At 38.5% G+C, this 136830-nt stretch overlaps 1 protein-coding gene and 1 non-coding gene across 5 annotated transcripts; both read left to right on the top strand.

Annotated features, from left to right (window-relative positions):
* The first annotated feature begins 10909 nt into the window (after positions 1-10909).
* LOC118518776 (small nucleolar RNA SNORA42/SNORA80 family) lies at positions 10910-11045 on the top strand. Its single transcript, XR_004908877.1, has one exon. It is a non-coding gene; the product is annotated as a small nucleolar RNA SNORA42/SNORA80 family (small nucleolar RNA).
* Positions 11046-66123: 55078 nt separating this feature from the next.
* GPBP1 (GC-rich promoter binding protein 1) lies at positions 66124-136066 on the top strand. Of its 4 annotated transcripts, XM_036065667.2 has the most exons (13): positions 66124-66323; positions 67578-68549; positions 96177-96296; positions 108977-109100; positions 109226-109449; positions 111886-111952; positions 113008-113067; positions 120349-120533; positions 121128-121268; positions 122815-122982; positions 123439-123626; positions 130771-130873; positions 135109-136066. In XM_036065667.2, exons 3-13 carry the CDS (start codon positions 96234-96236, stop codon positions 135265-135267), a joined length of 1482 nt encoding a protein of 493 aa, XP_035921560.1. In that variant the 5' UTR covers positions 66124-66323; positions 67578-68549; positions 96177-96233; the 3' UTR covers positions 135268-136066. The 4 variants fall into 4 exon arrangements, with proteins under 4 accessions (XP_035921560.1, XP_035921561.1, XP_077923436.1 ...); XM_036065668.2 differs by lacking the exon at positions 113008-113067 and having other exon boundaries at positions 66130-66323; XM_078067310.1 differs by lacking the exons at positions 66124-66323; positions 67578-68549 and adding an exon at positions 87520-87530.
* Positions 136067-136830: the final 764 nt, after the last annotated feature.

Raw genomic sequence — 136830 nt, 5'->3', positions numbered from 1 at the left:
TTCTGATGAGGTCCCTGCTTACTTGTAAAGTTTCAACTCACTACTCCTCTTTGTCTCCTGGTGGCCATTCTTTCTCCTCTGTCCTTATTTGATAGAAGATAGGATCCTGGGGCGCCTGGGTGGCTCAATCGTTAAGTGTCTGCCTTCGGCTCAGGTCATGATCCCAGGGTCCTGGGATCGAGCCCCGCATCAGGCTCCCTGCATCTGCTTCTCCCTCTCCCACTCCCCCTGCTTGTGTTCCCTCTCTCACTGTGTCTCTCTCTGTCAAATAAATAAATAAAATCTTAAAAAAAAAAAAAAAAGAAGAAGAAGATAGGATCCTCAGGCATACAGCCAGACTTCATTTAAAAACAAAACAAACAAACAGGGCGCCTGGGTGGCTCAGTTGGTTAAGCGACTGCCTTCGGCTCAGGTCATGATCCTGGAGTCTCTGGATCAAGTCCCGCATCGGGCTCCCTGCTCGGCAGGGAGCCTGCTTCTCCCTATGACCCTCACCCCTCTCATGTGCTCTCTCTCTCTCTCTCTCTCATTCTCTCTGTCTCAAATAAATAAATAAAATCTTTAAAAAAAAATAAAAATAAAAAAAATAAAAACAAAACAAACAAACAAAAAACCAACAGGGGCGCCTGGGTGGCTCAGTCAGTTAAGTATCTGCCTTCCAGCTCAGGTCCTGATCTCAAGGTCCTGGGATGGAGCCCCACATCAGGATCTCTGCTCAGCGGGGAGTCTGCTTCTCCCTCTCCTCCCCACTCCTGCTCTCTCTCTCCCAAGTAAATAAATAAAATCTTTAAAAACAAAAACAAAACAAAACAAAAACCAGGAAAAGTTGCATAAGAAGACATCAAGGGGAAAAACAGGGCAGGCCTTGGAGCTGGGCCTGGCCCCCGTGCAGCTCAGCTGCCTCTCCTGCTGGGCCATGTAGCTGGGCGGCACAGCACAGCGGCTAAAAGCAGAGCCCCTGGAACCAGACTGCCAAGACACTTACTGCTCTTCTGCCTCCGTCTCCTCGACTGTAAAACTGAGAACAATAAAACTATCTACCTTAAGCTGAGGATTACATGAGTTAGTGCATGTGAAACACTTAGGGTGTTGCCGGGCAAGCAGTAAGCACTGTATAGGCATTATCAACAAGAGCTCAAATTCATTTCTGTTCTGCCCTCTCCCATCAACCACGACCTGCTATCCTTTCTCCTGCTCGTGCTTTGTGCTCACTTATGGCTTTGGCCTACTCGTGGCTTCCACTTCCTCATGGCATATGCATATTGTTTCTTTCTGTGTGACTTTGGCTTCTACTACAGTTTTCCAATTGCTCAGCTACCTCTTGAAACTTGCCAGAGTTCCCACGATAGAGATTCTGATTGGCCCAGAAAAATCCCTGCAATCCCTCTGAGACAACTTCTTGCAGTCCCATGAGTCACGAGCACCCCTCCCCGGTGCTGCTCCCCTCTGTGGGGGTTCAGGGAAGGAACTCCTCAGAGGGACCTGAGGGTTACGCTAGCATTGTGGGCAATGGTCCGTGCAGTGTACATGTGTTCACTCAGGCTTAAAGCGTGGTGCTATCTCGAGACGCCTGGGTGGCTCAGTCTGTCAAGTGTCTGCCTTCAGCTCAGGTCCTGATCCCAGGGTCCTGGGATTGAGCCCCACATCGAGCTCCCTGCTCAGCGGGGAGTCTGCTTCTCCCTCTGCTTGCTGCTCCCCCTGCTTGTGCTCTCTCTCTCTCTCTCCCTCTGACAAATAAATAAATAAATAGAGATTAAGAGTTTGGTGCTATCTCTGTATTGGTGCCTTATCCCCTACAGAGGATTCGTAGTCTTTTTTTTTTTTTTTAGGTTGGGGGAGGGGCAGAGGGAGAAGGAGCGAGAATCTTAAGCAGGTTCCATGCCCAGCCCGGAGCCTTACGCAGGGCTCGCTCTCACAACCCTGAGATCATGACCTGAGCTGAAATCAAGAGTTTGACGCTCAACTGACTGAGTCACCCAGGCACCCACCAATTCGTATTCTTATCTTTAAAAAAAACGGCGGGGGGGGGGCGGGGCGCCTGGGTGGCTTAGTCGGTTAAGCGTCTGCCTTTGGCTCAGGTCATGATCCCAGGGTCCTGGGATCGAGCCCCGTGTGGGGCTCCCTGCTCAGTGGGGAGCCGGCTTCTCCCTCTCCCACTCCCCCGATCATGCATTCTCTTGCTCTCTCTCTCTCAAATAAATAAAATTTTTAAAAGAAATTTTCCAACTTAAATAGTAAAGAAGTATATCCAAATTACTGCTGACTATAGTTATTTCTGTATTTTCCATGTTTTTAAAACAACTATCTTATTTGGTGATAGGCACTCAAAGAGTAATTATGAAAAAGCCAGACAATTCTGTATACCTCTAAAAATCTCATTGAAAACACCATGTTGGCATAGGATCTATCATAGGTGCAGCTGCAGTTAACAGGATGTACATATGCTTCTTTTTTCTTGCACACCATGTTGACAAAATAAGATTCATGATTTATTAAAATACATATACTAAATGTAAAAATACCCAGATATGCTATATAAAACATAAAATAGAAATGAAAGTTCATAAATTTGTTCCAATTCTAAACACCCAGGGATAATTAAACAGCATATTTAGCCCTCCACTGTGTTTATTTCTTTCCTGTACCTTCCTGCCCAAAATCTTATGATGAAAAAATCTCAAAAATATAGAAAAGTTTAAAGGAATTGTCCAGAGATCATCCATACACACACAGTTTATTTATCCATTCTTCTCTTGATGGACACTTGGGACTTTTCCGTTTTCGGCTACTATGAGTAAAACTGCTGTAAATATTGTAGTACCACTCTCTTTGTAGATATATGATTTTATTTTGCTCTCTTAATGGTGCTCTTGATGAATGGAAGTTTTTAATTTTGATGAAGTCTGATTTGTGAACTTTTTTTAATGGTTAATTCATTTGTGTCCTAGTTATGAATTTTTTACCTATCCTAATTCCATGAATATATATCTTACATGTTTTTCTGTAAGTATAATAGTTTAATCTTTCACATTTAAATCTATGATTTAATCTCAAATTAATATTTGTGCATGTTATAAGATGAAGCATATTACTAAGGTCTTTTTATTCCATATCAATATTAAATTTTCCAATACCATTCATTGAAAAAAGTCATCCTTTCCCCAATGAATTGCATTGGTGACTTTGTTGTACATCAAGTAACCATATAAGCATGGGTCTATTTCTGGATTCATTGATCTGTTTGTCTGTCCTTCTGCCAATAGCAAAGTGTCTTAATTATTCTTTTAGACTGTTTTAGATTAATTCTTGACATCTGGTAGGTTTGTCCTTCAAATCCATTCTTCTTCAAGATTGACTATCACAGACCTTTTATTTTTTTTTTCTACATAATTTTTAAAATCAGCTCATGAGTTTCAATTTTTAAAAATCTGCTAAGATTTTTACGGAATTACATTAAATTTATAGATCATTTTGGGAAAACTAAACATCTTAACAATATCAAGTCTTCCAATTCCTGAAATGATATATATCCCTCTATTTAATTAAGTCTTCAACTTCTCTTGGCAATGTTTGTAGTTCTCATTGTAGAAGTCTTACATATCTTTGAATTCATTCTGGAGTATCTGATGCCATTCTATGCTCTTATAAATGCAGTTTTAACATTTTTATTTTCCAGTTGACTGTTGCTAATATGTAAAATTGTATTTCCTGTTGAATCTAGTATCTAGATACCATTGCTAAATTCAACTTATTACTCTAGAAACTTAACTGTAGACTCAACTGGATTTTCTAACTATAAAATCAAATCACTTGTGAACAAAATGAATTTTATTTCTTCTTTTCCAATTGTATGCCTTTTATTTCCTTTTATTGTATTATTGCACTGGCTAGGTTCCTCAGTACAATGTGAATAGAAGTGGTAAGAATAGATATCATTGTCTTGCTCCCAACTTAGTGGAGAAGCATTCAATAGTTCACCATTAAAGTGACATTAACTGTTGTTATTATTGGTGTTATGCGTGTGTTCCTTACCAAATTGATGAAGCTCCCTTCCTAGTCTTCCCTGAATGACCTAAGCTTCTCTCAATTTCTTTGATTCTTGTATTTGTATCCCTTCTCTCGTGCAAAATATACTGGTCCCTAATCATGTGAAGATGATTTTTCGTTTGTTTGTTTTATGCTATGATGTAGACAAAATGGTTTCAAAATTATGGTCTCAATACCAAAGTTGCTACTAAGTAAAGTGCAGGATTTGCCTTTTTTAAAATTTTTAACTCTTACGACATATTGCCCTAAGACTATACAGGCAGAGTCCTATCTTGTAAGGACAATTGAAATATTTCTTTCCTCTTTATGGTTGTGTCACCAATTTGATACACAGTTAGATTGAACTGTGTCACTTTACTTTCCATTTTGGAGGGTTTGTGTTTTTTTTTCAGGTTAACTCTCATAACATCTGGAAAGAAAGGCAGCTGTGCCTCTTCCTTTTCCATTTTTAATCTTCTAATTGTTTTCCACCGAGTGCATATGTAGGTTAAAGTCTCATAGAGTTCATTTGTTGTGAACAGCAGGAGTGTGTACAGTTTTTCCCCAGTGATATCATGCTTTGGAGGGGACTATGTATATATCTTTTCCAAGTTCTCTCTCCTCCATATTCCTCTAAGTACAATCCTAAATCTTACCTTCAATACCTCTGTCTCTGCCTTAATCTTCTTTCCACTCTATCCTTCGTGGCTGATACATTGTTCGAATCACTTCTGTGTATATTCTGTGAAATGCAAACACCTTTGCTTGGCATGTGAGACCTTCCGCATAAGGTGTAGTTGTTACAAGTATTAATAAGACATAAATGGATTGGAATTGGGTTTTGGAGAGAGTATAGGTGTGATGCAAAAGCAGAGATAAGAGAGGGGGCGCCTGGGTGGCTCAGTCAGTTAAGTGTGTGCCTTTAGCTCAGGTTATGATCCTGGAGTCCTGGGATCGAGCCCCACATAGGGCTCCCTGCTCAGCGGGGAGTCTGCTTGTCTCTCTCCCTCTCTCTCTGCCCATCCCCCTGCTTGTGTTCTCTCTCTCACTTGCTTGCTCTCTCTCTCTCAAGTAAATAAATAAAATCTTAAAAAAAAAAAAAAGCAGAGAGAAGGGAAATCAGAGTTGTACATAGTTCTGTATAGCAGAGGACATCAGATACTCAGTGGAGTGAGTTGGAGAATAATGATCCAGGGTTAAGACGGTGATGGTCAGAGAACAGAGGCAAAGCTGGGAACTGCAACCCTTGTTTGAAAGAGAAGGACCTCTTTGAAAACCTGAAGTCCTTTCCCACTGATATTAAAAAAGCACAATTATCTGGCTCCAATTTACCTTTCCCATCTTACTCTTGACAAAGTTCATCAGACTTAACTTTCTGTACCATTTCTGTACTTGGGATTTCAAATTAGGTTTGTTTTGTATCTGACACTTTTTTAAGTTGGTTCTCTGCATCCATGAGCCAAATATCTGCTTGCCACAGACATCAAGATCCCTACAAGACTCATACACAAAACAAGAGATTTGACCATGTTCTCTACTCCAACTCTTCCCACTGCTCAATGTGCATTTCTTGATCCCTAGCCACCCAGGCGTCCCGTCTGTGGAGATCTTGATTCTACTATTCAACCTGTAATCCATTCCTCCAGTTTGTAGTCACCATCTATTTGGTAAGCATCTCTTCTAGGTCTTCATGAAGGTAGATAATAAAAATATGACTATTTCATGAATCCTCATAAAACTACCAAAAAAAAAAAAAAAACAATTAAAAAAAAAAAAAAAAAAAAAAAAAAAACAAGCCCCAGGGGCGTCTGGGTGGCTCAGTCGGTTAAGCGTCTGCCTTCGGCTCAGGTCATGATCCCAGGGTCCTGGGATCGAGCCCCACATCGGGCTCCCTGCTTAGCAGGGAGCCTGCTTCTCCCTCTCCCGCTCCCCCTGCTTGTGTTCCCTCTCTCGCTGTGTCTCTCTCTGTCAAATAAATAAAATCTTTAAAAAAAAAAAAAGCCCCTCCAAGCCAACATGGGGTGATTAATAAGAGATGTTTGACCACTGTCATTAAATTAGCGAAGAATCTAACCTACATCATCCATTGTATTATTTTCCACATCACATTTCCTGGACTCACCCAGAAGAATATCATGTTTGTCTTTGTCACATGTCTCATTAAACCAAGAAATAATTATCAATAGCTCCCTCTCTTCTACCAATCTCCTGTAAGGAAGAAAATGAGTTGCTCCTGATGAACCCAAGCTGACGCCTACTGCCATATAAAAGGATTCTGATTTGTTTAACAAAGCTGAGTATTCACACTCACCTGGCTCTCCCCAGGTCCAAGGGAAGATATTACTCCTACAGGAACAATACAACTCGGTGACTCACTCCCGGGAGGGAGGTTACTCCTCTTGACAGCTAATCACAACCAGGCAGCATGATAATGAAGTAAGCCAAACTGACATAACTTATTTTCCTAGACTGCCCAATGCTGAGAAATTCACAGAGAAGGGTAGAATCTCACTCCTATTGTTTCCCAACACCCATGCATAGTTCCCAGAACTTCATAACACAAGACCAGCCTTTAGGGGCGCCTGGGTGGCTCAGTCAGTTGGGCATCTGCCTTTGGCTCGGGTCGTAATCTCAGGGTCCTGGGATTGAGTCCTGTGTCGGGCTTCCTGCTCAGCGGGGAGCCTGCTTCTCCCTCTCCCTCTGTCTACCGCTCTGCCTACTTGTGCTCTCTCTCTCTCCCTGTCAAATAAATAAACAAATAAAATCTTTAAAAAACAAAACAAAACAAAAAAAACAAGACCAGCCTTTAAATAAGGTTACCTTCTCTGTTCACTATCTAAATCACCAGTTCTTACTGAAAAAAAGTTCACTATCAATTGTGTAATAGTCATTCCTAAGGGTGTTCCTAAAATACAGGTCTTTATGGCATAGCTTTTGATAATACTTTTCTCTGCCAGGAATTATTTTGGTAGATGGTAGCCAATAAATACTTGATTTTGTTTCTTGCCTTACCTAAATCTATTAGTTTTTGGGGTCACAGGGTGTTAAATTTCAATTTGGAAATAGATTTTATCTATTCTGACTAAAAAGGTAATTTTTGAAAACATAATTATAATAGATCTGAGTATTCCCTAGCTCTCAGCTCTCCTTCCAGGCAGAGTTCATAATTCTATTAATTAATTTGTGCATATCGGAGGAATCTTTTTATTCAGGCACTGTCGTACATTCCAATAAATTCCTAGAAACTCTAGGTCAAATTGGATTCTGTCCTTGCCGTCTGTACTTTCTATAAGGAAATATAATACAAAACAATCCTATTTAATAACAGTTTTTGGGTGGGGCATGAAAAAGGAACAAAAATAAAGTTTGTAAGTAAAACTGAGTTTCTGTTAGGATGATTTCCAATATAAAATGGCATTTAACTAGCAGATCCTGGCATAAACTTTTTCAATTTCCAAATGAAATACTTAAGAAGAAGATGAATACCAAGATCAAAATAAAGAAACTGATCATTAACCTATGGGCAGAAGCAAGGGGAAAACTCCACTACGTTTAAAGTCCAATGGAAATGGGAAAAGTTCAATCAATTGCTCCCTTCTCCTATGCCCCTGGGGAAAATAGCGGCACTCATGGGCCAGAAGTCAGGCAGTAAAACCCTTCCTCTCGTCCTGAATGAAGAAATAAAAGACTGCAGCAAGGAGAAACCTTAGACGGCCAGCCTTCCGCCACATGGTTTGAGGAAGCCAGAATCTTCTCTCCTAGTCCTCCCTTCCTTCTCTTTCTAAAAACATTCAAATTCCGGGCAGCCCTCTTGGGTCCCCCTGCCCCTCTTTTGGAGCTTTGTACTCTCAGTAAACCTTGCTTTTGCTGCTCCACCCCCCAAAAAATAAAAAATAAATAAAAACACTCAAATTCCATGATAAAAACTAGGCAGGAACTGGGGATAATACTGGAGGTGTCGTAGTCTCCTGTATAAACACTAAGACAGGAAGAGCTGTGGAAATAGAGGTTCTGGCAATTGTAATTTTTTACAGAGCCCACCAGAGGGTGATAGAGACAGTGGGGGCAGGAAAAGATACCTTCTCAGGCCAGGGGAGTCTCACTAGATGAAAACTTCAAAGAGGCTGGGAATGGGCTAGGAGCTGCCCAGCAGATCAGCTACAGACCCGAGAACGGAACACGCAAGCTGAAAGCCAAGGGCAGCAGTGTGCTGGTAAGTAGACTCTGACTACCCCACCACTACCACCACCATCCCTCCCCCACCCTGTAAGTATGTGCCAATTTCCACGGTGGGAACACTCCCACCATGGTGGATCTCAGCCGTCAACATCACTGAACCACAAGCACACAACCCCGAGTTGGAATAAGGGGGATCCATCACATGCCTTGGCAAGCACTAGATGTGGATGGATTTCTCTTTATTCTAGAAGGAGGAAAGAGGAGCCTGTGAGAAAAATGTTTCAGGGCAGAGGAAGGAGAAGAACGGTAATAATAGCCAGCCTCAGTTGAGCACTGATTATTCTCAGTACTTTACAAGAAACGTCTCATTTAATCTTCAGGGCAACTCTATGCAGTAGGAGGTATTATCTTAATTTTAAGACAACAATCTCAAGTTTCGTTAGGTAAGGTAATATTTGGCCTGTTCATGCAGCTATTAAGTGGCAGATTTGGTCTTTGGACTGCTGAACTGCAAAGCCCATACACTTAAACTCTAAGCTAAGCACAAAGTAAACCTGCAATAAATGTCCTGATTTCTTGACTCATTATGATAAACTATTCATCTTCCTTATAAATTATTGGCATTTTCACTTCCTTCTCTTTTGAATTAATGAGAGATTTACATCCAGGATCCTTCAATTGCTCTTTCCTAATTTAGAATGACAAGGAGCCTCTCGGGGGAGGATTTTGTGGTGGATGGGGTGGGGTATGGGGGTGTAGGTGTGGTGGGAAATACTCAGAGAACAGGCGAACAGGGTGCTAGAATGCAACAAATAGAAAGTAGAGGCTGGGACTGATACTCCCAAACAAAAGCAGCCAGTCATCTATCAACATCTCAGTATTCTCCTAAATTCATGCCAGTCTTTTTCTTTGCTGTCATAAGTGTTAACAGCCATATGGATTAGTCATCCCACACTCTAGCTTCACGTTGGCTTGATATACACAATGACCTTTATTCCCTAACTACCACCTCCTCCCATAGCCACACCTGGGGATCTTTGCACGTCTATGTGGCTCCACCTCTGATATACTGAATTCTAGTAAATTGCTCACTGACCACAACCTTCTAGCTCTCCCACATCTTACTCCTTCACTTGACCTTTGATCTAGTCAAACCCCCAGGGACTGACTCTGTGTTTCCCACTAACTTTCCCCCCTTTCCGTCTTCTCTCCTTTTTTAACTCAGCCTAGACCCTGTGTTGTATCTGTTCAATCACTGTCTCATCAATGATCTCAGCACATTTTCCCCTTTGCCTCCCATCATCCCTCAGTCTTCATCCATCCATCCTCTCAGCCCTTGAATGCAAGTTGCTGAGAAAATCATGCAATAAGATTCTCTAACTTCAGTTTATTCTTCCTCATAGCCCCACAGTCTTTTGGTAAATAAATGCTTTATCATATTTTTCTCCTATTCCTCACAGAGGCTATTTCAAACTTTTACCACTTTCCTTGATTCCCCTGCCCTACAGATGTCTCTTGAACCTCAGAAGACCTTGACTGCATTTCACAAATGCATTCTGCTGGAGGTGCTCTGCATACTTGGGGCATCAGGGCACTGCAGAGCCCACAGTCCATAAGCCTTTTTAGCAGGAACGTCAGTACCTCTTTCTAGAAGACTACATATTCCTGAATTGTCTGAAAGCCCTAGGGAATTTCACAGTCTGCCTTCCACACCCAAGCAGAGATGGCTCTGGAGTTTGATCAGAACCCACTTCTCACTGGCACACGTATTACTGACACGAAGCCCCTCTGCTGCCAGCTCTCCTGATGATCGTGCAGGAGCTGTGTGGAATATTTAAGAGAGGGAAACCTCCCTCACATAGTATTAATGTCTTCCAAGCCTTCCCACTCTTAGGTTCTCCAAGTTACAGACCTAGACTAGAGCAGAGAAAATAGAAAAATGTATATAAGTTCAAATCTCTCTGAGTCAGCCTTGACCAAATCGAATTCCAGATTGTACCAGAGGTGCCATATGTTTCAATAATAGGAATCTTGGGCCAATGAGATGTTGACACAGACATTTTAAGGTTTCAAAACTCTGAGCTGGCCATTGCAGCTTGTTACAGAGATAAAGATCAAAGGATGGATTCCATTAACCAATCAGATATGTTGAGGATACTAAAAATGTAAACATTAGCCAGGTTGGGGTGAAGGTCCCTTCTTGACAGATTATGTTTCTTATCATGATGAAATTGATTCCTGGCTAGTGTGCATTTAAGAAGTTCAACAGTTACATCTTGATTTTTAACTACAAGGGCTTACTGTTATATTATGCTTAATTTTGAGACAATGATGCTTATTTTACTTGTTCGTTTTGAGAAACTGTATTTCCTCATTGTTTGTTACAGGAAGTTCAATTTGAATTTCTTCATCAACATTGTAACTGACCTTATTGTAATTAATTCAAACGAGCATAAAGGGATTGTCAGATCCTCTTGGAGTTAGGAAAAATATATCTATGTTCTTCTTTTCGTGGCCGTGATTGTAAAATTAGCTGTGATTATATCAGAATCTTTTTTTTTTCAGTATTTATTGTGAAAAAAACATCAACTACACAAAAGTAAAGTGAACAATAAAATGAACTGTCATTTGCCCATCATCCTGATTCGACAATCATCACGAAGCTGTCACAATTGTAGAAATGCTTTTAGGAGCCAGGGCAAGCGCACGGTGATGGATTGATGGCGGGCCTTTCTCTGGGGGCCTCTCATAGTGTACCCATGCCAGGGGAGTGAGCAGCCCTGAACCACTGCCCAGCCTCCTCACTGGTGGGCTGTGAGCACTGAAGGGGGCTCAGGGGGAAAAAGTTACTAATTAATTAATTAATTTTTAAAAAGCCAATACATGCATTTAGCTGCATATTTAGTAGTGCAAACTGGTCCCCTGAGCAGCTACCTCTCAGGCATCTACCACCGCGCAGTGAGGGAGCTACTCTCTCCCCAAGGCACACCTCAGGGTGAATATTTCTACTTCAGATTTAAACTTTTCTTTATTTTTAAGCTTCATTGGTTCTGTGCTTTTTTTTTTTTTAAGATTTATTTATTTTATTTGAGACAAAGAGAGTGGGGGGTGGGCAGATGGAGACAGAGTCCTAAGCAGACTCCGCTGACTGCAGAGCCAGAGCCAGAGGTGGGGCTCGATCTCATGACCTCCAGATCAAGACTTGAACCCAAACCAAGAGTCAGAGGCTTAACCGACTGCACCACCCAGGCACCCCGGTTCTGTGGGGTTTTTACATAAACAGGATGCACACGTTGTATTCCATCAAACACTGTATGGGAGTTGTTACTATTTTTTTCTTTTTTTTTTTTTTAAAGATTTTATTTATTTTTTTTTGACAGAGCGATAGCACAAGTAGGCAGAGGGAGAGGGAGAAGCAGGCTCTCTGCCAAGCAGGGAGCCGGACGTGGGGCTCGATCCCAGGACCACAGGATCATGACCTGAGCCGAAGGCAGCCACTTAACCAACTGAGCCACCCAGGCGCCCCTATTTTTTTCTTTTTTGAAAGATCTGTCTCTTCTTTTTTTTTTTTTTAAATATTTTTTTAATTTATTTTTTAACAAAGAGAGACAGCGAGAGAGGGAACACAAGCAGGGAGAGAGTGGGAGAGGGAGAAGCAGGCTTCCCGCCGAGCAGGGAGCCTGATGTGGGACTCGATCCCAGGACCCTGGGATCATGACCTGAGCCGAAGGCAGATGCTTAACAACTGAGCCACCCAGGCGCCCGATCTGTCTCTTCTTAACTCTGAGGTGACTACATGAACAGGTTGATTTGAATCATTCAAAGCTTTTCTTCAAATCCACACAGTTATGTGCCAACATATGGTGCTAGTTAGTAAGTGCTTGTCTCTTAGCTCCAGGCTACTCCCTGTTTTGTGATGGTGGGATTGTAGCTTTGCTCTCTGGCTTCCTGTTAGGACCCTGGCTGTTTCCGATTTGCTAACTGACTGGATGAGGTTCTCTCACATCATCCCGGAAAGCATTTTCACTCCTGCAGCTGCACCTGTGGCCCCAGGCAGTGGCAGAATAAGGCTTGCAGCTTTTTTCAACAATTGCAGAACCAGGTTCATCACACCCTCTCACTTAGAGATCTTCAAGTTCTCTTGTAGTTATCTAGTTAGCTGACTCTAGTTAACCAAATGATACATAGTTCACCGTTATTTTATATTTAGCTTTCTCCATTTCGTAAATCTGATACTCTTTCTCTCCTCCTACTAGACATGGACACAGAAATATTCGTATGTTGGAATTTTTTCATTCTCCTTCTTTATGTATGTATTTTTTACAATAAATGGGATAATGCCCATTACTTCACAACTTGCATTTTTCACTTAATGTTTCATGGACAGCATTTCCAGGTCAGTATATATAACTCTAATTTTCTCAATAGCTGCATAATATTCCATCATATGGACAGACTGTAATTTATTCAACCATTCTGTTGACAGATATACAAGTCCTAATTTTTTGCTACTACAAAAAAATGAACATTCTTGTTCATATATCCTCTATACTAATACATTTGTTTCTATTTAAAAATCACTAACAGTGGGATTGCTGTGTCAAAGAATGAAGTATTTATATTTGTGTGACACCATGTATACTGAATTGAACTGGTCTTACTCCTCAGTTTATGACACTGTATCATGGATTCCCCTCTAGAGCCTCCAGAAAGAACACAGCCCAGTCAACGCCTTGATTTAATCCACGAGACCCATTTCAGATCTGTGACCTTCAGAACTACAAGATAATAGATCTGGTTGTTCTCAGCTGCTAGGTTTGTGGTAATTTATTACAGTAGCAATAGGAAACTAATACATTGTTCTTATTAAGTTTAGGTATTAATGTTATATATCTCATACTCACCTAATCCCACTACTTAATTTTTTTTTTTCTGAGTCAATTTGGTAAGATAGATGTTACTAGATTGTTGTCCGAAGTGTGAAATTCATGTTTCTCCAACAATGCGTGAAATCTTTTCCACTAATTCCCATAAGTAAGGGACACTATTGATTCTTTTATTTTTTATTTTATTTTATTTTTAAAGATTTTATTTATTTGACAGAGGGAGACACAGAGAGAGAGAGAACACAAGCAGGGGGAGTGGGAGAGGGAGAAGCAGGCTTCCCGCGGAGCAGGGAGCCTGATGCGGGGCTCGATCCCAGGACCCTGGGACCATGACCCAAGCCGAAGGCAGACGCCGAACGACTGAGCCACCCAGGCGCCCCTACAAAATGTTTTTTATTATTATATGTTTACCTTTTCTGTTGCTGTTTTTGGGTTTCCAGGCTTGGTTAAAGTCCCTCATGCCTTTTGATGGCGCATGTAAACTACATTTTCTTACAAGATTTTATCATTTACAATTTTGCCTTTAATCCAACCAGAATTTATTTTTTTAAATATTATAAAATATAGAATTCATTCTAGTTTCTTCCCAATTACACCAACAGTATTTATTAAATAATTCAGCCTTTCCTCAGTGAATTGAATTATCATATTTGCTATATATTAAATTTTCATTTATACTGTATCTATTTCTAAATTTTTAAATTTTGTTCCTTCCCTGGTACAATTTGTATCTAATTTTATATTAGCTTTATAGTATATTCCAATATTGAGCAGGTGAGTTTTCCCACACTGTTGTTCTCTCTCTGTTCTAATGCTTTTCATGGCTATTTCCTTATATTTATTCTTCCATACAAATTTTATGATCCAATTAAAATTAAAAAATTGTATTGAATTAAATTTACAAAATAATTTTAGGAAATTTGACATTTAACGATACATTATCTATTGAGGAAATCTTTTCATTTGTTTCATTATGTCTTATTTTTTAAAGATTGCCTTGCCAAATTTGATTTACAAGCATTTTATTTAAAATTTCTAAACCTATAAAATGAAATTACTCTATTGGTTTGCTTTTTTTTTTTAAAGATCTTATTTATTTATTTGACAGAGAGAGAGAGAGAGAGAGCACAAGCAGGGGCAGTGGCAGGCAGAGGCAGAGGGAGAAGCAGGCTCCCCACAGAGCAGGGGGAGCCTGATGTGGGGCTAGATCCCAGGACCCTGGGATCATGACCTGAGCCGAAGGCAGTCGCTTAACCAACTGAGCCACCCAGGAACCCTATTGGTTTACTTTTTTGTATTTGTATAACTATGCTGGATTTGTAAAACCACTGTGAAGAGTTTGTTTTTATGTATTGTGGAATAGTTTGGTAAGCATAGGGATTATCTGTGATTTGAAGGTTAGAGAGAATTTAGCTATAACATTGTCCAGACTTGTTGCTTTTGTCATTATTTGAAAACAATTTTATTATGAAAAATATCAAATATATACAAAAGTAGAGAAAATAGTATACTGAATCCTATGTACCTACCACCTAGCTTTGACAATTATCTCAAGAATTTTCCATTCTTGTTTCATCCATCTTCCCACTTTTATTGTGCTGGAATATTTTAAAGCAAATCTCAGGGGAGGAGGTGGCCATGTGGTTAAGGTGATGGACTGCTAAAGCAAATCTCAGATTTCTTATCAGGTCATCTGTAAGTAGCTCACTCTGTTTCTCTAACAGATAAGGTCCATTTTTTTTTTTTTTTTAAACAGCCACCTCATCATACCTAAAAAAAAAAAATTTCCTGATTGTTTAAAAAATATCCTTTTGGGGCACCTGGGTGGCTCAGCTGGTTAAACATATGCCTTCGACTCAGGTCATGATCCCAGGGTCTTGGGATCCAGCCCCACGTCAGGCTCCCTGTTCAGCAGGGAGTCTGCTTCTCCCTCTCTCTTTGACACTCCATCTGCTCATTCTCTCTCTCTCTTTCTCCCCCTCCTCCCCGTGAGAGCATGTGCATGTGCATGCGTGCCCTCTCAAATAAATAAATAAAATCTTAAAAGATATCCTTTTACTTTTGGTTTGTTTGAATCAGAATCCAAAAGACATCTAGTGCATTGCATTTTTGTTGTTCTGTCTCCTGATTCTCTCTTAATTTAGAAAAGTTCTCTCTTATCTCCTCCCACTCTGCCCTCCCTGTGCCATTTATTTGTTGAAAAATCAGGTTGTTTGTCCTACAGTATATTCTAGATCTGGATTTGGTTAGTTGTTTCCTTGTAGTGTTACTTAACTTGTTCCTCTTTTTTTTTCCTTTTTTTTGTAGACTGAAAGTTAAAAATCTTGATTATGTTTAAGTTAAATTATTTTGGGGGTGCCTGAGTGGCTCAGTCGGTTACGCATCTGACTCTTGGTTGTCCACTCAGGTTGTGATCTGGTGGTCTTGAGATAGAGCCCCTTGTCGGGCTCCACACTCAGCAGGGAGTCTGCTTGAGATTCTCTCTCCCTCTCCCTCTGCCCCTCCTGCTCATGTTCTCTCTCTCTAAAAATAAATAAATAAATCTTTAAAAAAATAAGTTAAATTACTTTTTTGTTGAGGATTCTTCATAGATGGTGTGGTATACTTCATACTGTACCACATCATGATTGCCCTTAAGGTCTGATTGTCCCATTTATAATGATACTGAGATTGATGGTTGAATTCAGGTATTACCAGGCTAATCCATTCATTATAAAGTTCACCATCAGACTTTCACCTAATAATTTTAGCAGCCATTAATAAACTTTCCTTACATCATTGTTTTATTAGGATTTAATAAAATGGGTGATTTTTTTTTTTTCTACCATTCTTTCTGCCTGTTAGCTGAAATTCCTCAACAAAGAAGAATCTTGTCTTACCAGCTATTTAGTTACACTGACATACAGCTCATATAGGAAGGGCAGGCTGCTGTCCTTTTATAAATAGTAGATTTAACTTCCCCAATATTTCCAATGATACTGGTATTTGGGGTTTTAAAAAACCTTTAGTCGGGTGCCTGGGTGGCTCAGTTGGTTAAGCGACTGCCTTCGGCTCAGGTCATGATCCTGGAGTCCCGGGATCGAGTCCCGCATCGGGCTCCCTGCTCAGCAGGGAGTCTGCTTCTCCCTCTGACCCTCCCCCATCTCATGTGCTCTCTCTCTCCTCTCATCCTCTCTCAAATAAATAAATAAAATCTTTAAAAAAAATAAATAAATAAATAAAAAACCTTTAGTCATTTGTATTTTGCTAGAAAAAATTTCTTCCCTCTAGATTTTCACTTTATTACTATACAATGCACAAAGCATTCTTGTATAATTCTTTTGATGTCTATCATATCTCCTTTTCCTTTTTTTAATTTTTTAAAGATTTTATTTATTTATTTGACAGAGAGAGAGAGGGAGAGAGAGTACAAGCAGGGGGAGCAGGAGAGGGAGAAGCAGGCTTCCCGCTGAGCAGGAAGCCCGATGCAGGGGCTCGATCCAGGATCCTGAGATCATGACCTGAGCAGAAGTCAGACACTTAACCGGCTGAGCACGCAGGTGCCCCTCATATCTCCTTTTTCAAACCTAAAACGGCGTGTGTGTGTATATGTGTGTGTGTGTGTGTGTGTGCACCTATGTCTGTGTTTTACCTACGGTGTTTGTACATTATTTATATTTACAACCAACCAGTTTTAGGTTTTATTTATCCTTCTGACTTTCTCTCCTATGAGTCACTTCCTAAGTGAGTCCAAGTACTCACACCTGTTTCACATTTAAAGAGGGTCTGGGGTTGGGGGATAGTTTCTCAAGTAATTTATAATTCCAAATTACCTTATTGTTCTATTTCTCCAGTTAACACAAATTTAATCTCTGCTTCATTTTACTACAAAGAAGCAAGTTAGAACTCATCAGGAAAAAATTCCTCCATTTTTTACTTCTCTTGTCAACCTACAAATTTATTTGCATTCTTGCCTTTTTATTTTATTTTATTTTTACCATATTCCCTCTCACCACAGTGAGAGAAGGTGATTACTCAACTTAGTACTGCATCTATCTCTCCCACATTCCTAGAGATTCCAATTCATCAAATAACTTTTCTCAAGTGTCTTTAAATTCTATCAACTGATTTTCTTCCCTAGTCTGTAAACAGGCTTAAGTCTCTCCCATCTTAGTTAAACGGACATATATTCCCTTTCAGTTACCTCTATGTCTTTTCTTTCCATTACAGCCAACCCCCTGAAATAGAAGCTACGGTCTCTACCCTCATTATTTCTCCAAATCTTCTCTTGCCGAAGTCAGCAGTGGCCTCTTCCTTGCTAAAAACCAAGGCATTTGGGGCGCCTGGGTGGCTCAGTCGTTAAGCGTCTGCCTTCGGCTCAGGTCACGATCCCAGGGTCCTGGGATCGAGCCCCGCATCGGGCTCCCTGCTCGGCGGGAAGCCTGCTTCTCCCTCTCCCACTCCCCCTGCCTGTGTTCTCTCTCTTGCTGTGTCTCTCTCTATCAAATAAATAAATAAAATCTTTAAAAAAAAAAAAAAAAAAACCAAGGCATTCGCCACAGCATCTGATGCTCCTGACCTCCTTGGAATGCTTTCCTTTCTTAACTATCTTGGATTTTCCCTCACCCTCGTCTCCTGATTCCTCTACTTCTCTGGCTATTCCTTCTTATTCTCCTCCGCAGGTTCCTCTTTTTTTCCGAAACAGAGAAGACCTTCAAACGTCAAACTTCCCACTGTTTTTCACTCTATTTTCCCTCTTAACCTGGAAGAAAATAGCATAAATTAATCTTTACAGAGTGATGTCTTCTGGAGCTGAACTCTCATCCTAAACATTCTTACAGAGTCTTCTCTGTCCCCACTGGACTTGCCTAGAGTCCTATTTGCCTTTGCCAAAAGGCAAAGTGTCTAAACCGAAACTCATAATTTTTCCTCAGAACTTGTTTTTCCTCCCATACTTCCCTTTTGATGTATAGTACTGCTACATATCCAGTTATCCAAGTCAGAGATCTGGCATGGTAGTGTGAGGCAGTAAGATTACAAAACAGAAAAGGCGCTGAAGTTTGCAAGTAAAAAGATGATTTATCATATGCTTAAGGATAATCTCATAAAAGGCAATCATATATATAGACTATATACAAATAGGCTCTATGCAGGGCTTGAACTCACGACCCCAAGATTAAGAGTCACATGCTTTACCAAGTGAGTCAAAGAGGTGCCCAATAAAAGGCAATTATAAGAAATATAACCAGGGGTGCCTGGCTGGCTCAGTTGGTAGAACATGAGTTCAAACCCCACGTTGGGTGTAGAGATCACTTAAAAAAAATACAACTAGACCTCAAAGGAATCTCTCTCCTCAAACTCTCTATTTCCCAAGTTCATCTGAATCACTTTTCTTGACTTTTATCTATTTCTTCCCTCTGTGACTAGATGTTTCTGCTAATCTATGGCTCACTAAAACCACTATAACTCTGACCCAATCTGACCTTCGAGGCCAAGCCCACAATAGCATTTCTCTGAGGTCTCTGAATATCACAGTACATACCCAGGGAGAATCAGATTGCCCCAACTTAGCTGAGTCAAGTGGTGCAAACATGTCTGCTCCTGTCCTCTATCTTAGCTAGATCTATAGATGGAAAGATTCCCTTTGAAGGGATTGTGGGAAAGTTAGACTATATATTGAGTGTCAATTCTTGACTTTTTACTCTTCACAAATCCTCGTATCTAAAAAAGAGTGATTGGGTTGCCTGGCTGGCTCAGTGGGAAGAGCATGCAGCTCTTGATTTCGGGGATTAAGTTCAAGCCCCACGTTGGGTGTAGCAATTACTTAAGTAAATAAACTGTAAAATAAATTAATTAATTAATTAAAAAACAAATAAATAAGAGTGATCAATTTCTATCAGTTCGACCTAATATTTCACAAATCTAACCACTTCTCTTCATTTCCCTCTCTCACTTCTCTAGTTAAACCACAGTTTTCTAGATCCTCCCAATGTGTCCCTACATTTACTCTTTCTTTCTTCTCATCCATCTTCTACACTGCAGCCAGAGTGACCTTTTTATTTTTTTAATTTTTAAAATTAAAAAAAAAATTTTTAAAGATTTTATTTATTTATCTGACAGAGAGAGAGAGCACAAGCAGGGGGCAGTGGCAGGAAGAGGCAGAGGGAGAAGCAGACTTCCAGCTGAGCAGGGAGCCCGATGCAGGGCTCGATCCCAGGACCCTGAGATCATGACCTGAGCCAAAGGCAGACGCTCAACCAATTGAGCCACCCAGGTGCTCCAGAGTGACCTTTTTAAAGTACCAGTTTAATAATGTCACTTCTTTACTCAAATCTTTTCATAGGATATGTCAAGACTGACACCTGACTCGAAGATATCTATATGTCAGTTCAAACTTCTTAATATGATTGTATTAGTTTCCCAGGCTGCCATAAAAAATTACCACAAATTTGGTGGCTTAAAACAACAGAGACTTATTTTTTCACAGTTCTGGAGGCTAGAAGCCCAAAATCAAGATGTTAGGAGGACTATGCTCCCTCTGAAATCTCTAGGGAAGAATCCTTCCTTACTTTTTTCTAGAATCTGGTGACTCCTGGCTATCTGTGGCATTCCTTGGCTTGAACTGCATCTCTCCCAACTCTGCCTCCATCTTCACATGGCGTTTTTTCTGTGTCTCTCCGACTCCTTACAACAACAACAGTCATAGGATTTAGGGCCCACCCTCTATCCAGGATTATTTCATCCTGAAATCCTTAACATCTGCAGAAACCCTGACTTCTGAGGTTTCAGGTAGACAAGAATTCCAGGGGACTATGAATTAATCCATTACAATTGCCTACAGGCCTTTTATGATACGGTATCTCCTCACCTCTCCAGCCTCATCTCTGACCACTCTCCACCTCTCATTGTAATCTCCATACTAACTCCATACTAATCTTCATACTAAGCCCCTTGCAATTCTGGACCACAGGTTGCTCATCGTCACTTCTGCAAAAGGATCTTTGCATTTCCTGCCCACCTCTGTTTAGAATGTCCTTGAAGCCTCCCTTTGCCTGACTTACTATTTTTCAGATTCAGTTGCTCTAGGAAGTTTTCCTGAATCTCACCCTTCATTTCCATATGCTCACCTCACCCCAGATGCCCACTGCACCTTCGGTCTACCTTGATCAGAGCATGTTCCCCACTATTTCATAATTTTAATTGCTGCGCCATCTCTTCTCTACATTTCTATCCCCATTTCTTTGCCAGCCAGATAATCAATAAGGAACCAATCATTTCTTGTTTTGTTTTTATTTGCTTTTGTATTCTCAGAACCTAACACAGCACCTAATAGGCACTTGACAAATGGTTATAGAATGAATGAATGACTGTCTTTGAAAAGCTGTTCACATATGGTAAGAATTTCCAGGTGTTAAAATTGATATGCAGTAGCATCTGTGGTGGTTTCTTTATTCATGTTTGTCCTTTAAAGAGAATATTAACTTCATCTGAGGAAATTGAGAGAAGTACTCCATAACTATTAAATATTACATTAGGCAGTAGTAAATTACCCCATTTGGTTTTGGTGTTGCCTGTGATAAAAACCCACTTTGATCTGACTGTAGCCCTATTCATTTTGATTATCCTTAGATCAAATAATGTAAGATACCCAATTACAGCCATAAATGGGAATGATGGGATTACCATATAAATGGGTTTGAATTCCATATTAATATTAACATTAACTTTAAAGAAAATTATGTAGTTTACCTTCTAAAGAGAAGAAAAGCTTCTACTGAAGTTGGAAACTGTGTATACTTACAAGTGAAAGAACCAGAAAAATAGCCTTAAAGAGAAAGTTAAAGTAGATAGTATTGATTATCTTCAGGTAACTCACCACTCTCATTACGAATAGAATTTAATTTATACAATCACCTTGAATAAAACGAGGACCGGCAAATATTATTAGGAAGATCACATTCCTTTTAGTTAATCATTTCTGGAATAAAAGGCTCCCAGGATTCTCCAACATTTTCGTTTTTGGTTGACATAACATCAAGGATTATATAACTATGTAGCAGAACCTCACACTTGTCAGAAAGGTTAAAATCAACAACACAGGAGGGGCGCCTGGGTGGCTCAGTTGGTTAAGCGACTGCCTTCGGCTCAGGTCATGATCCTGGAGTCCCGGGATCGAGTCCCGCATCGGGCTCCCTGCTCGGCAGGGAGTCTGCTTCTCCCTCTGACCCTCCTCCCTCTCATGCTCTCTGTCTCTCATTCTCTCTCTCAAATAAATAAATAAAATCTTTAAAAAAAAAAAAAAAAAAATCAACAACACAGGAAACAACAGGTGTTGGCGAGGATGCAGAGAAAAAGGAACCCTCCTGCACTGTTGGTGGGAATGCAAACTGGTGCAGCCACTCTGGAAAACAGTATGGAGGTTCCTCAAAAAGTTGAAAATAGAGCTAGCCTATGATCCAGCAACCCTACTATTGGGTATTTACCCAAAGAATACAAAAACACAAATTCAAAATACACTGTACCTCAGGATAACCTATTTGATGAACAAATTTCTCTTTATAGAATTACAGATAGAAAGAAGGAACAAGGGCGCCTGAGTGGCTCAGTCGTTAAGCGTCTGCCTTTGGCTCAGGTCATGGTCCCAGGGTCCTGGGATCGAGCCCCGCATCAGGCTCCCTGCTCCGTGGGAAGCCTGCTTCTCCCTCTCCCTGTCCCCCTGCTTGTGTTCCCTCTCTCACTGTGTCTCTGTCTGTCAAATAAATAAATAAAATCTAAAAAAAAAAAAAAACTTAAAAAAAAAAAGAAAGAAGGAACAATATTGAATTCAAATATCACCATCTTGCAATCCCTAATGAATGAACAGATCTAGTTAGTGATCATCAATGGATGCTAACATCACAAAGAACAACAACCAGACTTTCTGTGCCACCTAATAGAAGAATACACAGCATCACTCATGAAGTTGTCTTGGGAAAAAAAAATCCAGTGTAAATCTCGTTAATCATTAGATCCCATTTACAGAAAATATGAAGGACTTCTGTTCTCTGCTTTTTCTGGAAGCTGGCACCCCACATCAATATCTCTGCCCGATTTCAGGTGTTCCAGCACTAGCTCATAGACTTGGGCAGATCAATTAAGGTATTAAGTGGACAATTTGTTTATCTTTGAATTTCCAGACAGAATTCTCTCTCCTCATCTTCAATTCCTCGTTCTCTACTGGATCCTCCACATCAGCATTTAAATGTGCAATTAGTTCCCACTGAGTTGCAATCGGATGTGTGTCAATCTTCATCTTATTGGACTTCTCAGTTGCGTCTGTTATAGATCCTCTTTGAAGCCATTCTCTTCCACTGCTAGTATATTACACTCTCCTGCTGGTTTCCTAGTCTCCCTAATCAGGGCTTCTCATTCTCTTCTGCCAAATCATCTTTACATGTTAGACATTTTTAAAGGTTCAGTTCTGCTTTCCCTTCCTCCTCATTCTGCTTTCTGTCTTTCTCTCTCTCTCTTTCTCTTCCTCCCATTTCATAATACCCCTACCTTCAATTATTCACACTTCTCCAATGATTTATATGCTGATGACTCCCAAATTTATATTTCCAGCCCCGGCCTCTCTGATTGTTTTAAAACATGTCTGTCAATCTTTGACAATCCTTCCATCAAAAATGGAGTCTAATTCTTCTTTGCTTAAATATGGTCTGGCCTTATGACTCTTGACAAAAAGAATGTGTGTAATGGAATACGTTTGTTGGCAGTGAGGCTGCACGACCTCTGAGGCAATTAGAAGAGGTGATCCAGCTTCCTCCTGGTTCTCTCTCTCAGGATGCATGCTCTAGAGCCCTGAACCATCATATAAGAATTCTGGTACCCTGAAGCTGCCTGGAGAGATAGAGCAGAGATCACATTGAGATAGAGACAGATGTCCGAGGAGCTTTAGCTATTCCAGACTCAGAGTCTTCCCAACCCAGTGTCAAGCTTGTGAATGAAGTCTTCCAGATGACATCAGTCCCAGCCATCATTTGACTGTGACCTAATGAGAGACCCAAGCCAGAACGCTTCAGTCAACTCATTTCAGATTTCTGACCCACAGAAACAGTGAAAAGTAATAAATGACTATTATTGTATAAAGCCACTAAGTTTTGGGGGATTTGGTACATAGCAATAGGTATTCAGAATATCCTCTGACTTCCACACAGACATCTTCGAATTCAGGACACACCACCCCCAAATATGCCACTTAGGCAAATTGACTATTTTGAGCTAAAGGAACTGCAGATGCAGGAAGGGCCCTCTGACCTCCCCTTTCCTACCTAAAAACAATCCATAAGACCTCCCATGAGAAAGGCGCCCTCCTTGAACAGGAAGAAAAGAACATTCTTATCACTAGAAATTGAGAATTGACGCTGAAATAGATCTATACAAATAAACTTACTAAAATAACATTTGTCTTCCACTAGTCTCCCACCCCCATATCTCTTAGTCACTTCTCCATAATTTACTGCCCCTAGCCTAAACCCCTTTGTCTCATCATTTCTTCTCAAATGTATTGTTTCTTTATCTAAAAGGTATAAAAACTTTTTGCTCTGATCACTTTTCTGGGTCATTTTCTTGTAAGATTTCCATGTACATGTAAAATTCTAATGAAACTTGAATGCTTTTCTCCTATTATTCTGCCTTAAGTCAATTTAATTCTCAGGCCCAGCCAGAGATCCTAAGAGAGTAGAGGAGAAATTTTTCTTCCCCTCTGTCAGGCCCTATTGTTTTCCAACTTTTTCCACTTGTTGAGTAGTTCATTATCTTCATACATAACCCAACTCCCATCTTTTCATATTTGTTATCTGCCTTGTTTTTCCTAGAATTCTTATTTGGTAGTATCCCAGGCATTTGTGCAATATTAAAAAAAAAAAAATCCTGGGATGCCTGGGTGGCTCAGTCGGTTAAGCATCTGCCTTCGGCTCGGGTCATGATCCCAGGGTCTTGGGATCAAGCCCCACATTGGGCTCTCTACTTAGTGGGCTCCTTGCTCCGCAGGGAGCCTGCTTTTCCCTCTGCCTCTGCCTCTCCCCCCTGCTCGTTCTCTCTCTCCCTCTCTCTTTCAAATAAATAAAATCTTTAAAAAAAAAATTCCCTAGGTGGAGCCAAGGCAGACAACCTATGAAAGAGACTGTACTCACATATGCATAAATTGGAATGCAGATCCAAGTGTTTCATGAAAATAGTTATCTGACTGAAGTAGAACCATTAAGACCATTAAACTTTGACATGAGTTGTTAATGAAAGCAATTATTTCCTTTCCTAGAAGACATTAAAAGAATTAGATTCACAACAAATTAGGCATCTAAGTAGTAAAGATACAGTCACTTCTAAAGCTAGGATAAAGGTCTGAAAGGCCAATGGTCTGTAGGGAAGCTAATTTTAAAGGCCGATAATAGACTTGGATTAGAAATATTTGTGCCCAAAGCAATGTTTCTGTATATACTTCTACCCTGCCTATTCCAACCAAGGGATAAATGATACATTTTTTCTAGACTTGATGTCTCTTGGCCTTGATCTGCACTGGGAATGGAAAGAGTGGGATGAACCAAGAGAATCATTATGAAAGTAAAGAAAAGGGAGGAGCAGGAGAAGAGGGTCAGTAGGACTAGTAATGCCCAGGTCTGCCTCAAGAGGGGAGGAAATGAGACAGGATGACAGACAAGTTAAGAGAGGTTGTGCCCTAGATGGGTTCAAATGAAATTTCCTTTGGGGGGCTTCCATCGACATACTTCCATCTCAGAAGGAAGAACTGTCTGCCTATTCTTGTGAGAAATGTTGGTCATGAATGTTAATAAATGGAAAAATGCCATTGATGTGTAACATCTAACTATACAGCTTCATATAGCTCCAAACTATGATGTGTTAAATAGAAGAATAATTCTCTGATAAGAAAATACAATAATTGATGTTTTTTAGAGGGAGAGGGAGAGAAAGAGAGAGACATTCACAGAGAGAGAGAGAGAGAGAGAGGAAGTAATCCTTCAAAAAATCCACAAGAAAAAATATTAATGGGGTGCCTGGCTGGCTATCAGTAGGGCATGAGACTCGATCTCAGGGTTGTAAGTTCAAGCCCCATGGTGGGTGTAGAGATTACTTTAAAAAAAAAATTAATGAAATGAAAGACCAGGTTCAATGTCATCTACACTGCAACATATCAGAACATAAAATAAATCAGTAACTCAGTCCCCAGATATTTTAACACAATGAATAACTCACCAAAGCAATGCATATTTAATAGAAAAGGCCAAAAGTGAAGCACTACAGTAATCTAGAATGACCATGAACAGCTTTTGATACTAGACACATTAAGTGTGAGGTGTTTGGGGAAAACAGCTCTGTTTTTGACAAGTACACATCTGAGATGACATCTGAATAATTAATATGTTTAGCCTGGATAATACATTTCCAGAAGGAATGTGTTACTCTGCATACAAATTTTCAAACAGCAAACAGCACTTCTTATTGTCACCTCCCATTATGTGTCTTTTCATCACCTATTTAGCCAGCTGTGCTGCTATGTAGGCAAAAGCAAACATGTAACACATGCTCCTAGAACTTAAACCATGAGGTGTTTTCAAACATGGCTAGCTACCTTGGTTAGAAATGAAAGGTGTCTGCACTGGAAAACAGATTAGTTCACCTATTAAGAGTAATAGATAATATAATAAAATTCATCACCCCCTAGCTCTGTGATCTTGAGCTAAGTCATTTAAACTTTCCAAGACTCAGTCTCCTCTTCTTCCTGCAATGGCTATGATGATTAAACAAGATAATCCACTTAACAAAAAACATATCAGGCACAGGGTAAATGTTCAATCGATATTAGCAATTCATTATTTCATTTTTATTGAACTGCATATGTAAGAGCTTTGGAGAGTAAAGAAATGGTTTGAAGTAAGCAAGTTGGTTTGGTGCAGTATTGCAGCTGAGGGTGCCGCTTAGTGGCAAAAAACAAACAAATAAAACAAAACAAAAAAACAACCGTATGAGTGGAGCTCCAAAACTCTCACCTAAGTGAAGTGGAGAAGTTCAATTTTTATCCTCTACATATTGAAGTTCTGTGTAAAGTTCCAATTAAAAAAAAAAATACTACTATTTCTTTTTTTTAAATGATTTTATTTATTTATTCTAGAGAGAGAGCAGGAGGAGGAGCAGAGGGAGAGAGACAAGCAGACACCACACTGAGCGCCGAACCCAACGTGGGGCTCAATCCTAGGACCCTGAGATCATGACCTGAGCCTAAACTAAATAAATACAGTAATTACAGGTGCCCCAATACTACTATTTCTTAAATAATTTACAATAATTGATGGTGGGTAGAGTCTCTGATTTCAAATCCATACATTACATGTCTATGATAAAACTCTTAGAAAACCGGGCATCTGAGTGGCTCAGTCGTTAAGCAACTGCCTTCGGCTCAGGTCATGGTCCAGGGTCCTGGGATCGAGCCCCACCCACATCTGGCTCTCTGCTCCGCGGGAAGCCTGCTTCTCCCTCTCCCACTCCCCCTTGCTTGTGTTCCCTCTCTCACTGTGTCTCTCTCTGTCAAATAAATAAATACAATCTTTAAAAAAAAAACTCTTAGAAAACTAGAGACAATAAAGAACTTACATAATAGGACAAATAGTATCTACAAAAAAAAATCTACAGCAACAATATACTTAATAGTAAAATGTTGACAGACTTCCCTCTAAGATAAAAATGAGAAAGGGATATCTGCTTTTCATTCAATATTGTACCAGCCAGTGCAATAAAGCAAGAAAAAGAAATCAAAGGTATAAAGATTGGAAATGAAACAATATAAGTGTCATTAGCTTCAAGTAATAGGATTTTAAATATACATATCCGAAATAGTCTACAGATAACTGTATTTAATGAGTTCATTAAAATTGATGGGTGCAAAGAAAATATATGAAACTCAGTTCTATTTCTTTTTTTTAAACATTTTATCTATCTATTTAGGGAGAGAGAGTGCAAGCTGGGGGAGGGGCTGGCGGGGGAGGGAGAGAATCCCCAGTAGACTCCATGCTGAGCGCAGATCCCATGAGCCTGAGATCATGACCTGAGCTGGAACCAAGAGTCCCACACTCAACCGACTGAGCCACCCAGGCACCCCACTCAATTCTATTTCTATATCCCAGCAACAAATAGAAAATAAGTTTTTAAAAAGACACAATTTTCAATACTTTCAAAAATATCAAATACATGGTAGTAAATATAGCAAGCAATATGTTAATGGGATAAATTTTTAAAACCTGAAATATGGAGATACAACATGTTCTTAGATTGGAAAACTCAACGTTGAAAGGATGTCAATTCTTTCTAAATTGACTTCCAGTTCAATGTGATCTCATTAAAAATCTCAACAGAAATTTTGTGAGTTGAGAAGGTGATAGTAAAATTTACATGAAAATGCAAACAGCTAAGAATAATAAAAAACCATTGAAGAAGGATATAAAGTAGGAGGACTTGCTGTACTGATATCAAGGATTGTTATAATAACAAAAACTATAAGGTATCAGTGCAAGAATAGAAAATTGCAGAGTCAAAAAAAGACCCATATGCATTTTGGCACTTCCTTGACATTAAAGGTAGCAATGTACAGAAGTGAAGGAAAGACAGTTTTTCCAATGTTGGGTATCCTTACAGGAAAAAACAAAACTTGACCCCCACCTCACACAATACACAAAAATTAATTCCAGATAGATCTGGGCTCTAAATGTAAAAGGCAAAACAGTAAAGTTTCTAGATAGTAACTTAAGAAATTATCTCTATAATTCTCACATTCTCCCTCCCAGATCCTATATAGGAAACCACCTCTAGGAGAAAAAATGATCAACTCATTTACATTAACATGTAAATTCCAGGGACTGGATGTACCATTAGAGGTTATATGTTCCAGTTCCTCATCATGATGTATAAAAAGACTGACTGACAACAGTTAGCATTCCCAGGCCCTTCAACTGGACTATTAGCTGTTAGCATTCTCAGGCCCTTCAACTGGACTATGGAGTAAATTTCCTACTATGGAAGTTAAGTGCCAGACTGCCAGGCTGAGGAGGACATTTCAGTCCCCTGCAATCATATCTCCGAGTTTGGGTTGTGCCTGAATTGTTTCACTTTGAAGGAGGTATTTTGCTTGGAGCTTTGGGCCATGTAATAGTGGAGGACCCTAAATCCTCAGATGTTGTTTTGAGGAGGGAGGGGATATGGCTCATCACCTAGGGTAGGGTGACCAACTATCTTGGTTTGCCTGGGTCTGGGGTGATGGTGTCAGGACAGTCCCTCTTGACTCGGGACTGGAATCATCTAAAGGCTCATTTATATGTCTGGTCAGTGATGCTGACTATTGACTGGGAACTTAGCTGGAATTATCAACTGAAACACCTCTACATGAACTGTCCATATGGCTGCTGGGGAGTCCTCACCATGTGACAGCTGAGTTCCAAGAATAAACACCCCAAAAGAACCAGGCAGAAGTGTGTCACCTTGGGGTGCCTGGGTAACTCAGTTGTTAAGCGTCTGCCTTCGGCTCAGGTCATGATCCCGGGGTCCTGGGATCGAGCCCTGCATCGGGCTCCCCGCTCGGCGGGAAGCCTGCTTCTCCCTCTCCCACTCCCCCTGCTTGTGTTCCCTCTCTCATTGTGTCTCTCCCTGTCAAATAAATAAATAAAAGCTTTAAAAAAAAAAAGAAGTGTGTCACCTTTTATGGTCTAGCCTCAGATGTCACATAGCATCACCCAGTCACCCAGATTCAAGGAGGAGAACCCTAAATACCACGTCTCCGTGGGAAAACTGTCAAAGGCACATTGTAAGAAGAGTGGGTAGGATGAGGGATATTGTTGTGGCCATTTCTGGAAAGTACAATCTGCCACAGTTTTATACAGAGCCCACTGAGATACCCCAAGGACTTGAGCATACAGGTGATGGGTAGGGACTGGTGGTGGGAGCAAAAAGAAAATCATCCTCTCAGGTGCTTCTCATGATCTCAAGCATCTCATGGGTCAAGTTCTATCCTGTGAGTTTTAGGTTTTAAAATATGGGCTGGATTTCCATAAAATTATGGTAAAGAGTGAGAGCCATGTGGCTGGCAAGGCCATCTGTTCACAGTTCAGGTGTGCTTTATAACTTTGGTGACATTATATGAATGCAGACTGGGGGCTGGCCACTTGATGTGGTAAGAAGACTATCAGCTTAGGGTTAGAAATTCTGTCTCTTTCCACTGGTATCTCCACTGTTTCATCTTATGACATTGGTCAAGTCACTTTTGTGTCTCAGGTGCCTCATTTTTGAAATAAGAGTGATAGCAATACTTGACCTATTCACTTGACAGCTGTAGGAATCAAATAAGATAAGTTTGAGAAGGGCGCCTGGGTGGCTCAGTCGGTTAAGCGTTTGATTTCGGCTCAGGTCATGATCGCAGGGTCCTGGGATCGAGCCCAGCGTCTGGCTCCCTGCTCAGCAGAGACTCTGTTTCTCTCTCTGCCTGCCGCTCCCCCTGCTCGTGCTCTCTCTCTTGCTCCCTCTCAAATAAATAAATAAAATCTTGGAAAAAAAAAGATAAGTATGAGAAACTGCTCTGGAAGCATAAAGCTTTACAATATTATATAAATGCGTCAAGTTTAACATGTGCCATCTTCAAGAAGGCTAAGTATAGAAGCAAAGACAAGAACAGCCTTGGATGGGAAGGCAGTGTAGATGACCTCTGAGGCCCTATCAGACCTTGAACCAAACTAATTACTTATACCTGACTTACTGAATTAAAAACATTTTTGACCAACTGAGGACCAACTAACAATTAAATGACAAAACTGTGTTTAATGCATTGATACAGTAAATCTGTAGATCAACTGAGGTCCAATTATACTCATTATTTTTGGAAAATAATAGAGAAAAAACATAGTTCCTATCATTTTTATAGATCCAGAGTTTAACAAACTTTTAAACTTATTCTCATTTTATTTAACCAATGTTCCACTCCACTGAACTTCATGATGCAGAAAATAGACCATATTGTAGAAAAGACTATGGGGAAACTGAAAATTGAAAGTAATGATCACAAGCCACTATGGAAAGTGGTTATAAAAAACTGAATGAAAAATGAATAACACTAAAAAGGAAGTTAAATTTCCTAAATTAATAATGAGTCTAGTAAAGAAGTCACAGACTGAAGGGGTGATAATAACCACCTTGATGGATAACGAATTTGACTGCATTTCTAAGACAGCAAGTTTATGAACAGCTCACAATGGGATGGAAAGTAATTTGAAATACACAGTAAGTTAATCAATGCTTGTTTTATGGTTGCTGAGCTAGGGAAATTGCTGGCCCAGAAAGAGAAATGCTCTGGGTCTCAGCTTCCAATTGAGGGTCTGAGGCCTTCTCACCTGGCTTTTCTTCTTGGTTTGCTTCAATCCCTCTCAAAACTTCAAATGATCACTTCTACATGGGTGTGTGCCCTTCTATCACGAACTTCATCTACTCTTCTGAGCCCGACTCACATCACTAATGGCCTACTAATTATAGGGCAAACTACTGTCCCATTTTATTAAGAATGAGGGGATTTCCAGGATGTAGACTTTCAGTGCTCTAACTGGGCAGGGCCCAAGCACACTGGGACAGGTTACACCTTACTACTGAGTAATTCTCCCTGAACACTCCTGAGGTGACTTACACTCAGCATATCCAGAAGTCACTGACCATCTTCCCCCTCAATACAGTTCCTCACAATATTCTCTCCAGTATTTTATCAATATTAAATTTCTTGAATTAGATCATCACTTAGTAGTTAGGTATCTGAATGTCTTTGTTCTTTTTTTTTTTTTTTTAAAGATTTTTATTTATTTATTTGAGAGAGAGAATGAGATAGAGAGAGCATGAGATGGGGGAGGGTCAGAGGGAGAAGCAGACTCCCTGCCGAGCAGGGAGCCTGATGTGGGACTCGATCCAGGGACTCCAGGATCACGACCCGAGCCGAAGGCAGTCGCTTAACCAACTGAGCCACCCAGGCGCCCTGAATGTCTTTGTTCTTAAGATTTATATGCTATATAGGGGTGACAAGCCATGACCTTGGCAACTTTCATATTTTCAGCAAACCATTCTTAAAAAATTAAAAAATCAAAAGGGGATAAAATAAAAAGTAAAAAAGATATCTTAGGTGTGTGTAAGCACTTGGCAACATTATCGAAACAAAACATTAATCACAGGCTGGCCCAAGTCAGGCACTGTGTTTGGAGGTCCCATTTACAGCAGATGTGATGAAGATATCAGGTCCAATGTGAGGTCAACGTAAGTTGTAAAGGCAAGGCTTTCTAGAAGGCCATTTCTGGTCTCAAGAGGAGGTTAGGGGGTCCCGTGAGCCAAGGTTCTGTGGATAAACAATGGGATTTGCCAAGTAGGTGCTAACCGAAGTAAAGCTTGGAGGGATTCTAATAAAGACAGAGCAACAAATGTTGTCTACCACAACCCAGCCTTCCACTTTCTGATTTTTTTTGCATCTCTGACATTAAAAAGTGAAGTCTTGAAAGGGTAAATCTATGGTATCGGGTCAACTGGCTTATGTCTTAAAGAAACCAGATCAGACCTGACCTTGCTGATAATTCCACCTCTGAGTCATTGAACCAGTGACTAGAGATCAGGTAACAGTTAGGCAGCGAGGTTGGCCCCTGAGAAGAGCACCTGCTTCGTGAATTTGAAGCCTCTAACAGCTTCCTGCTCAGAGAGTCAGCTCCCAGTGTGTGGGTCGGGAATGACAATGTGTTGCCCTTATACTGCATCTGAGTTTCAAAACCAGGGTGGTATTTCTCCAGAACCCAAATTCTTAGCCTAAATGTTCTTGTGCCACACCCAGACCTTGAACAACCTGGCCCTGTACTTCTGTCCCACATCCAACTTCTATGCCTACTATTTCTGCAAACATGGCTTAATTTTCAGCTCTAAATCACCTGTTCCACCCTTAACCCATAATGCCCTCTATGCCTCCATATCTTTGCTCATATGTTGCTTCTACTCAGATGACCCTTGCCCACTAGGCATGCAAGAAACCTCACCTTGCTTCAAGTTTATAACAAATGTCTGCTCTTTAAAATCTTTAGTGAGAGGTGCCAGGAGGGCTCAGTTGGTTGAACATCCAACTCTTGATTTCTGCTCAGGTCATGATCTTGGGGTCTTGGGATCGAGCCCCACATTGGGCTCCTCACTCAGAGGGGAGTCTGCTTCTCTCCCTCTCCCTCTGCCCCTGCCCCCACTTGTATGCTCTCTCTCTCTAAAATAAATAAATAGATCTTTAATAAATAAATAAAATCTTTAGTGAGATCTTTTCTAATTCCTCCAAGCAGAGGTTGGCTTTCTCACATAAGACTTTATACAGACTTCTACTATAATTTTTATTTTTAATTTTGTTTTATTGTTACATTTTTTTTAGAGAGGGAGGGGGAAGGCCAGCTCACTGGCCATTGTACCAGGTGTCTGTGGTGCTCACTGTTTAGGTTGGTCTGAAACATGTATCTGTCTCCCTGTTTATCCTACCAGATTGAATAGTTTGGGTGTGGGATGGAGTGCCTTGTTTAGATGAGGCTATAAACAAGGACAGGGATGCAAACAGAAGTGGAGACAGGAGCAGGGCGCCAGGGTAGCTCAGTCAGTTAAGCATCTGACAATTGATTTCAGCTCAGGTAATGATCGCAGGATTGTGGGATCAAGCCCCGTGGTGGGCTCTGCGCTCAGCTCTTTCTCTCTCTCAAATAAATTAATTAATTAAATCTTTAAAAAAAAAAAAAAGCAATTGTTTTGTTAGGCATGGTAATGGCATTGGAGTTTGTTTTTAAAAAATTGACCTTATGTATTAGTGATATATACCAAAGAATTTACAAATGAATTTATATGGTATCTGCAATTTGTTTTAAAACAATCCAGAGAAAAGAAAAAAAGAAAATTAGAATACCTGACAAAATGTTAGCAATCATTCAATCTGGGGTAGTGGGAGGTTTTATTATATTATATTCTTTCTACTCTTACACATTTGAAAATTGTCATAACAAAAGATTTTTTAACGATAAATTCTTTAAAAAAATAGATTAATGAAATTTGGGATTAAAGCTGACTAAATTTTTATAGCTGAAAGTCACCATTAGGCTGTGAAATCTACCCAAGATACCCCCGGAGGAGACAAAAGCAAGATTCAACATGACCACCACCACCAACAAAATTCAGTGACTGGAGAATAAAACAAGTTCCTTTTTATATCCCTCCCTCCATCCTCTCCTGTCTTCCCCTTCCCAAAAGAGTGGATGTAGTAAAATAAGTTAAAATGCTACTCCTGTCATCCAATGAAGGAGCAGCCTGGACTGGGAAAGTGGCTATGGAGATGGATTAAGAAGCGTTTGGGTTTATTTACAAAGTGGGTGTAGGGAAACCTACAAGGATAGTGCAGTGATCTGGTGGCAGACTGGATGCTAGCTCCCTCAAGTATAGAGATTTGAGGAGAAGGAGCATAAACTGGAACCAAGGGGGAGAGTCATGTGGAGTTGGCCTGCTTTAGAGGAGAAGCGGCCTTCAGTGAGGAATGCAGCCAGCATGAAGGCAGCTCACAGAGAGGGAGCCGGGGAGCTGACCTACACTTGTTCCTCTGTCCTCTGCAGAGATAACCAGGGGCTGAAGCCCAGTGTAAGACAGGCACATAGCCCTTGATACTGGGCCTTGAGTGGGGCAAAGCAGGGTGGAGAGTGAATTGTGAGGAGCAAACACAAAGTGTCTTGCACAGTCTTCAATTTTTGTGCATGACCTATGCTGTGAGGTTCACCATGATCTGAACACTGCCTACCTGTCTTGCCTCTTCTCTAGCCACACTCCTATAAAATGGAGGTATTAGGAGATAACAGTGTCCAATTCATAACCACTAACCATGTGAGAATCAAATGAGTGAACCTGTGTAAAGCATTTAATTTGCATAATGCTTGGCAATAGTAAGCCCTCAAAAATATTATGAGAAAGCCTTTCTGGACATAGTTCTCTCTCTCTCTCAATTTTTTTTCTTTTTTCATTTTTTTTAAGATTTTATTTATTTATTTGAGAGAGAGAGCGCACGTGTGAGAGAGAGCACAAGCAGGGTGAAGGGCAGAGAGAGAAGCAGACTTCCCGCTGAGCAGGGAGCCTGATGCGGGGCTCGATCCCAGGACTCCAGGATCATGACCTGGGCTGAAGGCAGATGGTTAACTGACTGAGCCACCCAAGTGCCCTCTCTGAATGTTTTTTCTTCCCAGGTACTCTAGGAACCATGTCTTTTTTTTTTTTTTTTAATTATTTTGTTATGTTTTTCTTTAGTTGCCTGAAAGAGTAGGTATTCAATAAATACTTGTTCAGTGACTTAACTCTCTTAGTAATTACTGTTTTCCCACTCTACACATTTTTCTTTCCCCCCTTTTATTCTTTCACTGAATTTATATATATTTTTTAATTTTTTTCAAAGTAATCTCTTTACCCATTGTGGGGCTTGAACTCACAACCCTGAGATCAAGAGTTGCATGCTCTACCAACTATGCCGGCCAGGTGACCCTCTCTGAATTTATATTACAAAATGAACACAGTTAATGTGAATTTGATACTTGTGTTGTCTGTATGAACAGCCATAAATTTATAAGAAAATATTAGTTCATTAATATGAAACCCTTTTCCAGATTGTCTTTCTTTTCTTTTTTTTTTACTTTAAATTCAATTAATTGACATATAATGCATAATTTATTTCAGGGGTACAGGTCTGTGACTCATCAGTCTTATATAATACCCAGTGCTCATTACAACACATTTTCTCACTATCTGTGCTAGGTGTTTTAACCTGCATCATCTCAACAACCTAATAAGGTTGTTGTAATTCCCATTTTACATATCATCCCCATTTTACAGATGAGGCTATTTGAGGCTCGGCAACCTTCCAACTTGCCCAAAGCAGACCAGAGACTCAGGACTGTTTTACTCTAAAACCCATGTTCTTTGCCCTGTACCAGTGGCCTCATGCAAGACGGACTTTCTGCATGGAATGAAAACTGGCCGATGGAGTGTCACCCTGACATTCACTCCACTGTGAATCCCCAAAAATGGGTCTCTGCTCCCAGGAACCAGGTGACCATATGACTCTTATCTGCCAATAGGCTTTTGGGTGACAGAGTCTCTGCCTGAATCAACTTTGTGTCCCCACAGGACACCCCATTTCTTGGGTGCTATTCAATGTCTGTTGACTTAATTAATACAAGAAACAATAGGCCATCTTCTGCTCTTGCTGACCCTCCTTCCAATGTACTTTGGTTCCCTGTGGGGTTGGGTGGCTTAGCCTCCAACTCGTAGCCTAGAAGGGCTCTGCCTAACATTCATTAAGCAATTTCATTGCCAGGCTTTGTTCTAGATGCTTTACGCATAATAAACCATTTACTCGTCGTGACAAATCTATGGGATAGGAATTATCCTTATTTCTATTTTAAGTTTCAGGAAACTGAAGTTCAGAAGAATTTAATGAACTTGCTCAAGGTGACACAGCTAGAGAAAAAGCCAGAATTTTGAATCCAAGCAGTCTGATCCAGAACCTGTACCCTCAAATATTAATAATGAAGAGCTTACAATGTTCCAAGTGACCACCTTGCCCTTTTCTGTTCTTTCCACCTCTCATAGTTCTGTGGCCTTTAGCACCTCCCTGCTCACCGTGAGCCTAAGGCGCACATTGTCTCTTGTTACAAGTGGCAGTTAAGAGCAAAACAAAGTGACAGCTTCTTTCCAGAATCTTTGCTGCCCACCTGCTTGACATAGATGAGTCTCACTTCCTTATCTTTGTCAGGCACATTTAGAGATGAAGCTGCTGAAAGGGAGTTCAGTTCAGCTTTTTATTTTTTATTTTTTCCCCACAGAACACATTTGGCCTGAATGCTCCTAGTAACAAACCAAAGCCCAAAACTTCATGGCAAAGAGCTGTTGATTAAAGAAGATTGAAGAGACACTGAGGATTCTAGAGGGGAGGGGGGTGGGGGGATGGGTTAGCCTGGTGATGGGTATTAAAGAGGGTATGTATTGAGTGGAGCACTGGGTGTTATACGCAAACAATGAATCATGGAACACTACATCAAAAACTAATGATGTAATGTATGGTGATTAATATAACATAATAAAAAAAAAAAGAAGATTGAAGAGAGAGATACAAAGCAAGCAGCACAAAAGCTAGAATGGTCTACAAATCTCTGCTGGGCACAATGTTAATTTCATGGAAATAATTGCTAGTACAAGTTACTTAATGTGACCAAAATAGTAATAAACTCAATTTTAAATTCATGACACGAATTTATGTTCCTTTAAAATTTAGTAATTACTGTTTTCCCACTCTACACATTTCTCTTTCCCCCCTTTTATTCTTTCACTGAATTTATATATATATTTTAATTTTTTTCAAAGTAATCTCTTTACCCATTGTGGGGCTTGAACTCACAACCCTGAGATCAAGAGTTGCATGCTCTACCAACTATGCCGGCCAGGTGACCCTCTCTGAATTTATATTACAAAATAAACACAGTTAATGTGAATTTGATACTTGTGTTGTCTGTATGAACAGCCATAAATTTATAAGAAAATATTAGTTAATTAATATGAAACCCTTTTCCAGATTGTGTTTCTTTTCTTTTCTTTTTTTTTCACTTTAAATTCAATTAATTAACATATAATGTATTATTTGTTTCAGGGGTACAGGTCTGTGACTCATCAGTCTTATATAATACCCAGTGCTCATTACAACACACACCCTCCCCAGTGTCCATCACCCAGTGACCCAACCCCCCCTCCCCCTCCAGCAACCCTCAGTTTGTTTCCTGAGATTGAGCATCTCTTACGGTTTGTCTCCCTCTCTGGTTTCGTTTTGTTTCATTTTTTCCAGATTGTGTTTCTTAGAAATAGACTCTGACAGAAGTTAGCCTTCATTAGGGAATGAATGCTCTTAAGACCAACACCTGAGGAGGGGGGGGTGGAAGGCAGGATTAGGAAGTCAAGCTGAGAGGCAGGCCCAACAAAGGACTCAGCTAGCCTTACAAGGTTGTCCTGCAGACAGAGGACCCTTCACAACTGTCCTGAGTTGAGGAAAGGGAACCAGGCCTTTATAGCCCCACATTTGTTAGTCATTGGCTGCAGGCCAGCCCTGAAGAGACAGGTGATCTTAGGCAAGGAATTTTCTTGAAACCCAGGCAACTATCAAAGAGAGGGGACACCTGAGGGCTGACTCCTTGAAGCCTCTCCTGGCAGTTGTGGGGATCAAGTCTTCATTCCTGAAAGGGGATCTAGGTGTTGTGTGACAATGTCCACCACAGAAACTGGTTAAATGAATTTGCAATCCCTGCAAATTCTCTAAGCCAGAACTAAGTAACCTCCCTGGCTCTGAAGGTACTTGAATTTGCAATCCCTGCAAAAAGTTTTCAAATTCTAAGAAAGTCACATCACTGAATCTCCTAAGCAACAACACATTTCACCAGTCAAATGCAGTCAGTTGTCTTTTTTTTCAGCCTTATGCTGAGGCCATGGCAGAAGCAAAGATCCTGAAAAGAGGCTCCATCAAGCAGCGGGAAACATATGTACAACTAAGTGTAGTACAAGAGCACTCTGGGAAGAGCTACAGCACAGCACAGGCAAGGCCAAGTGCTTCTGAGAACACAAGGGGAAAGGTGGATTCTGACTAGAATTCTCACTACAATTCCAGGAGAGGGAACCAAGTAAGCAAAGCACAAGGGGAATATGAGGGCACAAAAAGGGAATGGATTATAATTTGGCACTTCTGGCTCTATCATCGAAGAACATGGAGAGATTAAGCTCAGTTAGCATGTGGTGGACTGAATTGGAGAAGAGGTTATAAGATAGGACATAGGCCTAATTATGGAAGTTGTAGATGCCTGTAACTGTGTAACAGGCATGAATCTCAGTCCATAGACTCACACCTAAAAGATACATTGCAACCAATTACTTCTTATGAATGAGTTTAATTATTTCGTCAAGTCCCATCCTGCTGGGCTGATAAAAAATGAACCTCAGTCACTCTTTGAGTTTCCTCTCAGGATATGCCAAAAAGGAGGCTCTAACACAGTCAAAGAAGCAGGGGAGGGGTGGGGTCCTCTGGTCATGGCCAACTCTGCAGGCCCTGGTGGAGTTGGCCCTTGTTCCTGTCCATATAACTCATTCCAATCCAGTGGCTCTGGGCAGTCACGTCACACTCAAGACCTGGGACTTGTCAGATCTTTTTATTTTGGTCCACAGAGTGGCATTCAGACATGTGAGTGAATTGCAACATGTAACAACAGGAGATTTATCCTACAACATCCAGATTTATTCGTTTTTTAAATTGAGGTCTACATTCTCCTCTGACATCTCTAAGCCAGAACTAAGTAACCTCCCTGGCTCTGAAGGTACTTGAATTTGCAATCCCTGCCCTACATGTCCCATGTAGTTATTTCTCTTGGAAGGCTTGCTGCATTTTCTGAATACAATCCAGGAGCACCATTGAGGCTCTCCGCTGCTCAAAAATATCAGAGTTCTTCTATGGGATCGATTGAGCTTTTGGAGATAAAGACAGGAAGTTTGACAAGCTCCTGTTTTTTGCACTGTTGCAGAGGCAAAGAGCTGGCTACCTGCTTGAGTGAGGGAAGAACAAGTGGAAAAGAAGGGTAGAAATTTGAAACTAATATCTCAAAATATCATCAGCTGCATATATTAAGGAGTTTGGATATTTTTCTTTTGGAGATAATAGTTTCTGCTCATGATGGGCACTTTCCCAACTTTTTTTGGATGATAAAAATGTTTAGAACTGTTTAGATGACCCCAATTTTGTTGGCAGCATCAAATCCCCATAGTCAGAGACCAGTTTAGTGTTTGCCTCCTGGGCTCCTTCAGGCCTGACCAGGGTGTTGACTTCAGCCACATCAATGCCATGCAGCTTTTTCAAAGAGTGCTTGATCTGAGGATTGTTGGCCTTGGCGTCTATAGTAAAAACCAATGTGTTGTTCTCCATCTTCTTTATGGTCAAGGAGAACTTGATGATGGTATTGTGGTCTAATTTATTCTTTGGTCCTTGGGTTTCCTTTGGAATCACAGTGCATAATACCATGGGAAGGCAGGTAACTATTGGGCCTTTTGGGAGCTGTGGCTGCCTTTCAGCATGGCCTTCTTAACCTTCAAAGCCTTCGCTCTTGCTTTGATATCATGAGGGGCATGGTTCTCCTTTGCCTACGATGTCATCTCTGTATAAAGGTCATACCTCATTTTCATTTCCATTTATGATGACTGATGACCCTTGTTATGGTCATAAGAAATGCCCAGTGAGGGGCCCCTGGGTGGTGCAGTCAGTTAACCATCCAACACTTGGTTTTGGCTCAGGTCACGATCTCAGGGTCTTGAGATCAAGCCCGGTGTCAGGCTCAGTGAGGAGTCTGCTAAAGTTTCTCTTTCCCCTCTCCCTCTTCCCCTCCCTGCACTCACTCTCTCTTTCTTTCTCTCTCTTTCTCTCTCAAATAAATAAATCTTTAAAAAAGAAACAAAAAATGCCTAGTGAGACAGAGACAAGCCACATGGAGAAAGGTGACAGAAAATAGCAGAACTTTGCTATGTACCACAATCTAGAGCTGAGTCTTCAAGTTAAAAAACTCCATCTTTTTAAATATTAATTCATCTAGAGAATCAGCTTCTCATTGTCCAGGAAATCAACAAAAAGCTGAAACCAGCATCCCAAAGGTATTAATTTATGATGAAAAACATAACTTCCAAATGGAGAAGCCATTACTATTGCCCGGTCAGAGTATTCTGTGTCCTGTCCTGTGTCCTGTGTCCCATGTCTCAATACATGGGTAAAACCAGAAGGTAACTGGTTAATGTGGAATTAGGACAGGGGAAATTAGATGGTTTTAATATCTATCGTCATCAAAATGACTGATACACCTATCTATGTAAGAAAGATACCCATATCTATGAAAGACAGACACACCTGTTGACATGATGGGGATCCTCTCTGTGGCTAGCTAATGTGCTCTCTTTGCTGCTAGATAGGGAGACATGGTACCAACTTTAGTCTGTGGGGAAGCAGAATAATGGGCCCCCAATGATGTCCACATCCTAATCCCTGGAACCTGTAAATACGTTATATTCTGTGGAAAGGGAGAATTAAAGATAACAGAATTTGGTTGCTAATCAACTGACCTTAAAATACAGAGATTATCCTGGATTATCTCAGTGGGCCCCATGTTATTGTAATATACCACATTTTGTTTATCCATTCACCTGATGATGGACACTTGGCTGTAACCACCCTTTGGCTATTGTGAATAATGCTGCCATGAACATGTGTGTACAAATATCTTTCAAGTTCCTGCTTTCAATTCTTTTAGGTATATACCCAGAAGTAGAATCACACGGTAATTCTAATTTTTTGATGAACTACCACATTGTTTTCCATAGTGGCTATACTTTACATTCCCACAACAGTGTACAAAAATTCCAATTTCTCCGCATCCTCACCAAAACTTGTTTTCTGTTTTTCAGATAGTAGTCATCCTAATGGGTGTGAAGTGATATCTCAATGTGGTTTTGGTTTGCTTTTTCCTAACGATTAGTGATGTTAAGCATATTTTCATGTGCTTGTTGGCCATTTGTAGATCTTTGGAGAAATGTCTGTTCAAGTCCTTTACCCATTTTTAAATTGTTTTTGTTTTTTGTTATTGTTGAGCTATAGAAGTTTTTTTTTTAATATATATATATATATATATATTCTAGATATTAGTCTCTTATAGGATCTATGATTTGCAAATATTTTATCCCATCCCATAGGTTCCTGGGGGTTTTTGGTTTTTTGTTTGCTTGTTTTTAAGTTCAGTTTGATAGACATATTTATATCATCTGCCTGGTCCCTTTGGGCATTTGAATTTCTGACCCTAGCTGATACTTTCTTAGATGCAGCATTTAACATACCTCCCTGAAGTTAACACAAGCCTCCTTGATTAGATTTTAGATATTTTCCACATTCTTCAGTTAGTATTTGAAGACAATTTCTTTTGTTGCATCATTTGTACAAGCAGTTGAACTCATCTGTTAAATTTTGAATCTACCTGATTTCATTTCTCATTAACTTTAATTTGGGAAGGACCTTGCTGTGATCCCTATGCATATGTGATTTTAGCTTCATTGATCTTATTCAATCAGTTCTTTTTACAGGTGAACCTTGAACAACATGGATTTGAACTGCACCAGTCCACTTACACAGGGATTTTTTCCCATAAATACAGTACTGTAAATACATTCTCTCCTCGGGGCGCCTGGGTGGCTCAGTCGGTTGGGCGGCTGCCTTCGGCTCAGGTCATGATCCCAGGGTCCTGGGATCGAGCCCCACATCGGGATCCCTGCCCCGCAGGAAGCCTGCTTCTCCCTCTCCCACTCCACTTGCTTGTGTTCCCTCTCTCGCTGTGTCTCTCTCTGTCAAATAAATAAAATCTTTAAAAAAAAAAAAAAAAAAAAAAAATACATTCTCTCCTCTTTGTGATTTTCACAGTAACATTTTCTTTTCTCTAGCTTACTGTATTGTAAAATATAGTATATAATACATATAACATATAACCAACTATGTTATCAGTAAGGCTTCTGGTCAGCAATAGGTTATTAATTGTTAAGTTTTGGGGAAGTCAAAGTTATACGTGGATTTTTAACTGCACAGGGTGGAGAGAAGGGTATTGGTGCCTTTAACCTCTGCATTGTTCATGGTCAACTGGATTTTGTTCTAGTTTTTAACCACAATACTTTCATTTTAATCTTTGTCTCCTAAAAGAAAAAGAAAGAGAGAATTTTGAAATTTGCAATTTCAGTAGTACCTGAACACTGCTTGGTTAAATGTATTACTTTTCCATATTTTAAAATTATAAGCAGTTACTTCCGGAAGCAAAGTTAACTGCACAGTGGGAAACAGAGGCCATGACCTGTGAGATGTTCTTGATGTTATCATTTCTCCTTTGAAGACATGTTTCTATGATACCTGTTTGTGGAAGGCACAAACACAACTCATATAGCACCTAGTCAAAAAGATACAGATTTTAAGAACAGTGGGGAGGGGGGTGGCAAAAACAATTTTAAAAAACCAGTAAACAATGGGCATTAAGGAGGGCACGGGATGTTACGAGCACTGGGTATTACAAAAGACTGACGAATCACTGACCTCTCCCTCTGAAACTAATCATACACTGTATGTTAACTAATTTAATTTTAATAAAAAAAGAAAAAAACAGTAAACAAAGCAACAAAATTAAAAGAATATTGTTTCTGGGTCTCATGAGAGATGGAAGAGTTGGTTCTTTTAATTGTCATAACAAAAGCATACAATCAGTTGCCAAAATCAGTTTACAGAACTAAATTCTTTATCTAGGACCTCAAGCAGACCTATTTTTTTTCCTTTAGAAAAGACCCTAAGGAACACTCTGGATGTCATCACATCACCTGTATTCCAGGCTGGATTAAAACAAAGGTCTTGGAGACCCCAAAGATCTCACTCAGGTCTCCAGTATATGTATGTTTTTATCATTTTTTTATTTATTGCCTTTCATATTAGCCCTCAGTTGTAGAAAATTTAGTTCATCATACCTTAATATTGAGACCAGCTATGTAATGTTGATTACCGGTTTATTTTAGTTTCTTTTAACTGCTATCCCTAAACAAACAAACAAACAAACAAACAAACCACTTCTATCCCTAATCCCATTTTCCTTTCCCCCACTCTAATGTATTTGGTACATGTTACAAAACATGCTTATGTTCTTATAAAACATGTAGTTTTGTATTGCGTGTCTACGTATTTTAATTTACATAAATGATTTATGTATTCTGCTCTATTCCTTTCTTTCCTCCTCAGCATTATGTTTTTTATGATCTACCCATATTGCTGGGTGTGTGTGTGTGTAAAATTGCTTGTACCTGCACAGCATTCTATATCCACCACATTTTATGTATCCATCCCTAGTGTGCCTCTGGCTCACAATTACTGAAAACACTGCAATGAATCTCATTGTGTAACTCTCCTTCAGATCTATGCAGGAATTTCTCTGGTATACTCAGGCCTTGAGATAAGTGAGTCTGAGGCACACACTAACTCATTTTCACTGAATTCTGCCAGATTGCTTTCCAGAATACCTGTGTCAATTTATACTACTTCCCCATATTCTTGCCAAACTGATGTGTATCATCCTTTCTAAATTTTGCCAATCTGATGGGTGTAAAATTGTGTATCATTTTTGCTTTAATTTTTTATTTATCTATTTACTGGTGAGGTTGAGTACCTCTTCAAGATATGTTAGCCCTCAGGGCGCCTGGGTGGCTCAGTTGGTTAAGCGACTGCCTTCGGCTCAGGTCATGATCCTGGAGTCCCGGGATCGAGTCCTGCATCGGGCTACCTGCTCAGCAGGGAGTCTGCTTCTCCCTCTCCCACTCCCCCCTCTTGTGCTCTCTCTCTCTCTCAAATAAATAAATAAAATCTTTAAAAAAAAAAAAAAAAAAGATATGTTAGCCCTCTGGTCTTCCCTTACTTCAAATTTCCTATTCATATCTTTTATTTAGTTTTCTATTCAGTTTCCAATTTTATTCCTAGTGATTTGCAGGAGCCCTTTGTATATTCTAGTTTAAATGTCCTGTAAATTTGAGTCATTGCTAATATCTTCTCCTAGTCAGTCATCTGTCTCCTAAAGTTTGTACTTTATTGAACAGGAATACTTTATTAAATTTCATGCAGTCGCAATAATCATTTTTCATCTCATGTTTGTAGTTTTGGGTCTTGCTTACCAAGCTTTCCATCTGGTTCATAAAGATAGTTTGTATTTTCTATTACCTTAGTAAGCTGTAAAATTCATTTTGAATCCCCTTTGCATATGGTAACAATGCAGTATCCAATTTGATTTTTCCCTGTATAGTAAGCCAGTTTTCTCATGCTACCTAAGAAATAATCCTTTCTACATTGTTTTGTGGTGCTGGCTTTATCAAAAATCAAGTTGCCACATATTTCTAAGTTCTCTATTCTGTTCCACTGGCCTATTTGTCTTCCTACGTGAGCTCTATACTATTGTTACTATTATGACTTTGGATAAACATGACTGATCTTACATTTGTGTTGTACTTGGTCAAATTTTTTTTATTTTAAAGCTTTTTATTTATTTATTTTGACAGAAAGAGAGAGGGAGCACAAGTAGGGGAAGTGGAAAAGGGAGAGGGAGAAGTAGGCTCCCCGCTGAACAGGAAGCCTGATATTGGGCTCAATCCCAGGACGTTGGGATTATGATGTCTCCCTGAGCCAAAGGGAGACATTTAACTGACTGAGCCACCCAGGTGCCTCTGTACTTGGTCAATTTTTAAATAGATCTTCAGTGAAGTTATAATACCATTACATTTTCTTTTCCCTTGTTGTAGGTACAATTTGTCTTATTGGAAGGAGCACATAGTGATTAGTGTGACTCCCTTAACAGTGATAGAAAGCAATAACTTGTATTTAATCACATTTGTTTCCCCCAAGAATGGAAAAATTATTAATTACACCATGAGTGTCAGAGCATCTTTAAGTCCATATCTGCTGCTTAGCTAGGATGTTTATTTAAATCCTTTTCACACGGATTTTTCACATTTGGGGGTTTCTTCCTTACCGCTTCTTGAGGCCCCATATTCTTTATGAATATGGGTGAGCTTTATCAGGTCCCCTAGAAATTGCATGGAGTTAGTTGATTATCTTACTAGCCCCATTTGGGGGTGGGGGGACTTGTTTCTACACTCCCACTGACTTATTTTGGATACAATTCTTAGTATGCCCAATTCCCTACAAGCTGAATTCCTCTAGGTTTTGGGTTGCCAGACTGAAACTGGCCATGTTACTGCAGATACTTGTCCTCCAAATGTTAATCTCTTCCCTAGGATGCGTGACTTCTCTACCATTTTGTCTTATTCCAGGTAGCTTCCTGCTAAATCTCCCTCACTCTTCCTGCCTTGTGCAAAGAAGAGGTAGAAAATGAAATTTACAACCAGCATGTCTTTAGGAGAATGGAGCATGGTAAATAAAGGTTTTTTTGTCCTGCTGAACATTTGGTTGGGTTTGGATATGCAAAAGTGGGTCTGGACCTTAGCTTGGAAGTAGACACTAACAAGAACTGCTGTGCTCTGCATAAAGAACAGGAATTTGCATTGGGGGCTAGAGTCCAGGAAGGAGAGGGTGCTAATAACCTAAGAGACCCAGGAGAGAACAAGAAGAGAAACAAGCCAGCTAGTGTATTGCTGAGCCCCTATATGGGTGGGAACTGAGTAGAACAATTCCTGGGAAAAGGTCTTTTAAGAAGTGTCCAGTTTTGGGGTGCCTGAGTGGCTCAGTCGGTTAAGCGGCTGCCTTCAGCTCAGGTCATGATCCCAGAGTCCTGGGATCGAGCCCCGCATCGGGCTCCTGGCTTCTCCCTCTCCCTCTGTCAGCCGCTCTGCCTACTTGTGCTCTCTCTCTACCTCTGTTAAATAAATAAATAAAAATCTTTAAAAAAAAAAAAGTGTCCAGTTTTCGGGGTGCCTGGCTGGCTCAGTTAGTGGAGTGTGCGACTCTTGATCTCATTGTTGTGAGTTCAAGCCTCACGCTGGGCGTAGAACTTACTTAAAATAGTTAATTAATTAGTTAATTAAGTAGTTAAAAAATAAAATTGAGCTTCGTGGAAGCATTAGTGTAGCCATTAAAAAAAAGAAGTGCCTAGTTTTCAAGTAGAATGCCTTTACATTGTTGAGCTGTAAATATTCATACCCCAGTTGTCTTCCCAAATTTTCACTAAATTCTGACAAAAACAAAAGTGTTTCATGTTAATAGATACACTCATCTGTGTGTGTTGAAGGGAAAGGAGGGGGAGCGGTGGTGTTATGAGGATGTATCAATTGAGAAAGGGAATGGAAATGACAAATTGATTCACATGGTAACAAATGGGACAACCTGGGTAAGAAATAGTGAGACAATCCATTAACTGACCATGTTCAGTGGAAGCAGGAATTCAGAGCCAGAGTCATAACAATAACAAGGAGAAGGAGGAGGAAGCAAAGGAGGAGGAAGCAAAAAAGGAGAAAGAAGAATGAACACAGAGACATGAGTACCACTTGTAAAGTGTGCCAGGATTTGTTCTAAATGCTTAGCTTTAGGCAGGTAATGGTGACCATGAGAACATAACACCCAACAACTGCCTCTCTCTCCCAGAGATGCACAAAACTCTTAGGGAGGGCTTTGGACTTCCCACAGTAACCAGTGAACATTCAGGCCAATCCTCTCCAGATCTCATAACACAGGAGACCTCAGGTAACATCTGGAGAGCTTTTAAGCATTAGCCCTTACTCCCAAAAACACTCCAAAGGAAGCTTAAGACCTGGTGCAATGGTATATCACAACTTCCTTCTAGCTTCCAGCCCTGTAAGGGCGCCCAACCTCATTATTAGAACAAATTTTGTTGTAATTTCCGGTGTATCATAATGATCATGAATATTTTAAAAGGAAAAATTTTTTGAAAAATATTTTGAAAAATAGAAAAAGCTTGCCAGCCAACCTGTTCCTTTCATGGATTTCAATCTTTCATGGTCTCTTGCCTCTGATGTTGACGCAGGTCAGCAACTTTCTGCTTTTCCTTAATCTCACTCTAGAGTACCTAAGCTGGTTCCTAGCCTCTTCTATTAACTTTTGTTCCTAGTCTAGTCAAATTTGAGCTCAGCAGGCCCCAAACTGGTCCTATATCTCTCTGGGAATTTCCACAATTTCATAATCACCCTTGAAGGTCTCAGCTGGTTCTCTCTGTAGTAGTTAAGGCAGCTCTTGGCTGCCCTCTTCTGGATCAGGTCCCTAAGCCACTCACTGCTGTTGACCAGCAACCCAAGTCCCAGCTTCCCCTCTGAGCTGGGATAGGTGGGGTAACCACAGGTGTACATCTGCAACTCTCTTCTGCTTCCATAGAATCTTAGCAAGGATATTTTACCTACATACATATTTTTTCATTTCTTAAATGTTGTAGCTCTTTTACCAATAAGGAAGATTTTGTGGGGGAAAAAAGAAATGCTGAGGCCTCTCAGGTAGTAAAACAGTAAGTGAATTCAATAAAAATAGATAACATTATCTGGCACTATCTGTTAAACCATCTCTTCCAAAAATGTCACATACAGGTTGAACATCATAGCCATTTATAAATATCTCAAAATTTAAACAAAAATCATCACTTACACTATTCTGGGACAGCTAATTTTTTAAAGAGTAAATTGAAATATGCAGAGTAAAAGAATACGCTTAATGTTCCTAAAGTTCCCACTTTCCAATTTGCCCCACGAATTATCTAAGAACACTCCCTTGGCACACACATGCATACACACACACACTCACACCTTTTCTTTGAAATATTATTAGGAATTAAATTGCTTAGGACCTTCAGACTTTCCATTCTTTCTATATTCTAGCTATGAACATATTTTGTCCCTAAATTAAGAGCCCTCCTCCCAATCATATGGAAATGATTATGAGGCTGGGAAACAAGGGGGCAAAACAAAAAAGAAAAAAGGAAAAAAGGAAAGAAGAAAGAAAAGAATTATCATACACTGCTGGTGGGAGTGTAACTACTTTGGCAAACTGTGGCAATTTCTACTCAAGTAAAATATGACCCACCATTTCCACTCTTAAGTATTTACTCAAAAGAAATGAAAACAGAGGCGCCTGGGTGGCTCAGTTGCTAAGCGTCTGCCTTCAGCTCAGGTCATGATCCCAGGGCCCTAGGATCCAGCCCCACATCGAGCCCCACATCGAGCCCAGCATCGGGCTCCCTGCTCCGCAGGAAGCCTGCTTCTCCCTCCCCCACTGCTTGTGTTCCCTCTCTTGCTGTGTCTCTCTCTGTCAAATAAATAAATAAAATCTTTAAAAAAAAAAAAGAAAACAAATGTCCACATAAAAACTTGTATAAGAGCGTTCACAGCAGCTTAATTTATAATAGCTCCAAACTAGAAACAACTCAAATGTCCATTAACACTTGAATGAATAAACAAATTCTGATGTATTCGCATAATGGAATACCGACAACAAGGGAAAAAAAAAAAGAACAGCTGCAACAGCATGGATGACTCTCAGAAATACTATGCAGAGGAGACATAGAAGAATACACATTGAGTCCATTTCTATGAGGTTCTAAAAAAGACAAATAGGCAAAACTATTCTAGGGTAGCACAAATCAGAATAGTGGCAACCTCTGGTGGGGGGTTGGTGGTCCCCAGGAATGGACACAAGAGAACTTTCTGTGGTGAAGGAAATAGTCCATATCATGCCTAGGTAGTGGTTGCATGGGTGTAGACATAGGTAAAAAGTCATTGAGCTATCCATTCAAGATTTGGGCATTCTTAAATGTCAATTACATCTCAATTTAAACTAAAGAGCATAGATAAAGAAAAGGAAATCAGAACATCAAACAGTGACAGGGCTAGGAAAGAGAGCTGTCAGTTAGAGAATATCTACCTGCAACCCATAATGTTATTAAATATCCCATCCAATTTAAAAATAGAATAATTGTTAAAATTTATGTTAATTGCAAATGACATCCCAAATATTGCAGTAGTTTTCCAGGCTCTGCCTTTGCTCGTGACCTGGTAAACATCCTGAGAGGGCTGAATGTTGGCCCTGGAACCAAGGCGGACTTCAGGGATACACAACTTATGAAGTAACACGGGGCTCCATGCTCAGAAGGGCTCTGCACTTGGCTAAGGGCTCTGCTGTCACTGTCTTAAAACTCTTGAAAATTCTATCTTTGAACTTCTGTTTGGCAAGTGAGCTTCAGTGGGACAATGAAGCCAGCTCAGAAACAGAGGAGATCCAAGCATTATGTGTGTCTGCTGTTCATTGCTGTCCATTTGCACGTACCACTTGTGATGTCCATGGGCATGGAATTTCTTCCATACACAAGGTGCAGGAGTTCCCTGTGACTCAAACCAAGTACTAGATAGCATAGTACATCTACGACTGAGTAAGGAGGGAGGTCCTGACAGTTCCCAGGACCACGTTACTTCTTACACCAAAACTTGTTTCCAAAACAGAAACAAAAGCAATGGTGTTCTAAGAAGCATGAACCATCAAGAAACCTTACCATATCCTTTCTTACCTTTGCTAATCCCTTGTATGAGCCGTGTGAACTTGATGACATAAAAGGAAAGGGAAATATAGGACAACTTGTTTTTTCTTTCCCTTTTAGTCACTCCTTACTCATCAGAAAGCTGAACGTAAAATGTGTTGGTACAACATACATAGACATGTCAAGAAGTGAAAAAGTTGTGCAGCCATCACCTCAATCTTGTTCAAAGCTATTTCTATCATCCCAGAAGAAACTTCTACCCAGGGAAGTAGTCATTTGGATCCCTTATTTACATTTTTGCTCTAATTTGTCTTTGGAAAAGAATAAAAGAATCTGAGTTTAAATTACAGCATTATAAAAAGAAAGTGAAATAAAAACACGTGAGTTTTTAAATGAAAAAATAAAATGATGCCTCTTTAAAATCCTTGTTTGCCCAGGACGCCTGAGTGGCTCAGTCAGTTAAGCCTGTCTTTGGCTCAGGTTGGGTCGTAGGGCTCTCTGCTCAGCGGGAAGCCTGCTTCTTCCTCTCCTTCTGCTTGCAGCTCTGCCTACTTGTGCTCTCTCTCTCTCTCTGTCAAATAAATAAAATCTTAAAAAAAAAACAAAACACACTGGCAGACTCCACTTCCTGTCCCTTTTGGATGCTGGCCCTTGAAACCCATTCATTATGCCCCAAGAAAGCTGAAGTAGCTTATGAAAAACGCCTACATAGAAAGGAATTGTGTCGCCCTGGTTTCATCCTTGGCTGAGTTCTCAGTATCAATCAGCAACAAACCCGCGATGAGGATGAGCTATATGGGAAGTGGATCTTCCAGCCTCCAGCTGAGCTAGCTGCTTCACTTGACACTACATGGAGCAGAGATGGGCATCCCTGCTGAACCCCATTCAAATTGCAGATCTGTGAGCTAAATAAATTATTGTTGTTGTTTAAAACCAGGTGTTGGCATTTTTTTTATGAGGCGACAGATAACTGATACACTTCTTGGGTTCTCCTGGGAGAAAGGTGGACTTGATTTAGGACTTGGAGTTCCAGCATTTTTACCCATGCGAGGTCAACAAAGGATAGAGGTTAAGCACATAGACCCTGGAGTTAGATTATCTTGGTTAATATTCCCAGTTCCACTGCCTACCAGTTGTGTAAACTGTAGGCAAGCCACTTATACTTGCTATTCCTCAGTTTCCTGTCCATAAAACAGAACAATAATATAATGATATCCCTATGACATTGTCATCAAGGTTAAATGAATACTTAGAAGAATATTTGACACATACCATCATTTCCAGAGCAGGAGCATCTTCATCTTTTTAAATTATCCCTCACCTGTGATTTTGCTCTCTCTAGAGCAGCCGGGCTTGAGAAAATCCTCTTACTTTTTACACGTTTAGTAATGACCTCTCTTTTAGGATCCCACTATCAGTCTGCCTCTTTACATTCTACAAGATAATGTTTTACTTTATTTATAATCAGAAAAAGTGAAAAAAAAAAAATCAGTAGCACAAAGAAATGAAGCTCATGCTGAAAAGCCACAGATTGGATTTGAAGCTGTCCGGTAGGCATATCATCTCATGCATCCCATTCTGTAACATATACTAATTTTGTATTACTCTGTTAATTATAAACATTATAGATGAGCTCTAAGTTATGGGGATGCAAGTATCATGCTTTTGTCAGCACTTATCTGTACTTTCAACATCTCTCAAAGTTAAAAAAAGAAAAAAACAGATATTTATTGTTCAAAATCTGGAAAATACAAAAGAGCAAAACAATCACCCATAATTTAACAACCTGGAAGTAATTACTCTGAAAATGTCAGTACCCATTTCTTAGTGAAGGGAAAATGAACCAATCTTCCAGAGATTTTATAAAGGTTAAGGAGGTGGCATCTGAAAGCAGAGGAAGCACTGCTCTTGAGAACCAGTGTTATCAGGTCCTTCAAAATAAGCTGAGGGGCATAAAAGGGTACTTGACACAAAGGCAGAAAGGTAACATTTTAAGACAATCAACATTACAACACAATGGTTATAATTTAACCAACTCTTTTAATTTCATATGAACATGTTTCAGAACTTTGCTATTCTAATTAGCAGAACCATTCACTTATAAAATATCCGCTCTCGTAAAACAATTTTACTTGTCCTTTGGGTCTGCAGGTAGCAGAATGCTTTTTGTAAATTTATTTCTTCACCCAGCTTATAAGTCATAACATTATCTCTACAGGAATTTCTGCCAGTTTGTTTATTTCCACTGACCCAAGTGGACCTCTTGGGGGATTAAAATTATCCTTCTGGCTCTTTCTACAGAGAGCCAATGGCATGAGATTTCACCTGAAGGAAGTGGGTCTCAAACGGTGGTTTGAGGCTGCTGGAAGTTATGCCCCTGAGGCAGGAACCCCACAAAGGCAGACCATCCCTTCCAGTTCCGCCCCATGTTTGCTCACAGCAACTGTCCTAATACAGGATAGAGTCAATTTGTGGTTTTCTGGCTTTAAAATATGACACCATTTTCCCTTTCCCCAAACTGCATCCCCTAGAGGCTAGACTCAGCTGGATTGGGGTTCCCCTGCTCAGCAGTAAAAATTCTTTCAGTCAGCACTCCATCTTGGGTCTCTGTTATTTTTCCTCCTTTAATGAAGCGCCAGGATGCAGGCTGATACAGAAAGCTGTTTTGGCAAGTCAGAGAAGCATCTGAGTTTTTCAGGACAGTGATGCATTGGTTAGAAGGTCTGAAGAAAGGAGCAAGGTACCAGTGCTTAGGGAAATGGGAGAAACTGGTCCCAGGAAAGTACAAAAATCCATGAGAACTGAAATTGGATGCTTGTAAACTTGCAATAGGGCCAATCAGCATGCTTCTACAGGAGAGTCCCTGAGTATAGAGACATAATCCTCTGAAAACAAAATTCATATAAAGGAATGGTAGAGAACACTCATTTATAGTGATGAGTGTGTAAGTGACTTGGGGAGTATTAGAGCATCCAAAATTCAATCAAGATTTCTCTTTAGTTTATGCCCACCCAGGGACACACACACACACACACACACACACACACACACACACACACACACACACATTTCCTTTTATTAAGTAGTCAGATCTAGTGATTTCCTCAATTCCTTAGCATTTCTAAAAGAAAAATACTGTAAAGAGATTTCTGTTTAGTCCACAAATTCCCCTTCAGTGAGGAAAGAGAGGAGGGTGGGATAGGGAAGAACTGAGAAGGCCTGAGGGAGAAGTGGGGATGACTTCTTCATGGAACTGCTCAGTTCCTGAACACTGAATGCCAGGCTCATCCCCTGAGGGTGACCTGGGAATCTGGGAGGGTGTGTTTGTTTGTTACAAAGACAGCACTTAGGAAACCCAAATTTTGTCAACTTCTTTTCTTTTTTTTTTTTTTTAAGATTTTATTTATTTATTTGAGAGAGAGAGAGAGGATGAGGGGGGAAGCACAGAGGGAAAAGGAGAAGCAGGCTCCCCGCTGAGCAGGGAGCCCAATGCGGGGCTCTATCCCAGGACCCTGAGACTCTGCCCTGACCTGAGCCGAAGGCAGACGCTTAACCGACTGAGCCACCCATGTGCCTTGGTCTAATTTCCTTTTCCAAAGATTGACACTAGCCCTTTCCTATGTGACTAAAATGTACATTGAATACAACTGAGTAAACTGAAAGAAAACTGTACTTCCTTTCACGGAAACTCTTTACCAAGAAACATTCAGAACTTTAAGAAATAATACCACTAACGACATGTCAGCTAAAATTACTTAAGTCAATATAATGCACTTGGTTTAGACTGCATCTGGAGCTTTTGCAGTCAATGCTTCCACATGTGGGACTGTTAATAGATAAACTTGAGGCACAGTAAAAATTTTAAGATTGTTATTTGACCTAAAATTGATTGGAATTGGGCAGCATCCAATCAAGCAGAGAGAAGGCACTCCAAGGAGCTGTAGAAAATGAAGACTTGTACAGGCAGAATGTAGCAGGAACAAGGAAGTTACACTAGACAATAAAGGGGGGTGGTTATTGCAAGGTTACATGCCCTTAGGGGATGGCAGGGGTGTATCAGGCAGATTACCTAACCAGTGCTGATCAGGCGACTCCCAATTGACTGGTTTAAGATTCCATTTCTGGGAGGGTCAAATGTAATCAAGTTAAGTCTCTGGTGAGGTGGGACTTAGGATATCATCTGGGGCCTGTTTCTTGGTTTTTGTTGTCGCTGTTGTTTTTGTTTTCTCGTACAAACGCATGAGTACAACATATGAATATCCCATTATGCATTTCAGTGAAACCCTGAACTAAGCATTTATACATTGAAGTGTGTTTTATTCTTACTTCCAGTTTATTACAGTAAAGGGGGCAACACAAAATATTTGTGATTAACAAAAGGAGAAGGATGTAGGTATGTGGAGCTGAGATCCAGTGGCCTCGCGTAAGAGCTTTTCATTTTGGAATCAACAGACCCCTTTCAGAATATGATGGACACCAGGAAACCTCCCATCCATGCATAAGCATAAACATTTGCATAAGCACCCTGTGCTTTAGCACCCTTGCACCCTGTGCAAACAGAGTCACTCTTAGGGGAATATTTGGAAGGTGAAGTAATAGAGGAGGGTGTGTTTAATAGTTTAATAAATAAACTAGACTTGGTAGGTTGCAAACAGAAAGCAACTTTATTCCTGCTCAGGTTTCTGCATTTAAACCCTCTCTCTAGAATGGTTCTTGTCTTTCTCAGGACAAAATCTCAGGCATATTCCATACTATTTTCACCATCACTTTCGGATCATCTATATTCCAGGCTCTCACCAATTTATGTTTTTCCTTCCCTCAAACTTTAATCTTTTCAGGTTTTAAAGCTTTGGTGGGGGTAGGAGTGTGATCAGTGTTTTTCCTACTATTTCCCTGCCCTGAATTTCATTGCCTCCTCTTGTTGCACTGAGATAGGCGATGGGGAGAGGAAACAAGGACGAGGAGCAGACAGCTCTCACACAGTTGTAATCTGGTACTGGTGCCCTCTAGATTGGACATATTCCAAATGCTGATTCTCTCCCACAGAGTGCTTTTCCAGACACTTGGTAAATCCTTCCCACTTTGAGAATTTCTAACCTTAAAAACTTTATTTGTGGACTCCTACTGGCTCCTCTAGCTGGCCACCTGTGAGCCTTCCTTAGCTCCTGGTTTTGACAAAGAGTCTCTCCTTGACCAAACTCTGGCCAGGCTCCTCTGAGCGTCTGAGCCTGGAGAAAGTAGGGTTCAACCTTGGTCTATAAAGACTTGAACAAACACTGACAGTTGCTAACATTCCAAAGCTACATCCTTAGGATGATGATAGGTCTCCTCTCCCCTCCGCCCCCCTGCTTAAAGCACCTGCCTGAGGAAACTCAATGCCACCAGAAGCATTTGCCCCTGTGGAAGGGCAAAACTCTAACTTTGATAAGGGCCAGTTAAGGAACTCAGATATGTTTCACACAGACAAGCCTTTTGTGAGTTTTCATTTCCCTGATTCTATGGAGTCCCTGCTCTCCCCATCCCTATTCCTTTATCCTCCCTTTAAAATGCCCAGTCCTGGGCGCCTGGGTGGCTCAGTTGGTTAAGCGACTGCCTTCGGCTCAGGTCATGATCCTGGAGTCCCTGGATCGAGTCCCACATCGGGCTCCCTGCTCGGCAGGGAGTCTGCTTCTCCCTCTGACCCTCCCCCCTCTCATGTGTTCTCTCTCATTCTCTCTCTCTCAAATAAATAAATAAAATCTTTAAAAAAAAAAAATGCCCAGTCCCTTCTGTACAAACTGAGGTTGAGTTCAGTTCACACTGGACTCTTTCCCTATTGCAATAGTATATTACTGATTAAAATTTGTCCTTACCACTTTAAGCAGAGTCTGGCTTTGTCTATCTTTGATAGTTTCCAGTAACCCACGTCTCTGCTGGAGTCACCACATCTTTCAAGTGGTCTCATTGGGTAAGACCAGCCTCCTTCACTGAGTCCATATCTGGCTCATGGATAACTTATGCATCCTCTATCCCACCAAACTTTGGATGCAGCCCTTTCCCAACGGAGTCTCCTTGCTTAGCTCTGTTGTCAGAAAAGCAGGTCATCACAGTCTTGAGACTTTTCAGGCCTGAGTCAGGTGTCCTATGTCTTCCAATCTTCCCTCTTCATTGCCTTAAGGATAGACTAAGCACCCTCCTCCCTTTGCCCATTGCCCAGGGTGTTTGGGGAGCCTGGAGAACATCATTACAATAATAAAGTGGGTGTTTGATACTCATTTCCTCACCTTCCTAGAATCAAATTTTGACTCTTACAAATATAGATGGACTCATAGGTATCTTACTCTTTGTTGCATCCTCAGCATTCACCAGGTGCCTAGGTCAGAGTAGACTTTGTATCTAATTGTTTAATGGATGACCAACTATGCCATTGGAAAGTACACTTCATGTAAGTTAAAGGAAAGAACAACAAAGAAAATACTGAGTAAGGTTATTTTCCTGTTTTAGTTTTCTTTCTTAACCAATTTTACTTTCTCATTGCAATTCTATTTTTCTCTCACTCTTTGAGTCACCAGCTTTTTTCCCTGCAAAGTGATTTCCTTCCTTCACTGCCTATCCATTTTGCACTTCTAGAAGTTTGGGTAAACTCATCCTTTGCAGTAGAGAAAAAAAAAAAAAAAAAAAAAAGGCTCACTCTAAGGAGACTTCCCAGAGTCTTTCTCAGATTCCCTTTTCATTCTGCTGAAGTGAAAAGAGCATCTGCCCTGGATGATAGAGGAAAACTGGATAGGATAACTTGTTTCCTTTTCAATTTATTTTCCACAAAAGGGATCCTGCATTAAAGGAAAACTTATTTATAGATAGAGTAAGTGGATTTGATTCTTCTTTGGGCTAGTCATAGTGTTGATACAAAAGAAGAGAAAAACACCAGAATGGTTACACTTACCCCATTGGTTGTTTCAGATGGCCAGTTTCTTTAGCAGAAACAGAAAGTCTTTCGCAAATGACTTTGAATATCATGCCTGAAAGAAAACATTGCATAGTATCAGTCACCTTACAGGACAAAGACTCTGAATTCATAGGTATTCCTTAGACTGAAATGGACAGAAACCCAATACAAACTAGTAAAGCAATAAATGAAATTTATTTGCTTACATTACTGTGAAGTCCAGAGAGGATCACTGCTTTGGGGAGGACTAGATCCAAGCATTAAAAGGATGTTGTTAAGGCTCTGATTATGTTTGTCTCTGAGAACTACCTGGTAGACAGGATGGACATTCCAGATTTTTCTTACTGGAAATTTCAGATTTACACCCTCTCAGTTTTAGTAACCCCAATAGAAAGAGAATGGCTTCCTGACAGCATCTGTAGAAAACTCTCAGAGGTTTTGTTGTAATTAGTTTGAGTCAGGTGCCCTGAATCAATACTATGGCCATGGAGATAGTATTCTAATTAGGCAGGTCTAGGACACATGTCCACACCTGGAACTGAGTTCTGGTGTGAGGGGATGTCAATCCCACTCATACTACACGAAATGGGTTCCCTCAAAAAACTGGCATTCTGTTATCAGAAGAAGAAGAGAATTGCTTGCCAGACATTTCCCTTGCTGATATATGTGGGTGTATATAAGTATATATAAATGTATATATATTTGTTTTGTTTTTTACAAAAGGTCTCCTCTTTAAACTCCCTCCAAGTGTGAGGATTTAAAAGATGGCAATTTCTTACACTTCTCTGTTATCCACTCCAATATTTAATAAATTTCTTCCTTTCAGAAATCATCTCATTTCTAATGAAAATCATTCATGTTTTAACTTATAAGCACATTTACTTTTGTCATAATCTTGATAGAGAAGTCAAACAGCAGTGACAAAGTTTGCTTTAATAACTTTATAGCTTGGAAAAAGAGAAAATTAGGAAGAAAAAGAAAAGAAAATCAAGAAGGAACAGCACAAATAAAATAGATGCAAAGTAACTCCAAGAGTAAAGAAACATGGTTCTAAGATAATCAGTAGCCTTAGTTATCACTGGAGTGAGTGCTGGAGATGACTGAGGTTAACACTGGGAATACAGCTTATTATGGAAATTTTGCCAAGTTTTATTTCTTGCCCAATTGAATTTGTGGTTTGAGATTTGTACCCACCACATATCCCAAACTGAACTCATGATGTCCATCTTCCACCTAACCTATTTCTCTGCCTGGGTCTCCTAACTCCGGGAATGCCACCAGCATCAACCCACATGACTAAATTAGAAACCACATTTAATCATTGACTTTTTTCTTGCCTTATCTTCACAAACATTTAAACATAACAATCTCTGTATCCATTCTTGAATCGGTTCACATCTTTCCCTGCCCATTCACTTACTCACGCATTCCTCATGAAATCTAGAGTCCAGGGGGTGAGGCATATATCCAACGAATAACCACGTGAATAACTGTTTAATTTATAACTATGTTCAGTGCTATAAGGGAGAGTACAGAGGGAGCAGGGTGTCAGAGAAGGCTGCCTAAGGAAGTGACATTCAGGCTGAGACTTCAAAGCTGGTAAGAACTGGTGGCAGAAAGTGGGAGACGACATGTGTTCCAGCCAGAAAGACCAGTCTGTATGATGACCCTTCACACGATTGCATGTGTTAGAAGGAAAATGGACGGGGATTACGGTGTGTAAGAGAAACTGAAATCTTTCATTTGGATTACTGCAATAGCCTCTTAGCTTCTTTCTCTTCCTGGAGTTTCATTTTCCTAATGTTGTTTTCAGAGGATCATAAGCAGGCTCTTTGTAAAGTGTGAATCCAATCATGACTCTCTTCCTTAAAATACATTAGTTTCTCCTTACCCAGAGGGGATATGTTCCAACAACCCCAGTGGGTGCTTGAAACCACGGATAGTACCAAACCCTATATATATTATGTTTTTTTCCTATACATCCATACCCCCGATAAAGTTTAATTTTAACTTATAAATTAGTCACAGTAGGAAATTAACAACAATAACTCGTAATAAAACAGAGCAATTATAATAATATAGTCAGTCCTTGAACAACGTGGGGATTAGGGTTTCTGAATGTGCAGTCAAAAATCCGCATATAACTTTTTGACTCCTCCCAAATTTAACTGTTGACCAGAACCTTACCTACCGAGAACATAAACAGCCGATTAACATGTATTTTGTATATGTGTTACATAACATATTCCTACAATAAAGTAAGCTAGAGAAGAGAAAATGTTAAGAAAATCATAAGGAAGAGAAAATACATTTACAGTGCTGTATTTACCAAAAACACCCCACATACAAGTGGGCCCGCACAGGTCAAATCCGTGTTGTTCAAGGGTCAACTGTATACTATAATAAAAGTTACGTGAAACTGGTCTCTCTCTCAAAATACCCTATTGTACTGTGTTCACCCTTCTTGTGGTGACATGAGATGATAAAATGTCTCTGTGATGAGATGAAGTGAGCTGAATGACGAAGGCATTGTGATGTGAGGCTACTACTGACCTTCAGACGGTACAGAGGATCATCTACTTCCGGATCCTGGTTTACTGTGGGTAACTGCAACCGTGCCTGGCTGGCACGGTCAGTTAAGCAACCGACTCTTGATTTTGGCTCAGGTCATGCTCTCATTGGTCTTGAGATCAAGCCCCATGTTGGGATTAACTAGGAGTCAGCTTGGGATTCTATCTTCTCCCTCTGCCCCTTCCCCTGCTTGATCTCTCTCTCTCAAAATGAATAAATAAATCTTAAAAAAAAAAAAAAAAAGAGGGGCGCCTGGGTGGCTCAGTCATTAAACGTCTGCCTTCGGCTTAGGTCATGGTCCCAGGGTCCTGGGATCGAGCCCCGCATTGGGCTCTCTGCTCGGAGGGAAGCTTGCTTCTCCCTCTGGCCCTCCCCCTGCTTGTGTCCCTTTCTCGCTGTGTCTCTCTCTGTCAAATAAATAAATAAAATCTTAAAAAAAAAAGAGAGAAAGCTTGGAAAGCAGAACTGCAGATAAAGGGGGACAAACTGTAAAAGTCAATTACACCTCCAGGGTTCATTGTATTCCATTTCTACAGATGATAAAGGATACAGCATATTGAAATAGACAACAAATCTTTTTAAAATATTGTAAAATGTGTTTTTCACCTTACCCACAACAGTTTACATGCTTATAGTCCGGCTGTAGGTTTAAAATTATAAAACCTGTGTAAGAAGAGCCTGTGTTTTGGAAGTCACATATAGGGAGAGAACATTTAAACATTTTTGCCAATAATTTGGGAACTTTAAAATGTGTTTCACATTTGTGTTCATGCTAATGGTGTTCCTCCATACTTCCTAGTACAGAGGGAGGAGCAGAGAAGTGGACGTGCCAATTAGGGAAACTGGGCCATCCATAACTGAAGCCTGGAGGAGTATTTGTCAACCTATGTATCTGTTTTGTTTAAAGAGGTAAATGGTCAATTTTCCAGTGTTAGTCCTAAATCAAATTTATTTTTTTTAAAGATTTATTTATTTGAGAGCGAGAGAGCGTGAGCCTGTGAGCATGAGCGGGGGTGGGTGGGGGCGGAGGGAGAGGAGAGAGAAAATCTCAGACCCCCCCGCTTAGTGGGGAGCCCGACATGGGGCTGGATCTTGGGAGATCATGACCTGAGATGAAACTAAGAGTCCTACACCCAACACCCATGTGCCCAAATCCTATATGAAATTTAAAAACTGATCAAAAGGAGAAAATTTTGATAAATTTAAATTTATAATCATAGACTAAACTGAGGAAATCTTAATATAATCAGGCACCTTTTCTACTGGAAAGGAGGTTAGAAAAGAAGCTCAAAAATAGTAATCATCCTTATTATGTTCAAGTAAAGAGGTAATAGGACTAGTATAAAATGTTTTAAATTAAGAAATCAAATCTTATGTTAATCTTTAAAATGGAACACAGGCAAAATGAAGACTTTTTAAAATATGGGGAATTTTAGAACATACAAAATAATAAATGGATGTAAAACTGTATATACACTATGACACAAAGATATAACATGCAAAGAACAAATGCTTGATAGAAATACATTAATATTTAAGGCTCCTTATTTCTGGGCGGTGGATTATAGGTGATTTTAATTTATTTATACTCTTCTGTGTCTGCCAAGCTTTCTAGAATATATACTATTTTTATACTTAAAAAACTGAAATGAATGAACACCAAATTTATTGATCCAATTTATCATCACGTCATCATAATTGATGAGATCATTTCAAAATTAAAATTATACTCTATCATTTTTCATTTGTTACATAACTTAATTAAAAACTTTATTTCTTGTAGAGCAGATTGTTTCTGAAACATTCCTCTTAAAAATGTTTTCATTTTTTTTCTTTTTTTTTAAAGATTTTATTTATTTATTTGAGAGAGAGAGAATGAGAGACAGAGAGCATGAGAGGGGTTAGGGTCAGAGGGAGAAGCAGACCCCCTGCCAAGCAGGGAGCCCGATGCGGGACTCGATCCAGGGACTCCAGGATCATGACCTGAGCCGAAGGCAGTCGCTTAACCAACTGAGCCACCCAGGCGCCCAAAAATGTTTTCATTTTTATTAACCAGTCTTTCCTTCATCCAGGTAGTATTTATGGAGTATTTACTTTGTGCCCAGCCTTGTGCCAGGTGCTGGGGAAACAGCAGGGAACAAAATGGGCATGGGCTCTTGCTTTATGAAACCGACTGAGGAGAGAGACCCATTAAATGGATCAGCACAAAACTGTGAAACTTGCTAGGAAGAAAGAGGAACACGAAAGTATTTTTTTTTTCTTAATACCAAAGAGAACGCCTTTGTGAGTTTGATTTTTTCCAATTTAGGTAGTTGAGCCTCAACTCAGACTGTCTGTGAACCACCAGAGTGCGATAGCAGGACCACAAGTGGTAGTCAACACAGAACAAGAGAGGACCTCTGCACCTAGGCAGTGACCTAAAACAGGTAAGGCTGTGCTGGGGCATGGGAACAGGAGCTGAGTGGATTATGGATGCTTCAGTCATCCGTCCTGCCAGTTATGTTTACTGAGGACCTTCTATGGGTTGAGCATTGTTTCAGGGAAAGGGGATGAATGGAATAGTGCCCCTGATAAGGGTCACACCATCTAGAAAGGGGGACATACAGGAGAACGAATGCTGATACAAGTGAGTGTAAATCCATGTGAGAGTCCAGAGAAGGAAGTTCTGAGCTTTACCTGACTGTGTTTTACCTGAGTGTTATTTGAACAGGGTCTCCAGGGACAAGAAATAAGAGTTTGCAAAGCAGGGAGTGGAGAGGAGAAAGGCAATCTAGTTAAAGGGAATAATATTTGCATAAAATGTTTAAGAACAAGGGCAATTCTGAGAACAGCAGTTAGTATGGGGCTAAAACAAAGACTAAACGTGGGGAAGCGATGCATTTAACAAAAATTGGAGAATTTACATTGTGGCTGAAACTTTGCTAGTTGCTATGAATAAGAAAAAGGCTTGGTTGCTGCTTTCAAGGATATTTGAGTTCAGTGGTAGAAACAGGAAATAAAATCAGAAATTACAACCTAGTATAGTAAGTGTAGGAGAAATGATAAGGAAGGTCCTGGACACCTCTTCAGGATCAAGGTAGAAGTAGGAATGGGTAGATGATTAACCAAAGTGGTAAGCATAGGATTGCACAATGGGAACACAGAAAAGGGACAGTGGATATAGTTTTGAAGGATTCAAGGTTTCCAATACAAATTATTTTATTATGTTCCTCAACTGTTGCAGATTTTTGGGTAATTAAGTTTTAAACATTAACTTATTATAAAGTAGTATATCAGATAGTACAGCAGTGAATAAAACAAAAAATCCTGATTTAAAGAACATTAAAGAGTTACTCTTTAGGGCACCTGGGTGGCTCAGTTGGTTAAGCGGCTGCCTTCGGCTCAGGTCATGATCCTGGAGTCCTGGGATCGAGTCCCACATCAGGCTCCCTGCTCAGCAGGGAGTCGGCTTCTCCCTCTGACCCTCCCCCCTCTCATGCTCTATCTCATTCTCTCTCTCAAATAAATAAATAAAATCTTTAAAAAAAAAAAAAGAGTTACTCTTTAAGCAACATGATGATGAACCCATATGCATATATATGTATGTATATATATATACATACACACACACTGTTGTGCTACACTTTCCTCTCTCAATATATTTTTTTAAGTAGGCTCCATGCCCAGTGTGGAGCCCAGTGTGGAGCTTGAACTCATGACCCTGAGATCAAGACCTGAGCTGAGATCAAGAGTTGGACACTTAAGCAACTGAGCCACCCAGGTGCTCCACTATGCTTTTATCTCTTAACAAAATATTTTGAACATTTTTCTACATCAGTATGTATCAGTCTACCATATTCTTTTTTTAAGAGCTGTATGGTATTCTGTTATATAAAAAACCTTAGTTTTTTAACCAGTACTCCGTTGATAGATATTTAGGTTTTCTAGTTTTCTTTTTTTTAAAAAGATTTTATTTATTTATTTGACAGAGAGAGACACAGCGAGAGCAGGAACACAAGCAGGGGGAGTGGAAGAGGGAGAAGCAGGTTTCCCATAGAGCAGGGAGCCAGATGTGGGGCTCGATCCCAGGACCCTGGGATCATGACCTGAGCTGAAGGCAGACACTTAACGACTGAGCGACCCAGGCACCCCTCAGTTTTCTCTATTACAATCATGTTGGAAATGAATACCTTTGTTTATACATCATGTATACTTGGGCTAACATTACTTTGGAGCAAATTACTTAATCTCTTTGTGGCTGATATCTACAAAATCATTGAGAGAATTATCAAACTAATTTACTTATTTAATTAAAATTTCTTGCATAGAGATTGGCTAAAGAAATGTTCTCTTAAACTACTATAATGTTATGTTCATTAATAAATTAATTATGTGATAAATCTTTTCTTTAGTTTTCACTGTGAACAGAATAAAATAATAGAAAACCTGCTGGTTGGAGATAGGTTCTTATATTTAATTGTTCAGTTTGCTTTTTATTTTTTATTTTTTTAAGATTTTACTTATTTATTTGTCAGAGGGAGAAAGAGCAAGCAAGCACAAGCTGGGGGAGCAGCACAAGCAGGGGGAGTGGCAGGCAGAGGAAGAAGCAGGCTCCCTGAGGAGCAAGGAGCCCGATGAAGGACTCCATCCCAGGCCCCTGGGACCATGACCAGAGCTGAAGGCAGACACTCAACCAACTGAGCCACCCAGGCTTCCCAACCATTTTCTTTTTACAAAGAAGTACATCATGATATTTGTTTATTTATTCATAAGTAATCTCTACTTCCACCATGGGGCTTGAACTCATGACTCTGACTCGAGTCACATGCTCTACCAACTGAGTGGTTCAGGTGGCCCTACATCATCATTTTTAATGGTTTTGTATTTTATACATGGATGTGCTGTACCATTATTTACTCAGTCTCTTCATTTATAGGAATTTAGGTTGTTGCCAATTTTTTTTTGTAGTTATAAGCAATATATTAATGAATGTCTTTAAAATTGTTGGACACCTTTTCCACTATTTTATTAAAATTAATTCTAAGATGTAGAATAGCTGGGCAAAGGGTATCTTAAAGAACTTTTTTTTTTTTTTATGAAAGCCAAACTATCTTCCAGAAACGCTGCACAGATTCTGATTCTTGATATGGTTATGCAAATACCTATTCCTTCTACCCTCATCTAGGTTCTTTTAAAATTTTTGCCAGTCTAATAGGTGAAAAGTAGTATCTTGTTAGTTTTATTTTCATTTTTAAAAAAATTTCTATTGAGGTATAACATCTTTTCATATAATTTCTGACATACACATGACTAGCTTGTTTTTGTCCTTTGACTTTCTAAGAGATAGTATGGTTATCTTTTACTTCATGATTTGTAAGAGCTCTTGATATGTTTCTTATGTAAATCGAACATTATTAGATATTAAGAGTAGTAACTGAGTATGTATAATTAAATATTAAGCAGTTTGTGTGAATGTTAAATTGTTTCTCCATTTTGTTATTTTTTTAACTTTATGTCTTGTGCCATTGGAAAGGCACAATTTGTGTGCTCAAATTACCTATTTTTGGTTTGTTTCTGGAATGCACATCATGCTTAGAAATAGAGGAGAAGCAGGTCCTGTCCCAATACATAAATTATTTATACTGAAGCACTGTGGTGTGGTGGAAAGAATGTTAAGGCTCTAGCACGTTGAGGGGCGCCTGGGTGGCTCAGTTGGTTAAGCGACTGCCTTCGGCTCAGGTCAAGATCCTGGAGTCCCGGAATCGAGTCCCGCATCAGGGTCCCTGCTCAGCGGGGGGTCTGCTTCTCCCTCTGACCCTCTTCCCTCTCGTGCTCTCTGTCTCTCATTCTCTCTCAAATAAATAAATAAAATCTTTAAAAAAAAAAAAAAAAGACTCTAGCACGTTGAAGATGGACAGCCAAGTTGGTGGCGCTCAGCTTCCATGTCGCGCAACCTTAAGTACATTACTTAACCTGAACCAGTTTCCTCATCTGCAAAACGCGACAAATAACACCCACTTCATAAGTTGGTATAAAGACAACATGCCTAGCACAGACAAGGCATCCAGCTTGTGTTAATGCTCTTTTCTTTGCTCTCGGCGAGGTATTAATTGCAGGAAGTGTCTCTCTCTTCGATGCAGACTAAACTAAAAGGTTGGGAGGTGTAATTTTTGTTGAGTTTACATTCAAACATTCTATCGGGGAGCTTTTAGAAGCAGTCCATTAAACTACAAACCCCATAATGCATATAAAATGACCATAAAATTTCTGTGTATGAAGCCTTTGTGGCTTGGGGGAGTGCGGAGAGCCACGGACTTTTTATTTACTGGATTTTCTCTCGTTGAGACACCTCCCCCCACATTTTCCCCTAAGCACATGCGGTTACTTTTCTTCCTCTTAGAAAGCTAACTTCACAGGTTTCAAAGTGAGCTTTCAGTTACAAAGCGAGAAAGTATCTCAATTAGAAAACTGTTAATATCATGAAATTCGTTAAAAAAAACACACACAAAACTGTGGGGTGTGTGGGCCATAATAATAACTCTCACCTCCCGTAGACTTAGCAGAAAGAAAAATGACTGGCACGATTACATCTAGTAGCCATTTTTACCCTTTGAGAATCTGAGCTTAGTTGCCACCGAGTTAGTCTCCTCTCGTCAGCTACCGGCCTCCCGTCCGAATTATTTACGTCCGACACACTCGTATTTGCATACGATGGTGGATCCACTGCTGCTGGACACCCAATTAGCCCTGCGCCTGCACGGCCAGCACTCCGCCCGCGCAGGGCCGTGTACTGCCGAGCATGTGATCTCTCTTCCGCCCAGGCCCGAGCGCGGTACCCGGCAAGTAAAGCGCGCAGCGGCCGCTCCGAGCGTCCAGCCAGGGAAGACGCCGCGCCGCGCGCCACTCTAGCTCGCGCGGCTGCGTCCCGGCTCGGCCTTCCCCTCTCATCCTCCCGGAGGCCCCACCATCCCAGGCTCCCGGGCGGCCCCGGGCGGGGGAGGGGCGGGAGAAGGGGGCTCCTCAGGGAGCGGCGGGGAATTCCCCCTTCCACCGAACGTTCCCGATTGTTCACCATCCTCACGTCAGCAGCAGGGGGTAATCCCCGACTCCAGCTGCTCCTGACGTCACTGCGCGGAGCCACCGCCCCCCACGCGCCCTTACCTCCGGGGCTTCCTCGACGCTCCGCCCCCAGACGTAGCCACGCCTCATTCCCGCCCCAGCCGCCCGACGTAGAGGGCGGAGCTTTTTCGGCCAGGGCGTGAGCGGTTGCTTGGGCCAGAAGGTTCTCTGGTGGAGGCGCTCTTCCTACTGCCCCGCCCAGTAGGTTCGTTCGCACCGCTTCTTCCACACCCTTTATCCCTCCTCTTTCTCCTCGCCCCGCCTTTCCCCTCCCTTCTCCTCAACCCCTCTAGTTCCTTCCCCGCCTCGCCACCTTCCACGATCTCGCGAGACTTGACCCAGAACATTGCGGATCGGGTCGGCGCCATTTTGGGACCGAGACTGGTTGTGGGGGAGGGAAAAGCGGCAAAAGGGGATTATTCAAAGTACCGAAAACCTCCTCCCGGGATCGAGCGCAGCGGCACCCCCAGGCCAGGGGCACCTCTGGTGTAGCAGAAGGTAACACCGTCCTCTGTGCTCCACGCTGGAGTCTGGGGGAGGAAGGAGGGTGTCCCTGTCGGCGTTGGGGTTTGAGGGGTCGGGAGCGGCGTTGGCGGCGCGAGGTGTGAGGCTGCCCTCGGACGCGGTGGGGGGGGGGGTGGCGGAGAGCAAGGAGAGAGACGGAAGGACGGCGGCGAGAGGCCCCTTTAGATATTTACTCGGCCCCGGTGGAGTGGGGGTGGCGGTTGTGGGGAGGGGGTGGATGGCTTAGGCTCGGTGGCTGGGGGATGTTTGGCGGAGGCTGAGAACGGATCCGACGCCCTCCGTGCTGGGTCTTCCTTCCTCCGGCCTCTCACACATGCCCGCCTCCTTTGGCACTACTGCTCCTCTAAGAGGGCTGACGGAGTCGAGGCCGAGTTGTGGCCTTCGGTTGTTTCTTCAGTAGCGCGCCCGCTCTTTTCCTCCTCTCCCGGGTCCGTGGTCGTAGCTGTGTATTGAGTCGAATGCTACCATGTCCCTCGGAGTCCTGTGGGGCCTGAAGGGACCTATTCTGGTTTTGGAGAGAACCACTCTTAATGGGATTTACGAGAACGGTTTGGTACCTTCCACCCCCTCAGTGTTGGGAGAAACCTGTTTTCTTAATTCAAGGAAATGGGGACCGACACCTTTATCCCACAGCTGCTCTCAGAAGCCGGGGAAGTCTCACCCTCAGGCGAATTTAAGGAATGTTCTTGCCCCATTTCTCACCTCCCTACTTTCTACCCTTAGTGGGGAAAATGTCTCTTAGACATTCTAATTTGGGGAGAGCGTCTCTTCTCTTTATATCCTTTTTTTTGTAAGTTGTATTTACTAATGCTCCTTGGCACCACACCTGCCTGTTCATTTTCTTTGGGCCCAGTGAATTGAAAATAGAGAAAATCTTTTTTATAAGGTTGTGGGCCAGTTTCATAGTTTTAATTTTTACTCGAAAAGTATAGGAAGTTTATATAATTCCCCCGTATTATATCCGCACCCCCTTCCCAGTTGAAATCATTCCTTGTCCTCCGTAACATCATCTCCCACCTTTCCCTCTTTTATTTTAAAGTCTTTTTCATCCAGTAGACTGTTTTGGGGCGCTTGCTTGGGCTTAGCCTTTTTTCAGACCCCAATAGAATTACGTAGAAGTGAATTTCTCTCCAGAAGTTGACTCTTCAAGATTGGGGTTAATTTTTAGCTCAAAATTAAAATTCAGTGTGTAATTGAAGTTTTTTTTTTTTTTTATAACTTTTACAGGTGATTGAATTACTCATATATGAAGATCATCTTCTAGGTTTTGTGTAAAAGGCCCCGGATATTTGAAGTGGCCATTTTGGGATTACAATGTTTTTGGATAATTTTGCCCCAGAAGTTTATTAAAAGTGGCAAGAATCATCTCTGAAGTGAATTTATAGTAGTGAACAATTCTACAAGCTACTAAAAGGACCCAGGCATTTCTTCAGTATTTTGGTTCAAACGGATTATATAACTGGTTAAATTATTTCAGCTGGTGGTATTTTTTTTTTTTTTGCTTCTTCCCCCCTCCCCCACCCCTCCCCTGTAGTTGTTCTTCAGCCAAAACTGTAAGATATGTTTGATTTGTGTACTGAGTAGTTTCGGCAGTTTCAAATTACTGTTTAAATATTGCTGAAGTTTCTTGGCAGTTTATTTTTACCTTTATTAAAAGTTTTAGGAATTTTTGACCTCAGCCCTTTTCATGTCACAATGGGACAGCTTTTCTAAATGAAGACATTGAAAGAAGACAGAGTTTTTTCCCTTTTATCTTTTATTTACGTGGAAATTTAAGATGTTGCAGTTTTCCAGCAGCATGGTAGTATTGAGATAGCTATGTGTCTCCCTATATGCTGATGTTTAGGAATGCTCTTCAGATGTGAAATTTTCTTTTTGTTTTTGCTTTTTGGCTCATAAATTGGATATTTCATCTGGAGTGGATAAGTACAACAGTGACAAGTACATGGAATAATAAAGAAGACTTTAAAATCTTAAATCCAAGGAACTTGGCTAATTCTGGAGATAGCCATATGAAAACTTTAAAACAGAAGTATGGGTAGCTGACTTGAAGTAACTCTATGTCAAATAGTCATAGGTTAAGTATCTTCAAAGAACTTGGATATTATTTCAGAGGATACAAAATAAAAAAACAAACTGGAAAACATAAAGATTACAGAGAAAAACCCAACACCTTCCTGTGCAGTCCTGTTGGAATTTGTAAGTATTGTATGGTGAGCAAATCACATGTTCATTTGTAAACTGTAATAAGAGTCAAGTTTATTCTATGTTGGAAGCCTTTCAGTTTCTTGGAATAATACTGCTTGGCTTCAATTTCCTGGACGTCTGAAGACTACCTACCATTAAGTAAATTGAAATGCAGAAAGAGTTAAGATTTAAGAATATTTCAGATCACACAATCCATATTTTTACATTTTTGTGCTTATGAAGTAAAGAAAATCCCTTTGGTGAGTATTCACCCTAATTTTTATGGATTCATAGATTGGTAAAAAGGTAGGAAAAAACAAATATTTTATGTGTCTTGCTAGCCAGTTACTTTCTTTAGGCTGCTTTCTAAAGGGAGTTTAGTGTTGTTACTTAGGTAGTTTAGAGTAAACTATAACATGTGACTTGGTTTTTAAACCTGATTTTCATCATAATTCATAATTCTTTTAAATAGCTTGATATATTTTCTTTTTGGAAGGTTATGCTGACTTAAGTTTATAAACAAAGCTTTTTTAAAAAGTTGGAAGTATTGCTGTAAGAGATCCTTTGACAAAGGAGAATTATGTTTTAATAGTACTTCAATTTTTCAGTATTGAATAGTACTCTTTTTAGTTACCCTTAGTTATTAGGGTTTTTCAGTGATTCCTAGGCATAGGAATGTTTGTTATTAAAAAAACCCACTAAAATTTATTTTTTAGGCACTATTAGTGAATATATTAGTGTAGCTAAAATGAGAGTTTATTTTGTTTAATTACCTTTCTTAGATAAAAGATTGTAATTTTGAACATTTTGCCAAGATGGCTTTATAACTTGTCAGTTGTTCCCTTTATTCCAAAACAGAACTTTTTTTCCTATGCTATTGATTGAATCCTTTTATCTCACTTAGAGCAGAAGAGGTAGTAGAGTCCAGAACAATGTAGGTATCCAAATAAAGCGTTTAGTTTCTGATCTAAAATTGAGATTAGAATTAAGTAATCCTCTCTGTTAAAATAGACTGAGTTATTTTTGTTTTGTCTGTCACAACTGTGTGTAGTACTTCTAATTGAGCTTTCACCTTGATTTATATTAAAAAAATGGCGAGACCATTCAACCTTTTCCCTTCAGAAGGGACTGCTCTTATATGCATTTCTCAATTTAATGGTTTTTCAAGTTACTGGTCTAGGAATATGCCTCTTAAATGTGATTAAAAAGTTGAAGTGGAAATGAATAATCTTTTCATAGAAAAGAACATTATTTATGATTATTTTCTTTTAAATTATTCCTACTGATGTTACCCAAAGCCATGTTACCAGGATAAAGATAATTCCAGAGAAAGGGTTTTTAAGAATTAACTTTAATCTTTGAATAGTCTCACATCGGTGAAGTTTGCTTACAGAAATTGTTCATGGACAGATTTACTTACTTGAATGTTTTGATAAATATTTTATTATATTCTTGGCATCAAAATAGATAGCAATAGTAATTGGAACAATTGCTGGGCTGCTTCTCCCCCTCCCCCACCTTTTTTCCTCCTGTCTACCCTACTCCATTTTTTTAATCTCCTGTGCCTAGACTGTAGGTCTAAAAATAATAATCATAGTAATTAACATTTATAGATGATTGTGTCACATATTTTGCTGTGAACTTTGCATAGTATACTTTAGCTCTTAGAATAATTCTATGAAGAAAGTGCTATTATAGTTACAGTTGTACAGGTGAGAAAATTAAGATTTTAGGAGATTGAGTCTGGGAGAAAGTAACTTGGTTAGGAACAGGGTTAGATAGAAGTTTTGACCAAATCTCCAACTCTGACTGGAGGGCTCAATACTCTTAATCACTGTGCTATACTGCTTTCTTGTGAATTGTATTTCATTAACGCCTATTTGAGCATTATCCCTGATATTTTTGTTTTTTCTTCTATATACTGCTTCTCTTCGGTTAATATTGATTACTAGTGGAACTTGGAGTTCTCTTTGGTTAATATTGATTACTAGTGGAACTTGGAGTTCTCTTTGGTTAATATTGATTACTAGTGGAACTTGGAGTTAAGCTAAAAGGTAGAAGAGAAGGTATTGTTAGTGTTGCTACTTGTAACTATCTGGTAAAACTTGAGTTAGCTAAAAATTAAAATGTACTTTCAGGTTATATTTCTATCTTATACACCCACATTCTCTTTGCACATGGGTGAAGCTAAATGCATGTTAGCTTTGTTTTACTTTTTCTCTGGTTTTGAACTGAGATCAGTCCATAGATTTTTATTATTATGTTATGTTAATCACCATACATTACATCATTAGTTTTTGATGTATTCCATAGATTTTTTTGCTTAAAGTTCCTAACACTTCAGAATGGAGGAAAGAAGGAATAGTAAGGAAATAACAGGAATGGGAAAAGAAGAAAGAAAAAAAAAATGAAATTTAGAGAGTTACAGAGTAGGTAGGAATAAGGATGGGAACCTCTAGTATGAGAGTAAAGTTAGCAAGTGAGGATAGACCCTAAACCCAGGCCAGATTATCTGTCTTCGACATAACCACCTTTTTTCTGTTGAATTTTTGATAAAAATTTTAAAATAACGATTTAGATCCAGGTAGAAAAAGGGAAATGGTTGGGAGTTAGGACATTTTCGGTTTAGCGTTTGGAAAATCTAGAAAGGGGCCTATGTGACCTTGTGTATTTGCCAAAGCTCTTTGGCCTTGGCTTTTCCAGAAAACTGATGGAAATAATTTATATGAAGGCTTTTTGTTAATTGTGAAGTGTAATATATGTGTAACGTTTTTTTCTAATTTCCAGTATTTTGAGATTCTGATAAGTACATGTCAAGTCAGTATTTGTTACAGTCTGAAGTTGTTTCTTCTGTATCTGTTAATGGCATTACCGGAAACCCGTTCATACCCTGCCCCTCCCCATTTCCAGTTTCATTTATTATCCTAGCTTGGTCCTTGATCAAGAAAGCAACGAACTAAATCTCTTTGCCTTTTAGCTCCATTCTCTTTTTCCCCATAGTTTCTCTTGTGGCCAGAAGGATAGTTCTTGGTTTCGTTAGTTCAGCAGCCCTCACTTAGGGTGGCGGATTTGGCATATTTAGGGAGAGCAGGTTGGAAAGAGATGTATTCCCTGTCCCCTTCTCCCCTTTTTTAAATGTTTTATATGTCAGGGTTTCCTAACGTCAATTTTTTTTGGCTACATAGGTGGGTGTGGGAGACAGTGGTTTGAAAATTCTCTAAAATCGATCATTTTGGGAGTGCTTATATATTTTTCTGGGGAGCAGGTCCATTACTTTGAACAGGAGACTCAAGAAAAACAAAATGTTAGAATTACTGATAAACCTTTTGTGGTGGATGTTTTTCAGTTTTACCTGCTTTGCTTTTCCCCTTTTTTGTTAGCTGCCACACCCAGCAGAATAGTTCACAGGCTTTTGGTCTATATCCTTTCAAGTAATTGCTAGTTTCTGCGTCTTTTTATACAAGGTATCCCACTCATTTTCTTGTTCTTGAGTCATCTTTCTGTTCACAGCTTGGTGAGTGCAGTGTTTTGGTGTTTCATTTTCTGCCCTTTAATTCAGTTTATTCAGATTATATTTTTTTGAAACCTTTTTAAAAAGTTTTTTCTGTACTTATTTTTAGCAAGAAAAAGTTTAAAAATTGTTAAATATGTTGTGTTTCCTTTGAAACTCAACTTGCAAATACACTTTAAGAATTTCTTAAACTGAGGGGCTCCTGAATGGCTCAGTCGGTGTGTCTGACTCTTAATTGCTCCTCCGGTCTTTTTTTTTAAGGAGCGAGTGAGAAGAGGGGAGAGGAAAGGGCAGAGGGAGAGAGAGACTTTAAAGTAGGCTCCACACTGGGCTCCATCTCACAACCCTCCTGAGATCATAACCTGAGGCAAAATGAAGAGTCCGATGCTTAACTGAATGAGGCACTCAGGAACCCCTCAGCTCAGGTCTTGATCTCAGGGTGGTGAGTTCAAGCCCTGTGTTGGGCTCCATGCTGGGCCTGGAGCCTACTTTAAAAAAAAAAAAACTCTTAAACTGGAAAAAAAAATTCTTAAACTGAAAAATTGTCTTTGCCTTTATGTTTGCATACTAGTTAAATTAGTTTGCTTTTCAATGAGTATAAATACAGTGAGTTAAAAAAAAAATAATAGTTACTATCTCACGTGATAACCTGTGGGTGGGAAGTTTGGCAGCCGTTACCTGCGTGGTTCTGGCTCCCTCTAGGTCTTTAATATAAAGTCTCAGATACAGTTACCAGGGCTACAGATATTTGAAGGCTTGACTGGGGCTGGAGGATCTTTTTTCCAAGATGGTGTACTCATTGGCCTGGCAGCAGTTGATGCTGGCTGTTGTCTGGAGGATTCAGTTCCTAACCACCTGTGGATCTCCAACTCCTTGGGGTTTTTTTGTTTGTTTGTTTTGTTTTGTTTTGTTTTTAGTAATCTGTACACTCAACTTGGGGCTCGAACTCACAACCCCAAGGAAAAGAGTTGCATCCACTAGGTCAGCCAGGCACCCCTCCTTGAGTTTCTTTAAAATGTGGCAGCTGTAGCTCCTGGAGCAAGTGATCTCAGAGATAGGTAGAAGCCAGGGTATCTTTTATGACCTATTCCAGAAGTCATTTCTGCCACATTCTTTTTGTTCCAAGCAAGTCATTAAGTCTAGCCTGAAACCAAGGAGTGTAGTTAGGTTTCATCTTTTCTCAAAAGAATTTGTGGACATACTCACAAAAACCACAGTAGGAGGTAATCTTTCCCAACCAGTAGTTGTCAGCATAATTGGAATTAGCCAGTCTTCACTCCACAATTAGTAGGTTGGGCTGTTACAACTTTAGAGAAGAAAGTATATTCTAAATTTGTATAAATTCAGGAGATTTAAATCTTTCTACATTTATAGCTATAGGCTGAGCTTTGGAGGTAAGGTTTTTTTTTTTCCCCCTTTCATACTAATCTTGAAATCATCGTAATGAGGGAAAGTTTTTTTTTTTTATCATGGCAAAAAAAAAAAAAATAGCCATTTTTGAGTGTATATTTAAGTGGCATTGAGTACATTCACATTGTTGTGCATTCATCACCACCTTCCATCTCCAGAACTTTTTTCATCTCTCCAAACTGAAACTGTGTACCCATTAAACATTAACTTTGCATTTCCCCCCTCCCTAGCCCTGGCAGTCACCATTCTACTTTTGTATTTCTATGAATTAGACTATTGTAGGTACTTACTATAAGTGGAATTGTGCAGTATTTGTTGTTTTGTAACTGGTTTATTTCACCTTGCATAATGTCCTCGAGGTTCATCCATGTTATAGCATGTGGTAGAATCAATTTCCTTCCTAAGCAAAAGAATAATCCATTGTGTGTATGTGTCACATTTTGATTATCCATTTATCTGTAAATTGACATTTTGGTTATTTCTACCTTTCTGAGATCATGAATAATGCTGCTGTGAACATGGGTGCACAAATATTTGTTTGAATCCCTGCCTTTTTTTTTTTTTTTTTAATTCCTGCTTTTTATTCTTTTGGGTATATACCAGAAGTGGACTTGCTGGTTCATATGGTAATTCTATTTTTAATTCCTTGAGGAACCACCATACTGTTAGCTATCAAGGCTGCACTATTTTTTATTCCTACCAGCAGTGCACATGGGTTCCACTTTCTCCATATTCTTTCTAACATTGTTTTCGATGTTTTTGATAATAGCCATCCTAGTGGTTGTGAAGTAGTATCTCATTGTGGTTTTGATTTGCATTTCTCTAATGATTACTTAGGTCTTCTCATTTGCTTATTGGCCATTTTATCTTTTTGAAGAAAAGTATATTCAAGTCCTCCACCCAGTTTTAAATTTGAGTTGTAGGAGTTCTTGATATATTCTGGAAATCAACACCTGTCACGATGACTAGATTTTGATAACTACTATTTATCAATGCTTACCACGTTGCAGGCTGTATTAAGCCTTTTAAGTGAATTAACTAATCCTCATGGTTCTTGTGGGTGGGAATGCCTTATTCTTATTTCACAAATGAGAAGACGAAAGCACAGAGATTTAAGTCACGAAGGTCACACAATCAGTAAGTGATACTTCTGAACCTACACATTCTGTATATCCAGAGCCTAGACTTCACCTATGATGGCTCATAGTTCAAGTTTTTAAGGTGAGAATATGAGGAAGGTAAAAATACTACTCTTGTTTCAGGATTGAGAAGATAACTTATTTTATTCTTAGCCAGCTACAAAATTTTCTTTTCCTTAGTGAGGTAAGTTGTGACTTTTATAATATACTGTTAACATGGGTTTATTCTCATTCGGGAATATTTTCCTTTTGGATCACTTCGTAACCAGTGTTTACAGTATTTTAGATTAGAAATTGCTTTTCCCAGTTGCCATGTGAAGTAAGTGCTATTTCCATTTAATGAGTTAAGAAACTTTGAGATTAATTTACCTAAGGTCATCAGTAAGTGACAGTAGGGATTTGAATTTTGCTTATCTGTACTCTGTTATAGTTAATTTTCTTAGTGTTCTAAGTAGATCTTATTCTGGAGTAGGACTGTCCAATAGAACTTTGTGAAATGAGGGAAGCATTCTATGTCTGCGCTGTTCAGTATGGTAATTGCTAGAAATATGTCCTTATTTGAAGTGTGGCTAGTGCAGATGAGGAACTGAATTTTAAGTTAAATTTTAATGTAAATTTAAACAACAGCATGTAGCTCCTAGCTGCCGTATTGGACAGCACGGTTCTAGAGACAGTGGTACAGAATCCAATCAGATCCATAGAACTTTCATAACAAGTACTTTTTAAAGTCCCCTTTATTAACCTGAAATAAAATTTTATGCACATAAGATCATATTAATATGCTCCTAAAGTGAAGAGGATGGTTATAATAATGAATTTTAATATGTAGTAGCACAGATGTGACAGTTCTAGAAGACTGATTTTTCCAAAACATTCTCACAGATTTCCAAAACACTCTATTTGGCCTTCTTAAAAGAAACAAGCGACTAATGTTCTTAAGTACTCTTGTCCTTTTAGGAAGAAAAGTCCCTCAGGTGGATTAATAATATATTGATTAGAGTATGTTTCGTTTATCTTTCTAATATTTACTGCCATTTCAGTTGAATGGGCAGTTAGCCAACATTAAAGCTATTATACAGTGTAGTGACGGTATTTGGTATTTGTAGAAATGACCAAAAGGAAAGTAATTATCAGTTTTCCTCTACTACAAATTGAAGGTAAAAATCAGTATTCAGTTTGGATTGGTGGACTTGGTCCTGAAGGTAGAGGGAAAATTGTGGGATTACTTTATAATTCCTCAGAGTAGAGAATATAAATTTAGGGTCAAAGTAATACAGGGAAACACTATTATCTGTATGTTTTTATAATAATAAATAACATTTTGGGAGTTGGTTTTTATGAAAGAATGTGTCCCTATTCATTTTTTTTAATGAAATGTGAACCCATTTTTAAACTAGGTGTATTGAGGTATAATTTACATACATAAATTCACTCTTTTAAGTGTACAGTTTGAAGATTTTTTTTTTTACAAATCAGTCGTGTAATCCCATCACCTGAGAATGTAGAACATGTACATCACCCAGAGAGTTACGTTATTGTCCTTTACAGACCGTCATCTTCCCTCACCCCTATGCTCTGGAAACCACCAGTCTGTTTTTCTTGTCTTTTGTATTGTGTATTGTTTTCCAGAATTTTATAAAGAGGGAACCAAACACTGTACACTTCTGACTTCTTTCATGCATGTTATTGCATGTATTACAACCCAATATTTCTTATGGCTAAGTGGTGTTCTCTTGTTTGGATACACAACAAATGTTTATCCATTCTCTGGTTACTAGACATTTGGGTTGTTTCCAGTGTTTGGCTATTGTGAGTAGAGTTTGTATGAACATTTGTACACTGGATTTGGTGAGGAGAAGGGTTCTTATTTCTCTTGGGAAAATTACCCAGCAATGTGATTGCAGGGTCATATAAATTTTGTGTATTTGACTCTGCTAAAAACTTGCCAGTGTCTTACAGAGTGCTGAACCATTTGCATTTGCACCAGCAATATAGGTTACATAGTTCTGCATTCTTGCCAGTATTTGATGTCAGTCTTTCAGTTTTATCTGTGGAGTGGGTGTATAGTTTGAATTTGCATTGTGGTTTTAATTTGTATTTCCCTAATAATGTTTTTTGGTGGTGTCCAGATCTTTTGCCCATTTAAAAAAGATGAGATTGTCTTGTTGAATTTTAAGGATTATTTATGTATTTTGGATACATGTATATGAGATACATGTTTTGCACATAATTTCTCTTAGTCTGTGTTTTGCCATCATTTTTTTTTTTTTTTAAGATTTTATTTAAGAGAGAGAGAGCTCACACTAGCACGGGGAAGGTCAGAGGGAGAGGGAGCAGCAGACTTCCTGCTGAGCAGGGAGTCCTGCGGGACTGGATCCCAGGACCCTGGGATCATGCCCTGAGCAGAAGGCAGCCGCTTAACCGACTGAGCCACCCAGGCGCCCCGCCATCATTTTCTTAATAGTGTGTTTTGAAGAACAGGTATTCTAAATTTTGAAGTAAGATTGGTTTGTGTTTTTTTGTGTCGTAAGAAATCTTTCCCTAACCCAAGGTCACAGGATTTTCTCCTTTCCAATAGAAATTTTGTAGTTTAGCTTATACTTTGGGTCTTTGATGCATTTTGAATGATTTTTTTTTTGGCGTGTGGTGTGAGCAAAGGGTTGAGGTGCTATTTTTCTTTCTTTTTTTTTAAAATATTGTAGACGACGTCCAGTTGTCCCCGTATCATTTGTTGAGAAGGCTTTGTTACCCCTTGAATCACTTTGAAATACCTCTGTTGAAAATCAGTTTCCTGTATGTGTGGAACTACTGGTGTACTTACTATTGCTGTATATGTTAAGTCCGTAGTTGATAAATACGGATGCTAGCATTTGAATTTTTCTGCTTTATTTTAAAATCCTGATGACATCTTTTTAAAAATCTTCTATAGGAAATGTGGACTAAAAGAAATTGTTTTTATGGGCCTGTGAAGTAAGACCTGTTGCAAAATAATGCCATCTTGAATTGATGGAGCAATCTTTGTGTGGCTTGAAGTGTTAGGTATTATCTAATTTATACTTGAACATACTTTGAAATAAATGATAATATTTCTATGTTGGAAATGAGAAAGGAGGATGCAAACTATCAACTGACTTTAAAACATTGATTCACCAGAGGTTCTGGGATTTCTTGAGTGTTAGTTTGCTAGAGAAGATGTTCATTGCCTCAGTAGATGTTTCAGTGCCTACTGTATGCCTGCTGTTTCATTTGTGCTGAGCATTTAATAGCAAATGAGGCAAAAATGTAAGATTCCTGAACTCTACTTGGTCTGCTCTTTTCTCTGAATGCAGAGTAAATAGAGTCCTTAAACTTGAATTGTGGTTTCATCCCTTTTAGTAAATAATGGCCTTTTGATGATGGCCAGGGCAGCCTTTATAAGACTCTTATTTCCTGCCCTAATAAAACTGGTTCTTTTCCTGCTTCACAAGGTTATCATTAGACTCAAGTGAAATAATGAGTGCTGAATGCTTTGAAATTGTAAAATGATACAGACTTTTTATTTAGCAGTATTGTTATGGCTGCATCACATAGATAGTAATGGTTGAGGGCCATTATGATCGACCAGGAAGGAGAAGACTGGATTGGGAGCATAGGTAAATGTAAATTGAAAGCACAGAACTAAACAGAAACCAGGTATATTTATTATTTTTTAAAAGGTTTTTTTATTTGAGAGCGAGAGCAAGAGAGAATGAAGGGGGGTGGGAAGGGCAGAGGGAGAAGCAGACTCCCCTGCTGAGCAGGGAGCCCGTGGGGCTCAGTCCCAGGACCCTGGGATCGTGACCTGAGCCGAAGGCAGATGGTTAACCAACTGAGCCACCCAGGCACCCCAGACTAGGTATATTTAGATTGCATTTTATAACATGTTTAAAATTGATGAAAGGACAATGCATTACATTCTTCTGAGGTAATATTTGTGTAACCTGGGAAATGGTACCATAGTTTATGGTATGCAAATGATCTCAAATATAAATCTGCAGTCCAGATCTCTTCCCCATATTCTACTGTTGTAATTTAATGGCCTTTTTGGCCGCTCCACTTAGTTTACAAATTTAATATATCCCAAACTGCACTCATTTGAGTCTTTCTTAGCTCCATCCTTTCTCCATTCTTTCCTAGTTCAGTAAATGGATACACAGTCCATCTGTTCAAGCTAAAAAACTTGGAAATCACCTTTGATTTCTACTTTTTCCTCCCGTCTAATCATTTAGCAAATCTTTTTGAAATAAGTCCCTTTTTATTCCACCGCCATTGGACTTGTCTAAGCCACCATCTTCTCTAACCTGAACTATTGCTGTAGCCTTATAACTTCGTTCCTCTACCATTCTTGCACCCCTGTAGTTATTCATAGAGCAGGTGTTCCCACTGGATTTAAGAATAACATGTGGACGCTAGCCTGTAAGAATTGTTTGTTCCCTCCATTTCTCTGCAACCTTCCTTAATGTCTTCCTAGACCATTTGCCTGTAAAGGCCCTCTTTGTCTTCCTTCAACACACTAGCCATTTTCCTTCCTGTCTTAGGGCCTTTATGCTTGCTCATTCTTCTGTTTTCCCTTTGTTAGCTCAGTTTTTAGTTTATGTGTTAGATTCTAGGTGACTTTGTAACCATTCTGTGTAAAGTGGGCAACCCCCCTTCCTATACCCTTTGGTTTCTCTTATCTGTTTATCCTATTTATTTCTTTCAATGCACACTCTCTAATTATCTGGCTTACTTTCACTCATATTTATCACATACTCTTCTGAGGGCAGGGGACCTTGTCTCATTTGTTATATCCTTAGTGCACTGACTTGCAGAGTAAAAGAATTAACATCTTAGATAATTTAGGTTAACTTACTTTTTCCCCAGAATTGAGTATGTGCAGTTGGTATTTTTATTATAGAACTGCAGTTTAACTGTTTGTGGGCTAGGAGAAATTTGTTAGGGGATTATTTATAGCCTAGTTGATTTGTTGTCAGATTATATAGAAGCTTTTTTTTCTGCCTAGACTTAAATAGTTATATGAGCTTCTAGTCTGCTTGCTAGATTAAAGACTGGCTTTGGATTTGCTATTAGCGTCCTGAAAGAACTGACTGATAAGGGCTTATTCATTATGACCTTGCCTTTAAAAATGTTCCCTAGGGGTGCCTGGCTGGCTCAGTCAGTAGGGAGTGTTGACTGTTGATCTTAGTTAGGGTTGTGAGATCGAGCCCCATGTTGGAAGTGGAGATTACTTAAAAATAAAATCTTAATATAAAAATGCTTCCTAGTTTGAACTGTTGAGTTGGAGGGATTAAAACCTAGTGAAATTGTCCCGTCAAGTTTAAAAAGATAAAACACACTTTAGGTTTCAAGGAGTAACTTTGAACCAAGTGAGCGAACAGAATTTTTGGCTCCTCATTTTCAGAAATGAGAAAGGCCATGAGAATTTATATTAACTAATTTTTTTTTTTGAAGAGGAGACATAATCTTTACTCCTCTCTTTACCTCCTCAAAGATACAAAAGGAGAGTTATGTCCACAGAGTTTGTTATTTTTGATATCACACATCTTCTCAGTGTGATCCTGATTTGGTTCTTTTAAGAAGAGCATGTTAAAGATTTCTTACAAGGCTCCTTATTTACTAAAGCTCTATAAGGATGCTAAACTTGAAGATGTTACAGTGAGTGATAAAATAATTGTTTCATGGAATATTAGCTAGGTTGAAAACTACTTGAAAAATGCATTCTCCTGATAGTCAAGATGTCTTAAGGACTTTCCATATGTAACTTAGTTGCCTTTGTTTTTCCCTCTAAGTCAACTGGTAGTTTTCAGATTTTTCACATGAATTACTCTTTGTTCTCTTCCATTAAAATGAGTCCTTATAGGGACATTGTGGAAATGGGAAAATGTGAGTGAAAATGTTTTCAAGTTAGTCCTTTAAATTAGGACCTTCAAGGACAGTTTGATGAGAGGACAGAGTCTGTTGGGGACAAAGTTGGCTTAGGTTGGTAGAAAGCAAGTTAGGACTGCGGTGGTAGTTCACACTGTCCCTTTTCTATGTGTTTGGGAGATTAAGATCTGTATTTTGTATAAGGTTTGTTATAGCTATAGGTCAAGGCAGTGCCTGACATGTGAAACTAAAACTTAACACTCAGAATTTAGAGAATTACCTAAATAGCTGTTATTAAGACTAAAATTTTGTATAAGGTAAGATTTCTACCTAATGTATTCTCAGTTATTTACAGTATGTGTGTAGGTTTAGTGGTTAAGAATTTCACCTACCGGGCGCCTGGGTGGCTCAGTCGTTAAGCATCTGCCTTCGGCTCGGTCATGATCCCAGGGTCCTAGGATCTAGTCCCACATCCGGCTCCCTGCTCGGCAGGAAGCCTGCTTCTCCCTCTCCCACTCCCCCCTGCTTGTGTTCCTGCTCTCGCTATCTCTCTCTCTGTCAAATAAATAAATAAAATCTTTAAAAAAAAAAAGAAAAGAATTTCACCTACCACTGATGAGTACTCTGACATTGGGAACTTTAAAATGTTTCACATTAAAAAAAAAATGTGTTTCACATCTATATAAAAACCTGTTTTTTTTTTTTTTTAAGATTTTTAAAAATTGGAGAGAGAGAGGTGTACGAGTGGGGGTGGGGAGGGGGGGTGGGGAGGGGGGCGGAGGGAGAGGGAGAAGCAGACTCCCCCACTGAGCTGGGAGCCTGATGCAGGGCTCCATCCCAGGACCCTGAGATCATGACCTGAGCCGAAGTCAAACACTTAACCAACTGAACCACCCAGGTGCCCCTGTATAAAAACCTGTCGTTTTGTTTTTTGAAGAAAAGATTATGCCAAAGCCCTAAAGAAATTGCCTAGTTAATTGTGTGTGTGTTTGTGTCTGTATGTTTATGTATTCAGTATATATTTTAGGCTATTGTTTTCATAATGAAAAAGTTAAGGTACTTGAATTTCCAAATCTTTCATTTCATATCAAGGATCCTGTCTCTGAGCTGTTTGTGAAATGACTAGTTCAAAGTGTTAGGCTCATTTTCTAAATTCATTTGTTGAAGCTTGTTTGCTGCTCTTCGGATGCTGCGTTTTAGGCTTACTTGACTTCAGAAAAAGATGGGTAATGTTAAAGTTAGAGGATTCAAGAAATGGTAAAGTTAAGTCAGAGTAAAGAGAATTTAAAATTACTTTGAATACATGTACCTAGTGCAAATTACAAAAAGTACAAGGGTTTTTAGAAAATAGTCACCCCCTCATGCCTATTTCCCAACTGTAGTTCTTACCTGAAGAAACCACTCTTAGTTATGTATTTTTCTGGAGAGACCTTATGTGTATATAAGCACATTATATTCTTTTTAATGTAAGTGGTAACTTGAGGTCCACCTTGCTGTACAGCTTTTTTACTTAAGGAATATCTGGGAAGGTTATTCCATATTTATATATGTAAAGCTACCCTATTTTTATATTGGTGGCTTAATGTCTACTTAACTAGATCTCTTTTGCTGTGCATTGTTTCTTTTCTTTCTTTTTTTTACTGTTAGGAACAATGCTAGTATCCTTGTAAATGTGGGGGTACATTTGTACATCCTTTTTTTTTTTAAGAGATTTTATTTGCTTATTTGTCAGAGAGAGAGAGGCCCCCACACGCAGGGGGGAGTGGCAGGGAGAGGGAGAAGCAGGCTTCCCGCTGAGCAAGGAGTCCGATGTGGGACTCGATTCCAGGACCCTGGGATCATGACCTGAGCCGAAGGCAGGTGCTTAACGGACTAAGCCACCCAGGCATCCCTGGGGTACATTCTTCTAAGTGGAATTTCTGAGTGTAATTTTGAAAGCTATGCTAAATTGCTCTCCATAGAGGTATGCCAACTTAACAGTTCTAGCACTAATGTGGTATCAGACTTTTTTCTTGGGCATTTTGCCTTTTTCTTTTGAATTAGAATGAAAATATTTCATATATAAGACCCTTTTCTGTTAGTTCTTTATATTTTTCCTTCATCTTTTAAGTTTTTTTTTCTCTTGATTTGTAGGAACATTTGATGTATGAAGGGAGGTCAACCCTTTGTATGTGCTATTTGTGACAAGTATTTCCCCCATGTTGTTTTTTTTTTTATCTTGGTTGTGAATTTTGTCATGTAGAATGCTTTTTGTGTTTATGCTTATAATTGAATATATAAATACATTTTTATCATTTGTTTTGCGTGTCATACTTAGAAAGACCTTCCTAAGATCTTATAAAGATCTTTATAAAGATTATAAAAATTTTTCCCACATTTTCTCTTTCACACAGTTAACTTTTGTCAGTAATTTTCCATCCCTTTCAGTCCTCAAATTCAGGATTTCTACTGTTCTTTGTAAATAAATCTGATGTGGAGTTTTAGCACAACTTAACCAATTATGGAATTAATTTGATATTATCATAATTTAGTCTGCTGCATTTCACATTTTGGTAGTTTGAGGATAAGCCTTACCATTAATTGCACCTTTTTTTTTTTTTTTTTTTTTTTAAACCTGTAATTGCCACTTCTGGTATCAGGAAAAATGAGCTAATCTTGCTGCCTTCTTCACTTTCTTCTTCCCTCTGTTCCATCATAATAGTACGCATTCTTGTGGAGGAGAATATTGTTTAAAGTGCTGGTTTAGAGTAGCTGCTCCATAAATGTTTATTGATGAATTATGTCATTCTGCAAACAAATATATCAGAAATGTTTCTTTATGGGAAGGAGAATTTTCGTAAGTTTATAAAGTAAAATGAAACTTGAAGATAAGTTACTTTGGTTAGTTGCTGAAGTGTATTTGGGGTGAAATGTATTTGGGGTGGTGGTGGGGTTTGGAGGTGGGAGCAGGGCAGAGCAGGAGAATGAGTTAACTTTCAGTAATTTGTGTGGGAGCACTTGAGAGATACTGATAGTGAACAAAAGAGCATGGCTTTTGAGGCAGAAGGATCTAGGGTTCTTCTTACTGTCCAGGTCTTGTCATTACTGGCTGTGTAGCTTAGGGGTAAATTACTTAATCTCTTGTGAATCTGCCCCTTTTTCAGAGAACATGTTTAAGCTGATCCCAGTATATCTTTTGTTCTTTTTTAAAGTGTATCTGTTTACCTCATTTGAACCCTTACAACTTTGGTATTTTTCTCATGGTAAATACTTCAGGTAATTTGCTTATACTTCAACATTTCTGATAATGGACTTGAGGGTGCACTTTTTTTTTTTAAAACAATTATTTGTTAACTCTGTTAGAATGTTCTAGGGGGACTACCCTCTTGAGCCTTTAAGTATCTTCGCTGTTTAGCACTTTGACCACATTGGCTGTTGAGTAAATGAGTTTATTTGAATTCAGTTTTATTCCAGTTGAGTCAAGCTTGTTTGCAGTATAATTCTTAATTAAAGTGTACCATTACCAACCCTTATAAGAAAAAGGGTCTCATAGCTGAATTAGAGAAAATTTCAGGGTGACTTAACCTACTTCAGTTTTATGAGGAAAGAGAAGCTCAATGCGTAAAAATTTGTTTATAGAGTAGGGTTTATATTTTTTGGTAGTGAAAATTAAGTCTTGAAGTTCATTTTAAGTTTCACAGCTCTTGAGTTACCTTGTGTATTTTACCTTTAGTAGTCTAGAAACTTGAGAATTAGAAGCATCCTGTTTCCAGTAATGCTTTTTTTCTCCTTAAAATTCTTTTTGGAGGGTGAACATAGCAATTTTTGTATGTAACAATTTAACAGTCACAGTTCTCTAACATTTTTTTTTTCTGGTGAGCAAAGCATGGGTAGGTTTTGAACAATTTAAGAGGTAAACTGAGGGGGCGCCTGGGTGACTCAGTTGGTTAAGCATCCCACTCTTGATTTTGGTTCAGGTCATGATCTCAGGGCCCTGGGATCAAGCCCCTCTTCAGGCTCTGCAGGGAGTCCCCTTGTGAATCTCTCCCTCTGCCCTTCCCCCCGTTTGCACTTGCACTTGGTGCACATGGTTTCTCTCTTAAATAAATAAATATTTTAAAAAAAGGGTAAACTGAGGAGGAAGAGGAAAGGGTCTAAGAAAATTCCAGGTTAAAGGAAACATGAAGATGAAACTTTTTAAAGGATGGATTTGTAATATTCTAGGTTTCTTGTTCTTGTGAAATTTATTAATGTTCTGTTATTATTTGTCTAATCTACAATTTTAGGTATATTGATAACAGAAGCTACTGGACATTGTTTCATGGTCCAGTGTAAAAAATAGTCAAGCTATAGAATATTTTCCTTTAGAGGCCATGTTCCTTAGGCAGGGATTTTTTTCTTGATGTTTATTGCAGTATTTACCATCCTTTCCTGATGATCATCACTTAAAAACAGAATTGTAGGTCCGGTTTAAGACCTGTGGAATCAGAATCTATAGGGGAGGGGCCTCTTCTACTTTTTATTAAGAAAGTCTGTAAATCAGTAGTTAATAGGTATCTCCTAAATATTAATAGAGTTTTATTATGGTATTACAGCAATGAAAACAAAATTCAATGGAACAAAATGTCATAGTATAGTTTTTAAAAGTTAAAATGTGACTCACAAAAGATTTAGGATGAACATGTGTCACAGACTGATCATTTTTTTTAAAAATGATTTTCCTTTTATAACCTGATGCGTAAAGATTATGGGCCAGTTATTGTGGTATAACGTCTCTCTAGTTGGCGTTTCTGATGTTCAGACAGGCTGTGCTTCTTTGGGTTATGCATCTTTGACTAGACTATTACAGAAGTAAAGCAGTGCTTTCTTTGCTCATTGCATTCTGTCATTTGGCGCACGATTTCAGTTTGTTCTATAACTGATGATGTTCACTTTGATCTGTTCATTAAGGATTTCCCAGGCTATTTACCTGGCTATTTCACTGCAAAATTGTAATAAGTGGTTTTGTTTTTATTTTGGGTGGTAGGAGGTACTTAAAATTGTGTAAATAACCTCCTCTTTTAATTTTTCAGTGTATGCATTTATATCTGGATTGATGGTGTTTTATTCAAGGGGTTGTAATACAGCACTCTTATTTTATTGAAATCAAAGTCACATTACATGAGGTTAACCATTTTAAAGCCTACAATTCAGTGGTATTTAGTACATTCACACTAGTGTAAAGCCACCTTTATTAAATTCCAGAACATTTTTGTCACCCAAAAAGAAAAATCTGTATCCATTTAGCAATATTCCTCATTCCTTCCTCCCTGCAATCCTTGGCAACCACCAGTCTGCTTTTCATCTCTATGGATTTACTCATGGATATTTCGTATAACTGGAATTGTGCAATATGTGACCTTTGGTCTGCCTTCTTTCACTTAGCATGTTTTTGAGGTTAATTCTTTACCATTCCTTTATAATGAATATATGTGTACATACACCACATTTTGTTTATTCATTGATGTATTGATGGACATTTGGAATACTTCCTCCTCTTGGCTGTTGTGAATAGATCTGGTATTGAACACTGGTGTGCAAATACTTGAATATCCATTTTCACTTCTTTTGGCTATATATCCATATATATATATATATATATACATGTATTTATAGTATTGCTGGGTCATATGGTATATATTTAACTTTTTAAGGAGTTACTGAACTGTTCTGCAGTGTTTGCACCAATTTACCTTCCCAGTAACAATGTACATGGGTACCAGTTTCTCCCATATTTTCATCAATACTTGATAGATATTTTTTTTCTTCTTTTTTAATGGGGGGGATGTCTTTCAAGTCCTTTGCCCATTTTAAAATTGGGATGTTTTGTCTTTGTTGTTGAGTTGAAAGAGTTCTTTATGTATTTTTTAAAAAATTTTTATTATGTTAATCACCATACATTACATATTAGTTTTTTTTTTTTTTTTTAAAGATTTTATTTGAGAGAGAAAGCACGAGCAGGGGGAGGGGCAGGGGGAGAAGCAGGCGGAGAAGCAGGCTCCCTGCTAAGCAGGGAGCCTGATGTGGGACTAGATCCCAGGACCCTGGGATCATGACTTGAGCTGAAGGCAGACGCTTAACCGACTGAGCCACCCAGGTGCCCAACATCATTAGTTTTTGATGTAGTGTTCCATGATTGATTGTTTGCATATAACACCCAGTGCTCCATTCAATACGTGCCCTCTTTAATACCCATCACCAGGCTAACCCATCCCCCACCCCCCTCCCCTCTAGAACCCTCAGTTTGTTTCTCAGAGTCCGTAGTCTCTCATGGTTCGTCTCCCCCTCCGATTTCCCCCCCTTCATTTTTCCCTTCCTGTCTTTTTTTTTTTAAACATATAATGTATTACTTGTTTCAGAGGTACAGCTCTGTGATTCATCAGTCTTACACAATTCACAGCGCTCTAGACCCTTATCAGGATATGATTTGCAAATACTTTATCCCATTCTTTTCATTCATTCATTCATCTGTCTTTTCACTTTCTAGATAATATCCTTTGCCACGGAAGTTTCGTATCTTTATGAAGGCCATTTTTTTCTATTGTTGTTTGTCTTTTTGGTGTCGTATATAAAAATCTATCGCCAAATCCAAGATCTTGAAGCTTTACCGCCATGTTTTCTTCGGATAGCTTTGTAGTTTTAGTTTTTATAGTTGTCTTTGATCCATTTTGAGTTTATTTTTGTATATTGTGTGAATAGGAGTCCATCGAATATTCGCCTGTCTTGGCACCATTTGTTGAAGAGACCATTCTTTCCCCCATTAAATGGTCTTAGTGCTTTGGTAAAAAATTAACTGGCCGCCATACATGTATGACTTTATTTCTGGACTCTCAGTTCCATCCCATTGGTTTATGTATCTGTCCTTACGCCATTGCGATTTTATTTTTGTAGCTTTGTAATAGGTTTTGAAACACAGAAATGTGAGTCTTATAACTCTGTTCTTCTCAATATTATTTTGGATGTTGGAGATCCCTTGCAGTTGCAAATGAATTTGAGAATGGCTTCTCTGTGCAAAAAAGAATGTTGGAATTTTAATAGGTAGTATGTGTATGTTACATACTTCCACTATGTGTATGTTGGTATTCTTGATGGTGTCCCACAGGTCTTTTTGTAGCTGGGGTGCAGAGGTGCAAGAGCACCTGTCTTGGGGATTCCCAAACAAACTAGGTTTACCCACTCCCTGCTGACAGAATCCAAAGGCAGAGATACGAGTAATGGTGAAACAAGAAAGGAATTTATTTCAGTGAGGCCAACGCCAGGAAGACAGTGGACTAGCATCTCAAAGATTGTCTCCAAAATGCTGAAAATACTTCCAGGTTTATATAAGGAAAATGTGCGGCAAAGATGAGTTGGGTACATGCAGGTAGGCAGTGAAGGTCAAATCGATCACTGTCTCGGAGTCATTCACTGACAGAGGTGTCTTGCTGGCTCAGGATAATCCTTACTGCCTGAGAGGGTAGTTTCTGTTCCCTTCTGGGTATGCTTTGCCCTCAGGGTCTTTCGACTGAGCCAAAAAACAAGCTTAAAAGAAGAATCTAACTAGAAAGTTGGAGGTCAAAATTAAGGGTTGACTCTTTGTAGTTTTCTTTTTTTTCCTTCCTGTTCCAGACTGATAATTTTAATTGACCTATCTTCCACTTAATCTGGTTCTTCCTTCTGTTGGCTCAGATCTTCCATTGCAGTTGTCTAGTGAAATTTTCATTTCAGTTACTGTACTTTTTGGCCCAAGAATTTGTTTGGTTCCTTTCTGTAATTCTTTTATTTTTTTATTTATTTTTATTTTTTATTTATTCATGAGAGACAGAGAGAGAAGCAGAGGGAGAAGCAGGCTCCCAAGGAGCAGGGAGCCGATGTAGGACTCGATCCCAGGACCCTGGGATCATGACCTGAGCCGAAGGCAGACGCTTAACCATCTGAGCCACCCAGGCGCCCGCTTTCTGTAATTCTTAACCTCTTTAGGGATATTCTGTTTTTTTGAGACCTTGCTCTCTGTTTCTTTTAGCTTTTTGTATTTAGGACAGTTGATGTCTGTGTTTCATCAGAGAGACTGTTTTGTAATTTTCATCCCCCCGCCGCCCCCGTTAGTGGGCCATACTTTCATATTTCTTTGAATGCTTTGTAATTTTTTTGTAGAAAATTGAGCATTTTTAATATTGTAATTTGGAGGCTGGGAACCGAATGTGTTTCCCTCCCCCCAGTCCTCAGGGTTACTTACTGCAGGTTTGTAGTTGGGTGTTTGTTTAGTGACTTTTTGAAACTATTTTTGTAAAGTCTCTCTTCTTTGTTTTGGGTAGTCTCTGAAGTCACTGTCCCTTAGCTTGTGGTCCCTTAGCTTAGTGTTTCTTGTTTTTGGTTTTTCAGATAATGTTTTAGTAAAATTTAAAAAATTAATGCAAAAATCCATGATGAACAAAATACAAAAGTTTATCATCAGGATCAGTATGTTGTCTAAAGATGACATCTTTTCACACACGGGTCAAACAAGGAACCAGCTCTTAGTGCTCACAGCACTGCTGAGACAGGTTGCAGCCTTTTAATAAGACTTACTAAAGGTTCATTACTAAAGTAATTTCAATGCAATACAGTAGCAGTTTTTTTTCTGTTGTCCATGGATAATGCTGCTCTGAGAGCTCTTCAGACAAGAGCCACTTTTACCTTTGCTGTGTTCAGCTAGTGTTTTGTTGCAGATGCATGTCTGGAGCCAAGAAGGAATAGAAATAACGGAAAGTTAAAAAGTAACTCTCCCAATCTTTGCCCATTAGGTCTGTGTTAGGGCATTTCTTCAATGATTAGCCACAGTGTTTATAACTATCTTAGTCTTCACTTCTGTTTTCTTTGACTCTAAAGAGTAATCTGAGGTGAAAGTAGAGGGTCTTCTCAGGTTTTTTTTCTTTTTTTTTTTTTAAAGCATGTGTCTTGCCCTGGCCATTTGTGTGGTTTTCTAAGCCTCCTGTTATAAGGGAGTTCTTTGCAATGTCATAATTTCCCAAAGAAAATTCTCAGCCTTTCTTTCCATGCTTTAGGTGTGCTGTTGTTTACTCAGTTATAAATCTTTGTCCCAAGGAAGAGGAGGTTCATATACCCCTTACTGTTTGGAAGAAAATGCCCTTAGCATAGCAGCTTTTCTTTCCATGTTAGGTAAAACAAAGGCGAGTACCTCTTGTCATTTCTTAGGTAGCCCCCAGACAGGTTTATACAAACATAATTCTGTGAGAATAAGTTCTACAGGGCTCCAGAACCAGAGACCTGGGTCCCGCACTGGCTTTTTGGGACCTCCATTGTGCCCCGGAGAGATGGGGGTCAAGGGCAAGTAAAAATGCTACAAAGCTTTCCTACCATTTCTGTTTTCTGTTTCTGTTTTCTGGATTTAGTGTGCTTGATTGCTGTAAGCCTTTGGCTGTTTCAGAGTTCTGACAAAGCTGATTCTGACAGATTTTGCTTTGAGTTTTGCTGTTACTGTGAAGGGGTAGGCTCTTGGAGTTCCCTCTTTCACCATTTTGTGTTAATGGCCTAAACATGTGTTTTCTTGTTTCTAATGCTCAAATTGTCCTGATTTGGCCAGTGGGAACCCATTCAAGCTGGTTTCTATGCCCTTTTGATATTTCATAATCATTATTTGGATATTTCCTTTTTGCTAAGATAAAATATTCTAGGCTTATTTTGTCATCTTCTTTCTCCAGCCCTGGGAATCAGCTATTTCTCAAAGCCCTGCTTTTGTTTAGTGGAAATCTGTTTTTAGAAGCCAAGATCCTAGGGGCGCCTGGTTGGCTCAGTCAGTTAAGCATCTGCCTTTGGTTCAGGTCATGATCCCGGGGTCCTGGGATGGAGCCCCTTGTCGGGCTCCCTGCTCAGCGGGGAGCCTGCTTCTCTCTCTCCCTCTGCCTGCGGCTCCCCCTGCTTGTGTGCGCGCGTGCGCTCTCTCTCTTAAAAAAAAAAAAAAAATAGAAGCCAAGATTCTGTGTTAAGTATGCTCATTTATTGGAGTCACTATGCTCACACCCTCTCAGTGCAGAGTTGGGAGAGGTACATATACATAAACAAACATTATCTTTGTGTGGTATATGTGAATGGAAGTATTTTAATATTATTAATATATGATTGTGTTAATCATTAATGGTACTGATGGAATATAACACTGCAAAATTCACTCTAGTTTTCACCCTTTCTGTTACTACTGGGTTCTTTCACAGTATGAAACTTAGCTTTCATTATTCTCAGTACTTACTTGATTATTTCTCCTGTATATAATCGATCTTCTGTTGTAGCCACTGCCACCACTCACATGTGGACACCCACCTCTGCCTGCTTAGCATCTTGACTCTTCTCACTAACTGCCCCTGCCACACCCCCCCCCCCCCCCGGATGCCTTCCCCACTCTTTTGGGTTCAGTGCCTCATCCCTGGCTGTCCCTGCATGGATACCCTTCCTCACCCTGCTTTGACACTGACATCCTGTGCTGGGCCACTCCCAGGTGTTGATACCCTTTCATCCCTACTCTGTCTCTTCACAGTCTGGAACCCTCTTGTGTTTCCTCATATAAATGACTTTAGTCCTGAATCAGGAAGAGGAAGACCCACTTTTTAAATGAAATCTATTAATATATTAAACTAAGCTTATATGAAAGGAGCATTTCACAGGCTTATTTTCAAGAGAACTAAAGTTGAATTTGAATAGTCATCTTTTGGTTCTTATTAGTGAAGGATTATGAGCAGTTTGGCTAAATGAAAAACAACCTTTTTAAAGGGTTGTATGTAGATAGTCTGGTAAGAAAGGGTAGTTGTCTTTTTAGAACTTTAGTAGATTCCAAGTTGAAGGTAAGTAGTAGTTACCTAAATTTTAGTGAAGAGAAGAAACAGTCTGATGTTACCTTGCCAAAGTCATCCAGCCTAGTAACTGGTTGAGTTGATTTGAATCTAGGACCATTGGACTCTGAAGCCTGTTCTTTCAGAAAAATCTGCCTTAATTAGTTAAAATGCCTTACCTATTTGTTGATGTTGCGTGTTTTTTGACGGGCTTTGTGATTTTTAAAGTTTTTGGTATCTGAAATGTAAACCATTATAAAGACAGTGTTTGATGTTCATTCTGATGAAATCAGTTTTTTTTCATTGAAAACATTTGGCACAAACTTGGTGCGTTCAGAAGTAAAAACATTATAGGAAATAGGAAATATCTTACTATTTGTGTACTTTTTGCCGGAGTGCATTTTTCAATCTGAAGAACTCTGTTTTGGATTTTTAGTTAATCAGTGATTTTTAAGTCAGGCACATGCACTTAAAAATGTACAGTATTTCATAAGGGTTTTTTCAGAACCAGTTTTTCCTGTAGGAATTTTCTTACAGTTGATGTTTTTAGACTTCAGGTATTTGTTCATGAACTGGTTGTAAATAGGTTGAGATTAGAAGTTAGGATTTTCATGCCATCAGCATTTAAAAATGTTTATTGTTTATGTTCATATGGGACCATCAGACCTTATAACGGAATCTGGTGGAAGATTCCTAATAACCTGAAATTACCGTTAATAGGACTGCTGATTTGCATCCCCCCCGCCCCGCAGTCTCCTGTAAATACCACTTGATACATACAAACATTTTTGATTAGTGTATTTCTGATATTCTTGTTTGTATTAGTCTGTGTTAAAAAACAATTCATCAGAGTAAATTTAAAGATCAAATTGATTTTATTCAGCGTTTTATGAATGGGGCAGCATCCTGTCAAATAGAAAGGAGCTCCAAGGAGCTATACAAAATGGAGACTTTTAAAGGCAGAAAGGGCCAGGGACAAGGAAAAAGTGGATTACCTCATCTTTCATTAGGAAATGGTGGAAGGGGTCTGTCAGGTGATTACCTCACTACTGCTGACCAGGAAATTCCAGACTGACCAGTTAAGATTTCATTTCTGGGAGGGTATTTTTTAAAAAAATATTTTATCTATTTATTTGAGAGAGAGTCAGTGCATGGCAGGGGGGTGGGGAGGGTGGTGCAGAGAGGGAGGAGGAGAAGCAGCAGACTCGACGGGGGGGCTGGATGGGAGGACCCTGGGATCATGACCTGAGCCTAAGGCAGATGCTTAACTATCTGAGCCACCCGTGTGCCCCTTTTTCTGGGAGGGTCTTAAAGTGTAATCAGGTTAGGTATTAAGTCTTGGTTTGTTAATGCAGGGCTTAGGAGAGGAGAGGTCACTCAGTTTTGGGCCTTTTATTTCTTTTAACATTTGCTAGGGAAGCCATAACAAAATACTGCAAACTGAGTGGGTTAAATTGATTTTGTCATAGTTTTGGAAGCTCAGATTCCAAGATCAAGATGTCAGCATGGTTGGTTTCCTCTGAGACCTCTCTCCTTGGCTTGCAGATGGCCACCCTCTTGCTGCCTCTTCACATGGTCTCTTTTTGTGCAGCCTTGGTGTCTCAATGTGTCCCAATTTCCTCCTCTTACAAGGACACAGGGTTGGAATGGGGCCCACCCTAACAACCTCATTTAAGTTAATCTCATTAAGCCTTTATCTACTATTAATGGTTCTGTTCAGAGTTGGGGGCTTGCAACTTGGACATAGTGGGAGGGGCACAATTCAGCTCCTAATATTACACAGGGAAAGGAAGATAGAATGAATTTGGATGGCACTAAGTGTAGTTAAAAGAAATTGATAGGGTGGCACTTTTGAAAGTTTAATTTGGCTTTATACAGGTAAGGGGGTAAAATTTCTTTCTTCTGTCCTTCTAGGTTCCCTGGCTTGGGGCCCTGTAAATTAGACTGACAAAAGAAAGATTAACAAGAGAAAACAAATAGATGTTTATTAGAGTGTGCTCCTACCTCCGAGTAACTCAGGGGTGGTTAGAATTTGCCAACTCTTTACCTAATTCCATGGTGAGCGGGGGAAGGGCACTTAATGGAAAAACATAACTTTTTGGAAAGATAGGTAAATGGGCCCTTAGGAGAATAGATGGGAGAAATGATAGTTTGTGGCAATGTCTGGGTGTGGTGCTGATTTTGTGTGTGTGTCTGTAGGGAAGAGTTGCTCCAGGGGAGGGGACTGATAAATTCTTTTTGGAGGCTCTGCTTTTAGAAAGATAAGGTATTGCAAGAATTAAAATGCCTTCAGCTCAAAACTATTCTTATGTTAAAGTAGCATATTTTGGGGTGCCCTATCATGATTCCTTCTCACTTGTGTAAATGCCTTAATATTAGCTAATAGTGTTCTTTACCTTTTTTGAGAATGTGAAAACTTTTGCCATTAGCTATTCATACTTTATTTTTTAAAACTAAATTTAAATTAAAAATTCTAAAGACATTGCAAAAAATGAATAGGTAATATTATTGGTTTGTGTCCTAGGGATTGTTTTTAGTATATAACTTATCACTTGACTATTTAAAATGATAAGCTTTATTTATTTCAGATTGTCTGCAATTTCTTTTTTTTTTTTTTGTACACACAACGGGTTTTCATTCCCATTTAGTTATTGAAATTGTAATTTTAGGGCTTTTCAACAAAAGCTTACTGGAAAAGTAACATCCTATTATATACATCACAAAGCAGCTTAGTATGTAGCTTCATGTAAGAATAGATAATGGAAATCCTTTACTCATCCAGAAACACTTTAGTTTGCATTTTAATTTCTGAAGACTTCAAAATGTAGTATAAGATGGTAATAGAATTAGAGCTTAGAGTGCCTGAATTTTTATGTAGTTTATTTTGATTAGGTGCACTTTTATATTTGTTTCACAAATGTATTACTGGCATTGGTTGTCTCAGGGTACTCAGATTGTATCAAGGTTTTTCAGCCGTCAGCTCATGGCCATTTAAACATTTTCATTACTCTGGTGAGTTACCATTTGTACATTTTCATTACCCTGGTGAGTTACCATTTGTATCCATTTCTTGTGTCTGGCCACTCTTAACTTTTTTTTTTTCTTCAAAAAGATTTGATTTATTTATATATCAGAGACAGCACAGGCAGAGGGAGAAGCAGGTTCCTCGCCGAGCAAGGAGCCCCATGCGGGACTTGATCCCAGGACTCTGGGATCGTGACCTGAGCTGAAGGTGGCCGCTTCACGGACTGAGCCACCCAGACGTCCCTACTTTTAACCTTTTGTTAAATAGATCTCTACGGTTTGAGATAGTAAAAATAGAATATTTTATAATATTTGAGAATTTTTCTTAAAGTATTTTAGCAAGTTGGTATGACGTTAAAGGATTCTGTCATAGAAACAATATTTGAAAGAATTTCGAAAAGGGAAGATTAACAATGGTATTGATTTTGTTTTTTAAAATTTCACTTTTGAGATTATGCAGTTGTAAATATAAAACATTTGTTATTAGTAAACTCAGACATTGTGATGCACAGAAAATTTGATTCCTTCATTGAGTGATATGATAGTCTTAAGCTTTGTATTGAAATGAGTACAGTTGCCCAGTTGGCTTCTGCCTTATTTAAAAAAAAAACAAAAACTGAATTTGCTGTTTAGATTGGGCTGGCAACTTGAAACTTTTATTGATGCAGTCCATAGAGGCTCCCAAAAAGTTAAATGCAGAATGCAGAAAAGCACTAGTGTCTAAAATATTTGGTACTTATTGTGATGATTGTAATTAAAAAACAAACAACAAACCTTTTCATTGTGAATATTTTCAAACATATATATAACTAGAGAAAAGAGTATTTACACACCTCCTTGTACTATCATTTATAAACATACGTGCAACCTTTTTTCAGTTATCCCCATTTAGCACTATTAGGTTTTTATTTTTTTAAAAATTTTTATTCTGTTAATCACCATACATTACATTGTTAGTTTTTGATGTAGTGTTCCATGATTCATTGTTTGTGCGTAACACCCAGTGCTCCATAGCATTATCTGGTTTTTAAAACAGATTCCAGATATGTCAGTGTAATTGTAAAGACTTCAGTCTTTTATTTACCACCATCACACTACATTGTCACATCTAAAATGAGTAATAATTTCTTAATGTCATTTAGTGTTCCGTTCATGTTTAAATTTTTGATTGTTTCCTAATTTTCATTTTTTTAAAGGTTGGTTGGTTTGAGTAAGGATCTGTGTAAGGCCCACATGTGTTAGATCTGCATGTTGAAAGCCATTTATTTGTTGGGGGGAAAAACCGGTCATTTCACCTGTCGAGTATCCTGTGATCTGGATTTGCTGGATTATTTCCCTCAGATTTCCTTTAATTTGTTTCTCTGTGTTGAACTTCGTGAAAGTTAGGTCAGATTTCAGATTCCATCTGGGGTGGGGGTGAGAATACATTATAGATGGTGTAATGTGCATCCTAGTTTGTCACATTTAGAGACACTTGATGTGTGGGATTAGACCATTGTAATTTAAAAAAAAAAATAAGGTTTCCTGAGATTATTTATAGTGAAATTGGTCAATATTAAGTATTCAATTTGATTTTTGACAGATTTGTACATTTGTATAACCACAATCAGGATAAAACCCCCATTACCTCAAGAATAACCTTCCCTTTGCAGTCATACCCCTACCCCACAAGCCCTCTCCCCCCATCCACTCCAGTGATCTAGTTTCTGTTATATTTTTGCCTATTTTAGAATTTCATTATAATTGGAATCTTAGAGTAGTAAAATCATTGTCACTTAGAAGAGAGAGAGCATAAGAAGATAATTTTGGCAAGGAGCTCCAGGTCTAATTTCCTTCCATTTTTATATGACAGGGACTTGCCATGAGGTGTTGAAGCCTTGTTTCACTGAGTTGGAGAGACTGGACCTAAATGGCGCAGCATGACTTTGCTCCAGCCTGGCTTAATTTTCCTACTCCACCATCATCAACAAAGGTACTCTTTGCATTTCTTTCTTTGTGTCTGCTTCTCATTTCTTCTTGTACGCAAATGTAGTTGAAACGTGAAGCCTTAATATTTTTGTGGAAAAAATGTTCTTGTATTACTATCTAAGTTATTTCATACGGAATCTGTTAGTTTTTATTATTTAAAAAGTCAGTTTTCCATCACCATACTGTACCATTTACTTCAGTTGTCTTTTGTACTAATCAGAGGTCCACACATTTTAACTCAAACCCATTAGATACATTGTGTCTTACCTTTATCTGTACTATTCCTTAGATAATAACTTGCTTTACTTACTGTTCTGTAGGTAATACTTTAAAAGAAAAATCTGAGGCTTTTGAGGTCTTTGCTTATACCCAGAAGATTTCTTTTTTAGACAAATAAGACTTTGAATGGCACATCACTAAAATTTCAGGAGTGATGAAAACTTTGCAACATTGTTACATATTAGGCCTCAGTGATCTTAAGAAATGTTCATTTTACTTAAAAATCACAACAGTAGTTTGTATAAGACTTGCTAGGCATTGCAGTTGTCTTCCACTTAAAGACTTCGTAAGAGAGACCTTGGAATTGGTTAGAACCAGTCTAACTGGCTTAATAGCTGTCTTTGACTTTGTTTTTTCCATAGTGCAAAGGAATCAAGGGGGAGAGTTTCAATCATCTGTTTGCCTGTTAATCATGCTCTATCATGCTAAGGCGTTCATCTAGGAACTTTTGGGGTACAGGCAGTTCTTAAAAAAACAAGTTTATTAAAAGCAACTCTTACGGGAACAATTTTTATAATTTGGAAGTCCTTCCCCAGTAAGGACTTGTCAGATCATAATAGATTGACCCAAATTTTGGCCTGTAATTTTGTACAGATGGATTCTCTGCAAGGTTAATTGACTTGCCTGTTTTTCATAGAAGTACTGTGAGCCTAGACTAGAATCCAGGATGCATTTCCTATTCTGTACTCTTTACATAGGTCTCATTTTGGAATGCTGTCAAATGATTAAATATCTCATTTCATGGATTTGAAATTGTTAGGAAATGGAGATATATATGGATTAAGCTGCTGAGAACACTTCTTAGAGATTCTCTGATTGCCCCCTTTCCTCTTAGGTGTAGGTCTGTGTAGTTTACTCCCCTCCCCCCTTCCTTGTAAACCCAGCTGCTCTAATGTTGCCCTCTTGCAGGCTTATTTTTTTTCAGGCCTACTTCAGAGCTTGACTATGTAGAGTTTCTTGCCACCCACCTTTATTTCTTTTTTCTATTTGTTTACTTTCTCACTTGTTTTCATTTTCAAGGGAATTGATAAAAAATTAGCACCTGGGAAGTTAGTTACAAAACAATAAGATTGAGAATAATTTTTGTCTTCATTCAGATGTTAATCTGAGGTTGATTAGGAGTAGCTGTTGGTTGATTAAGATTAACTGTTGGTTTATGTGGTGAAATCCTTACTGCTTTCCAGTTTCCAGAACCTGACCCTTAATCTGGATATAGGTCTTCATGAATGATTTTGAGAATTGGGATTGCCACCTCTAAATCTCAATTATTCTAACCTATTCTAATTTATCCACAGAAAATGGTATTTATTTGAACTCTTAACTAGCAGTACTTGAAATTATTTCTTTAGACCTTACCCAGTGTGGTTTTGACAAATATAGAGCTTTTAGTAGTGACTTCTTAGACCTTCCAGCTTATCCTTTCATGTCTCCAAATCACTATTCGTGGGTTCTCATTTATAATTAACCTCTTATTTTCTGCCAGAGCCCTTTTAATCTTACCCTGAATAAATGGAACAGACTAATTTACTGTGGGGTTCTCTGTTTCAGTGTAATGGAAGTCTTTATTTATTGTTCAAAGGCATGAGGACTTGAAATAAAAAGATATTTTTAGAAGTGGACTTTAGTAGTGTTCTGAGGTGTGTAGAATTTTAGCCCCATCATGTGGTGAAATTTTAAACTGCATGTGGTTGATTATATGTGTCATAGGGCATTGACATTTGAGCTGTTGATTGGGACCCAATAAAAAGTAAATTTTACATAATGTTTTGTATACACATAGTATAACTAAAATAATAGTCATACATCTGTGGTGCACTAATGTTTTCTCTTGTGGTCTTCTGTTTTATTAGAAAATGTAAATTTCTACTGATACTATCATCCTTTAATAGATCCTGAGTTACATTTTGGGTAATAACATTTTTATTACTGAAGCAATACTGAACTGAAATGGTTGTAGATACTGGAAAAGTTTAGATACCTCTTTGTTTTAGATGCTTCTTTTGGTCATCTTACCGTAGGAAGGGTGATAAATCGATCCCTGTAATCAGGTTGAGGTATCCTTTCATAGTATTGTTAGAAGAAGGAAGATTCCTGGGGCACCTGCCTGGCTTATTTGGAAAAGCGTGTAACTCTTGGTCTCGGGGTGGTGAACTTAAGCCCCACGTTGGTTGTGTGGAGCCTACTTAAAAAAGGTGGGGAGAAGGTGGTTGATGACGGATGTGATACTGAAAGAGCAAATATGTGGTACAAAATAGAAAATACAGGAATTTTTATTCTTTTTAAGTACAAAATAATACAGACCTGTTTGATGACATTCCACTACAGTAAATTCATATTCATATTCAATATTCTGTAATTACTTCTCTGGCTAGAGTGTAGCATTAGTGCATTATGGATTCTTTCACGGCAGCATCTAAAAAATAGTCATTAATATTTTACCAAAATTTCTTTGAATTGTGCGTAAACTGTTGGCTTGCGTTGAAAATGTGTATTTAAAGTTGAGGCTAGAGAAGATCAGAAAATTCAGTCAGACTGGTAGTGGAGTTCAATGAAACTTCTTATTTACTATGTAGAGTTTTTGTTAACTGGTGAGTCATACTGCGGGCATCCAAGAAAAAATTGCTAAGTTACTTTTTAAAGGAAACCAGAAAAAGGTTTTAAGTATGTAAAGGGATAAAGACGGTAAAGGGATAGGGAGGGTCTCTTTCTTGCTCATGGTAGTATCTGTTTTTTTGAGTCATTACGTACCAATGATTGTATAAAACAGTTCATGTGAATACCAACAAAAAACATAAGAGGTAAATTCTCTGTTTTCTTTCTCCCATATACAAAGGAGGGAACTGAGGTTGAGAGAGGTAAGTAATGTGCCCCAAAGTGCTGGAGCTAGGATACGAATCCATGTGTGCCTGACTTTAATGTTTATCAAGTTAATAAATTTCTTTTCTCAACTGTTAGGTAGTAGACTAATTTTCAGAAGTGAATATTAGGATGCTTTTATGCAGACACCAGAATGTATTTTTATCCTGGTTTGGATAAAAGAAATTTTTTTCACTTTAGAGATGGCATCTCCAATATCTATCATCACTGCTTACGGATCTAACTTTTCAGTGTCTATGAAATCTTTTATTGAGTGGATCTACATGTTATTTAGTTTACCAGTTAATGGACTGAGCTGCAGGATTGTCTAGGCATCTCTTGAATACATTTGTAGGGTAAATTCTTAGTAGAATCAGTGGATCAGAGGGTTTGTACATTTTGGTAGGTAATGTCTAATAGCTTTCAAAAAGGTTGTATTGGGGTGGTTTAGTCGGTTAAGTGTCCTACTCTTGATTTCAGTTCAGGTTGTGATCTCAGAGTCCTGAGTTCAAGCTTTGTGTTGGGCTACATGCTGGGTGTGGAGCCTACTTTAAAAAAAAAAAAGGTTATACTTATTTATAATCCCATCAGAATTTTATGGGGGGGCTAGTGTTCTCAGTTTTGGCAACACTGGATGTTTTCACATTTTTTAATCTGCAATTAGATGAAAAATGGTAGTTCATTATTTTGCATTTTTAAATTATGGTTGAGTATATTTTGGTGTTAGGGTTTCTTAAGAACTGCTTGTTCATGTAATGTTTCTTAGTGATTTTGTAATAGCTCTTTTCACTTGAGGAATTTTTTTTTTAAGATTTTTATTTGACAGAGAGAGAGAGACAGCGAGAGAGGGAACAGAAGCAGGGGGAGTGGGAGAGGGAGAAGCAGGCTTCTCGCTGAGCAGGGAGCCAGATGCCGGGCTCGATCCCAGAACCCTGGGATCATGACCTGAGCCGAAGGCAGACGCTTAACGACTGAGCCATCCAGGCACCCTTACATTGGGGAATTTGTTTGCCATTGCAGATATATTTGCTTTAGTAATTTGTAATTTGCTTATTTGTTTTGGTAATTCTTTCTTTTTTAAGTTTTTAATTTTTATTCCAGTATAGTGAACATACAGTGTTATATTAGTTTCAGGTGTACAATGTAGTGATTCAGCAGTTCTTTACATGTTTTGATAATTCTTTAAAAAACCTCATTGAAGGTTTTAATGAAACATACAGAGAATGATAGATAATAATTAAATGAGTATTTATTAAACATCAAGATAGTCCTATCTTAACATTCTTCTAGATTAGCTTTTATTGCTTTTGGAAGTAAAGCATTATGTATGCAATTGAGGTCCACTGTCCTCTATTTCTTCACGTCCTTTCTCTTCATTTTTCCCCAGAGGTATTCTCAGCATATGTTCCTATAACTACGTATGTGAATGTCAAATGGTATTGTTATGTATGTTTAAAAAATCTTATCAGTGATTTTCATGTATATGTCTGCATCTTACTTTTACATTCATTGTATCTTTGAGATTTTCTCCCCCCATGTTGGATATCCACAAATTTAGTGTAACCATCTTAAAACTGTGTGGTATCCTGTTTTGTTTATCTATACTACATTTTATTTGTCCATTTAAGTTTAGATTGTTCATAACATAACTTTTGGCTACTCTAGAGAAATACTGCATTGAATATTTTTATGGTATGTCCTTGTACACATGGATAAGAAATTTTAGGCCACTGCTCCTCACACTTGAATGGGTAAGAAAATAACCTGGGGGGCTCCTGGGTGGCTCAGTTGGTTAAGCGTCTGCCTTCAGCTCAGGTCCTGATCCCAGGGTCTTGGGATCGAGTTCCGCATCGGGCTCCCTGCTCCAAGGTGGGGAGCCTGCTTCTCCCTCTGCCTTTCTCTCTCTCTCTCTCTCTCTCTCTCTTTGTCTCTCATGAATAAATAAATAAAATCTTAAAAATAAATAACCTGGGTATTTTGTTAAAATGCAGATTCTCATTTCAGTAGTTCTTCGACGGGGCCTGAATTATAACAGTCTTCAAAGTGATGTTGATTCTGCTTGTTTGTAGACCACCACAGTTTGAATAGAAGGCTTCAGTGTAGATTTAGAAAAAAATTGCTGGGACTTGGTTAGATATTGCCAAATTCCTCTTCTGCATGGTGTACTGAGCATAGCTATTCTCTTTACTTTAAATGCTTGTCAGACTTTGTTAGATTATCACAGTTTTTTGCCATTCTTTGTCATAAACTGCATTTTCAGTCTTTCTTGGACGTGGAGTTACATTTCTGTGAAACACCTCTTAGCATTCTTCGTTACTTCTTTTGGGTTCCTTTTCATATTAGTTTAGGACAACATACATCTGTACATGTGTATGTATATGTATTACATATATGTATGCACATGTCATTTTTAACATTTTTAAAGTTACAGTGTTTTTCAGTCTTGCATATATATTTTATTGGGTGTATTCAAGTACTTTGTAGTACTTGTTGGCTATTTTAAATTATATTTATTTAATTTATTTTTTATTAAGTAAACTCTATGTCCTGCATGGGGCTTAAGCTCCACCAGGTGCCCCTAAATGATATTTTAGTTTTTATTTTATTTTATTTTACTTTTTAAAGATTTTATTTATTTATTCATAAGAGACAGAGAGAGAGGCAGAGGGAGAAGCAGGCTCCTCGCTGAGCAGGGAGCCCAATGCGGGACTCGATCCCAGGGCCCCGGGATTATGACCTGAGCCGAAGGCAGACGCCTAACAATCTGAGCCACCCAGACGCCCCCTAAATGATATTTTAAAAAGCTTTATTATTGGGGTGTGTGGCTGGCTCAGTTGGTAGAGCATGGAACTCTAAATCTTGGCTTGTGAGTTCAGGCCCACATTGGGCATAGAGTTTACTTAAAAAAAAGAATAAAAACCTTTATTGTTAAGTCTTTGCTACAGATATATTACATCTTGTGTTAGTGTTGTATCTAGCAGCTGTAGTTGTTACTCTTTGTTATATTTTGTTTTTTTTAAATATGGGCAATCATACATTCACAAATAATAAGTTTCCTATCTACCTTTTTAGCCTTATTACTTGTATTTCTTATTCTTATGTTATTGTGTATATGTCAATCTGTGAAGGGTCTGGGTTTTATCCTGCTAGCAAGCTCACATAGATGCTGGCAGGAGACATGAGACTCCTGGATCAAGGGCCAAGAACTTTATTAGTAGAATGACAAGCAGAATAAGCATGATGTCGGCACTGGTTGTTCATGCCCCCTTAAACCTTTGGTAGTTGACCATGGATGGGTCCAGGTGGATGCTACCCTTGGTGCTGAGTGGGGGAGTCTACTGCATTTATAATAAGCTTTTTGTCCCAGAGAAGGATGCTACCTGTCATCTCTCAAATGATGCTCACTGCAGACATAAACTTGAGAAATGGGCCATACAAAGAGCAGTGAAGGCCTTGCATTCTTGCATTCTTGGCATAGAAGAAGAATGAAAGGAAGTGCTCAGGGCCCCTGATGGGTTTCCTGTCCCAACAATCAACCCATCAGCTCTACATGTTCTTGGCCAAACTTGAATTTTCATATGATTATACCACTCTGTCAGCCACTTTGATTATTCTAAGCAAGGCTAAAACCAAATTCATTTAATTGTTTTATACAGCATTTAAATAAGGCTTCTGTTAACATCCTGAACAGCAGGGTAAGACCAGGATCTAGCTGGTTGTGAGCAAATCCTAGAGAGGACAGGTAGGTGATTTTTTTTTTTTTTCCCCCCAGCCAGCCAGTATGTGGTCTGAGGCTTCTCTGTTACCCATTGAAATCCACTCAGGAGAGTTTAAACTGACCTGATTTTTGGTGTCCTTAACCTACTATTATAAGGACAATAGATGGGCCAGAAAACAACTCTCATCCTTCATTGAAGCTAGCCTGTGGCTTATTTTCCCTCACATAAAGACATTCCACCTGAAGGGGCACAGATCACTTTAGTTAAGGATTTGTTGTTAAACATGATTTGGATTAATATTACATTAGTTTGGTTAAGAATCATGGACACTGTCACCATTACTTGCAGCATCATTTGCCATATATGGCATAACCTCAGACCAGTCAGGTGTTCGGAGAATCATGAATTTTTATCAGTCAGTTGGGTTTTTTTTTTTTTTTTTGGTGGTGGTGGTTGTTTGTTGCTGCTTTTTTTTTTAAGATTTTTGTTTATTTAATTGCCAGAGAGTACAAGCAGGGGGAGTGGCAGGCAGAGGCAGAGAGAGAGGGAGACGCAGGCTCTCCACTGAGCATGGAGGCTGATGCGGGCTTGATCCCAGGACCCTGGGATCATAACCTGAACCGAAGGCAGACGCTTCACCGACTGAGCCACCCAGGCACCCCCAGGTTGTGCTGGTTTAAGTGTTTTTACACATTCACATTCAGGAACTGCTCTTGACATCAAGCACAGGAGAATAGTTAGGGAGTGTTTATGGTCACATGAGTGTTTCTGATTTCAGAGTATATGAGGATGACACATCTAGCAGTGATCAGTGTTTTCTCCAGCTTCTGTATGATTCAGGCAGTGGTGCTGGTTCTAGGAGATAGAGCATTAATTTTTCTTCCTTCCTGCACCTTCTGGAGTCAAAGATGTTCCCTCTACAGATGCTAGGGTTTTTTCTTTCTATACCCATGAAATTGGTGTGTCTTATTTGGATAGCTGACGTTGCTCAAAGAAAAATTCCCTACTTGCACCCAGATTTTTTATCTGGAAGAGTTGGATGTAAGTGGGTTAAGGACATTTTTACATAATTGCAGAGACCCATTATAATGCTCACCCTAGTCCACATTGGACACTGTACTGAGTACTTGGTGAGAAGTATACTGAAGGAAATGGTCACTATTTTCAGATATAGGATCATGTCGCACCAAAAAGAGAAGCCAGGTGGCCAAACCAGATTGTTTGAATTCATTAGGTTTCTTTTTGACCAGACCATTACCTTGAGAGGTAGCTTGACCTGCAGTTTCTCTTAGGGGAAAGAAGCATCAAGTGAAGAGATAATCAGGGCAAAATCCTGGTATTTTAAAAATAAGTCTGTATATTGGGGCGCCTGGGTGGCTCAGTCATTGGGCGACCGCCTTCGGCTCAGGTCATGATCCCAGGGTCCTGGGATCGAGCCCCGCATTGGGCTCCCTGCTCAGCGGGAACCCTGCTTCTCCCTCTCCCACTCCCCCTGCTTCTGCTCCCTCTCTCACTGTGTCTCTCTGTCAAAGAAATAATAAATCCTTAAAAAAAGAAATAGGTCTGTATAATTTCCTAACTCTTTTTTTTTTAATCCTAATTACTACCTAGGAAGTGGCTAGGAAGAGATGATCTCTTTTTGGGTGTGCTGCATTCATTGACCAAAGTGTCTCATTAAAGTGTGTGAAGAGTTGAGGAATGTAGTTGCAGATTGTTCTGAGTTGAATTTTGAGGAGACCATTTCTGTTGTTTGATAGACTGGATGCCTGTGGATAGTAGGGTGTGTATAATGTCTTGAATGTACTACTTGAATATTGACCCATTGCAGGTTGACCTTCATGACAAAAGATGCACTAATACTGGAATATTGATAGTCCAAAAAAATGACATGGATTAATTTCAAGGGTCACAATCGTGTGACCAGAGTTAGCCAGTGAGATCGCAACAGTAACACTGTAACCTGAAAAAATTTGAACAGTGATGAAACACTATTGATAGCTCCAAGAAGTGATCACAGGTTTGATGTGTAATGTGTAATATGGCCTCCTTCACAGTGGGACAAATGGACCAACTTTTGGCAGGCTCACAGGTTAGCATGCAGAAGGGGCTTCTGCATCAGAAAGAAAAAGTGGTCTCTTTTCTGACCAGTATGGTAGTGGACAATTACATGTCTGGTGTGATGATGGATCTAGGTAGCGTGCTACAGACTTCAGCAGTATTCTGATTTTAGTTGTTCTTTATGCCAGCATATCTTACTGTAAGCCTCTGAGTGATTCAGATTGTCTCATCAGCAGTAGCAGCTTCACAGTTTATAACCCCAAAGAATTACCTTTAATATGCTAGTCTCTAGTTTTTCAGGTGATCTGCCAGATGACTAGGACATTGGCAACAGTCCAAGAGGCAGAAAAACATAAAATGTCTAGTCCTTAAGACTTAAGTCCAGTGTTGTAGTTTTCATTTTAGCCCATTGTGCCGAATGATACTTAGCCACTTGGTCTTCCAGAGTTGTTGGGGTGGATGGCTGCTGCCACCCAGTGGACACTGTCCTCTTTTAACGGAGTTGAATCAGCAGTGAACCAGACCTAGGCATTCAGGGGACTATGATTTGAGAGCCTTATTGAACCAGGAGCTTGTTATGGTGTCAGGGAGGGGAATAAGGTTTACCCCAGAGGGTAGTTGCCACTTTGTGCAAAACAGATGTCCCAGTGGCCAGGTCAGCTGCATGCTCAAATACTTTGCATTTGATCAGGAGCCCTAATGGGCCCCCTTTCCTGGTTCACTTTCATTTAAGAGCTCAGCAATACGGCAAGAGCCATATACCCTTTAAAAAGGGGGTGTACATGGCAGGCACATGGCACTGCTGTACTGGGAAATAGCCTCTGAGTATTCCACTACCCATCAAATTTTCTAACTATCTCTCTTTTTTTCTTTCTTTCCTTCTGGGAGCCTATAGTGTTTTTTGCTAGACTACCTGGAAGGTCCGGGACAGGAATCATCTGTCATCCTGTGGTATTCCCTGAATGGAAGAATCTTGAGCATTTTCAGTAACAATTAGTACCAAGTTAAAACACAACAAACAATAGTACATTAAATTGCTCTAAAAGCCTCACCTGCAAGATCACTTTAATTTTTCTTTCCTACTGCTGAATTTTCCTCAAACTTCAAAATCAGTCAAATTGGGTCTTTGGGGCACCTTTTCTCACTACAGTGGCACAGACTAAGAAGTTTTGTACATGCACTTAAGGGTTACAATCCAAGCTTTTGGGAGATTACATGATTTCTTCATCTGTGAAAGTGGGAAAGTACACGGTGGAGGAGAAGATAACTCTTTTGGGGATTGCATGTGTGGCTTGTAGGCTTACTGATTCTCTTCTGATTTCCTCAACCCAGGGTTGATGTTGCTTCTTCTCCTGTGTACCTTCTGGCTTCAGCAGACTCACAGGATGGGGCGTTTCCTGCCCCCATGCACCGCACTGACATGTCTTTTCCCACATTCCTCAGTATTTTCACCCACCCCTATGCTTAGTACTGTCTCACTCCTCATGGGAGTGGGTAGATGGTGACTTGCGCATGTGTGTCTAGCAGAGCTATAAAAGTTTGTCCCTTTCCTTAAATAACAGTATACTTGACATTCTCATAAAGGCTGCTGAGGTTGATGTAGTAGGGAAGGGAGGGATCAGGAGGTACAGAGGGCACAGAACACTTCCACTCCAGGAAGTGAGGTTCTGCATTTATTTTGTTTCCAAGTAGGCCGTAGCCTTAACAAATTTTCTTCTAATGACTTTTTAATCTTTCTAAAACTGTATCCTCATTGCTGACCTCTATTTCATCTTTGGAGTTGTCTTGGTTCAGCAGCCACAGCAGTGTCTGCCTTTCAGGTGGGACCCCATTGTCATAATAAAAAATCCCATCGTTCTACTTGGGAGAGTTACCAAACCTAAAGCACTGTTTGGACACCTGGTTTCAATTCTACTCTTTGCCAGTTGACTGCTAAACATTGAGGGACCTTTACTTCCACCTGTCACTTGGATGATGGCAGTTGCTGCCAGAATCTTGAGAGTCTTCACTTTATGCCCTAATGTGGCCTAGAGACCCTTGTATTTATTTTTTCTAGAAAATTTAAGCTCTGTTAGCATTACATCCTCACCACCCAAACTGTTAGCAGTCCGTGAATGGTTTGCGTTTTTACCCTGCTTGGAAGCCTACCATGGTGACCTGTTACTACTGTTGCATGGATGCTGTCTGAAGATATGAGAATATCAAGGGGACTTATCTTGGCACAATAAGCAGCATGAGGATGAGGCTGCTCCGGAGAGCAGCACCAGTAAGTCCCACAGTGACAATGTGGAGGGGCCCAGTGGATGACATGGGTATGTGCAGTGGGTTTACATTGCAACTGAGAGACTCTGCTCCTTGTCCTGGAGGTGGTTGTAAGATAAGTCCAGCCCAGAGAAATGGTCAGGGCATTTTAAGAAAAGGTTTGAAGTTTTGATTATGATCTTATGAGATTAATGGGTTAATACTGGGAAAGAACAGCAACGTTTATAAACAGTTGTGACTTTCATGATTTTTATAGATTCCTAATTTTTATTTATTTTTATTTTTTTATTTTTTTTAAGATTTTATTTATTTGTCAGAGAGAGAGAGAGCACAAGCAGAGGGAGAAGCAGGCTTCTCGCCGAGCAGGGACCCCAACATGGGACTCGATCCCAGGACCCTGGGATCATGACCTGAGCCGAAGGCAGATGGTTAACCGACCGAGCCACCCAGGCGTCCCTATAGATTCCTAATTTTTAAAAATAGTTTTTGGTTTTTTTTTTTTTTTTTAAAGATTTTATTTAGGGGCACTTGGGTGGCTCAGTTGGTTAAGCGTCTGCCTTCGGCTCAGGTCATGATTCCGGGGTCCTGGGATCAAGCCCTGCGTGGTCGGGCTCCCTGCTCATCAGGGAGCCTGCTTCTCCCTCTCCCTCTCCCTCTGCCTGCTATTCCCGCAGCTGGTGTGTGCGTGCACACACACACACACACACACACACACACTGTCTCTCTCTTTGACAAATACATACATAAAATCTTAAAAAAAAAAAATAAAGATTTTATTTATTGAGAGGGAGTGAGTGAGCACGAGCAGGGGGCCTGGGGAGAGGCAGAGGGAGAAGCAGACACCCTGCTGAGCAGGGAGCTTGATCCCAGGACCCTGAGATCATGACCTGAGCCGGAGGCAGACACTTAACCGACCAAGCCACCCAGGCGCCCCTAAAAATAGTTCTTGTACATTTTTTTTTTTTAAGATTTTATTCATAAGTAATCCCCCCACCCAACGTGGGGCTTGAGCTCAAAACACTGAGATCAAGAGTCGCATGCTCCACTGACTGAGCCAGCTAGGTGCCTCTCTATATATTATTTAGATAATTTTTAAAAAACATTTGTTTTGGGGAAGAATTCGGAAATAAATCTGAAGAACTTAGAATTTTAGCTTCATTTGCCATAACTTTTCTGATACTAAAGAAAACCTTGAGCTATTTTAAATCAAGTAATGTATGATACGGAGTTTTACATTTTGTCATGTAAGAGGAAGTACACTATGTTTTGCCTTGTTTCCCTTATGGTGGCATTTTACTTTTAAAGTTTTTGGGTAAGTAGATGTCGTTAAGCTATTTCAGAATGATTTCTATTAGACAAAATAGACCAACAGCGGAATCTATCTTACTAAGTTACCAGTTATTAAATACACTGAAAGTAACTACAGAATGTTCTTAACCATTTAGAATCTTGGAAATAAGTTAAGCCAGGTTTTATATGTATGTTTACCTATGGGCTTATTTTGTTTCAGTCGTCAATAAATTTTGAGAAGCATTCTGAAAACTTTTCATGGACAGAAAATCGTTATGATGTGAATCGTCGACGACACAACTCCTCAGATGGCTTTGATTCTGGTATTGGACGTCCTAATGGAGGTAAAATTTGCTAAGAAATAAAACTTAAGGATAATTTTCTTCATGCTTTTAAGAATGTTGACAGTGATTAGCATTTAAGCATAACCATCTTTGAGTTTATAATACTTTACCATTATCAAATAAAGGTAATTTTGGAAGGAAAGAAAAAAATGGATGGCGGATGCATGGAAGAAATGGTACTGAAAACATAAATCATCGAGGGGGATACCATGGTGGAAGTTCCCGTTCTCGTAGCAGTATTTTCCATTCTGGAAAAAGCCAAGGACTACATGAAAACAGCATACCTGACAATGAAACGGGGAGGAAAGAAGACAAGAGAGAACGCAAACAGTTTGAGGCTGAGGATTTTGTAAGTTTCTTGTAGTTTAAATACAAACGAGGTTTCCGCAAGTGCCATTTTAATGTCAAGGCTTTCTCATGAGATTTTACCAGTATGATTCATTTTCTATAGAAATCACACCAGACAGGTTCAATTATTTTTTTATTTTTAGATTTTTATTTTTTATAGATTTATTTTAGAGAGAGAGTGGGTGCGTGCACGTGTGAGTGGGAGCAGGGGGAAGGGCAGAGGAAGAGGGGGAGAGAATCTCAAGAGGATTCCTTGCCGACTATGGAGCCTGACACAGGGCTCGATCTCATGACCCTGGGATAAATTACCTGAGCTGAAATCAAGAGTCAGATACTCAGCTGACTGAGCCCCCTAGCCCACCCCCCCATCAGGTTCAATTATTTTTAATCCTTCCTTTTGTGAGGCTCTTTGTTTATATAATTCTCCCTTCCCAATTCCCCTCCCTCCTCCTACTTACTCCTGTGTCTTACGATATGATCTTTTATTTATTTGAGAGAGATAGTGACCGAGATAGCAAGAGAGATCACAAGCAGGAAGGAGAGGGAGAAGCAGGCTCCCGCTGAGCAGGGAGCCTGAAGTGGGGCTTGATCCCAGGACCCTGGCAACATGACTTGAGCCAAAGGCAGACACTTAACCGACTGAGCCACCCAGGCACCCATGATACAATCTTTTAAAAACTTTCATCTCTAAAAAGCTTTTAAGCTTTTGGAAAGAATATTTTACCAGTATGTCTTGTTTAGACTGTGTCTTCTAAATAACATTTGATTATTCATATATTACTCTTAAGCTAATTCCAGGATAATTCTCCTGTCTTTCAAGTACTTTATTCAAAAGTTTAGGGGCGCCTGGGTGGCTCAGTCGGTTAAGCGACTGCCTTCGGCTCAGGTCATGATCCCAGGGTCCTGGGATCGAGCCCCGCATCGGGCTCCCTGCTCCGCGGGAAGCCTGCTTCTCCCTCTCCCACTCCGCCTGCTTGTGTTCCCTCTCTCGCTGTGTCTCTCTCTGTCAAATAAATAAATAAAATCTTTAAAAGGAAAAAAAAAAGTATGAACTAATCAGAAAGAATTTTCTTAATTTTTCCTTATTCTTAAATCTCACTGTGTGGCTGTCTAAACACTGTGCTTCTCCATTTGCATAAAAAATTGATCTAGTGTACAATCTTATTTAGTATTTTTTGTGATTCATCCCTGGTAATTTATCTTTCTGTATATGCTCATTTTTCATTCCGTATCTTTTTGAGTGGCTGTATGAGTTTAGCTGTCGATACGTGGAACAAGATACCAAGGTGCTTACTCTCACTGAGTTTCTATTCTATTAGATGCATTCATGACATGAAAAAGTAATTAGTATTTTGCAGAGAATTTAGACAAGAAGTGACTGAGTGGCTACTTTGGGAGGTCAGGAGAGGTTTCTCTAGGGAAGTGACATTTAACCTGGGACCTACTTGGTAAGGCGTGATCTTTGTTAAAACTGGAAGGAAGAGGGGAAGAATTAGTGTGAAGGCCTAACTAAGGTTGGGAGCGCTGAGCAGGGAGCCCGATGTGGGGCTCGATCTCAGGACCCTGGGATCATGACCCAAGCTGAAGGCAGATGCTTAACCAACTGAGCCACCCAGGTACCCTGAGGATAATAATATTTAAAGATTATTTCTTTGTTTTCCTTCTGGAAGTGAGAATAGATAGTAACTATTTGGATGGTTAGCAGAATAAGCTGAAAGTAAGGTTTATGAATAATCGTTTTTTTTTTTTTTAAGATTTTACTTATTTGACAGAGTGAGAGAGGGAACATAAGCAGAGGGAGTGGGAGAGGGAGAAGCAGGCTTCCTACTGTGCCGGGAGCCCGATATGGGGCTCTATCCCAGGACCCTGGGATCCTGACCTGAGCTGAAGGCAGATGCTAAACTGACTGAGCCACCCAGGCGCCCCAGTATGCTTCTTTTTTTTTTTTTTTTTAATTTATGTGAGAGAGCGTGCCAAGTGTGCATCGGAAGGAGGGGTGGTAGGGGTTGGTAGAGGGGGAGAGAATCTCAAGCAGACTGCCCACTGAGTGCCAAGGCCCACATGGGGCTCTTTCCCAGGACCCATGAGATCATGACCTAAGCCGAAACTGAGTCGGATGCTCAACCAACTGAGCTGCCCAGGTGCCCCTTCGTTATGGTTTTGAGATTACTTTTAAAAAGGTTTACTTATTTTTTTTTTAAGATTTTATTTATTTATTTGACAGAGCGCGCACATGGGCAGGGAGCCTGACATAGGGCTGGATCCCAGGATCCTGGGATCATGACCTGGGAGCCCAAGGCAGATGTTTAACCAAAAGCCGAAACTGAGTCAGATGCTCAACCAACTGAGCTACCCAGGCGCCCCTAAAAGGTTTATTTTTAAAATATGTGGGCAGTGTGAACATTTGTTTTATTCTTTTTATTCCAATTTCTTTCAGCCGTCTTTAAATCCTGAATATGAGAGAGAACCAAATCAGAATAAATCTTTAGCTGCAGGTGTATGGGGTAAGTAATTTTTAATCTATCTTTGAGGGGTATAAAATGTTTGTAGGTTTCACTTTTTTGTGTTTTTAAAAATAAATAGGCTAGAATTAAACTTACTCTTCTAAATATGGTTTTGAGTGCTCAGCTACATAAAAAGGTAGCACTTATCTTTTAAAAACAAGATATTGGGGATAGAAAGAGTTTGATTTGAAAGACTTGATTTGTGCGTATTAGTACCATTAAGTATACTCATGAGTTCAGTTTTTTTTTTTAAGGATTATAAGTTAATGTAATGAATCATGTCATTTCAAGAGCAGCCTGATAATCTAAGGAAACAAAAAACTTAGTTTAAATTAATTTTTAGTTTTTCACAGTTGAAAACTTACTTAACTGGAAAGATAAGTACTTCTAATCATCCTGTGACATAAAATTAATCTTTTTACTTACAAAAATGGTTATACATAGAGAGTATTAAATAATTGTATAAATTTGCCTGTGGAACTAATCTATGTTTGAAATTATTTGCCTTTTTGATTGTCAAAACTTAATGACATTTTTTGGGTAATGACTCCCTTTTCATTAAAACTGCTGAGTTTAATTTGATAGCATCTTACAGAAGATTAAACTGCACTCATAGTACAAATCAGACAGCTTTTTATAGATTCAAGTGAAGTTTAAAATAATGGAAAAATTTTAATATGAAGATTTGATATCTGAAAAATTATTTGATGCCAAATTCAAAGGTGATGAATCCACTTTGGAACTTCTACACATGTTCTTTTGTATTTTCCTATTGAAAATTATCAACTTACCAAAACAAAAGGATTGTGGCTTGTGACAGCATACTAGTCTTAATGACAAAGGCATTATTTTAAACTTTGCCACTTCCTCTGCTGTTCTTTATTGTATTTATGGGGTGATACTCTGGGGAATTACCTTGTTTTCTTTTAATCTCCCGATTTATTTAAGGGCTTTTTGAGGGTGGGGGTGGGGGTGGTCAGACACTTTTGTTAGAACCATGTGAATGGCATTGTTTTTTCTGTATTGCAAATTAGTATTTCTACCACTCTCCCCAGGCCTACACGCCCAGACACACACATACCCAACCAAAAAAATCTCCCAAGCTCCTCTCTTAGGTATGTTTCCTTATTATTCAGTTTTTCTGGGAACAGCTGATTGCTTAAGAATATAGAACCACCTGGAAGGTGTTAAATAGAATCTCTAAGAAATTAGGAATAATTTGGATTTGATTAGAATGAAAGTAAATAAAAAATCAATGTCAGTGAGCATTTGTCATATAAAACTACCTATAGATACTATTGGTACTGATCCTTGCTTAATTTAATAATTTTAGAAATGATTTAAAGGCAAATACATCTTTGAAAATATTGAGAATAAAATGTATTAATATAAAGATTTTGGTTCTGCTGTTTCAGGGTTGGTCTAAGGATTTTGAGCACTAGTTGAAAAGATGTTTAAAAGGAAGATGTACTCTTTACTGTGCCTTAGGTAAACTAAGAAGTGTGTCTGCATTAGAAAAAAGAAAATGGTTAATTGTGGCTTGATTAACTGTTAAATTCCCAGTACTTCCCATAGGAATACAATGAAGTTTTCATTGTATTACACTTCACTATTCCTTTCTCACTTCCCCCCTGGGTTCCCAAATACTGTTTTCCCCATTGCAACATTTAAAATAGCAATGTTCCTGAGGAAGACATGAGAGAATTTTAGGAAAGACTTCAGTAGAACTTTTCTAGTGCTACTTCCTTCCAGGTAAGTAAAAATTTAATAACAGAAATGTAATAAGTATTAAAAAAACAAACAAACCAGTTTGTCCCTGAAACTGTCCTTTTGTAGATCAGAAATTGCAAGAGTCTAAGCAATAATATCCCAGCTAAAAAAAAAAGTATCTGAGGGAAAGTAGTTAACCTGCTTAAAATACAGTTACATAAGTTTAATTTTACTTAGAACTTAATTAGCTTTTTTGGAAACACCTTCATGTAGCTTTTATCTGTGACTTCTTTATTATTTTGATCTTAATTAGGATCACCGTTGTTGAGTGCCTAAGATTAATGCTTACTAAAATTATCTCTATGTCCTTAATAATTTAAAACTAAAAAAGGTACTTGAGTGTGCCTGTGACAATTTAAAAATATTAAGTTGTGTGACTGATTTATTTGGGAGGTGAGAAAGAGAAAAAATGATGTGTATGTGTTTGTATGCTATTTGAGACACATTAATGACTGTTGATTTGTGTGTTTTCAGAAGTCCTACTGGCTATTTTTGTGTTGATGATTATGTCAGCAATATATTACTGGCAGAAGCTAACATTTAGTACTTAAGATACTAAATAATGAAAAATTTCATTCGCTAGTAATTAACTTAAGCATAGTCTTGTTTCAGCTCAGCATTTATTTTTGTGTCTTTTCCTTGATAACTTGATCTTTCCTGATTTTTGCTCATATTTGATAATGAAGCATTTTTATTTGTTTAGCTTTCTAAAAGCACATTAGTGACTATTTCTTAAAGATGGGTTATTTTCTAGAGAATTCCAGTGATAGTAGCCAAAAGCATATAGATTGAGTGACATGTTATATTGAGTTAGATTATGATGAAAACCAGTAAGTTTTTTTTTTTTTAAATGAACTTTGTAAAATAGAATTAAGAGAAAGGAATAATCCTTCTTGAATGTCTTTGTAAAAGCATTCTTTTGATAGTTTATATGTGGAAATGGCTCCACTTTCCTTTAATATTTTTTATGAAAATCGTTGTTAAACTTGTAACAAGAAGAAAAAGGTATTCCAACACATGTTCAAGGTTGAAAAGGGAAAATTAATAAGATTTTATTAGACAGTTTGACAGAAGTAAATTTCAGTGGGTCAGAGTTAGAAGTATTATTTATTCGTCATGTAAGTTGTTAATTCTTTGAGAAGTGTGAATAATGTAGGGGACCTTATTAAAAACACCATATCCCTACTGTTGGCATAAATTATACGTTAGTGAATCTCATTTGTTTGAGGCTCACATTTCTATAAATCAAAACAGATTTGTACAGAAAATTTTAAAAAATTGAAAACCAAAAAGATTTAAAACAGCATCAATTTATATAAATCAGAAACATTTAATTTTCTGCATTAAAATTAGTGTTCACAATAGGAAATTGTCTTAATTGCTGTGGTACAGATTGAGTTTGATATTTGTGTATTGTGTCTGATGTGACTAAATTTCCTCTTCAAGTTAGTGTGAAAATTTAATTCACATGTATTTCACCCTTCATTTGGCTATATGCTTTTGTTCACACATTCAGATTGCCTCTTTTCTTAGATCAAGATAATAAGGAACCTAGATCAGTAACTTGGCATCAGAAAACAGTGGACTTTGACCTCACTTGGTAGTATGCACTTACAGGCTTCTCATTCTGAACATTTAGTTATAGGCCTATTAGTAGTATTTTTAGTTGGGGATGGTAAACATTTTGAAGTATTTGGCCTAGCAATACTTTAATTTCCGTTTTCTCCACTGTATAATATAGTGGTTAAGGGTATTTGCTTTGGAATCAGATAGACCTGGGTCCAAACATTAGGTCTTTTACTTATGTAATGGTTATTTAGACTTTGGGCAGATGACTTAATCTGAGTGAATTTTCTGTGAGATGAGGATGGTCGCAAATTTTTTTTTTTTTAAGATTTTATTTATTTGTCAGAGAGCGAGTACAAGCAGGGGGAGTGGTAGGCAGAGCAGGCAGAGGGAGAAGCAGACCCCTCGCTGAGCAAGGAGCCTGATGTGGGACTGGATCCCAGGACCCCGGGATCATGACCCGAGCCAAAGGCAGACACTTAACTGAGCCACCCGGGCGTCCCGAGGATGATCACAATTTTAATGAGAAAAGCATTGTTAATATTAAATTGTATAAAATATTTAACTATGAAATCAATTTGTTGTATAAAATCCTTGATCCCATTACAGGTGTGTAATGAATGTTAGCTAAGTTATGTTCAAATCTAGTAAGCAGTGCATATTCTAGTAGATTTATTAAAAAGCAAAAGGAATTTCTAAGTGAGAGATCAAAGAATAAAGTAATAAGGGACTGAATCCGAAAATATATTCAAGATACCTACATGGAGAGTAGTGGAAAACAGGATGAAAAATTGAGATGTCCTCTCTTAACTATACATGTTACCAAATTACTTTGTGCTACAGATGGCACTATTTTAATTATAACTTTTTCTCCAAAGAATTGAGCTAGTCCTCCTCCCACCATTGACTTTGTATTTAAGGAAAAGGACAATTATATTCATAAATCTTGGGAGAGCATAAATAAGATAATAAAGGGATATTTAAAGTCAGTTTCTGTTAGATTACAGTTTGTGAGGATAGTGGAAAATGATGGTATGAAAATCTTAAACCAATATTTGCCTTCACGTGTTTGTTTTTTTTTAAGATTTTATTTATTTGAGAAAGAGGGGAGGAGAGAGAGAGATACTGAGCAGGGGAGGGACAGAGGGAGAAGCAGACTCCCCCCGCTCAGCAGGGAGTCTGCTGTGGGACTTGATCCCAGGACTCCAGGATCATGACCTGAACCAAAGGCAGATGCTTAACCAACTGAGCCACCCAGGCACTCGCCTCCAGATGTTTTAAACTTATATTTAAAAGAATACCTGCTTATATGAGCTTGAGATAATAAGGTCATGTAATTTGCAGAAGGAAGCACTTTCTAGTTCTTTTTTATTTAAGTGTTAAAGTCTTTCACCAGTACGTAAATTTTCTCTTTTAAATAATAAGCAGTTTGGGTTTTTTCATATAGTTTACTAGTTGACAAAGTAAATGGAGAAAGTAGAGAAGGAGACATTGGATACTGTTTGAATCCAACAGCTTCAGTACTTTGAAGATTTAGGTCAGGAGAATTTGTAGAGAGAATCTGAACAGATGAACACGTTTGTAAGTACAGTTGACCTTTGGACAATGCAGGAGTTGGGGGCCTTAATGCCCCCTCCCCCCTCAGTCGAAAATCCATGTATAACTTTTGACCCCCCCCCAAAAAAAACTTCTAATAGTTATTGTTGTTTGGAAGCCTTACTGTTAGCACAGGTGATTAACACATATTTTATATATTACATGTATTATATATTCTTAAAGTAAGCTAGAGAAAAGAAAACCTTAGAACCATAAGGAATAGAAAATTGTACTTTTATTTATCGGGGAAAAAACCTGCATATAGGTGGACTGGTACAGTTCAAACCTTGTTATTCAAGAGTCAACCATAATATAAAGTGAATATAAATGACTCAAATTAAGTTTGGCAACTAGTGCTGCCATCACCCTTTACATTTATGTAATGATTGCTGTTAAGAACACGTTCTTGTTTTTATTTTTATTTAGTTTGAGAGAGGGAGCGTGCAAGTGGGGAGAGGGAGACAATCTAAGCAGACTCCTGAGCTCAGAGCCTGACGAGGGGCTCTATCCCAGGACCCTGGGATCATGACCTGAACTGAAATCAAGAGTTGGATGCTTAACTGACTGAGCCACCCAGGCATCCCCACTTTCTTATTTTTAAATGGTCAGGCTCATTTTATTCAGGATAGTTGCACAGGACTTAAGTTAGTCTGTATTATGTTTATTTCTGTCACAATTTTTCTCATTTTCCGTAATGTTAAATCAACCTAAAATTTGATACAATATTGAAATATAATTGGAAGCGTATTGGGGATAGTATTTGACTTTTTTGGACATTTTTTTTAGTATTTTTTAAAAAACTTTTCACAGTAACTCTGTGACAGGAACTATTGATTTTCATTTTATAGATCAGAGAGTTCATAAGATTAGAGCAAGATTCTATAAATTTGGTACACAGTACATGTTCTTAACTTGTACTCTAATATTCGAATATGAATGCCTGATGAGTGCATTAGCACCATGTCTGCTGCTTTTCTCTCTCAAAGCCTATCATCTTCCTTTAGGTACCTTTATCATCTTTTACTTTGCTGCTTAGTCTTCTATGATTGATTTATTATGCTTCACCTTTCTTTCTTTTTTTTTTTTTTTTTTTTAAGTACACTTCATACCTGACGGGCTTGAACTCACGACTCTGAGATCAAGAGTTGCATGCTCTACTGACTGAGCCAGTTAGGCATCCCTTCACGTTCTTTTTTTATAGAGTGTTTTATCTTTGCACTAAAGGCCTTTTTGAGGAAGAAGCCAGAATATTTCTTGCTCTGGATGTCTAAGAATCCAAATTTAGGAAAGTGAATTTTGTAGTCAGGTACTATGTTGAGGCTTAAAGATAATGTACCTGTTTTGCTTATCTGTTCTCTTTCTCTTTGACCTTTTAATTTTTATTGTTTATGCACAAAATATTTTACTTTTTTTCTTTTTCTCGAACCTTCAGCCTTCCATGTGGGATCATTTTCCTTCTGCCTGCGGTACATTGTTTAGGATTTCCTTTAGTAGGGATCTTTTCTTAGTGGTTGATCTTTGAACAAAAGTTTCACTTCTGCCCTCTGCCATGTATGGTTTTTTTCAAGTCCTGTTTATAATCCAAGATTTTGTAAGGTTGATTAGTCCCATCCTCAGCTGTTAGGTTCCTTTGTGGATACGCTAAAGTTTTTTTCTTTATTTCTTTCTCTAGAAGTGTGGGGTTGGCATCACCTCTTGCAGATGACCCTTTTCCTGTTGTATTTGTTTTTTTCCCTCATTATAGTAATTTTAACATAAGGACCTACTATAAGGTAAAGAAGATAAATGTGTGCTTAATCGGCCATATTGAACTGGAAGTGCTTATCAGTCATGTTTGAATTTCTTTAATTGTGGTGTACTGATAGAAATGTCCTCTGCTTCAACACTTGAATTTCTCTGAGACCTTGAAACTTAATACCGTTTGCATTTCCCAGCACCATTCATTCCCGATTCCTGAGTTTCATTTAGAGTTTGAATACCAGGCTGTTAAGAATTTCTCTTAAATTTGAATTTTAAGAATTGCTAATTTATCTTTTTTTTTTTTTTACAATTTTATTCACACTGTCATCATCTGTTTACCAGAAGTAATAATTGCAAAACTTAAATTGTTTAGTGCTATTTCTAGCATTCTGCATTCACCTGTGTTTGAGATCTTTATTCTTAATTTTTGTTTTGTTGACTTAATTTTGTACGTTCTTTAGAAAAGCTGTATATTGCTTATTTAATTTCTGTGTTGTGTGCCTGAAGATTTCTTTCTTAGCCTTTATTTCTTAGGTCTTTTAAGGCCTCCAAGAAGTTGGAATGTTTGCCTTAGTAGGTGAGCCATATGTTTAACCTGTGCAAAGATTAGCTGTTTGCTCTAGGTCCTTGTTCTTTTGTACTTCACCATTAAAATAAATGAAGCATCGTACCAGCTGTATATTTTGAGGAGTTTGAAGCCTCAGATAAACTTTGAGAGTACCTTCATGTCCCTCCAAATCCTTGTGTAGTTTAGATTTTGAGATGATTTAGTAGAAAGTTTGGTTTAGTTTGTTTGAGGTTGGGCATCCTCACAAACATGTAGGCAACTTGTGATGCTAATTTTGATTTAGATTTTCTAAGCTTTCTCCCCTTAAGTTCATTCTTTTACTCTAAGCTCTCCAACTATGAAACTGATACTTTGGGAATTTTTCTAAGGGAGGAAACACTTCACCACAATAATTGTGAACATGCGCATGTGTAACACCTACACTAACTAAACTCTAGGGGTATACATAAACTAAACTCTGTGGGCAGTTTTTCATATTTTAACAACTGCAGTTTTCTTGAGAAAAACGCTTTGAGTTAGCAGCTATTCGTAGTACTATCTTCAGAAGGGTTGAACTCGTTGCCCTGTAACTTTTGCATAATGCCTTCATTGTAGTTAGATGGCCAATAAATATTTGAATGACTTGGTATTGTGAAAATAGAATTCTATTTTCTGTTAGTCATAACTTTAGTAGAAATTTAGAAATAGAGGGACTGTAGTTTGTTTATTGGTAATAACTATATAAGTGAGATAAGAATGAGAAGGAATTAGGAAAAATGTCTTTTTAAAATGGAAAAGGCAAAAATATAATGTACTTTATCTTCCAAGTCTTAGGCACAACTAGGGTGAAATTTGCATTTAAAAAAATTAAAAATATATTAGAGTGTAAATTAATCTTGATTTGGTCATAGTTAATATTCTAGGCCACTGTTGAGCTGAAATCATCTGTATTACTTGACATTGCTCAGTTCTTGCTATATTCTGTTTGATTATGTTGTAGCTTTTATTTCTGAAGCAGGAATATAGCTCATACTTATTTAGCTTAATTATTTTACCCAGAAAGCAGCTATTATTTTTAAATATAATCAAGGTTTGGAATATGCTGTTTTTTGGGTGATTTAATTTTATGCTAAAATTTAAGCTGTGTGTAACTCTTGCTTGTGCTTTATTTATGCAGAATATCCTCCGAATCCTAAATCTAGAGCTCCAAGGATGCTGGTCATTAAGAAAGGTAATACAAAAGACTTACAGCTATCTGGATTCCCAGTGGTAGGAAATCTTCAATCACAACCAGTTAAGAACGGGACTGGTCCAAGTGTTTATAAAGGCTTAGTCCCTAAACCTGCTGCTCCACCTACAAAAGTAAGTTCTGAATTGTTAAATTGCAAGTTTTAAGTTGGTACCAATCTGAGTTACTTAGGAAAAGAATGTTAAAAATTTTACACCAAAGTGAGGGGGTTGTTGGTGGGGTACTGACTTTTAAGTGGGAAGAGTTGGCTCATTGTGTGTCATTAATTTTAGTTACCTTTTAAATGGTGTGTTTGTCCATGTATATGTTTTCTTGTTTCACTAGTAGTAAATGGAATCTAAAATTTCGTTTTGCCAGATGAATCTATGATATATATGCTTAATAATATATAGTGCTGTTACCTTGGTGTTCAGTTTTATGTTTTTGGAGCTCCCACTTGTGTTTTTTGATAAAGCAAACCTAACTTTAGGTTGATAAAACTTTGAAAAAATAACATTGCAGCCAGATGTTTTTATCTGAATGCCAGCCTTTGATTTTATATGTAGGAAAAGATAGAAGAGAAATATGTAGGAATGATTAAGATGTAATACAAAAATAATTGTTTTATGAGTTGTATGTGTAGTCATTTTTATACTATAGGGTTCACTTTGTTATTCTCCGTATAATCTGTTTTTGAAACACATTAATGTTTGTATGTTTTTCTTTAGCCTACACAATGGAAAAGCCAAACTAAAGAAAATAAAGTTGGGACTTCTTTCCCTCATGAGTCTACATATGGTGTTGGCAACTTCAATGCTTTTAAATCAACTGCCAAGAATTTTAGTCCATCAACAACTTCAGTGAAAGAGGTATGTCATCTGGAATTATTCCTGAGGAATGCAGCATATTTTAATTATGATAATTTAATTAACGGTGGGCAGAAGGCATAGATTCATTAAATGAATGTATTAAAATGAGGTATTTCCGTTCTTTCGGAAGACTTGCTTGAGATACTTTGATCTTTGCTAATCATTTTTGCACTTTTAAGTAGGAATAATTTAAATATTTTTAAACAAAATTCCCAAGTATCCTAAAATGTAGAGAAAATAATACAATGAAATGCCCACTTAACAATCAGCCACAAGTACAAATTTTTAAAAGAATTATGACAATTGCAATTTTGACATTTGTGATAGTTATGTTATGCTGTAAGATTGAACCTTGACTAAAAATGAGGATTTGTATCATACAATCTTTTGGGGATGATGGACATTTTATTAGTGTTAACACTCAAGGGGCCAGAGAGGAGGAAGAGAAAGATGAATATTGTTATTTTATGGACTTTGAATGCCTGGTAGCTTAAGTATCTCTATTGGACCAAGTTTCTGAAGCTTCTAGACCAGGGAGTTCCCTGATTAGTTCAGGGTCAAAAGGCATTTGTTTCTATGTTGCTACACTTGAAATTGCCCTGTGTACTGTACTGGAACATCATAGCCCCTCATTTAGTGGTATGTATGTATGTATGTATGTAGGTATGTATTTATTTATTTAAAGATTTTATTTATTTATTTGAAAGAGAAAGAGAGAGAGAGAGAGAGAGAGCACATGAGAGGGGGAGGGGCAGAGGGAGAAGCAGACTCCCCGCTGAGCAGGGAGCCTGATGCGGGACTTGATCCCGGGACTCCAGGATCATGACCTGAGCCGAAGGCAGTCGCTTAACCAACTGAGCCACTCAGGCGCCCTACTGGTTTTTAATAAACCAGTAAATTTAGAAATTCAGAACTGGGATGAGAGGACCAGCATTCTCAGCTGGTAATAGTGGGTTAGATTCCTTATCGTCTGTAGACATTATTGCCAACAGTTAGGCATTATGGTAATTTTCTTTGGCTAAAAATCCTGTGACACAGAGTTTTAACATTCTATTTTCTATTGTATTCCACTGTCAAAACAAAACACCAAAAACAAAGGGACTCTAGTACATGTCCCTCCCCATCTCCCTCCTGCTCTGCCACAGACATTTTCCTTGGTGAAATCCTACCTGATAAACTCTCTGTGTATCTGTTTGTAAATAATTATAAAATAGATTTTATTGGAGTTGTTTAAATTAGAGCCTTAGAACCCTGTCCTATATGTATTATAGGCGTATTTAAATAGGTTTACGATCTGTTTTATAAAATTATATTTAAGCTTTCAGTTTAGAACAATAGTTGTTAGTAGTGTCAGATCTTAATTGTTTTATGGGATAAGAAAAAGAATTTTACTCATTCAGTGGGATAAATAAAACAGGGATAGAGGAAAAATAAGACTTTAAAATCAATTTTGTATTGTGAGTAGGGTGAAATAGGAAGTTGTGGTAGTTAACTTTATATTGATACTGTCTACATATTTATTAATATTTCTGAATTTTTTTCTTAGTGTAACCGCTCAAATTCCTCTTCACCTGTTGACAAACTTAATCAGCAGCCTCGTCTAACCAAACTGACACGTATGCGCACTGATAAGAAGAGTGAATTTTTGAAAGCATTGAAAAGGGACAGAGTAGAAGAGGAACATGAAGATGAAAGTCATGCTGGCTCAGAGAAGGTAACTCTTGGTTTGACATTAACATATCATTGAAATATTTGGGAGATACCATTTAAGACCTTTGAATAAACTTTAATCAAAATAGTCATCTCTGTTAAAAAAAAAAAAAAGTCATCTCCCTGAAAGCAAGGCTAGTTTACTATTTGTATAAAGAATGACTTCTTTCTGAAGTAGATTTTTATCATTCTTTTGTTCTCTGCAAAATGATGTGTTCTTCTCTATTGTCCCTTCTTGCCTACTTTATTCCTTTTGATGGCGTTTGTTGAATAAATGTGAAGACATAGAGTTGGAAAGGCGTGGGTATCCTTCACAGCTTAATTTTATATCTTTGAGAAGGTCTCCTAAATTTAATGGTTATAATACTTACTATATGGAGATCTAACCAGAATCTCTTAAGGTTTTCAACAGCTATATTCTCTAACTCATTCTTTTTTTTTTTAACTCCCTAAAAATCAGGATGAGGATTCATTTAATTTGCATAACAGCAATAGTACTCACCAAGAAAGGGATATAAACCGAAACTTTGATGAAAATGAAATTCCACAGGAGAATGGCAATGCCTCAGTAATTTCCCAGCAGATCATTCGGTCTTCAACCTTCCCACAAACTGATGTTCTTTCCAGTTCACTTGAGGCAGAACACAGGTTAGTACTCATTTTTACTTTTTTCTCTGCATGTTTTACATCCAGGATTTTAATATTAGTATAGAAATGTTGTGATTTATTTAAGTTTTATTGAGCTGTTTACCACAAATTTCGCCTATTTTAAGTGTACAGTTAATGATTTTTAGTATATTCAGAGCTGTGCAACTGTCTTCACATTCTGATTTTACATTTCTATCTCCCCTAAAAGAAACCTTGTGGTCATTTGCATTTATTTCTCCTTTTTCCTCTATGTCTTAGGTAACTATTAATCTGTTTTCTTTATAGACTTGCCTTTGCTGGATATTTTATATACATAGAATCATATATTGGTGTTTTATGTCTGGCTTCTTTCACTTAGCATAATGCTTTCAAGATTTATTTTGTAGCGTGTGTCACTACTTTGTGTGTCTTTATTAATAGTACACTGTATAGTCTCTCATCACATTTTGTTCATTAGTTTTGATGGGTATTGAGTTGTTTGTACTTGATGAGTATTCTGGATAATGCTGTAGGAACATTCATGTCTAACTTTTTGTATGGACATGTTTTTCGTTCCTTTGGTGGGTGGATATCAGGAATGGAATTGCTAGGACATAAGCTTAACAGTTTGAGACTGCCAAACTATTTTCCAAAATGACTGTACCATTTTACATTCTCATCAACAATATATGAAGGTTCCAGTTCTGCATATTTTCACCAACACCTTTTACCATCTGTCTTTGCCATTCTAATGGATATGAAGTATCTTTTTGTGGTTTTTAATAATGCATTTCACTTTAAAAATCAGTGTTGACCGTCTTGAGTATCTTTTCAAGTACTTGTTAGCCATTTGTATGTCTTCTGTGAAGAATACCTGTTGAAATTCATTGCCCATTATTAAATTGTATTATTTGTCTTATTGAATTGTATAAGAGTTCTGTATATATTTTTTTAATATAAGTCCATAATCATATATAATTTGCAGATATTTTTTCCCATTCTGACTTTTTTTTTCATTTTTTCAGTGGTGCCCTTTGAAATATAAAAACATTACATTTGGTGAAGTCATTTTATCAGATTTTTTCCCCTTTATTCCTTTTTGCATGTTTCATTCATGGTGTGAGGTATAAGGGTCCAAATTAATCCTTTTCCATGTGGATATCCAATTGTCTCAATATGTGATTTATTTTTTATTGCAAACTTTCAAGAGCACTTTGTGCTTCCATTATTACAGTCTTTAAACAATTTTTAAATAGGGAACTCAAGTTTAAGAATTGAAGAGTATTGAAGTCTAGAGTGAACTTTTATGTTTTCTTCTCCTAGGATTGTAGAGGTAAGAGCAGGTATTGTAGAAATTTCTTAACCCTTCATGTGGTCTTAAAATAAACCACAGGGTTCAGCATTAGTAAATGAAGGACTTAAGGACTTCTGCTTAATTCCTTTTGATTTTTTTGTTGTTGTTTTAATTAAGCAGACTTTTATTAAAGCTTAAATTGTGGTATAGAGATATACTTCAGCTGATTTAACTCAAACACCATGAAGGGAGAAATTATGGCACCAAAACTTACCCTCTCTACCATATATACTAGTATTAATTTTCATTTTTTTCTATTGAAGACCTTACTTATTTGAGAGGGAGAGAGAGAGCATGAGCTGGAAGAGGGGCAGAGGGAGAAAGAGAAGCAGACTCTCCTTTAAGCAGGGAGCACTTTGTGGGGGCTTGATCCCAGGATCCTAAGATCCTGACCTGAGCTGAAGGTGGATGCTTAACCGACTGAGCCACCCAGATGCCCTTATAGTTTTCATTTTCATAGGCTTTATTCCATACATATTTACGCAGTTTTTCAGTGTAACTACTAAAGCAATAAAATGCTAATATGTGCAGTTATATGGTCATATATTACCCTGTAATTGCTTTGTGTAGACTGAATTTTTTTCCATTAAAAAAAATTTTTTTTTTTTAAAGATTTTATTTATTTATTTGAGAGAGAATGAGAGAGATAGAGAGCATGAGAGGGAGGAGGGTCAGAGGGAGAAGCAGACTTCCTGCCGAGCAAGGAGCCCGATGCGGGACTCGATCCCAGGACTCCAGGATCATGACCTGAGCCGAAGGCAGTCGCTTAACCAACTGAGCCACCCAGGTGCCCTCCATTAAAAATTTTTACATCCTGAGATGCCTGGGTCGTTCAGTCCTATTTAGCGTCCACCTTCGCCTCGGGTCATGATCCCAGGGTTCTGGGATCGAGTCCCATGTCAGGGCTCCTTGCTCAGGGGGGAGCCTGCTTTTCCCTCTGCCTGCCGCTCCCCCTGTTTGTGTTCTCTCTCTCTGATAAATAAATAAAATCTTAAAAAAAAAATGTTTTTTTTTTTAAACATTCTTTAGGACCAGGCTCAGTGTGGAGTGATACTTAACAGCCTAGGTGGTTGACTTGACTTTCTGTTTAGTTTCATGCCATTTCTCTTAGAACTTCATTTAATTCTAGGACAGTGGGGACGTAGGCTTATACCTACTGTGGAATAACTTTTAAAAATTTATATTAAAGACCCCTTTATGTCTTTGTCTTTCTGGCCCAATTCATACATTATTCTTTATCTCCATGATGGTTTTTGTTCCCCTTTACCAGATCATGTCTTGCTCTTTTTAGATGTGGCTGTAACTATTGTATATGAGAATATAGGCATTTGTTTTAATTTTGTAATCCTCCTATACCAACTTGGACTTCCTTTTACAAATAATTTATTGGGTGGATGATAAATGTGAATGCCCATTTGATGAGAGTTAATTTAACTGGATTAATTTTAAGCTAACTTAACTAGGTAGTATCTTTAAATTTACTTGTTTGGGCAAACTGTATTTTGTTACTATGCATTTAGTATGAATGGATCAGTAACCACACTTTTTATTCCCACCCAAAGGGTAGGATTCCCTTTACCTCATGATACAGTTTATGACTTGTGACTCTGATCGTAGGCCAAGTAATGGTTGCAATGTCATACGTGCAGAAACTCCTTTTTGAAAAGATAGGTGTAAGTAGACATTTCAGTATTTTTTCCCATTCTAGTAGAAACATTGTATACCTCCTTTGAAGCCACTATTCTATAGTATGGATATAATTCATGAAACTATTTACCTACTGATCAGGGATCCTCCCCTGTGTTTCTTTTTTACAAGTAGTGCTCGTGTGAGGCGTCTGGATACCTCAGTTAGTTCAGTGTCTGACTCTTGATTTTGGCTCAGGTCATGATCTCAGGCTCGTGAGATCAAGCCCCTTGTCGCATTCTGTGGTCAGCATGGAGTTTGCTCGAGATTCATTCTCTCCCTCTGCCCCTCCCCCTGCCTGCACTCTTTTTCTCTCAAAATAAATAAAATCTTAAAAAAAAAAAAGTGCTCATGTGATTATCCTTTATTATATCCTTAAACATTTGTGTGTGTATAAAACAGACTACTGGGAATGAAGTTGATTGGTCAAGTGGCACATATAATTAATCAGATTCTGCCATGTTAGTACCCAAAGATGTTTTTCCAGTTCCCATTCTCACCAGTAGTCATTTAAATATTTCTAGTCAGGCAGTTGATAGAAGAGAATAAGTCTTGTGCAGAGAAAGTGTACAAACCATATGTTCTAATGATAGTAAAAGATGAATTCTAAAAACCTTTTTTAGGGAAATACAGCATAGGCAATAAAAGAATAAAAATAATTATTTACTTGTAGAAACTGTTAAGGCTGTAGTAAAAGTTGAAACTTTACTAAATAGTAAAGTCAAAACTTCAGTACCTTTTTGTTTTTGTATTTGCCTTCAGTATTTTGTGGCAAAAGAAGGTTGAGCCACAGTTACTTAGAAAATACTCTTATAACCCCAATACCTATAATGAATGATTTAATGTTATTATTTCTTCATCTGCAGACATAGTGTAGAAAGAATTTTGGTGGTTTCTTCTTTGGTTCATGAAGATGCAGGGAAGAGAGACTTGACAAGTTCCATACCTTGACAGAGTTTGGTCCTCTGCTGACCAGTAACAGAAAATTGAGAGAATAGGATTTAGGAACTAAGCCAAATAGAGCAAGAAGAGGAGATCCAAAATTGGAATAAACTCTAGGACGGTTGGTGGGGAACCCATGCTGCATAAAGAGATTATCAGTGAGGACTACCTGAATGAATATTTCATTATATGTCTTTGTTTTGTTTTGTTCTGTTTTAAAGACTTTATATCATTTTGTGGAAATGTTGCACATGCTAAAAAGGATCCCAAATCAATAAAAAGAGGAAGTAAATGTGTTACTACTTGGGAACCATTTTAATTTAAATTTCTTAGCTTGAGTTTTCTTTGTGCTTCGTATAGTGTATGTTTCTAAGTGTTCTACAGATACATATCATTACGTTTTTTTTTTTTTGAGGTAACAAAGTTAATGCCTTCTTTTAGATTTTAGGTTTTATTTCTCTGAAAATGGAGTGATATTTCTTTTCCCTGGCTTCAGATTTCCTGTAAACTTTGTGATTCTTAAGTTATGTGCATATTAAATACTTGCATAGGTTGAATTTAACAAATCAGGTGTCAGTGATATAGTTCTTAAGGATGACAATTCTTAGTTCACATGTGTAAACTAAAACTTAAAATGAAAAATAATGAAACATATAAAATATTAAAAACACATATATTCTTAGTTTTGTTGTCAAGTTTCAGTATATCATCACGATAATGAGGGTAGCCTGAACGTTAAGCAGGTGGGGGGGGGGGGTAGTTGTTGAAAGCATCAAATGAGTGCCAGAGAAATTCAAGGGAGTTTGGGATAAATCTCATGGCTTGAGTACCAATCAGAAGGAGTAATTCAGAGCTAAATTAAATCTTTAAAGGTGAGACATTAATAGGACAAGAAGGGGGTGTGAAAGGGATATTTAGGGTTGAATACATAACCTAGTTTGTTTTAGGGGCAGTGAGTGAGGTGTCTTGAGGGAGTGTGTAGTCCTTAATGGAATTAGAGATGACATTGAAGAGGGAGGGCCTTCGAGATCTATTCAAGCTTCTTCATTTGAAGAAATAGTTCAGGGAAGTGAAGGAATTTGCCTTTGGCTTATATACCTGTGTGTGATAGAGTAGGAAGTCCTCTGCTTCTAAACTTAGGCTTTTTCTTTTTTTTTTTTTTTAGATTTTTATTTTTATTTATTTGAGACAGAGAGAATGAAAGAGAGAGAGCACATGAGAGGGGGGAGGGTCAGAGGGAGAAGCAGGCTCCCTGCCGAGCAGGGAGCCCGATGCGGGACTCGATCCAGGGTCTCCAAGATCATGACCTGAGCCGAAGGCAGTCGCTTAACCAACTGAGCCACCCAGGCGCCCTAAACTTAGGCTTTTTCTAATGTAAGAAATTTGAATTTGTGGTAATGGTGTTAAAGTTAAGGAGTTTGTTCTTTAGGAAATGGGAAGCAATTGGAAACACTTAGCAGAGGGTATTGTGAAAGTGTTAGGTGTATGGGTGACTTGGTAATAGTTTGAGAGAATGAGGAGAAACGCTAATGAAAAAAACAAAGGTACAGATCACTGTCGCAGTATATTACTAACTGTGGGGCAAAGTATTTGTTTTGAAAGCTATTCCAGAAATAGTTAACCGTTACACCTACTGGAAGGAAAGGGAAAGGTATGAGATTGGACATTTAGGAATGCTTGTCTTCTATACAATTTGAAATAATTTGTTTCATTTGCATTATTGTTTAGTTAACATTCAGTTTTTAATTGTGAAACAAATTATCTAACAAAAATAGATTGTTTTACCAGTCTAGATCTCTAGACTCTGAACTAGGTGGTATTGGGAATGAAAATGGCATTCCATAGGAAGCTGTCTAGGTTAAAAGAGTGAAGACGGTGTGTTGGAAAAGAAGTGTTAAATGATTAAAAGGAATGAGAGAAATAGTAATTGACAACGATTGTGACATTTTGATCTAGAGGGTTTGGTGCAATATAAACTAACTTGAAAGGAGAAAACCAGAATTCTCTTTGCTTCTTTGCCATCAAGTAGGCAGGTTATTTTACTTACATCATCTTGATTCTTTACATGTAAAATATGGGTGTTGTGTTAAATTTTATTCAGATTCTCTGAGCACTGATATTCTGTGAGATTATTTGAAAAGGTACAAGATCTTTGTGGCAGGCTCAAGTTGAAAGATGAGTAGGTATAAATAAAGTAACATACTTAAGAGAGATAATTATTAAAAAAACCAATACAGACCAATACAATATATGTGGCTGTATAAGAAACAAACTTTGAAATAGTTGAGTCAAATGTATCAGCTATGACTATGATTTTCATATTTGCCTGACTGGAGAGAAATCATTGGTTCCCTGCTAATTTTTCTTTTTTTTTAAAGCTCTCTTTGCCTAGGATGGAAGGAAAACAGAATAACCATATTTATTTTACTTACTTAGATCCTAGTTAAGAGCTTTTAAAAAAGTAGTCTTTCTGTTACTGTAGAACACAATGCTCCTTTCACATTGAAATATGTGTTGAGGTTGATGACTGGCATACACCTTAGAGGTGATATCAACAGGTAAATACACTATAAAATGCAAGGTAGGGGATAAGATAGCTCAGCCTTTTCAAAGTAAAAAACCTAATGAGTAGCTAAGAATATGATAGATTGTGATGATATTAAAACCAGGAGGACTATTGCTTTAACTATTGTTAAGTTTTTAACAATTTTTCTTTTCTAGTTTCTGAGCTAGAGACCCTTTTGCAAATTTCCAGCCTGGAGAACCTCTGACAACAAAGTGAAAGCAATTGCACAGTTCATTCTTAATCTTATCTAACTACCTTTTCATTTTCAGAAAGATTGGAAGCACAGAGTAAACAAGTTCTTTTTTTTTTTTTTAATTTTATTTATTTATTTGACAGAGAGAGACAGTGAGAGAGGGAACACAAGCAGGGGAATGGGAGAGGGAGAAGCAGGCTTCCTGCCTAGCAGGGAGCACATGCGGGGACCCTGGGACCATGACCTGAGCTGAAGGCAGACGCTTAATGACTGAGCCACCCAGGCGCCCCAACAAGTTCTTTTGTCTTGAGGACTTTGTATAATGGATCTGGATGGTGTTTTCTTGCACACAGTGTAAATGGTATTATCCTACTTGGGTGAAGCTCTGAATTTACCTATTTCCTATTACCTACCTTCTTTTCAGATTGTTAAAGGAGATGGGCTGGCAAGAAGACAGTGAGAATGATGAAACATGTGCTCCCTTAACTGAGGATGAAATGAGAGAATTCCAAGTTATTAGTGAACAGGTGAGAAGACCTACCTGGATCATATAGGTTCACCTTAAATTGCCTTTCCTTAATCAGAACAACATATTACACTAAGGATTTTTTAAGGGAAGGGAGGTTTTATAAATAACCTTTCTCTTTAGGAATTTATTAGACATCACAGTATATGTCAGAATTGCCTTTGTTTTAAACTGGTCTGCAGTGCTTAGGAATTAGTGTAAAATGTCTATGATTTATCATGTTCCAGACTTTTTTTTTTTTTTTAAGATTTTATTTGACAGAGACACAGCGAGAGAGGGAACACAAGCAGGGGGAGTGGGAGAGGGAGAAGCAAGCTTCCTGCAGAGCAGGGAGCCCAATGTAGGGCTCGATCCCAGGACTCTGGGATCATGACCTGAGCCGAAGGCAGATGCTTAACGACTGAGCCACCCAGGCGCCCCGACTTTTTTTTTTTTTTTTTTTAATAGTACGGGGATAAGTAAAAAGCATCAGTAGCTTCCCAAATAGCTTCACCTTTTATCCTTTTCCTTGCATAAAAATATTTCAAGTTCTGAAACATCTGGTTTTTTGTCTCCATAGTTTCTTTTTTGAAAGAGTATTAGGAAATGTTTGTAGAATTGGAATTGATGGATCATACGGTTATCTGTGTTAAACTTTTTGAGGAACCACCATACCATTTTTCCACAGTAGCTGTACCATCTTACATTCTCACCAGTGGTGCTCAAGAATTAATTAATTTTTCGATAGTAGCTATCCTAATGGTTGCCAAGTGGGTATCTCACTGTGGTTTTAATTTGCACTTAGTATTGGTTAGTGATGTTGAGCATGGCCATTTGTGTATCCTCTTTGGAGAAACGTTTATTCAAGTACTTTGCCCATTTTTAATGAGGTTGTTGTACTTCTTTATGTATTGTGGATTTTAACGCCTATATGATTTACAAATACTTGCTCACATTCCATAGATAGCCTTTTTACTCTTTTGATTATATTCTTTGATACATGAAAGTTTTAAATTTTTGATGAGGTACTGTTTACCTATTTTTTTACTTAGGTTCCCTTATTATTACTGTCATATTCCAGAAATGTTGCCAAACTGAATGTCATGAAGCTTTTCCCCTGTGTTTTCTTCTCAGTGTTCCATAGTTTTGGTTCTTATGTTTAAGTCTTTGATCCATTTGAGTTAGTTTTTGTTTGTGTTGTAAGGACCTGCCTTCATTCTTTTGGATATATCTGTCAAAACTGTCAAAAATCATTTGAGTATGCAATTGCTCCTTGAAGAACACAGATCTCAACTGCATGAGTCTACTTAGATGCAGATTTTTTTACAGTACTGTACCTGTATTTTCTCTTAGGATTGTAGTACTGTACCTGTATTTTCTCATCATTGTCTTAACATTTTCATTTTTTTACCTGCATTGTAAGAATACTGTATATAATATATATAACATACAAAATATATATTAATTGCCTTTCTGTTATCTGTAAGGCTTCCTAGTCAACAGTAGACTGTTAGTAATTCAGTTTTGGGAAAGTCAAAAGTAATGCATGGATTTTCGACTGCATGGGGTGGAGGGGGCAGGTTGGTGCCCCTAACCCTTGTATTGTTCAGGGATCAACTGTATATGCAAGGGTTTATTTCTGGGCTTTCTGTTCCACGGGTCTTTTCTGTTTGATATTTTGCCAGTACCACATTGTCTTGATGACTTCAACTCTGAAATGTTTAGAGACCAGGAAGCATGAAACTTCCGACTTAGTTGTTGTTTTTAAAGATTATTTTAGCTATTTGGAATCCTTTGAGATTCCATATGAATTTTAGGATGGGTTTTTCTACTTATGCAGAAAATAACCTTTGGGATTTTGATAGGGATTGCATTTCATCTGTAGATTGCTTTGGATGTAATATTCACATCCTAATAATAAGGCTTTTAATCCAGGAATATGGACTGTCTTTACAATATTGGTGTTTTTAAAATTTTTTCAGCAGTGACTTAGAGTTGCATTGTAGAAATTTTTGGCCCCTTTTGGTTTATTCCTTATTTATTTCTAAGTGTTTATTCTTTTTAATACTATGGTAAATAGAATTTTCTTACTTTTCGGATTATTCATTGTTACAGAAGCACAACTGACTTGTGTGTGTTGATCTTCAGTGTGCAGTTTTGCTATATTCTCAGTTCTTGTGTGGAATCTTTAGGGTGTTCTACATATAAGGTCATGTCATCTGTGAACAGATAATTTTACTTCTTTTCCAATTTCATATTCCTTCCCAATTTAAATTTTTTATTCAGAAGTTCTTAGTGAACCATGTTATTTTTCATAACATGGTTGTGAAGCTAATGATGGGTAACAGTTTTAAGGGATTATTTTGTCTTTTTTTTTATACTGTATTTTACATAGAAACATTGACTTTCAAGTGCAGAGTGGGATGAGTTTTGACAGGTGACAGATGTATAACCATCATCCCCCTTGGCATTCAATTCTTTACTCCCAGCTGCAGTCTCTGGCAGACATTGACTTGTGTTCTGTCACCATAATTTGCCTCTGGAATGTTTCAGTAATTGAACCAAGTACTGTATAGTTTTGGATTTGGCTGCTTTTATGCTTTTGAAACTCACCCGTGTTTGGTGAGTAGTAGTCCATTGTATGGATTTACCAGTTTGTTAACCTTTGAGCTGATAATTCTATCATTATAAACAGGAGCAAAGGAGGAGCTGGTTTTTTAGGAGGCCTTTAAAAAGAACATGCTAAGTTAGATGTTTGTGGGAACAGTGCAGACATTTAGAGAAAATAGAAAAAAGATTTGGGTTTTTTCTTTTTTTAAAAGATTTTCTCCCCCCCTTTTTTTAAAAATCAAAGTTCTCCAGCTGATTTCAGACTGTGGAAAGATGAGGCAGCACTGATGATAAGTATGTGAAAAGCAAGGATAGAACTTTGGGGGATGGTAAAGGTGTACCTTTAAGAAAGGGTCAAGGTGTATTTGTAATCATCACAGTGGCTGAGAACACCAGGGGATACATACATGGGCTTTGGTTTTTCTCCGTAAAGGTGGTATGAGGTCATTTGTTCAAAGTGAAGGGGAGGTAGCTTAAATTGTATAATTTAGGTAGAAAGGAAATATGCTATGGAAAATAGAGAATTAAATAGGGCAAAAGGACAATTGAGGGCTAAGACTCTAGACTTGTTATTTCTTGTTTGTCAAAGTCTATAACAAAATTAGCTGTGATGTAAGCGGCTCTTTTCATTTGGATCCTAACCTAATACTCAAGATTTAATGATTAAAAAAAAAAAAGAAAAAAAACCCCTCTAGAATGTGAAACTTCTAGACAGGCCCAAATAATAATATAGAGGTGGATTTGGCCTTATAGAAGGTTGTATTTAGAGATTTTGGTGTAAATTACCAGAGGCTGATTTTTCATGAAAGAAATTTAGAAGACCAGAGTTATTTGAGAGTATAGTGTTGCCATTATTAATGTGACTTAATTTTTTGTCTTTAAATTGTTTCTAATTTGGATTAACCACCCCTTTCCCACCCCTCCCAATTTGTGATCTTTGGGCCCAGTTCTTACTTATTACCATCTAACCCCTTTAGTTCTGATTTCTCATTTTCAGAAATGGAAGACTATTTTTTTTTTTTTTCAGTATTAGAATCTCTCTGGTTAAGCAAAGGGCTGTATTTGATTTTGTTATTTTGTGTACCTTATTTGAATACTTACCTACTGGAATAGTTTGTATTCTACTTATTCTGCAAAGTGTGAATAAAGCAGTTTGTGGGGTGTGTTAATAAAGTTCAGTTTGGTCAGAATAATAAAAATAACAGCTAAAGCTTAATGGCTCCTGATTTTATTCTGGTTACATCTGAAGGTATTTAGTACAACTTGCACTTAAGGAAATGAAAATTTGGAAAGGGTTATTTGGTACCTTAACAAGTGATAGGGTTATGTCCACACCTACCCTGTCTGGATTGACAATCTGTTCTTTTTCCACTATGCTAATAATAAACACTAATTTTACTTACTTTTTGGTTTGGTAGATGTTAATTGTGGTTCTCTAAAAGGTAAGGATTTATTCCTCGGAAATACTTCGTTAGAACAGTTGGATCAATTAACTGTATTTAACTAGTTTTCCAGAAATGATACAGGGTAGAATACAATTTTATTAATGTATTCATGGTAACATTGAATTATTACAGTATTCTTAATTTATAAGTAACCCCTGGAGGATAGATTATGTATTTAATATATTTATTTTTGATATTTTAGTTACAGAAGAATGGTCTGAGGAAAAATGGTATTTTGAAAAATGGCCTCATCTGTGACTTCAAGTTTGGACCCTGGAAAAACAGCACTTTCAAACCCACTATTGAGAATGATGACACAGAGACAAGTAGCAGTGACACATCAGATGATGACGATGTGTGAAGGATTTCCTAACAGCTTTAGAAATTTTAGTGTGATACATCTCTCATACAGTTTGGGGTGAATTGTAAAAATGAAGAACTATAATTTATGTAGTAAAATACCCCATTAGAAGATGATTTTTTTGAGGGACTTCACTATGAAGAAAACCAAGAATGTTGTGTTGGGCTGTGTTGAACATTATTTCTTTGTAAATGAATGTTGTAGAAATGAGGACTTTGGTTGATCCAACATTGACTTTCTTCATCACTGCAGCATTTCTCTGACTAGCAATGTGACGATGTAACAAATGAGATTTTCTCATTTAATAATAAAAAAATTGTGTAATGTTTTGCAAAGCTTCTGTCTTAAAATGTCGAACAGGTCTTAAGAAAAAAGGCAGCTTACACTGTTTTGCTTGCAGAGTCCTATCTTTTTCGTACAATGGAAATCTTCAAGTCCACTTTGTGCTCCCCGCCCCCAAAAGGACAATGTAGCATGTTGGCTAAAACTGGAGCAGAGTGCACTAAAACATTAATTTCCTGAACTCAAGTGTTGTACTAGTCACCTTTTAAAACATAAATTGCTCTTTAGCCATTTGTAGTTCGGTAAACGTTACAGGAAAGACTTGACACACTTTCTTCCAAATTTTAAGAGGTGATTTTCAAGAACTTTATTTGGATATGTTGTCAGACCAGGACTTTCAGAGTTGATGGAAGAGTCTTGTGGGAAAACTTATTTTGATAAATTATTACACATGCAGAAAAACTGATCACACTGACTGGATCTGTCCACACATGGAAAATAAACTGGATTTTCAGAATATTGTTGTTCTCTCTAGTGTTCGAGGTTTTGGTTTCTAAACACAATATGCTTTATTTACTTATTAAAACAAAGTTATACTGATTACTTTCTTAGTTTACAAAAAAAGTTACAAAAAATCCTTTTTATTATCAAATGCTTAACAAGTTTATTAAATGATGTTGTTAAATAGTCACTTTATTTTTCACTTGCATATTTTAGAATCATTACTGTTTCATTGCTGACTGGAAGAGTAATTTGGCTCTGTATATTTGTATTTCGATTTTTCTGGTTTTGTTTACCTGCGTTTGCTTATAGCTTTCCTCATTCCATTTGCATCCATGTTTAAATGTATGCTGATTGTAAAGGGTGTAATCTCAGAGCAAGAATGTAGGTTTTCCGTTAGATTAAGCTAATCATCAGAGTTTTTTCTTGTTTTAAATTGTATTTTCTCAGAAGGCCGCAGTGTTTTTGCTGTTTCTACCTCAAGATCCTGCCCAAACTCCCCAGCTTTCAAGAGAAGCCAGATTTTTTGTTCACACTGAGACTGGTGGTGATGGGGAAATTAAAACAAAAGCACAATTTCATCCCCACAAAACTCAGAGGATGAGTTAGAGTGGTAACAAAGTATTAAATAGGTCTTAAAGTTACCTTTTTAAATAGATTCTTACTATATAATATACCACAATGCAGTCCAGTCACCTAGCGTTATATGTACTATTACATCTATGCTTTGACAAAGCTTTGTCAGTATCACATAATGAATGTTTGGGGGACTCTTAGATT

This window comes from Halichoerus grypus, chromosome 2 (genome assembly GCF_964656455.1).
Source record: "Halichoerus grypus chromosome 2, mHalGry1.hap1.1, whole genome shotgun sequence".
Classification (NCBI taxonomy): Eukaryota; Metazoa; Chordata; class Mammalia; order Carnivora; family Phocidae; genus Halichoerus; species Halichoerus grypus.
Note: the sequence above shows the minus strand (reverse complement) of the source record. Positions and strands in the feature narration are given on the sequence as shown.

Excerpts from the sequence above, each read along its gene's own strand:
- GPBP1 (XM_036065667.2), top strand. The coding sequence starts at position 96,234 with ATGGCGCAGCATGACTTTGCTCCAGCCTGGCTTAATTTTCCTACTCCA. Across the intron at positions 109,450-111,885 it reads AGTTTGAGGCTGAGGATTTT|CCGTCTTTAAATCCTGAATA; the intron begins GTAAGTTTCTTG and ends AATTTCTTTCAG. Across the intron at positions 121,269-122,814 it reads CAACAACTTCAGTGAAAGAG|TGTAACCGCTCAAATTCCTC; the intron begins GTATGTCATCTG and ends TTTTTTTCTTAG.